The sequence below is a fragment of the Oryx dammah genome, unplaced genomic scaffold (assembly GCF_014754425.2).
Source record: "Oryx dammah isolate SB20612 unplaced genomic scaffold, SCBI_Odam_1.1 HiC_scaffold_9, whole genome shotgun sequence".
Classification (NCBI taxonomy): Eukaryota; Metazoa; Chordata; class Mammalia; order Artiodactyla; family Bovidae; genus Oryx; species Oryx dammah.
Genome location: NW_024070193.1, coordinates 57314656 through 57458834, shown reverse-complemented (window position 1 = coordinate 57458834; position 144179 = coordinate 57314656). Strand labels below are relative to the sequence as shown.

At 39.4% G+C, this 144179-nt stretch overlaps 1 protein-coding gene across 1 annotated transcript; it reads left to right on the top strand.

The window, feature by feature from the left end:
• The first annotated feature begins 32774 nt into the window (after nucleotides 1-32774).
• On the top strand, nucleotides 32775-128770 carry ZCWPW2 (zinc finger CW-type and PWWP domain containing 2). The gene is made up of 9 exons (XM_040246342.1): nucleotides 32775-35293; nucleotides 47596-47946; nucleotides 55397-55556; nucleotides 77282-77393; nucleotides 95859-95905; nucleotides 112303-112361; nucleotides 117667-117734; nucleotides 124918-125030; nucleotides 128144-128770. The coding sequence occupies exons 1-9, from the start codon at nucleotides 35280-35282 to the stop codon at nucleotides 128303-128305; spliced, it is 1086 nt and encodes a 361-aa protein (XP_040102276.1). The 5' UTR covers nucleotides 32775-35279; the 3' UTR covers nucleotides 128306-128770.
• Nucleotides 128771-144179: the final 15409 nt, after the last annotated feature.

Genomic DNA, 144179 nt, shown 5'->3' with positions numbered 1-144179 from the left:
AATGATTTATAATGAGTAGACAGAATTGCAAATATGGTATCTGCAAGTAATGAGGAGTGACCTGTATAGTTATATGAAACTATAATTTTAAAACTTCCATTAAAAATGTTTGGAAGATAAAGGGAAAAACAGTTCATATCCTTATTACCATAAGATTTTTATTTTCTAGATTTTCTTCCAGTTTTTGTCTCTGGTATATATATTTTCAAATATTGCATGGATACCTACTCTTTTTGTCTTCTACCAGTTTATCTCTGCAAATCTTCCTCCACTGTATTTTGTCTGGAGCAGTGTCTACCCCTTGCTCCAGTGGTACGTACGTGACCTCTGCCTGAAAACTAGCACATGATATTCACCAGCTATAGTCACTGACGCTGGGAGAGACACATGCCCACTTAGAATCAGTGTGATGCCGTGAAGCTTTTGTGGACTTCTGGGGAAGCACACGTGCTGTCACACTGGCCTTGAACTTGCTGCCCTCTTCCTCACATGGAACCTAATGCTTAACCTAAAGCAGAGGCAGGCAAAGTAGAGAGACTAAGGGAAAACAAATCCTGATGAAATCAGTTAATCCTGAATTTATTTATTTTTATAAGAATTGTACAGTAAGATGTTTTTGACGTACATATATTAATACATTGTGAAGTGATTACTACAGTCACATTTATCAACACATCCATCATTTCCCATAGTTGGTGTATGTGTGTGGTAAAAACACTTAAGATTTACTCTCTTAAAAGACAAATATTTTATATTATCATTTATATGCAGAATCTATAAAAATAAAACGAATTAATGTAACAAAACAGAAGCAAACTCAGATACAGAGAACAAACTGGTGGTTACCAGTGGGGAGAAGGATCAGGGAGGAGCAAGATAGGCATATTAGATTAAGAGGTACAAACTGCTATTTATAAAATAAATAAGCTGCAAGGATATATTGTATAGTACTGGGAATATAGCCAATATTTTATAATAACTTGAAGTGGAGTATATAAAAATATTAAATCACTATTTGTACACCTGAAACTAATATTGTAAATCAACTGTAATTTAATAAAAGTAAAATTAAAATATAGGAGGATTAAAAAGACAAGAATTCTCTGTAAATAAAAAAAAATATTTAGCTTCTATCTGGTATTCTGAGATTGTGAACAGTGCTGCTATCTTTGTTTAGAAAAAGGTTTACAGTCTTCAGATCTCAGCCGCGGTATTATTAACTGTGGTCACCGCCCTGTACTGTAAGGTCTAGAACTTAGTCATTTTGTGCCCTTTGTGGACAGAACCACGTGTCCTCTCCCCACCCCCACCTCTGGTAACCACAATTCTCTCCGATTCTGAGTTTGACTTTTTTCAGACTACGCAAAGGGAGGGATTGGGGGCAGGAGGAGAAGGGGACGACCCAGGATGAGATGGCTGGATGGCATCACGGACCCGATGGACGTGAGTCTGAGTGAACTCCGGGAGTTGGTGATAGACAGGGAGGCCTGGCGTGCTGCGATTCATGGGGTCGCAAAGAGTCGGACACGACTGAGCGACTGAACTGAGCTGAACTGAACTGAAGATCATATGGTATTTTCTTTCTATACCTGACTTACTTCATTCAGCCCAGTGCCTTTCTGGGTTCACCTGTGTTGTCACATAGGACAAGATTTCCTTTTTTTTTAAGGCTGAATAATTGTATATATATATGTGTGTATATCACTATTTCTTTATCAATTCATCAATCAATAGACACCTGGGTTGTTTTCTGTTTCTTGGTTATTGTGGACAATGCAATGAGCGTGGGAGTGCAGATCGCTCAGTGGTTTTATTTCCTTTGGGTATATATCTAGAAGTGGGATTGTTGGGTTGTATCATAATTCTATGTTTAAGTCGTAATGTTTTCCACAATGGCTAGACCAATGCACATGTCCACTGACAGTGTACAAGGATAACCTTTTCCTCCATCCTTGTCAATGCTGGATTTGCATTTCCCTGATGGTTAATGAGATTGAGCATTTTTTCATACTCTTGCTGGCTGTTTGTATATCGTCTTTGAGAAAATGTCTATTTGATACTTTGCCCATTTCTTGATTGGATTATTTGGTTTCTTCCTTTTGAGTTTTAGGAATTCCTTATATATTTTGGATATTAACTCCTTGTCAGATATGAAAATTTTCTCTTCTTCAGGTTGCCTTTTCACTCTGCTGTTTCCTTTGCTATGCAGAGCCTTTTAGTTGGATGCATTTCTACTTGTCTCTTTTTGTTTTTATTGCCTGTGAAATCATTCCCAAGACCAGTGTCATGAAGCTTTCCCCCTGTTTTCTTCTACATTTTAAGCCTTTAATCCATTTTGAGTTAATTTTTGTGTATTTTGTAAGATAATTGATACTGAGTTTCCAAGCCTCACTTATTGAAGAGATTGTCCTTTCCTCATTATCTGTTCTTGATGCCCTTGTTGAAGATTAGTTGACCATATATTTGTGGATTTATTTCTCTATTCTGTTCAGTTCAGTTGGTCTGTATGTATTTCTTCAATCAAACAGCATAATCTTTTTGGTTACTGTAGCTTTGTAATATTGTAATGTATTTTTGAAATCAGAAACTGTGGTGCCTTCAACTTGTTCTTTCTCAAGATTACTTTCTCTGTTTGGGATCTTTTGTGGTTCCATAGAAATTTTATAATTTTTTCCCTGTGTTTGGAAAAAATACTATAGGGATTTGATAGCAATTGCATTGAATCTGTAGCTAGCATAGTATGGACATTTTAACAATATTCTTCCAATCCATGAACACTGGGTATCTTTTCATTTACCTGTGTCATCTTCAGTTTTTTTCACCAGTGGTTTTTACAGTTTTTTATATTCATTTATTTATTTAAATAAATAAATTGTTTTGGCTTTTAGTTGTGGGGTATTTATCTTTGTTTCAACATCCAGAATCTTTGAGTTGTGTCATGCGGGGTCTAGTTCCCTGACCAGGGGTCACACCTGGGCCCGCTACACTGGGAGCAGAGTCTTAGCCGCTGGACCACCAGGGAGCCCCTGCCTCAGGATTTTATAGTTTCAAAAACCGATCTTTCACCTGCTTGGTTAGGTTTATCTGTAAGTATTTTATTATTTTTGGTGCTATTATAAATGAGATAGTTTTCTTGATTTCCTTTTTGGGTAGTTCATTGTTGGTGTAAAGAAATGCTGATTTTGCTGTGTTGATTTAGTTCTGAATTTAGCTGTGCCTCATGTCATCTGACATACTTCTCTCTTTTGACATATGAACCAATAGTTTTTTCTTTTTTGGTTCCTTTTTAATTTTAATTTTTTGGCTTAAGCCGTCACTTGCAACAAAATGAATTGTAGCTGATACAACGTAGTTTCAGTCAGCTTCATATGCATTTAGAATATTGCTTTTAACCTTGTAATGTTTTATTTGGATATATAAATATAAAATTCACACTTTAAAAAATATATATCAATCTCAATACAACAGTCATCAAAGGTAGGACTGGTTTTTTTTTTTTTTTTTTTGGTGTTTTGGCCGCACACCATGGCTTGTGGGATCTTTGTAAACTTGGGCCCACGGCAGTGAAAGCACCAAGTCCTAACCAGGACCACCAGGGATTTCCTTGTTGCTGTTCAGTCACTCAGTCATGTTCAACCCTTTGCGACCCCATCCTTCACCATCTCCTGCAGCTTGCTCAAACTCATGTCCATTGAATCAGTGATGCCATCCAGCCATCTCGACCTCTGTCATTCCTTTCTCTTCCTACTGTCAATCTTTCCAGCATCAGGGTCTTTTCTAAATGAGTCAGCTCTTCTCATCAGATAGCCAAAGTATTGACGCTTCAGCTTCATCATCAGTCCTTCCAATGAATATTCAGGGTTGACTTCCTTTAGGATTGACTGGTTTGATCTCCTTGCAGTCCAAGGGACTCTCAAGAGTCTCCAGCACCACAGTTTGAAAGTGTCAGTTCTTCGGCACTCAGCCTTCTTTATGGTTCAACTCTCACATCCATACATGACTACTGGAAAAACCATAGCTTTGACTGTATGGACCTTTGTTGTCAAAATGATGTCTCTGCTTTTTAATACACTGTCTAGGTTGGTCATAGCTTTTCTTCTAAGGAGCAAGCATTTTTTAATTTCATGGCTGAAGTTACCATCTGCAGTGATTCCCTACACACTTTAATATATTTGTTAATAATTTGCATTTTAAAAAATTAAATGTATCAACTTCAAATATATTTAAGTCTCTCTTTTTTTAAAAAAATACTTTTTATTTGACTTCGCTGTGTCTTAGTTGTGGCATGCAGGGTCTTCAGTCTTTGCTGCAGCATGCAAGGTCTTTTTGTCATAGTATGCACACTCTTCAGCTGTGGCACGTGAGACCTAGTACCCTGACCAGGGATTGAGTCCAGGTCCCCTGCATTGGGAGTGTGGAGTCTTAGCCACTGGACCACCAGAGAAGTCCCTAGATCTTTTAGATTCTTACTGCAATATAAGTCTTTTTACAACTTTTTCATTTCATTTTTCAGAGTTCATTTGCCTACTAGAATGCTCAGTGTTTGAAAATACACTTAAAAATTTTTTTTCTTTGATAATATATCTAGTCAAACTACAAGTAAATGCTTTTGTTGACATGTTTGTGCTGCTTTCTGTTTTCTGGAATTCAGCAACTTTTACTTTAGTCGTGTTAGGATAAAAGCTGTGAGCCTTTTTTATATGTCACATTTTCTTTTTGGCTTACCAAAAATAGTTTATATTAAAAAATTAGTTATGAATTATTGCAGTTCATTATATAATAGTAGGCTATTGCTACTATAGACTTTGAAATAATTGGTGTCTCATTTTAACAATTTAAGGAAAATGTTATAGTTTTGAACATAGAGACTATTCAGTTCTTATAGAACAATATTTATAATAATTTAAAATGTAGTGACACTAATTATGGCTATAAGTAATTAGAATACTAGTTAAATCATACCTAAAATTGTAAAGAAGTATTTTAAAACTTCATATTGTATTGTATTGTATTCTTGTTTTATCTATTAATCTTCCCATTTCTCTTAACTTATTCACCATATCTTATGAACATATTAACAAGACATATATTCTAAAAATACATTAGTTATGACATTAAGTATTTAAAGTTAAGACTCACAAACATTAAATAGCCACATTACTAGTAAAGTTTCAGTTCAGTTCAGTCACTCAGTTGTGTCTGACTCTTTGCGACCCCATGGACTGCAGCATGCCAGGCCTCCCTGTCCATCACCAACTAGTAAGGTTTAGTCCACTGTAATTTTTTATTAGTCAAAACTATTTTAAAATTTGTATCTTTAATGCCAAGTTTCTATAATTGTACAAAATACTTGATAAACATATTTCAAGTATATTCTGCATATAAGAGCAGAAGACTCCACGATAGCTTGACACTGTGACCATGTTATCCAGAATTTTGAAAAATATAGCTTGGGAAGTATAATTTAAGGCAGATGAACAGTTCCATTTTCATCACAAGAGGCTTAAGTTTGGAGACAATAGGTTTGTTCTGATATATCTTCACATTAACCTAGCCTGTGAGCTAAGCTTAAGTCTTTGTGTATGTTTATGTGCTTGTGATTGATCCTAGATGAAAACAATAATTGAATTCATGGAAACATTTCCTAATTAGGGTCATTAGCTAAGGTGGGGAGGCAGAAGAGTATGTTTTCAATAGAGAAATTGTCTAGATGAACAGGAAAGTATACTTAAAGGCAACTATGGTAGAATTATAGAGAAGTATTGAGTATCCTTTTAAGGTTTGTAATCACAGAATTTAAAATCAAATCCATCTACTCTGATACCAAAATCAGACATGAAAAGAATAGACCATTATTTCTTACAAATATAGAGACAAAAATCCTTCACAAAATACTAGCAAACCAAGTCCAGCAGCATATAAAAAATACCAAACATGATGATTAAAGAAATTTGTCTCGGGAATTTAAAGTTAGTTTAACATCTGAAAATTAATTAGTACAGTGTACCATATCAGTAAAAGAAAGCCACATGATCGTCCAGTCAGGTCAGTTCAGTCGCTCAGTCGCGTCTGACTCCCCTGTCCATCATAACTGCCAGCGTCTACCCAAACTCATGTCCATTGAGTCAGTGATGCCATCCAATCATCTCATCCAATAGATGCAGAAAAAGCATTTAACAAAATCTAACACATTTTCCTGATTTAAAAACAAATTTCAACAAACTAAGAATAGAAAGGAACTCCCTCAATCAGAAAGGACATCTGCACAAAACTCATAGACAACACTACAGTTTATGGTGAAAGAATGGCTGTTTCCTCTGAAATAAGCAACAAAGCAAGGTGCTCACTCTTCCCAGTTCTGACATTATAGTCAAGGCTCTAACCAGGGCAGTTAGGCAAGAAAATGAATTTAAAAGCATCCAGGTTGTAAAGGGAAAGGTAAAATTTTCTATGTTTGTAGATGATTTGGTAAATAGAAAATCCTAAGGAATCCAGTAAAAAACTATTAGACTAATAAGCCAGTTCAACAGGGTTGTCAGAGGATCAATGTACAAGTGTATATATGTATCAATATACAAGTGTACACCAGCAAACAGCAATCCAAATGTGAAATTAAGAAAATTCTATCTACAGTAGTATGAAAAGAATATAATACTTAGGAATAATTTCTACAAGAAGTGCAGAGCTTATATTCTGCAAATTATTAAACATTATTGAGGAAGACCTAAATAAATGGAAAGATTTCTCATGTTCATCGATTGTAATACTTGATATTGTTTTGATGACAATACTCCATCAATTGATCTATAGATACAATGCAATCCCTGTCAAACCTTCCATTGACTTCTTTGTAAAAGAAAGCTTCCAGATTTCATATGGAAGTTGAGGGACTCAGAAGAGCCAAACAATCTTGAAAAAGAACAAAGGTGGAAGACTCACACTTCCATTTTCAAAAAAAAATTACTAGAAAATTGTAGTAATCAGGACAGTTCTATTCCATAATGTATTCTTCCAATTATATAGTACTCTCATGGTATATTCTTATGTTAGTACTGTAAGAATGGAATACATCAGTGGAATAGAATGGTGTGTCCAGAAATAAACCCTTCGAGTTAGACTTAACTGATTTTCAACAAGGATGCCAAGACAGTTTAATGGGAAAACAGTCTTCAACATATGTTATACTGGGACAGCTGGATAGCCACATGCAAAGAATCAGGTTGAACATCTTTGTAATATTTTAAAAGATTAAATTAAAATGGATCATAGGGCTTAAATATAAAAGTTAAAACTATTAAATTCTTAGAAGAAAATACAGGAGTAAATTTTCCTGACTTCGACTTGGGCAAAACCTTCTTATGTTGACTTCAAAGTCATAGGTAACAAAAGAAAAAACAGAAAAATTGACTTCATCACATTTAAAACCTCTTGTGCTGCTATCAAGAATGTGAAAAGACAACACAGAATAAGAGTAAATATTTTCAAATATTTTTGAAAAGATATAATGGTCTTGTATCTAAAATATATCTTAAAAAATAATAATAAAAAGCAAGTAACCCAATTTTAAACATTGACAGAGGACATTTCCCTAAAGGTGATATAGCAGTGGCCAAAAAGACATGTAGATATTCAACATTAGCTATAAGAAAAACAAATCAAAACTGAAATGAGAAAACACTTCTCACCTTCTAGGATGGCTGCAATAAAAAAGACAGATGGCAAGTGTTGGTGAGGATGTGAAGTGGGAACCCTCATACAGTCACTGCTGGGAATGTGAAATGGTGCAGCCACTCAAGAAGACACTTGGACAGTTCCTCAGAATGTTCAGCATAGAGTCAGCCTATGAAGAGCCTGTTAAAGTGCTGCACTCAATATGCCAGCAAATCTGGAAAACTCAACAGCAGCCACAGGACTGGAAAAGGTCCATTTTTATTCCAATCCCAAAGAAAGGCAATGCCAAAGAATGTTCAAATTACTGTACAATTGCACTCATTTCACATGCTAGCAAGGTTATGCTCAAAATCTGTCAAGCTAGGCTTCAGCAGTATATGAATCAAGAATTTCTAGATGTACAAGCTGGATTTAGAAAAGGTAGAGAAACCAGAGATCAAATTGCCAACATTCACTGGATCATAGAGAAAGCAAGGAATTCCAGAAAAACATCTGCTTCTGCTTCACTGACTATGCTAAACCCTTTGACTGTGGATCACAACAAACTGGAAAATTCTTAAAGAGATGGGAATATCCAACCACCTTTCCTGCCTCCTGCAAAACCTGTGTGCAGGACAAGGAGCAAGAGTTAGTACTGGACGTGGAACAACAGACTGGTTCACAATTGGGAATGGAATACATCAAGGCTGTATATTGTCACCCTGCCTATTTAGCTTATGTGCAGAGTACATCATGTGCAATGCCGGGCTGGATGAATCACAAGCTGGAATCAGGATTGCCAAAAGAAATATCAACAACCTCAGATATGCAAATACTACTACTTTAATGGCAGAAAGTGAAGAGGAACTAAAGAACCTCTTGGTGACAGTGGAAGGGGAGAGTGAAAAAGTTGGCTTAAAACTTGACATTCAAAAAACTAAGATCATGGCATCTTAGTCATGGCAAACAGAGAAAAAGTAGAAACAGTGACAGTATCTTCTTGGGCTCCAAAATCACTGTAGACAGTGACTGCAGCCATGAAATTAAAAGATGCTTCTTGGAAGAAAAACCTAGATGATATTAAAAAGCAGAGACATCACTGTACTGACAGAGGCCTGTATAGTCAAAGTCATGGTTTTTCCAGTAATCGTGTATGGATGTGAGAGTTGGACCATAAGGAAGGCTGAGTGCCGAAGAATTGATACTTTTGAATTGTGCTGGAGAAGACTCTTGAGAGTCCCTTAGACATGAAGGAGATCAAACCAGTCAATCCTAAAGGATATCAACCCTGAATATTCATTAGAAGGACTGATGCTGATGCTGAAGCTCCAATCCTTTGGCCACCTGATTCAAAGAGCTGATTCACTGGAAAAGACTCTGATGCCAGGAAAGAGTGAGAAGAAGAGGAGAAGGGGGCAACAGAGGATAAGATGCCCGGATAGCATCACTGACTCAATGGACATGAATTTGAGCAAACTCAGGGTGATAGTGAAGGACAGGGAAGCTTGGCATGCTGCAGTTCATTGGGTCCCAGAGAGTTGGACACTTCTTGGCGACTGAACGACAACAATGACCAAGCTATTTCACTCCAAATACATACCCAGGAGACACAAAAACATTTACACCATTTTGTTTTTTTTTTTTTATCTTGACCAGCCACTTCCTTACTTCATTCCCTCTTTTCTGCTGTAATCTTTCAAATATAATCTTAAAACACCTCCATGGTTTTTCTTCTACAAGGAGTGTTCTCAGCTCCTCCAGGTCTGCATTGTTAGCTATCTGCTAAAGTTCCTAGGAGCAAATGAAAACTGAGAAATAGAAACTGAGGAGGGGAAGATAAACTGTATGTTTAATCTCTGTGTCTTTATATGTATGTCCTGTCGAGCGTTTAGAATACACTTACATACTGAACGTTCTTTAGCACCTTGCAATGCCAGTTTACCTCCCCCACAGCCATGGATTCTGCCCCTTCCTCGGGGTTTTGGAGCTTTGCTGTGTGCTGCTTCTTTGTTAAAAGAAAAACCAAAAAAAGTAGTCTGATGGAGAACTGTGGGAGACAGTCATCCTAGATAAGGCGGTTGAGGAGGGAGGGCCTGGATGTGGGCCGGGAGATGGCCTAGTGTACATGTCACACCGCAGGAGTGTTACTGAGGATGGAGATGGAATGGCAGCTTTCGGAAGACTATCTCTAGAAATAAAGATGTTGAGTTTCACAAGCCAAGGGTGTACTGCACTACAGAAGGCTGCTGTATTTGCAGAGCTAGGTTCTCTGGTTCTCACTTGAGTAGAAGTAAATACTGAAAGGACTTCTAGAGCTATCTGCAGTTCCAGGAGACTCCTCCAGAGCAGGTTTGCAGTGGCGGAGTGCTGCTTGTGAAAAGACAGGAAAAGCTGCCAGTGGGATGAAAAACCAAAATCTAGAGTCACGTGATAGACATCAGCGCAGGCTGTTCTGAGCCGTGTTGAAGCCGAAGTGTAAGCTCTGTCTAGAATGACTAAACTGCAAGGAGAATTCCAGTGTCACAATTGTGGTGCCTGCAGTCCCCGCTCAAGTACTTCTCCAGCCCAGGCTTTTGTTCCAGTTGCCACTCAGGTGATGGCCCTCATGCAAAGATGGTTTCTGGTTTTAACAAGACAACTGTCTTTCATTTTTCAGCCTCACGTGTTGGGAAAGGCAGGAAATATGTTGTGGGTTTATCTTTAAAGGCATTTGGGAAAGTCCTCCTTAACACACATCTGTTTAAGCCTCACTGCAATAGTGAGAAAGCAGTTTCTGAGAAGCTGGAGGAGCAGGGCCAGACCACCACCCTTTTCCACTGAGGAGTGATGGCTGAGGCTTACAGAAAATGGGAACAAAAAACTACCTCAGTTTTGGAAAAACAGAAGTGGCTGTGTATGTTTTCTGGGTCTGTCATGACAAAGTACGAAAGATAATGCCTTAAACAACAGAAACATATTTTCTCATGGTTCTGGAGGCCGGAAGTCTGAAATCAAGGTGTCGCAGGGTTGGCCCCTTCTGAGATCCTTTTGGTCAGGTTCTGTTCCTTGGCTTCTAGCTCTTTGTCTTCTCCCTGTGTCTTCATACAGTCTGTGCTTGTCTGTGTCCAGATTGCCTCTCCTGATAGGGATACCAGTCAGACGATTAAGACTCACCCTGATGACTTCTTTAACTGAAGTTTAGGACTTCAACATATGTATTGGGGGTGGGGGAAACAGTTTAGGCCCTAGTAGTGCCTATCCTGTTTTTGATTTGTACACCTGCTGTTCTACCAAAAAATCATTTCTAGAATGATAATAGATGATTCTTCTTTTTTTCCATTTCCACAAACTCTGAAGCTGGTATCAAGTTTACTAAGAGAAAAAAGTATACAGTGTTTAAGATACTGAGTATTTCCTAGGAAAGCTGAGTGTAGCTATAGAGCACTTTTACAACTTTAAATCCCCTCTACTGAATGACATTAGGGAAATTTCAGAGGACAGAGATTATGGCTAATTATGGAGTTTTATCCTTCTATATTGGAGAAGGCAATGGCACCCCACTCCAGTACTCTTGCCTGGAAAATCCAATGGATGGAGGAGCCTGGTGGGCTGCAGTCCATGGGGTTGCTAAGAGTCGGACATGACTCAGTGACTTCACTTTCACTTTTCACTTTCATGCACTGGGGAAGGAAATGGCAACCCACTCCAGTGTTCTTGCCTGGAGAATCCCAGGGACGGGGGAGCCCAGTGGGCTGCTGTCTCTGGGGTCGCACAGAGTTGGACACAACTGAAGCAACTTAGCAGCAGCAGCATCCTTCTATATTGCGTAGCAGTGACTGAGGCATTTTTTAAAGATGATTGCTTTCCCGCATAGTAATAAATTTGTAATAATTCCATAGTCTTAGCACTAGAAATATTTGTTAACAATTTTTGAATTCTAGTTTTGCCAAGGTTCTGATCACTAAAAATTTTACCACTAAAATATTAATCAGGCCACACTAAGCTTTCCAGTGTAAATACCTCGAAGGAGAAAGTTATCCTATTCATGCAAAGAGGTGACTTGACTGTTATCTGTATTCTGTCCTGTGTCACCTCCCTCTGTGTTAATATTTAATAAGGTGTTTAATTTAGATGAGATTTCTAAAGCAAAACCAAAGCTCCTCTTGGGGAAAACTCACATCACTTAAGATAAGGAATGCTATATGAACAGTATCAAAGCATCATCACCTAGTAGTTAATGTATTCTATTGAAATGTTGCACTATATGAGCAGATAAGATACGCAGGTCTTCACGATGGCACAGAACACAGGCTACTGCTGCTTGGAGTGCATTCCTCAGAGGGCTCACCAGGTAGAAGGCTCACCATGTATGTCTGTAGTTGCCTTTTGTTTGGATTGTGTGACTTATGATTTCACTGGAAACTTGCACAATTTAGGTTTACCTCTGGATTTAGTTGACGCTAAGGTATTTATGTGTCTAGGGTGGGCATTTGGCTTGTTTTTATCACAATAAACTGTGGAAAATTCTGAAAGAGATGGGAATACCAGACCATCTGACCTGCCTCTTGAGAAATCTGTATGCAGGTCAGGAAGCAACAGTTAGAACTGGACATGGAACAACAGACTGGTTCCAAATAGGAAAAGGAGTACGTCAAGGCTGTATATTGTCACCCTGCTTATTTAACTTACCTGCAGAGTACATCATGAGAAATGCTGGACTGGAAGAAACACAAGCTGGAATCAAGATTGCCGGGAGAAATATCAATAACCTCAGATATGCAGATGACATCACCCTTATGGCAGAAAGTGAAGAGGAACTACAAAGCCTCTTGATGAAAGTGAAAGAGGAGAGTGAAAAAGTTGGCTTAAAGCTCAACATTCAGAAAATGAAGATCATGGCATCCGGTCCCATCACTTCATGGGAAGTAGATGGGGAAACAGTGGAAACAGTGCCAGACTTCATTTTTTTGGCCTCCAAAATCCCTGCAGATGGTGATTGCAGCCATGAAATTAAAAGACGCTTACTCCTTGGAAGAAAAGTTATGACCAACCTAGATAGCATATTCAAAAGCAGAGACATTACTTTGCCGACTAAGGTCCGTCTAGTCAAGGCTATGGTTTTTCCTGTGGTCATGTATGGATGTGAGAGTTGGACTGTGAAGAAGGCTGCTGCTGCTAAGTCACTTCAGTCGTGTCTGACTCTGTGCGACCCCATAGACAGTAGCCCACCAGGCTCCCCCGTCCCTGGGATTCTCCAGGCAAGAACGCTGGAGTGGGTTGCCATTTCCTTCTCCAATGCATGAAAGTGAAAAGTGAAAATGAAGTTGCTCAGTCGTGTCCGACTCTTCGCGACCCCATTGACTGCAACCTACCAGGCTCCTCCACCCATGGGATTTCCCAGGCAAGAGTACTGGAGTGGGGTACCATCGTGTGCCAAATAATTGATGTGTTTGAACTGTGGTGTTGGAGAAGACTCTTGAGAGTCCCTTGGACTCCAAGGAGATCCAACCAGTCCATTCTGAAGGAGATCAGCCCTGGTATTTCTTTGGAAGGAATGATGCTAAAGCTGAAACTCCAGTACTTTGGCCACCTCACACGAAGAGTTGACTCATTGGAAAAGACTCGGATGCTGGGAGGGATTGGGGGCAGGAGGAGAAGGGGACTACAGAGGATGAGATGGCTGGATGGCACCACTGACTCGATGGACGTGAGTCTGAGTGAACTCCGGGAGTTGGTGATGGACAGGGAGGCCTGTCTTGCTGCGATTCATGGGGTTGCAAAGAGTCGGACACGACTGAGCGACTGAACTGAACTGAACCTATTAAGATTTTATTTTCATTTTATATTAAAGAAAAATTCTACTAAAAGAAAGATATGCATTAATACCGAGTGGACTGGTTTGGGGATCAATTTTAGTCAGGATTTCTAAACATTCAGATGAATCCTGAAAGTCTAGCTCTTCAATTCTAAAATCTTCAGTAAAAGTCTCTCATTTGCACTCAAACGAAAGTATCTCACTGCTGCTTTTCTAAAAGTTCAAGGAGAAAAAGTCTCCAGTTCAGACTTTTTCTAATGAGGGAAGAACATTTTGCATACCTTATAAAAATGTGACTCAGTGAATTTTAAAACTGGATTTAAAAATTAGTATAAATAATAATAAGCAGTGAGCCATTTATGGGTGTACTATAATTTTATAATTACTAGTCTAAAAATTAGGTACTTATTCCTTCTGGAAAAACCTAGATGCTACATGTCACAATGTACACAAACTACATGGTGAGGTGGATGGACTCCTGTAACCTTTGAGATATAGTGTACAAATCTTAAGGGATTTCCTGGCGGCTCAGACGGTAAAGAATTTCCCCGCAATGTGGGAGACCTGTATTCGATCCCTGGGTTGGAGAGATCCTCTGGAGAAGGAAATATCAACCTACTCCAGTGTTCTTGCCTGGAGAATTCCATGAATAGAGGAGCCTGGCGGGCTACAGCTCATGGGGTCACAAAGAGTAGGACTCGACTGAGTGACTAACACAACACTTTCATATACAAATCTTAGCCATTATTCTCTCTCTCGAGTCATATTTGAGTTTTATTTTTTATACTTTGGTCTAGTTCTTGGTAGAATATAATTGAATGTGGGTCACCTCAAGTTTCATATTTATTATTTGATCCAATCACAGTCTTCTTTTCTCTTTCCCCCTCTTTGCTTGTAGAATGCACTATATGTTATATATGGTCATACAGTTTGTAATCATATATTAGAAATCAAGAATCTGTTTTGTGCTTTTTATGTTGTTAGATCCTGACACTCAAACTTTTACTAGGATATCGAATTAATTTAGTCTTATTACAAAGTTTTAAAAGTAATGTAAACAGAAAAGCAATCTTGAGGCTTCCCTGCTTTCACGAAGCTCTTCTACCAAGTACACTCACTTTTTATTGTGTGTAGTCTGAATATTAATCCCTGTGTCTGTGTATTGAAAATATTCCACCTTGTCTTTTTCTTGCTTTTCAACTTATTTTATGGTCTTAATTTTTTTAAGTTTTATTTACACAGAATATTTAATCTTTACATTTTTAAAAGTTTTTCTTTTATGACTTTTTTGTGTTCTGCATACAAATGCATTCTTATTTCACTTCTGTATGTTTGATACTTTTTTACCGTACTGTTTAGTCAGCCCAGAATTTGTTTTAGTAAATGATGCTGGGTTGGGATTGAACTTTATTTTCTGCTGTAAAAATTGTGAATGGATGTTGAATTTCTCACTTGCTTGGGGGGGTAAATGTGAAGATGATCATAATGGCGTTCCTTCTCTAATCTGTAATGTGGCTTGTCATGCAAACAATGTGAGTAGCCCAGCAGCCCACGCGTCAGAAGCTGGGTCAGTATTACTAGAGAGCCCTCACAAGGACGGAGTCAGTAATTTAATGGTGAGCCTCCCTTGCCTCATTTCACTCTGAAGCAGAATATAGCACAATCTATTCAGTCTATAGGGCAACTTCTCTTTATAGAGCCTTGACCATTGAACTGGGGAGCTTCTAAAAAATAATTAAAGAAACACATGATTTGCCCTGGCATGATCAGGGACCAGAATACAGTAGTAATAAAATGTGGCAGAACTGTGATTCTAGAACTGTCCTGACAGCATGGCATTGAGGGTTGTTGGGAAATCTAAGACAAGGGGTTACAGTTGTGAGATGCTGCAAGTCCGCAGCAGGACCACCATGCTTGATTCACAGTCGGCCACGCCAGCATACAGATTGGGCCAGCAGCATCCCCTTCCCTGGCCCTGGTGTCTGCATGCTGTGGTTGATCAGGATCGATTGTTTTGGGCTCTTGGCTCTAGCCAGTATCCATGGAGCTTTGTATGATGCCACAGTGAGGGAAGTCAGGTTGGAGGGTACCAGTGTTGGACTAATTAACTATGACTTCTCACTGCCAATTTAGCCATGATCCCTTTTTCTCTTAATATTCTAATGCCTCCGACTTACATTTCAGATCTGATCTGCTTTAGCTAGGATATTTAAAATCTACTTTCCTAAATGAGATTAACATAGAGTTTTCTTTTTTACACTCTGTCTGATGTTTAGACTTTTCTTTTATGTTAAATATGTACAAGATATCCTCTAGGAACTTTTAAATTTTTCTATAGTTTGCAAGTATGTTTCTAATATGGTTTATTTCTGAATTTTCTCCTTTTAAAGACCCAGCTTTTGTTTTACTGATTATTGTGGACAGAATGTTTTTGTGCTCCTAAATTCATATGGTGAAGCCCTAATCTCTAGCTGTGTTTGGAGATCAGGCCCCTAAGGATAGTAGTTAGGGTGAGGGACTTGATCTTACAGGATTGGTTGCTTATCAGAAGAGACACCAGAAAGCTCGCTATCTCTGGTCATGGACCAGAGAAAGGCTGTGTGAGAGAAAACATAGTGAGAAGGTAGCCGGTCACAAGCCGGGAGGGCTCTCACCAGAAACGAGGTCAACTAGAACCTCTTGTTGGACTTCTAGCCACCAAAGCTGTAAGAGAGTCAGCTTGTTTTCTGTTGTTTTAAGACTGTTGTTTAAGTCACCAGTCTATTTGTTGTTTGTTTTAATGGCAGCCTACATTGATCATAACCAACTCTATTGGTTATTTATGTGCTTCTTTTTCATTTGTTTGTCTCCTAGCTTATTCATTTGTCTTATACATCATTTTTAAACTTTGGGTTGCATTCTGTGAAAAACTCTTGGCTCAATCTTGTAGTTTACTGATTTTTATTTGACCATTTTAATAGTGTATCATTTGATTTTTTTTTATTTCAGTGGTCAAACTTTAAATTTCCATGATATTTTGTTATCCTTTTAAATAATGAATATCATTTCATATCTTTCTGCAGTTAGTGGCTATTCTAAAATGCCATCCTATTTAGTTTATTAAACGTGTGTTTTTTATGTAATGAATTATTTGTTTTGTTGGGTTTGTATCCTCTCTTTCAATTTTGGATTTTCTCTTTGCTCTGATTGAATGCTCAACTATATACTTGAGATTATTTATGAATTCTTGGTTTACTTTAGCTTTTCTCCAAATTTGAAAGACTGACTGACACAGAGCTCCTGGATGAGGTGAGCCAGTCGCTGCTTCTGGGTGTTGAGAACCCTCTATTTTTCCTGGGTGTTGCTGACCTCCTGAAGCTCCTGTTTTCCGCTTCACTCCTGGGATTGCCTGTCTCCACTCTACCTGACAGTAGACACCTCTGTTGCTTGAAGCCTGACCTGAGCAGAGGTGACCCTGAGCGCTGTACTTGCATTCATTGTCTTAGCACACCCTTGAACCAGCCTACATCTTTGTGGGAGTTATTTTTTCTGTGGGTGTCTTGGGCTGTGGTGTCCTCCTCTTCATTCCGTATATTTTTTTTTCCATTCCATGTATTTTCTTTCTTGAAAGGATTTCTTATAGTTTCTGGAGACCTGAAGATACTGCTTGCTTATTACTATTATTATATCTTTAAGGGGATATGGAGATCAGTTCAGTTCAGTCGCCCCGTCGTGTCTGACTCTTTGCAACCTCATGGACCTGCAGTAGGCCGGGCCTCCCTGTCCATCACCAGCTCCCAGGGCTTGCTCAAACTCATGTCCATCAAGTTGGTGATGCCATCAGGTGGCTAAAGTATTGGAGCTTCAGCTTCAGCATCAGTCTTTTCAATGAATATTCGGGACTGATTTCCTTTAGGGTTGGCTGGTTTGATTTCCTTGCAGTCCAAGGGACTCTCAAGAGTCTCCTCCAATACCACAGTTCAAAAGCATCAGTTCTTCAGTGCTTAGCCTTCTTTATGGTCCAACTCTCGTATCCATACATGACTGTTGGAAAAACCATAGCTTTGACTATATGGACCTTTGTAGGCAAAGTAATGTCTCTGCTTTTTAATATGCTGTTCAGGTTGGTCATAGCTTTTCTTCCAAGGAGCAGATGTCTTTTAATTTCATGGCTGCAGTCACCATCTGCAGTGATTTTGGAGCCAAAGAAAATAAAGTCTGTCACTATTTCCATTGTTTCTCCACCTATTTGTCATGAAGTGATGAGCCCAGATGCCATGATGTTAGTTTTCTGAATGTTGAGTTTTAAGCCAGCTTTTTCACTCTCTTCTTTCATTTTCATCAAGAGGCTTTTTAGTTCCTCTTCACTTTCTGCTATAAAGGTGGTGTCATCTGTATATCTGAGGTTATTGATATTTCTCCTGGCAGTTTTGATTCCAGCTTGTGCTTCATCCAGCCTGGCATTTTGCATGATGTGCTCTGCATATAAGTTAAATAAGCAAGGTGACAAAATACAGCGTTGATGTACTCCTTTCCCAGTTTGGACCCAGTCTGTTGTTCCATATCCGGTTCTAACTGTTGCTTCTTGACCTGCATACAGATTTCTCAGGAGGCAGGTAAGGTGATCTGGAGATAAAACTAATTTCCAAGACCTTTGGGGTGACATGAAAAGGCTTTGGCTTGTATTCAGTTGCCCATTTTGAACCGGTCTCTAAAAAGGCTATATTTTAGAAATTGGTTTATTTTGATTTAATTTCTGACTTACAGAAAAGTTTCAGAAACAGAGGAGAAAATTTCCAGTTGCTTTACACCCAATTTCCCAAATATTCTCAATGTTAACATTTGAAAGTAATGATTCTGGAAAATATATAATTCAACATATATTTGAGAATCATTTAAGTAAGTTATAGTGATATTACTGAAAATTGCAGATTAGGGAACTTTAAAAAGATCTATTCCTCCACTGAAGCAATGATTAAACTGGGGGGAAAATACTGTTAAAATTAGGTCTTTTGGATCTCTGGAGTCTAATTTTGGAATCTGATAAAAACTTGACAATACCCAGAAGATTGCTTACTAAAGAAAGCAGCTGCTGTATTTCATTAAGTGAGCTACTTTCCCATGTGTTAGGGTAATTTCTGAGTAACACAACCAACAGAGTGTGTGTGCATGTGTGTATACACAGAGAGAAATTTATTTTTAAGGAACTGGCTCATATGATTGTGATGTCTTAATAAGTCCAAAATGTGATGGGGTAGGCCAGCAGGCTAGAGACTCAGGAAAGAGTTGCATTTCAAGTCCAAAGGCAATTAGTTCTGCTACAAAATTCCTTCTTGCTTAGGAGAGGTCAGGTTTTTTTTTTTCTATTAATGCCTTTGACTGATTAAATGAGACCTATCCACATTGTGAAGGGTAATCTGCTTTATTCAGAACCTATCAATTTAAAGGTTAATCTCATCTAAAAAAAAATCACCTTCACACAGCAACATCTAGAATAATACTTGACCAGATATCTAGGTACCCTGGCCCAGCCAAGCTGACACATAAAACTAACAATGGTTAGTTTCGACACCCACCTGCTATGGCCCATTCCCAGCTCATAGGTGGCCGTGGGAATGGCAGCTCACATGTGCCGTGCATTAGTGTCATGCTGTTGACCACACACAGCAAAGAGTACAATCTTTACAAAAACTTGTAGATGCAGTCTTTCAACCACTTGATACTTGAGTATGCTGTTTCCAAAACCAGACATATTTTTATTCTTACATGACTATAATATAGTTACCCAAATCATCAATTTAACTTTGAAGAAATACTGTTTCTATGTGGATACATTTTAAAGGCTCTTGTTATAGGTTCAAAATTTCCTTCCCAAGGTTTCTACCAGTTTATATTTTTGTCAGTAGTATGTGAGCATTTCAAATAATTCTTTACAATGTTAGAATTGTAGACTTACATAGTTTTAAGCTTTGTAGACTGATACACAGTGTCTTCAGATTCCTCCCAGTAGAATCCTATCTCTTTTTGTTACTATAGTCCTCACCTTGCTTATCTATATTTTGGATTTTCTTCATGGAATTTTCCTAAGAATAAAAAAGAAAAAGTTTACAACTCTGGAAGTGTTGGGGGAACTTCCAGACTTGACTGTCCCTGCCACAAAAGCACTTTTATTACTATAACTGTTCTTTATTACATATACTTATTTTTAAATTTATCTTTACAACCTCTCTTAGAGAATATAATTTTACAGATAAAATTATGAGGTTAAATGTCTTTCCCAGTTATACAACTATGTGTACTCCTCTTTGACTGCCTGACTTCAGAGCTGATAACATTATAATTATATTGGGCTGCTTAGGTGGGAAGGACAGTGAAACACTCTGAACATTTGCCAAAGAGAATTCATATCTGGTATATTTAATTGTCTTGAAGACAGTGATCAAAGCATCTCTCATGAAAGATAATAGAAGGTATCAGACTTCTATCATTAGGCTCCAGATGGGGATTGAAGATGATAAAGAATGTTGGATGTTAAAATTGGGCAAAAAAATATTCAACAGATAAGAGAATAATGATTGGTGTATTCAGATGTATCTGTAGGAAATCTCTGACCAACAACAATCAGTTTGCTGAATAACCAGTTCTCTCCTTTTCCTGTGAAACTAACAGCTGCCCCATGCAGATGAATTGTTTGCTTATTGTTATTTTAATAAAACTTTTCTGTTCTCTCAAAAAAAAATTGGGCAGGAAATACAACTTTTAGACTAATATGATTGCCAAATCAAAGGAGATTGTATGTGAACTGGAGACAGAATAAACACTGAAAACCAACACATACTGCAAAACTAATAAAGTTTAGCAAGTCTTCAGAACTGACAAGATTTAACACAGATATGATGAAAGGGGGTGGTGAAATTTGACTCTGATATATGGTTAAATACAGGAGAGGAGCTGATAATTCATCAAGGGGGAATAGAAGACTTTTGAGGAATAACAGCCAGAATGGCTAAACTAAGAAATAAGGGAGATTGGTTCACAGTAGAGGAGTAGAAGGATGTGTGCTCATCTTCTTCTGTAAGAGCACCAAAATCGCAACTAGCTGTTGACCAGCCATTGGCAGGTGGATGCTGGAACCCACCAAAAAGAGAAACCCCATGCCCAGAGAAAAAGGAGAAGCTGCAGCAGGACAGGAAGGGCGAAATCACGATAAAGTCAGACCCCATACCCACTGGGATTTCCTGGTGGCTCAGATGGTAAGGTATCTGCCTGCAGCACGGGAAACCTGGGTTTGATCTCTGGATCAGGAAGATCCCCTGGAGAAGGGAACGAACGGTTACCCACTCCAGTATTCTTGCCCGGAGAATCCCACGGACAGAGGAGCCTGGCAGGCTACGGTCCATGGGGTTGCTAAGAGCTGGACATGACTGAGCGACTTCAGTTTCATCTTCATACCCACTGATGGGCAACCCACAAACTGGAGAACAATAAGACTAAAGAAGTTCTCCCCCTGTTGTAAAGGTTCTGAGCCTCGCATCGGACTTCCAAGCCTGGGGATCCAACAAAGAGAGGTTAGGAATCCCCAGGGAATGTGACTCTGAAGACTAGCAGCATTTGATTACAGGACTTCCACAGAACTGGGGAAAGCAGAGACTTTACTCTTAGAGAGCACAAATAAAATCTTGTGCACACCAGGACACAGGAGACAGGAGCGCTGACCCCACAATAAACTGAACCAGACCTACCTGCTAGTGTTGGAGGGTCTCCACCTCCTGTGGAGGTGTGGGTTGGCAATGGCTTGCCGCAGGGACGGAGTCACTGGCAGCAGCAGTCTGGGAGGTGCCCCTTAGCATAAGCTGTCTTGGAGGTTGCCATTAGTCCTGCCATAGAACGTGTAGACTCCAGGGCTGTGTTCCCTCAGGCCAAACAACTAACAGGGAGGAAGGGAAGCCCCATCCATCAGCAGATAACCACATTAAAACTTTACTGAGCAAGGCCCTGCCCACTAGAGCAAGACCTAGGTTTTCCATCAGAAAACTTATACAGGCCTCTTTGCCTCCTTCACCAGAGGGCAGACAGAAGAAGCAAGAAGAACCGCGATTCCACAGCTGCTAGAATGAAAACCACATCACAGAAAGTTATTCAAAATAAACAGCCAGAAGTGGAGATAAACAACTTTCTAGAAAAAGAATGCAAAATAATGATAGTGAAGATGATCCAGGATCTCAGAAGAATGGAGAAGATGCAAGAAACATTTACTAAAGACCTAGAAGAGCAGAAGAACAAACAGAGATGAACAATTCACTAGAAGGAATCAATAGAATAACTGAGGTGGAAGAATGGATGAGTGACTTGGAAGATAGGATGGAGGAAATCATTGCCACAAAACAGAATACTGACAAAAGAATGAAAAAAAAAAAAATGAAGACATCCTAAGAGTCCTCTGGGACATTAAATGCACTAACATTCACATTATATGGGTCCCAGAAGGAGGAGAGAGAGAAAGGACCTGAGAAAGTATTTGAAGAGATAGTAGTTGAAAACTTTCCTAAATTAGGAGAGGAAATAGTTAACCAAGTCCGGGAAGCACAGCGAGCCCCAGGCAGGGTAAACTCAAGGAGGAACACACCAACACACGCAGTAAACCAGCTGACAAAGATAAAATATTAAAAGCAACAAGGGAGAAACACAAGGGAACTCCTATCAGGTTATCAACTGATTTCTTAACAGAAACTCTACGAGCCATAAGGGAATGGCACGATATATTCAAAGTGATGAAAGGGAAGAGCCTACAACTAGGAATACTCTACCCAGCAAGACTCTCATTCAGATTTGACAGAGAAATCAAAAGCTTTCCAGACAAGCTAAAGTTAAGAGAATTCAGCACCACCAAACCACCTTTACAACTAATGCTAAAGGAACTTCTCTAGGCAGGAAACACAGAGAAGGGAAAGATTTACAGAAAATAAACCCAAAATGATTAAGAAGATGGTAATAGAATCATACATATTGATATTTATCTTAAATGTAAAAGGATTAAATCCATCAGCCAAAAGACATAGCCTGGCTAAGTGGATGAAAACATCTGCATGTATGTTACCACATCACTTCTACTTAGCATGTAATTCTACCCCTCAAATTATATATGATTATTTTATATTGTTAGATTAATCCTGTTCCCATTACGGCTTACAATTATAATTATCTTGTTTTTTTGGTCTGGCTATTGCTTGTTAAAACTGACAACATATTTTACTATTGTGATTATGTAATTATTATTCATTTGATACCATGTATCATGATTGGTTAACAGAAAATAATGGAATATCACAAAAACTGCCATTTAATAGAAAAACTTGTAATCACTTCTTAAAATCCAGATGCATGTTAGAATTATCTTGGAACTTTTTGAAAAATAAAAATGCCCAGGTATTGTTTTCTTTCTCCAAAGCTTTAAATATGATTCTTAAGAGCAGCCATGTTTAAAAACAACTGGACTGTATGATGATCTTTTACCTTTATCCAGTTTGTTTTACTTTTTCTATTCATGGTCAGTACTCCCATTTCATTTAGTTTATGTTTTCTAATTTCTCTGTCTCTTTTTTTTGTTGTTCTTTCTCAAGCCTTTATCAAATGTAGTAAAAAAGCTTTTATATGCATATGGGGTCGAGAAGAGTTGGACACGACTGAGTGACTTCACTGTCACTTTTCACTTTCATGCATTGGAGAAGGAAATGGCAACCCACTCCAGTGTTCTTGCACGGAGAGTCAGGGACGGGGGAGCCTGGTGGGTTGCCGTCTATGGGGTCACACAGGGTCGGACACGACTGAAGCAACTTAGCAGCAGCAGCATGTGTTATACATATGTACAGTATGTATAATGTACACATTTTAGAAAATGTATGATTTTTTGCCTAGATAAAAAATTTGTGACATTTTGATTCCACTTGTTTGACTGAGTGTGAATAGAATGCTAGATTTCTCATTTATATTCACTTAAAACTTTGATATAGGTCCGTTTATTCTGGCATCTAATATTACTGCTAAAAATCTAGACAGCGTATAAACTTAGTGATTTTTAAAAAATTTTGATGAGCCTTGAAACTTTTAATCCAATTCTGAGAATATAAAGAAATACTGTGTTGTTAAAAAAAATAAGAAATTAATATGTGATCAGTATGATTAACTAAAGTACAGATATTGTTCAAATATCACACAGTTTTATGCTAGTACCCATTATTTGTTTCCATGCATTGTATTTAGTTGCTTTATCTTCATGCACCAAATTCTGATAAATTCTCTTTTTTCATTCTGTTGTTAATATTTTCTAATTTTCCTTGTTATGACTTGATACATCCATCATTTAAAAATGAACATTTAATTTCCAAATACATGAGGTTTTTAAAGTATATTTGATACTAATTTTTCATTTAAATTCATTCTTCTCTGAAATCACCGTCTGTGTTTTTCTAGTCTTCTAACTTTATTGAGGCTTTCAGTGGCTAAGTCAAAGATCTCTCTTGATGAATGTCACATTGCACTTGAAAATATGTGGGTTATTTTCAGATATCTTTTAATATTGATTTCTAATATAGTTCTACAGTACTGAGAATAGACTTTGTATGAGTTCAATACCTTTAGACCAAGGAATTTTTGCACCTTGTTTTATGTCCCTGGGTAGGTTCCAGAGCTAACATCTCCCCCCTCCAAAAAAACAATGTCCTTTTCATTATAGGGGACTGGAATGCAAAAGTAGGAAATCAAGAGATACCTGGAGTAGCAGGCAAATATGGCCTTGTAGTACAGAATGAAGTAAGGCAAAGGCTAACAAGAGTATTGCCAAGAGAACGCACTGGTCGTAGCAAACACCCTCTTCCAACAACACAAGGGAAGACTCTAAACATGGACATTGACCAGATGGTCAATACCAAAATCAGATTGATTATATTCTTTGCAGCCAAAGATGGAGAAGCTCTATACAGTCAGCAAAAACAAGACTGGGAGCTGACTGTGGCTCAGATCATGAACTCCTTATTGCCAGATTCAGACTTAAAAGTAGGGGAAAAAGTAGGGACTTGAAAAAAGTAGGGAAAGCCACTAGACCGTTCAGGTATGACCTAAATCAAATCCCTTACGATTATACAATGGAAGTGACAAATAGATTCAAGGGATTAGATCTGATAGAGTGCCTGAAGAACTATGGACAGAGGTTTGTGACATTGTACAAGAGGCAGTGATCAAAACTATCCCCAAGAAAAAGAAATGCAAAACACCAAGATGGTTGCCTTACAAATAGCTGAGAAAAGAAGATAAGGCAAAGGGGAAAAGGAAAGATATAGCCATTTGAATGCAGAGTTCCAAAGAGCAAGGAGAGATAAGAAAGCCTTCCTCAGTGATAAATGCAAAGAGATGGAGGTAAACAATAGAATGGGAAAGACTAGAGATCTCTTCAAGAAAATTAGAGATACCAAGGGAACATTTCATGCAAAGATGGACACAATAAAGGACAGAAATGGTATGGACCTAACAGAAGCAGAAGATATTAAGAGGTGGCAAGAATACACAGAAGAACTGTACAAAAATGATCTTCATGACCCAGATAATCACAATGGTGTGATCACTCACCTACAACCAGACATCCTGGAATGTAAAATCAAGTGGGCCTTAGGAGGCATCACTACAAACAAAGTTAGTGGAGGTGATGGATTTCCAGTTGAGCTATTTCAAATCCTGAAAGATGATGCTGTGAAAGTGCTGCACTCAATATGTAAGCAAATTTGGAAAACTCAGCAGTGGCTACAGGATTGGAAAAGGTCAGTTTTCATTCCAGTCCCAAAGAAAGGCAATGCCAAAGAATGTTCAGACTACTGCACAATTGCACTCATCTTACACTCTAGTGAAGTAATGCTCAAAATCCTCCAAGCCAGGCTTCAACAGTAAATGAACCGTGAACTTCAGATGTTCAGCTGGATTTCAAAAAGACAGAGGAACCAGAAATTAAATTGCCAACATTCATTGGATCATCAAAAAAGCAGGAGAGTTCAAAAAAAACATCTGCTTTATTGAGTATGCCAAAGCCTTTGATTGTGTGGGTCACAACAAACTGTGGAAAATTCTTAAAGAAATGGGAATACCAGACCACCTTACCTGCCTCCTGAGAAATCTGTATGCAGGTCAAGAAGCAACAGTTAGAACCAGACATGGAACAACAGACTTAATTCAAAATAGGAAAGGAGTACATCAAGGCTGTATATTGTCACCCTGCTTATTTAACTTATATGCAGAGTACATCATGTGGAATGCTGGGCTGGATGAAGCACAGGCTGGAATCAAGATTGCCGGGAGAAATATCAATAATCTCAGATATGCAGATAACACCATCCTTATGGCAGAAAGCAAAGAAAAACTGAAGAGCCTTGTGATGAAAGTGAAAGAGGAGAGTGAAAGAGTTGGCTTAAAGCTCAACATTCAGAAAACTAAGATCATGGCATCTGGTCCCATTACTTCATGGCAAATAGATGAGGAAACAATGGGAACAGTGACAGACTTTTATTTTTTGAGCTCCAGAATCACTGCAGATGGTGACTGCAGCCATGAAATTAAAAGACACTTGCTCCTTGGAAGAAACGCTATGACCAACCTAGACAGCATATTATAAAGCAGAGACATTACTTTGCCTACAAAGGTCCATCTAATAAAAGCTATGGTTTTTCCAGTAGTCATGTATGGATGTGACAGTTGGACTGTGAAGGAAACTGAGTGCCAAAGAATTGATGCTTTTGAACTGTGGTGTTAGAGAAGACTCTTGAGAGTCCCTTAGACTGCAAGGAGATCAAACCAGTCCATCCTATAGGAAATCAGTCCTGAATATTCATTGGAAGGACTGATGCTGAAGCTGAAGCTTCAGTAGTTGGGCTACATGATGCAAAGAACTGACTCATTTGAAAAGACCCTGATGCTGGGAAAGATTGAAGGCAGGAGGAGAAGGGGACGACAGAGGATGAGACAGTTGGATGGCATCACTGACTCAATGGATATGAGTTTGAGCAAGCTCTGGGAGTTGGTGATGGACAGGGAGGCCTGGCAATGCTGCAGTCCATGGGGTCACAAAGGGTCAGACTGACTCTGACTGAACTGAACTGAACTGATGTTCCAGTATCTCCTGGTTTATAGTCTGTGGGAACTTGAATAGAATTTGTATCCTACTGTTGTGTGACAATTATATAAATCTTAATTATGTTGAATTGATTCATAGTGCTTTTTAAGGTCTACTATATCCTTCTATTTTTCTGTCTATTCTATTACTTTTTGAGAGTTTTATATTGAAACTCCAACTAAAAATTCGTAATTTGTCTGCTTAAAAAATAATTATATGGTGAAACTCTGTTTAACTTTGTTCTGTATTTTCCAAATCTCTAAATGTGTTGTCATACTTTCATAGTTTTAAAAATAAAGAAGAAGAAAAAATATGAAAGCCCAACAATTTTTTAGAGATCATCCAGTCCTACTTCTTTCCCTTATAGTTGAAAACACTGATGCTCTTGAGATTATAAATGTAGGAAGTTGCATGGTGATAGAAACTGCGTTTTTTGACTCCTAAGTTCTGATGTTTTTTTACTCTCTTGAATATTATGAAATTTTAATCTGTAATATAAAAATTATCTTATTTTCACTTTAAATTCTCTTTGGAAGTAAGCAGATTCGGTATTGTAGTCATACAGTCATTGTTTACAAGTGATATATCAGGACTTACCTAGTAGTACGATGGATAAGAGTCGCCCTCCCAATGCAGGGGAAACAGGTTTGGTCTCTTATCTGGGAAGATTCCACATGATGCAAAGCAACTAAGCCCGTGCACCACAACTACAGAAGCCCTCACACCCTAGAGTCTGTATGCCACACTAATGAGCCCACAAGCTGCGACTCCTGAAGCCCAAGAGCCTAGAGCTTGTGCTCAGCAACGAGACGCCAGCACAGCGAGAAGTCTGTACCACAGCCAAGAGTAGCCCCGCTCACCACAGCTAAAGAAATCCCCCGTGAAGCAACGAAACCCGTTGCAGCCGTTAATTGATCAAAAAGAAGGAGATATCATCTAGAAATGGACATGATGAAAATTGAAATTATAATGTTGAAATACCCCAAGTGTAAAGATAGTGGTATAGGTAGTTACTTTGCTCAAACTCAGAAGAGTTGCATCATCTGGGTTAGTCTGTATTTAAAATGTATGTGCTTTCTATAACAACAGTGTTGGAGAGCAAAATAATAATGACAACTTTTTTGTTTGGGGGAGGAGCAATCATTATTTTTCTCAGTCACATACAAACAATAAAAGCAATTTCTATTATAAGTAGCCATTTGTCTTCATTCCTATTCTGTATGTATTTATTCACACTGTCTCATTAAATTCTGAGATTATTCAGAACTCCTTGGATATGTTGTAATTTTACCATCTGGGATACATCAGTCATAAAATACATATACATTGTAATAAAAACTGATGCTTCATAAGAATTCATATCAGCTATACTCCATATCTAAGACCTTTGTTCTGTTGAACAGTGGAACTGTGTAATATTTCAATTCAAAAAAAATTGATCTTGTTTTCTAATTTTTTTCAGACTCTGCTTTAACACTAAAGTAACGTTCATGGCATGCAGAAATCTTTGGAGAATTTATGTAAAATCCATGTTATTTATTTAGCTCATGAGTTTCACTGTAATGCTACAAATATCTATAATAATCATACTATATTAAGTTATTTAGAACAGTTTGGTGGGGTTCTACAGACCTTGGTGGTCTTATTAAATTCCATATAACTAGTAATATGTTGTGATGTATTGTGATAGATAAAAAATTGCTCACTAGCCCCTTTCTCATCTGTTAATGTATTTAACTCATTCCAGATGCTCCACAGATACAGAGAAGAAATAGAGAAAAATTAAGGAAGTGATATGAATGCTTCCTGCATGTAAAATACTATTTGAGTATTGGGGGATCAACAGACAGAAAACAACGTTTCTAATACCAAATCATTTTTTACTGAAGATTCAAAATACTATCCCTGTCCTTGGAGAGGATACAATCAAGTGGTGGGAATTAGGCAGTAAACGTCATTGTAATCTGTCACACAATATTGTAAAACCAGAAGTTAAGAGGACGTGAATGTCAAGCAGGGAGAAATCGCAACTGGTTGAGGACTTCCAAGACTTCTTGAAAGGCATGGTATTTGAGGTGGGTCTTGAAAGTAGGCAGTTTACAGGTTATGCTAGAGTAAGGATCCATGAACAAAGATAAAGAGAATACATTGGATATTTGGGGGGAATAACATAAAGTAAATTGATGTTGTTTGGAAGGATGAACAGTGATGCTTGCTAGCTGCCATTTAATGAACACCTGCATGCTGTGCTTCTTGCCACATACCCTGCATGCATCATTTCATAGAACTTTGTGAATACTTTATGAGGTAGTGCTAGTATTATTCCCACTTTCCAGATAGATATGAAATGATTTCCTGAAGGTCATACAGCTATTAAATTGATGTTTTTAGATCTTAGTCTAAGTCTGACTGGTAATAAAATTCATAATCTTAAGTATTTCACTATAGAGTTACATTGTGGAAAATTGAAAGTGGGGACATTATTTTCAACTATGTTACCAGTGGCAAACTATACACTTTTTAGCAAAAGTACCAATTATTGTGAGTTTCTAAGATTAGTCACTTATTCATGAGTTAAAATAATTAATATAGGGGGAGAGAGAGTAGACAGATTGGTTAGTAGGCTATTTCAGTTCAGTTCAGTTCAGTCACTCAGTCGTGTCCGACTTTTTACGACCCCATGAATCGCAGCACACCAGGCCTACCTGTCCATCACCAACTCCCAGAGTTTACCCAAACTCATGTCTGTCAAGTCGGTGATGCCATCCAGCCATCTCATCCTCTATCGTCCTCTTCTTCTCCTGCCCCCAATCCCTCCCAGCATCAGAGTCTTTTCCAATGAGTCAGCTGTTTGCATGAGGTGGCCAAAGTACTGGAGTTTTCAGCTTTAGCATCATTCCTTCCAAAGAACACTCAGGACTGATCTCCTTTAGAATGGACTGGTTGGATCTCCTTGCAATCCAAGGGACTCTCGGGAGTCTTGTCCAACACCACAGTTCAAAAGCATCAATTCTTCAGCGCTCAGCTTTCTTCACAGTCCAACTCTCACATCCATACATGACTACTGGAAAAACCATAGCCTTGACTAGACGGACCTTTGTTGGCAAAGTAATGTCTCTGCTTTTGAATGTGCTATCTAGGTTGGTCATAACTTTCCTTCCAAGGAGTAAGCGTCTTTTAATTTCATGGCTGCAGTCACCATCTGCAGTGATTTTGGAACCCCCAAAATAAAGTCTGCCACAGTTTCCACTGTTTGCCCATCTATTTCCCATGAAGTGATGGGACCAGATGCCATGATCTTCATTTTCTGAATGTTGAGCTTTAAGCCCACTTTTTCACTCTCCTCTTTCACTTTCATCAAGAGGCTTTTGAGTTCCTCTTCACTTTTTGCCATAAGGTGGTGTCATCTGCATATCTGAGGTTATTGATATTTCTCCTGGAAATCTTGATTCCAGCTTGTGTTTCTTCCAGTCCAGCATTTCTCATGATGTACTCTGCATATAAGTTAAATAAGCAGGGTGACAATATACAGCCTTGATGTACTCCTTTTCCTATTTGGAACCAGTCTGTTGTTCCATGTCCAGTTCTAACTTGCTTTCTGACCTGCATATAGGTTTCTCAAGAGGCAGGTCAGGTCGTCTGGTATTCCCATCTCTTTCAGAATTTTCCACAGTTTATTGTGGTCCACACAGTCAAAAGACTTTGGCATAGTCAAGAAAGCAGAAATAGATGTTTTTCTGGAACTCTCTTGCTTTTTCGATCCAGCGGATGTTGGCAATTTGATCTCTGGTTCCTCTGCCTTTTCTAAAACCAGCTTGAACATCTGGAAATTCACTGTTCACATATTGCTGAAGCCTGGCTTGGAGAATTTTGAGCTTTACTTTATTAGCATGTGAGATGAGTGCAGTTGTGTGGTAGTTTGAGAATTCTTTGGCATTGCCCTCTTTGGGATTGGAATGCCAACGTAGGCTATTTAGAGCAGTCTAAATGAACTGGTGAGGAACTGAGCTGTTTGTAGCAGTAAGATTAGAAAGGGGGAAACACAAACACTTTTTTTATGACCAGCCTTGATAGCATATTGAAAAGCAGAGACGTTACTTTGCCAACAAAGGTCCGTCTAGTCAAGGCTATGGTTTTTCCTGTGGTCATGTATGGATGTGAGAGTTGGACTGTGAAAAAAGTTGAGCGCTGAAGAATTGATGCTTTTGAACTGTGGTGTTGGACAAGACTGCTGAGAGTCCCTTGGACTGCAAGATCTAACCAGTCCATTCTAAAGGAGATCAGTCCTGGGTGTTCTTTGGAAGGAATAATGCTAAAGCTGAAAACTCCAGTACTTTGGCCACCTCATGCGAACAGTTGACTCATTGGAAAAGACTCTGATGCTGGGAGGGATTGGGGGCAGGAGGAAAAGGGGACGACCGAGGATGAGATGGCTGGATGGCTTCACCGACTCGATGGATATGAGTTTGAGTGAATTCTGGGAGTTGGTGATGGACAGGGAGGCCTGGCGTGCTGCGATTCATGGGGTTGTAAAGAGTCGGACACGACTGAGCGACTGAACTGAACAAAATGAATTATTTCAATGGAGTGGATAAGGAAGTAGGCATTTTCGAAGTTGACCCTTGCCGACACCCTTGCCAACATTTAAATCTAGGCAACAGAGGGATGGATGGTTGGATGACATCAGCGACGCAGTGGACATGAGTTTGAGTAGACTCCAGGAGTTGTTGATGGACACAGGGAAGCTGGACATGCCTGAGCTGAACTGAACTGAACAGAAAAGCAATGTGAAAGAGAAACTTCACATTCAAAACTTTTTTTTTTTAATCTAGATGGGTGTTCTTTTTTTAATTAATTAATTAATGTATTTTTTTTTATTTTACTTTACAGTTCTGTATTGGTTTTGCCATACATTGACATGAATCTTTGAAGGAAAAGAAAACTCAATTTGGCCCAAGTTCAGTGTGCTTGAGTAAATCCAGGTGTCAAAGTTACATGGAATGTAGGTGTGCTGGTGAAACTCGAGATGGAATTCAGGGATTGAGGTAATTTGGTAGACATTTGCATGGGAGAGAAGAGTGGAAGCTATTTGAGTGAAATCTCCAAGGACGAAAATGTAAGTGAAGTTTGAAGACAGAGCCTTAGAAAGACTTATTCAGGGCCTTGGGAGAGAAAGAGCAACTGGTCAAGGAATCAGTAATGGTTAGAGGTTTAAGAATAAGCCTTTGGATTAGGTGATTATAAAACCTTTGGTTTCCTTTAAAAGAAACTTAGCAGAAACCAGGTGGTCAAGCATTTAAGAGTTGAATAGATGCCTAGGATTTATGGTACCTAGTTTATACTCTCACTTTTTGTTATGTGACTCTGGAATTTTCTCTAGAGGAATAGACCCAAATTTCATATTGTGTATCTAGCTAACACACAAGCATTTTAAAATCAAGACCCAGAAGACTGTATTACTTCTGTTCACCAAACCTTAAACTTGCCCCATATTTGTGTCCCTCTACTTGGTCATTAACTCCACTTTTCATCCACTCACCCAAATGGATGTCTAAGATTTATGTGCCACTGTCTTCCCTTACCACTAAGACCCTTCCCCTTGCTTTCAAAACATTTAAGAAAATGTTTGGCTGATTATTGCTATAGACTGAATGATTGTGTCCTCCCCTAAAACGTGATGATAATAGGAAGTGTTAGGATGGTATTGGGGAGGTGATAATGTAGTGAGAGCAGAGCTCTCATGAATGGAATTAATTCACTTATAAAAAGAGAACCGCCAAACTACCTTGCCCATTCCTCCAAATGAGGTTACTATAGAATGCAGCCATTTATGAACCAGCAGTGGGTGCTTTCTGGATACCAGATATATCAGGGCCTTGATCTTGGATTTCTCAGCCTCCAGATCTGTGAGAAATAAATTTCTGTTGTTTATAAGTCACCTGGTCTGGTATTTTTGTTATCGCAGTCCAAAGAAAGACAGAAATTGCTACCGAGGAAAGGGGAAGCTGCTGAAATAAATACCTAAAAATGTGGAATTGGCTTTGAAAGTGGGTAAAAGGTAGAGGCTGGAAGAGTTTTGAGATTCATTCTAGAAGAAGCCTGTGCTGTGCTAAGTCGCTTCAGTCATGCCTGACTCTTTGTGACACTATGGTCATAACCCACCAGGCTCCTTTGTCCATGGAATTCTCTAGGCAAGAATACTGGAGTGAGTTGCCGTGCCCTCCTCCAGAGAGAAAAAGTCTGCATTGCCACAAATGAATGGATTGTTGAGGGCAACTGTGATGTGAGCCCAGAAAGAAAAGGTGAGAACTGTAGAGAAAGCGTCAGTCTTCTTGGAGAATACCCAAGTAATTTTGAACAGAATTTTGGTAGAAATGTGGACAGTAAATGGGGCATTCTGATGAGGTCTCAGGTGGAAATGAGGAACATGTTATTGTGCAATGGAGAAAAAATGGTCCTTGTGATACAGTGGCAAAAACTTGGCTAATTTGTGTTCATATGTAGTGTTTCATGAAAGGTAGAATTTGTGAGTAATGAAAGTGAATATGTAGCTGAGGAAATATCTAAGCAAGGCTTTGAAGGTACAGCTTACCCTCGTTTAACTAAGTAAAATAATAAGTTCCTTTATCTCTGTTGCACTGTGGAGCTGTGGACCAGGGCCACCATCATGAAGCTGACCAGTAAAGCCCAGCTGAGCCACAGGCACTTGACTCTTAACCTGTGAGAGCTACTGTGTGGGCTGCCTTCAAAGCCATATGGGGACAAGACCAGCTATATCCTATAGGGCCCAGCCCCTACCTGGCAAAACTATGCGGTTACCTACCCTAGTAGGTCTGGAAGGGGTCCACAGCCCCGGTGTGCCTGGAGGGAGAGCATAGAGCCAAAGATTATTATCCAGAATTAATGTTTAGACTTGCTTGGAACCTTTCATTCCTTTCTTTTTTATTTCTCCCTTTGGAAAGAGAGTGTGTCCTATGCCTGTCCCACCACTGTATTTTGGAAGCAGAGAACACGTTTAATTTCACAGGTTCACAGATGGAGAGGAATTTGCCTCAAGATGAATCCTGCATTCAGTCTCACCCATGTCTGATTTAGGTGATACTTAGATGAGACTTCGGACTTCAGATTTTTTGGGTTGATGCTGGAAGCAGCTAAAACTTCTGGGAATGGAATAAATGTATTTTTCATGTGAAAGGAATGTGAATTTTGGGGCCAGAGATGGAAAGCTATAGACTGAATATTTGTGTCACTTCAAATTCATATTGAAACCTAATCCTCAATGTGATGCTATTAGAAGGTAGATGCAGTGGGTGGTGATTAAATCATGAAGACAGAGCCTTTACGAATGGGGATTAGTATCCTTATAAAAGAGGTTCCAGAGTGATAGTACTCTTGTTATCCCTAGAGTAGTGGTTAACTAATTTGCAAATTAAAAAGTGGTAGAGTTGTCTGGCTGAAAGTTGAGTGTCTGTAACCATTCATAACTATTGCATTAAATGAATGAATGAATAAACTAATAGCCTAAACATGACTGCCTAATTTTTTTTTTTTACTCAACTGTATTATTATTTTTTTAATTTTTATTTTTACTTTAGTTTACTTTACAATACTGTATTGGTTTTGCCATACATTGACATGAATCCACCATGGGTGTACATGAGTTCCCAATCCTGAACCCCCCTCCCACCTCCCACCCCATATCATCTCTCTGGATCATCCCCGTGCACCAGCCCCAAGCATCCTGTATCCTGTATCGAACATAGACTGGCAATTAGTTTCTTACATAATAGTATACATGTTTCAATGCCATTCTCCCAAATCATCCCACCCTCTCCCTCTCCCTCAGAGTCCAAAAGTCCATTCTATACATCTGTGTCTCTTTTGCTTGTCTCGCATACAGGGTTATCATTACCATCTTTCTAAATTCCGTATATATGTGTTAGTATACTGTATTGGTGTTTTTCTTTCTGGCTTACTTCACTCTGTATAATCGGCTCCAGTTTCATCCATCTCATTAGAACTGATTCAACTGTGTTCTTTTTAATGGCTGAGTAATACCCCATTCATCTGCTGTACCCCAATGTTCATTGCAGCACTGTTTATAATAGCCAGGACATGACTGCCTAATTTTGAATAGATATTCAATGTTTTTTATTTTCTAAAATATAATTTTTAAATTTTCTTTTGAATTATCTAGCATAGTATATTAGCTAAGTTATGAAATAAAAAGTTGAAAACAGAAGTTGAGTAAGGCAGGTATACTCAGCACAGCTCTGCATTTGTCATCCTCTCTTTAAACTGAAGTGTGCAGTCCTGTCTCTATGATTTTATAGGGCATCCCGCAGACTCCATCACTCTCTTACCACAGTTTCTTTCTCCTCTTCATTTGTACCTTCTGTGCAGGTAGCAATCATGTTCTACTTTCTTTTATATTCCTTATTAGGTTGGTGAAAAAGTAATTGTGGTATTGAAACATGAATTTTAAATCATTAAAACTAGGCTCAAACATATCTTAATTAATCAAAATGGGAACCGTTACATTCAACACGGTTTTGCCAACAAGAAATAAGTTTGTTTATTCTTATAGCATAAAAATCCATGCTTTGGAATTCCATGAATTCTTGGAAAGCATTTTCTGCCTCCTGCTGGTTATGGAAGCATTTTCCCTGCAAAAAGTTGTCAGGATGCTTGGAGAAGTGGTAGATGCTTGGTGAGAGGTGAGGTGAATATGACAGTTGAGGCAAAACTCTGTAGCCCAGCTTGTTCAGCTTTTGAAGTGGTGGTTGTGCTATGTGTGGTTGGGTGTTGTCATGCAGAAAAATTGGGCCCGTTCTATCCACCAGTGCCAGCTGCAATCATTGCAGTTTTTAATGCGTCTCACCAATTTGCTGAGCATATTCCCAGATGTAATGGTGTTGCCTGGACTGAGAAAGCTATAGTGGATCAAATCGGCAGATCGCCAGACAGTGACCATGACCTTTTTTTTGGTGCAAGTTTGGCTTTGAAAAGTGCTTTGGAGCTGCTGCTTGGTCAAGCCACTGAGCTAGTCATTGCTGATTTTCATATAAAATCCACTTTTCATTACTCATCACAATCCAATCAAGAAATGGTTCATTGTTGCTACGTAGAGTAAAAGAAGATGACGCTTCAAAATGACCGGTTTTCTTTATCATCAACTCACGAGACACCCACTTATCAAGCTTTTTCACCTTTCCAATTTGCTTCAAATGCTGAATGACCATAGAATGGTTGATGCTGAGTTCTTTGGCAACTTCTCATGTAGTTGTAAGAGGATCAGTTTTGATGATCCTCTCATTTGGTCATTGTCAGCTTCCAGTGGCCAGCCACTGCGCTCTTTCATCTTCAAGGCTCTCATTTGCTCTGCAAAATTTCTCGAATCACCACTGCAGAGTACGTTTGTTAGCAGTTCCTAGGCCAGGTGTGTTGTTGAGGTTGCGAATTGTCTCCGTAACATGTTTATGACCCATTTTGAACTCAATAAGAAAATCACTTGAATTTGCTTTTTGTCTAACATTGTTTCCTTTGCCTAAAATAAATATAAAATAAACAGCAAGTAATAAGTCATTAGCAAAAAAAGCAAAGCAATAAATGAGCATTAAAGTAATGTATAACGTAATCACCTTTAAGAATATATTCCAGTATCGAACAGCAAAATTCAACAATCCAAAACTGCAAATTACTTTTGTATCAACCTAAATACTTTATTTGTATTTTTAGTATTCTCTTCAATATGCTGTTTCTTTGTAGAAACATATTTTAGTATTCATTTATTTATTTACTTATGGCTGAGCTGGGTCTTCATTGCTTCGTGTGGGCTTTCTATAGTTTCAGACAGTGGGGGCTACTCTCTAGTTGCTGTGTGCAGGCTTCTCATTGCAGTGGCTTCTGTTGTTGCTGAGCATGGGCTGTAGGGCACGGGGCTCCAGTAGTTGCTGCATGTGATCTCAGTTGTTGCAGCTTGCAGGCTCCGGAGCACAGGCTTAGTAGTTGTGGCCCAAAGGCTTAGTTGCCCTGCAACATGTGGGATCTTCCCAGACCAGGGATCCAGCTGGTGTCCCCTGCATTGCAAGGTGATTCCCAGCCACTAGACCACTGGGAAAGCCCTGCGGAAATATTTTAAAGTGACTTCACTTTGTGAGGAAAATTCTGGATAGTATAATCTGTATATATGTTTTAACTAGTTAAATATAGCTGATGTGGCAATAATTTTGAAAACCAACCAAATGCTGGAGAAAAGGTAATAGAAATAATGAGAATCTGGTTTGAAAAGAGTAAGTATTTCATAACCTGTGTTATACATTCTATTAGCCTGGATAAACTATCACATCTAAAATACCAAGAGGTTTAAGTTTGACACAATTGAAAATGAGTATCACTACTTAAATAATAATGACATTTTCTTGGTATTAATTTATCTTCTCAGTATTATGCACTGACTTCCTAAGAAAATCTGAAAACTTTATCTACCATTTAAAAGTAATCTTTTAATCCCCTTAACATTTTATAATAGGCTATCATAATGGATTTTCCTAAGCTTTCCACTGATTCAGCGTAGTGAACTTTTTTAGAGTGCTTTCTCCAGTGGTTCTAGGATGGACAGAATCCTAGGCAATTGAGTGATAGATAGTAATATCATGCTCTGCTTTCTTTTATACCTCTTAGCTTTCATTATTTGTTACTAGCATTCTCTTCAATATGCTCTTTCTTTCTAGGAATATTTTAAGGTGACTTCACTCTGTGAGGAATAATCTAGGTGACAGAGCCTGTAGATCTGTTTAGCTAGTTAGAAATAACTGCAGTATGGAAAAGTGAATGGGTCGCTGAAGGGCACCAGATACTTTACATGTGGTGCCTCCCGTCTTTCCAGCAGGAGGCCTCACATCCCATTTAGAACATATGACCTGCTTTTATATGGTCTGAGTGAGGGTTCTAGTATCAATTTGATATTAAATACTAAGAAATCCTATTTTTCTTATTAAATAATAAATTGAAGGTTCTTGAATGAACTTGTAATGGATTATCTCACTGTTTCTAGAACTGTTTCCCAACTCCTTACCCTCGGCTTAGTTGTCCCAATACCTGCTTTAGACTTATGAGTCTCCCTCATCTCTCTTTGTATTTGAACTTGGGATTGGTAGCCCTTTACCCAGGGACCAGCGTTATCTCCTCCTACTGTTACCAAATCGCAAGTCCGTGTGCCCGATACACAGTGAGGCCCATCAATACTAAAACATTAGAGTTTGGAACAGAGAAAGATTTATTACAGATTTATACAAAGAGATGGGTGGCTCATACCCTAAGAACCCCGAAGTTACTGAAAACTTTCAGCAAACCCCTTTAAAAGCAAAAGGTGGGGGAGGGGCATGGTTCGTCGTTACAAACTTTTTGGTGTCAAATCCTTTGCTGTTGAGGTCAGGTCATGGTGAGGTAACAGTCAGGTAATGGTATTCTTGTGAGTCTCTACCAGACAACTTTTATTCTCGGTCCTGACAGAAAAGGGCAGGGTCTTAAGGTACAACTTTCACCCTCCAAGGTCCCAGTCATGGCCTTGGATCGCAGGTGGCAGCTCTTGTAGGGCCAGGTCCCCACATCCTGCCGAGCTGCCATTGCTGAGGGAGCCAGGTGCCCAACTCAGCTGGTCTCCAGTCTCCTCAGGCCACCCAAATGGGGAAGACTGGGTCTCAGAGAGTGCGACCCAGGCAGGAAGTCACAGAGACAGGAAGGGAGAGCGGTTCACTGCTGCCTCAAGGACTGGGGCAAGGCTAGTGGGGGACCTTAGTGAGGGCACTGGAGCCCTGCAGGATGTAGTCCCCAATCTCTTCCCTGGGCACTCCACCTCACCTGTTGGCCCAAGGCTAGGTGAGCTGGAGGGCCTCCAGGAGAAGGGCTGAATCTGCCTCTTACCTCACTGTCCACCTCACAACCCCCCCACTCCTCTGTTGTGTAAATCCCCTCACTAACTCATTAACAGTTGGTTGCTTGTGGGCAGGGCCCACCGCTGCACTGTTCAGTGGCTGAGCGGACCTCTAACAGTGGCTCATTGACAGTTGTTGAATGGGTGGGGCCCACTGAGGCCCTGACTAATAGGTGAACAGGACATATTGCCTGGTAACAGGATACGAAGTAAAGATGCACAGCAGTGGCTGCTGTGCTAAGGACTGAGGTCACTGCACTCTGTTACAAGTTAGAGATATTACTATTACTGTTTAAAATTTCCTGGAGCTCATTAAAAGTAAAGAAAACAAAATACAAAGGACGTCACCAAGACAGCAGAGTGAATACAAGGCATCAGACTTTTCTTCCTCCCACAGAGGCACTGAATGAGCAGCTCCACACAGATCAGTTCCTTTGGAGAGAAACATAGAAACTAGTTTAGTTCCTCCTATGGCTTCCCTGGTGGCTTAGAGGTTGAGGCATCCGCCTGGAATGAGGGAGACCCGGGTTCAATCCCTGGGTCGGGAAGATCCCCTAGAGAAGGAAAATGGCAACCCACTCCAGTACTCTTGCCTGGAGAATCCCATGGAGGGAGGAGCCTGGTAGGCTCCAGTCCATGGGGTTGCAAAGAGTCAGACAAGACTGAGGGACTTCACTTCACTTCACTTCACTGCACTTCACTTCACTTCACTTCACTTCACTTAGTTCCTCCTACACATTGAGGTGACTGAGGAAATAACCACACTGAAATGAGTAGGAAAAGCTAAGATACATTCATGCCATAAACCTTTAGTTTAACCGCGGAGGAACCCAGCAGTTTCTCCCTGAGAAACAGATGGTTTGGACCACACAGCTAGTTCCTCAGCTTTTATGGCTGCTACCCAAGGGACCAGCTCCTAGATCACCTAGCTCTGAGAGCCAATGGGAATCAGCATTTGTGCATCCACCAGGACCGTGTTTAGCAAACGGATCGTTTTAAACAGAAGTGCAAAACACTTAACCTTGGCTGTACCCTTGGACTCAACACAGAGGGACCAGAATAAAACACAAAATTATCATTTTCTCCGTGGAAGGAATTTAACTGCATACTTTTCTAGTTGCTGCCCAAGAGTTGGGCTTCTAACCAGCTTGCATCTGGAAGCTGATTGTCCTCTTCCAGGAGCCTGAAAGCGCTTGTGAGCACTTTCCTCTCCCTCTCTCCAGTTATAAAAGTGAGTGTCCAGCTTCTTTCTAGAAGGAGCTCGTCTGTGCATCTAGCACCCCAACTTTTATGACTGCCACTCAAGGGACTGGCTCCCAAATCACCTAGCTTAGAGAATTAAAAGGGCTTGGCATTCACTGTCCTCTTTCACCATAGAAAACAAGTAAGCAATTTCTAACATATGTATAAGCACGTCCTGCCAGGCTTATCACAGAGAGAGCAGGCAAAAACACAAGTCTCAGTTTTCCCTAAAAGGGATTTGACTATATACTTTTTCAGCTGCTGTCTAATGGTTCTAATTAATCTGCCTCTGGGAGCTAATGGGGCACATAATTAGTAGTAGTTCTGTGAGATCCTGAATGGACCTGTGGAAACTGGGGTGAGACGAGAGAAGGCAGAAGATCAAACAGAAGAAAGGATCAATGAGCTTGAAGATAGTTCACTGGAAATCATACAGTCAGGGAAGCAAAAAGAACAGAAAAAAGTGAAGACAGGGAGTGGAATAATATATTGAAAGTTCTGAAAGAACGTACGAAAGAAAGAAAACTGCCAATCAAGAATAGTGTTTCTGGCAAACTTGTTCTTCAGAATTGGTGGAGAAATAGAGATATTGTTAAAAGGAGAAGGAATTCATCACCACTAAACCTGCCTAACAAGAAATGCTAAAGGAATTCTTCAAGCTGAAATGAAAGGATGCTAATTAGGAATATGAATATATAAAAGTATAAAACTCACTGATACAGGTAAATATAAAGTTGTATTAAAAATAATATATGATGGTATTATGTAAATCACATACAGCTCTGATACAAAGGTAAAAAGTCAAAAGTATTGAAAATCTCTGTAGATACAATAATTTGGGGGCTTCCATAATAGCTCAGGTGGTAAATAATCTGCCTGCAATGAAAGAGATCCTGGTTCAGTTCCTGGGTTGGGAAGATCCCCTGGAGAAAGGGATAGGCTACCCACTTCAGTATTCTTGGGCTTCCCTGGTGGCTCAGCTGGTAAAGAATCCTCCTGCAATGTGGGAGATCTGGGTTCAATCCCTGGGTTGGGAAGATCCCCTGGAGAAGGGAACAGCTACTTGCTCCAGTATTTTGGCCTGGAAAATTCAATCAACTGTATACTCCATGGGGTAGCAAAGAGTCGGACACAAATGATTTTTATTGGACACATAATATGGAAAGGTGTAAATTGTGACATCAGAACATAAAAGGTGGGGACAGAGAGTAAACATGAGGAGCTTTTGTATGTTATTGAAGTTATCAGCTTAAAACGAACTATTATAATTGTAGGATGTTTTAGGCAAGCCTCAAAGCAAAACCCTTTGGTAGATATGCGAAAGATAATGCAAAAGGAATCCAAGTATACCACTACAGAAGAAGAAATAGATCTATAAAACACTTAGAAAAAAATTAACAAAGGGGCAATAATAAGTTTTTACCTGTTAAAAATTACTCCAGATGTAAATGGACTAATTCTCTAATCATAGACTGAAAGTGAAGGGAAGGAAAAAGATATTCCACACGAATGAAAATAAAAAGAGACCCAGAAATAGCTATTCTTATATAAAACAGAATAGAAGTAAAAAATGTAAAAAGTGTCAGGGTTGCTATACAGTGATAAAGAGGTCAATTCATCAAGAGAATATAATAACTGAAAATATTTATGCACCCAGTATTGGAGTATCTAAATATATAAAGCAAATATCTGAAGAGAGAAATGGACAGCAGTACAACAGTAATTAAAATTGAAATTGAAAGTTGCATGCTCCTTGAAAGAACAGCTGTGACAAACCTAGACAGTATATTAAAAAGCACAGATACCACTTTGCTGACAAAGGTCCATATAGCCAAAGCTGTGGTTTTTCCAGTAGTCTTGTATGGATGTGAGAGCTGGACCATAAGGAAGGCTGAGTGCCGAGGAATTAATATTTTTGAACAACAACAATAATAGGGGATTTCATTACCTGACTTTGAACAATGAATAGATCATCCAGACAGAAAATCAGTAAGAAAACTTTGGACTTAAATTATGCTTTAGATGAGAATTCCACAGATGTATACAGAACATTCTATCTAACAGCAGCAGAATGCACATTGTTCTCAAATGTACATGGAGCATTTTTCAGTATATATCATATTCCAATACTATCAGGCATCTTTTCTGACCGTAATGGTGTGAAACTAGAAATCAACAACAGGGGAAAAACTGGAAAATTGACAAATACATAGAGATTAAACAACATGCTCCTGAAAAACCAGTTGGTCAAAGAAGAAATCAGAAACCTGAAAATGTCATGAGACAAAATGAAATACAACATACTAAAATTATGGGATATTGCAAAAACAATTCTAAGAGGGAGGTTTCTAATGATAAATGTTTACATTAAGAAGAAAGACCTCATGCAAACTAACTTTACACTAGAAGGAACTAGAAAAACAAAGAGCTACGAAGCCTAAATTTAGTTGGAGGAGGAAATAACAAAAATCAAAAATAAATGAAAGATTAAAAAAATAATAGAAAAAGATCAGTGAAAGTAAGAGTTGGTTTCTTGATAAAAGACACAAAACTTTAGCTAGACTAGCAGGAATAAAAAAAGACTCAAAATCATAAGTGAAAGAGACTTTATAGCTGAGCCACAGAAACACAAAGGATCCTAAGAGACTATGACAAAAAATTAGATGCTAACAAATTGAATAATTTAGAAGAATGGATAAATTCCTAGAAGCATATAACCTCCCAGGACTGAATCAGAGTGAAATAGATTGGAATAGATAACAAGTAAGGTGATTGAATCAGTAATCTAAAATTCTCCCAACAGAAAAGTTCAGAACCAAATGACTTTATTGGTAAGTTCTATCAAAAATTTAAGAGTAATTAGTGGGAATTCCTTCTCAACCTCTTTCAAAAAATTGAAGAGAACAACTCCAAATACATTTTACAAAGCCAGCATTAACTTGATACCAACATCATAAAAGAACACCACTAGAAAAGAGAACATCAGACTAGTATACCCAATGAACATATGTGCAAAAATCCTCAATTTTCTAGCAAACAATTGAGCACATAGAAGGTATCATACACCAGGAGCAAGTAGAATTTATTCATAAGATGCATGGATGGTTTAACACTTTAAAATGAATAAACATAATACACCCCAGCGATGGGAAAGGTAATCACATATTATCATCTCAGTAGATGGAGAGAAAGCATTTGACAAAAGTTAATATCTCTTGATGATGAAAACTCTTGACAGATTGGATGTAGAAGGATTATATTTCAATAAAATGATGACCGTATGTAACAAGCTCACAGGTAACACCATGCTCACTAGTGAAAAAGCTTTCATCTAAGATCAGCAACAAGACCAGGGTGCCCACTCACACCACTGTTACTCAACGTGGTACTAGAGTTTCTAGCCAGGACAGTCAGGCAAGAAAGAGAAATAAAAAACGTCCATATCTGAAAGGAAGAAGTAAAATTTTCTGTTTGTAGAATACATGATCTCATATATAGTAAACCCTGAGGACTCCACTAAAAAATTGTTGAAACTAATAAATGAATTCAAAGTTGTAAGATACAAAACAAACCAACAGAAATAAGTTGCATTTCTATACAGTGACAACAAAGTAGCTGAAAAAGAAATGAAAATAATTAATTTACAGTTGTGTCCAAAAAATGCTTAGTAATAAAGTTAATCAAAGGTGAAAGATCTATAAACTGAAATTATAAAACATAGATGAAAGAAACAGAAGGCAAAAATAAGTGGAAAGATATCCCATATTCATAGATTAGAAGAATTTATATTGTTAAAATGTCCATACAACCCAAAGTAATCTACAGATTCCATTCATTCAATCCCTATCAAAATTCCAGTGATATTTTCACAGAAATAGAAAAAATCCTAAAATGTGTATGTAACCATAAAACTCCAAATAGCTAAGCAATCTTGAACAAGAAGAGAAAAGTTGGAGGCATTCTACTTCCTGATTTCAAACTATTTTACAAAATTGTAGTAATCAAAGGGGTATGGTATCAGCATTAAAAACAGACACAGATCAGTGGAACAGAATACATAGCCCAGAAATAAACCCAGGTATATAGAGGTCAACCAGTTTTAAACAAAGGTACTGAATGGGGAAAAGATAGTCCCTTCATTAAGTTGTCTTGAAAAACTGGGTGTTCATATGCAAAAGAATGAAATTGGATCCTTAACTTAAACTGTACACAAAAATAAACTTGAAATTTATTTTTGGATTAAAGACAAATGTAAAACCAAACTGTAAAATTCCCAGAAGGAAACTTAGAGGAAAAGTTTCTTGAGATTGATTTTATCAATGATTCTTTGGATCTGACACCAAAAGCATAGGCAACAAAAGTAAAAATAAAGTAGGACTACATTAAATTAAACTGTTTCTTTGTAGCAAGAGACAATTAGTTAAATGAAAAGTAGCCTACAGAATGGGAGAAAATATTTGTAAACATTTTAAAAAGTGATTAATATCCAAAATATATAAGGAACTCAAACAGCTGACACAATCAAAACGTTTAAATCTTAAAATGGGCCATTTTTCTAAAGAAGCTATATGGCCATTGGGTATATGAAAAGATCCTTCACGTCAATAATCATCAGGGAAATGCAAATCAAAATCACAGTTAGCACTTCACATCTTTTAGGATGGCTATTATCAGAAAGTCGAAAGATAATAGAGATTGATGAGGGTGTGAATACACTGGAAACTTGTAGGTGGGAACACAAAATGCTGCTGGTGCCGAGGAGACAGCACGGAGGTCTCCGCAAAAAATCAAAATAGAACTACCATATGATTCAGCTACCCCACTTCTGGGTATTTATCTAAGATAACTGAAATCAGGATCTCCAAGACATATTAGTACTCCCATGTTCATAGCAGTACTATTTACAGTAGCCACGATATGGAAACAACCTAAGTGTTAATCGATGGACAAATAAAGAAAACACAATGGAATGCTGTTCAGCCTTAAATAAGGAGAATGTTCTACAACATGCAACAATATGGATTAACCTGGGGGACATTCTGCTAAGTGAAATAAACCAGTCACAGAAAGACAAATACTGTGAGATTCCACTTATATGTGATATCTAAAATAATCAAGTTCATATAATCAAATAGTGGAATGATTTCCATGGGTGAGGAAAATGGTGAAGTAAGGAGTTCTAAATTAGCAGGCATAAAGTTTTAAGTAAGAAAGATAAGTAAATGATAGAGATCTGCTATACAACATTCTACCCATAATCAGCAATACTCTTTAAATTGACTTTAAAATTATTAAAAGGGTAGATCTCATATTAAGAGTACATCAGTTCAGTTCAGTTCAGTCGCTCAGTCGTGTCCGACTCTTTGCAACCCTATGAATCGCAGCACGCTAGGCCTCCCTGTCCATCACCAACTCCCGGAGTTCACTCAGATTCATATCCATCGAGTCAGTGATGCCATCCAGCCATCTCATCCTCTGTCGTCCCCTTCTCCTCCTGCCCCCAATCCCTCCCAGCATCAGAGTCTTTTCCAATGAGTCAACTCTTCGCATGAGGTGGCCAAAGTACTGGAGTTTCAGCTTTAGCATCGTTGCTTCCAAAGAAATCCCAGGGTTGATCTCCTTCAGAATGGACTGATTGGATCTCCTTGCAGTCCAAGGGACTCTCAAGAGTCTTCTCCTTACTAAAATATAATAGAATTAATAAAGTTTTAAAAAGACTTAAAATGAAGCATCAACTCAAAAAGAGAAAGATAAGCTCAACAAAGAATGCCCAATGAAAGTGGAAGGAAAGAATAAAATACAGCTATTAATTAATGTGAAAGAGGAGAGTGAAAAAATCTGGCTTAACACTCAACATTCAAAAAACCATATCATGACATCTGGTTCCATCATTTCATGGCAGATAGATGGAGAAACAGTGGGAACAGTGACAGACTTTATTTTCTTCGTCTCCAAAATCACTGCAGATGGTGACTGCAGTCATGAAATTAAAAGAGGCTTGCTCCTTGTAAGAAAACCTATGACCAACCTAGATAGCATATTAAAAAGCAGAGACATACTTTGCCGATATAGTCCATCTAGTCAAAGCTATGGTTTTCCAGTAGTCATGTATGGATGTGAGAGTTGGACTGTAAAGAAATCTGAGTGCCAAAGAATAGATGCTTTTGAACTGTGGTGCTGGAGAAGACTCTTGAGAGTCCCTTGGACTGAAAGGAGATCAAACCAGAGTGTCCTAAAGGAAATCAGTCCTGAATATTCATTGGAAGGACTGATGGTGAACCTGAAACTCTAATACTTTGGCCACCTGGTGGGAAGAACTGACTCACTGTAAAAGACCCTGATGGTGGGAAAGACTGAAGGCAGGAGGAGGAAGGGACGACAGAGGATGAGATGGCTGGATTGCACCACCAACTCAATGGACATGAGTTTTTGCAAGCTCTGGGCGTTGGTGACGGACAGGGAAAACAGAAGAGTCTGACACTACTGAACCACTGAACTTGGTTAGTGATGTTGGACAGTGGATAGTGATAGCAGATAGTGACATTCATTGTGTGTGTGCTCAGTCATGTCAGACTCTTTGCGACCCTGTGGTCTGTAGCCTGCCAGGCTCCTCTGTCCATGGAATTTTCCAAGCAAGAATACTGGAGTGGGTTACCGTTTCCTACTCCAGGGTATCTTCCCAACCCAAGGATCGATTCTCCGTCTCTCGCATCTCTTATCTCCTGCGTTGGCAGCAGATTCTTTACCACTGAGCCAGCTAGGAAGCCCCAGTGGTGGTCTACTAAATCAATACAGTACCTGCAAGTCTTTCTCTAAAAATAGATTTGTATTTCAAAGTAAGTTACTAATAATTAGTTTTACTTATATTTTACCTGTATTAATTATTAATTATTTTAATATACACATAACATTATTAAAGCTGGCAGTTAGGGACTTATATAATTCTAACGTCTTGAATTAATAGTGAATAAAATCACCTGAATTAATAATAAAAGGCAAAATAATAAGCAAAATATTCCTTTAATTTTTAAAAAATTTCACATTTTCATATAGTGAAATATTTTGCTACCTTTGGTTTTCTTCAGAGTTAGAAAAAGAAAGGGATCAAGTCTACACTTTATACATCATATACCCAAGAGGCAATACTACCTAGTGGATAAGATCACAGAATTAGGGAACTGCCTGACTTTAAATCCCAACTATATCATGTACTAGCTCTGGGACCTTAAACAAATTACTTGACTTTTCTTAGCTTTCATTTTCTCTCTGAAAATGGTCACACTGAGGTTGTTGGGAAGGCTGTATAAGTGGTGTGCATTGAATAGTATCTGGCCCAGAGTCAGCACTGAGTAAGATTTACCTCTTATTACAGTGGCTTAACAGTCAAGAATCTGCGTGCGATGCAGGAGATGCTGGTGCAATCCCTAGGTCAGGAAGATCCCCTGATAAAGGATATAGCAACTCATTCTACTATTCATGCCTGGGAAATCCCTGGGCAGAGGAGCGTGGCGGGCTAGTCTATGGGGTTGCAAAGAGTCAGACACGATTTAGCGGCTAAACAACAACAATGGCAAAAGTACTGGGTATCTATTAGACGTATATTGAGTAGTAGTAGAAAAGATACTATAGTTAACTTTCCTTATTTTTAATTTGGGAGCATATTATGACCAGAATGACTGAGGCTTCTCTTTTCTTCCTTTGTCTCTGGGTGGGTGGAAACATGACATGTTCAACATTTTCAGAGGAGAGGTGGGCAAACAAGGTATAAAAGAGCTACTTCTCGAATTTTGGCCTGAGCTCTCTCTCCTTCTCCCCTGAAATCTTTATTCTGTTGTTTTCTAGGTTAAATGCACTTACAGAAAAAGGAAAATTTGATAGTGAGATAATAGAATGTTGTAATATGGCAATGGATTCCTCAGTGGAGAACAACATGTATATAAACAAAGTGTGGGTTCAATGTGAGAATGAAAGTTGTTTGAAATGGAGACTGTTATCAAATGAGGATATAGCCAAAATCAATCACAATGAACCATGGTACTGCTTCATGAACACTGACTCAAAGTACAATAAGTGCTCTGTTTCTGAAGAAGACTTTCCTGAAGAGTCTCAGCTTCATCAAAGTGGGTATAAGATCGTCTATTCACAGCTGCCTCTTGGAAGCCTGGTTTTGGTAAAATTACAGAATTGGCCAAGGTAAGATTTTTGTTGGTGTTTTCTAATAAACTTTTGAGGTATAGTCTTGCTAAGTTTATTAACTTTCAAAACTTTTCAAACAATCAACTTCTCTGTTGTTGTCTAACTTATTTATTGTTTTCTGATCTCATTGTTATTCTTTCCCTGACTTGTTTGGGTTTAATTCTTCTTTGTCTAGTTTCTTAAATTGGAGACTTGGATAACTGATTCATATCTGTTTTTCTTCCAGATATGGGCACTTAAAGCTATAAATTTCTCTTTAAGCACTGCTTTAGGTATATCCCACAAGTTTTAATATGTTTTGTTTTATTACTATTCAGTTTGTGATTTTTTCTTTGAAATGAGTTATTAGAATTGTGTTTTTAAATGACCAAATACGGGATTTAAAAAATATTGTTATTGAGTTCTAATTTAAATCTCTTGTAGTCTGTTTCGTTGAATCTTGTTTTATGGCCCAATGTGGCCTATCTTGAAAAAAATTTACATTCTTTAATTATTGCCTAGATGCTTAAAAGATCTTTTTTCTTTTGATTTTTTTACATTTACTATTTTATAGCTCAGTGTTTCCCATTCTGGGTTGATTGCTCTAGTATGCAATACGCATTTTCAGTATGCAGTTTCAAGTCTTTTCATCTCGATTATGTCTTTCTTAAATTATAACCAGTTTATTCTGTTTCATTGCTTTGATTGTATGTTTGGATCCCTGTACTGATGGTGAATCTTCTCTGGTGAGCTTTGGTATTACTTTTTCTTCAGGAGTTTTCATCTTTAAAATTTACATATTTTCCCTTTCCATATGTTATTTTTCTGAAGGAGTTACCAGTTCTTGTGTTCTTCTAGTTCAGTCTTTATTGAAAAATTTAAAATTTCTTTCAAGAGTTTTGCCCCTTCTCTTTTCAGATCTTCCTTTTCTCCCATCACCTTGTTTTCATTTATATTCAGCTATTCGCCATGAAAAACATTAGATGTTTGTTTCCTAGGGAGACTGTGATGGGCAACACAACACAGAACACACACAAGAGGCTCCAAGCCAATACTGAGACGCGTGCTTTTGCTCTATCACTTCCTGTTACGGGCCGAATTGTGATTCCCCCAAAGGTCATGTGTTAAATCTCTAACCTCAGAATGAGAGTGTATTTGGAATGAGAGCCTTTAAAGAGGTGGTTAAGTTAAAAGAGGCCCTCATCCAGTCTGACTGGTGTTCCTGTAAGAAGAGAAACTTCGAGCACACAGTAGACAACCAGGGCCGTGTGCAGAGCATAGCCCATGAGAAGATAGCATCTGCAACCCCGGGAGAGGCCTCCAGGAAAACCAGCCCTGCTGATACCTTGATCTGTGACTTCTAGCCTTTAAGACTGTGGAAGAATAAATTTCTGTTTGTAAGCTACCCAGTCTGTGATATTTTTCTATAGCAACCTTAGCAAACCAATATACTTAATATCTTTCCAGATGTAGAAATTTCTCAAATATGTACCTTTTGTTACTCAAGAGTTTTTCTAGGGATCAAATGTGAAATATTGTTTAAAAATACATATATGTTAATTGATATGCACATATAGTAGTTGATATATAATTATACATATATAATTGTTGTTGTTTGGTTGCTAAGTCGTGTCCAACTCTTTGTGACCCCATGGACTGTAGCCCACTGGGGTCCTCTGATCATGGGATTTTCCAGTCAGCAATACTCGAGTGGGTTGCCATTTCCTTCTCCAGGGGATCTTCCTGACCCAGGAACTGAATCTGCATCTCTTGCATTGGCAGGCAAGTTTTTTTACCACTACGTCACAAGGGGAGCCCATGTAATAATAGGGTGGGCTTTAAGAGGAGCTAGAGTTATGTAAGAACAAATGTTTTCAAAGGCCTGAATATGAGCACTTATTTTTGAAGTTACTTATGAAGGTATTTGTAGTCCCATGCTATTTTTCATATCTCTAACATTTTGAAAGCAGAGCATTTATATTTACTAATGGAAATTCTGAAGGTTCAGTAATTCTAATTCAAGAAACGGATTTGAATCTTGTCACTATGTCTGAAATATTACATTAGAAATTTGATTAGGAATTTCTTTTTCAGTTTTGTGCTTATAACTGAGGGTTAGAGTTTGAAATACGAATGAAGCATATTTTACTCCAGTCCATAAATTACCTCTAATCTGTGATTACGACCATCAAAATGCTGCAAAATACAGCTGTACCCACCTTCTTGCTTACTGGAAAGAGTGAAATACATTTTGCTATGTAATCACATAAATTTTTCTTTATAAACTAACTACAAATGAACACAGACTTAAAGTACAGACTAAGAAACTCAAATCTATTGCTTTATTGCTTATTCAGTACCACAAATACATAGAAAGATGATAACAGGATAAACTGCAGTAGTAGAATATAAAACTGAATTAACTTACTAAAAACAGCCAAACATCAGTTCTTAATTAAGAAATACAGGTACTGAAATTTCAAATGGGAAGACCAGTCAACTGGCTACAGAAACACTTGGCAGTGTAGCATTATGTGTGTTAATTGTTAGCCTTTGCCCTTACCGCTAACTGAAGGCTCAGAACTCAAATCTTATCAACGTCTTGGAGTTATTCTTTCTCAGAAGAGTTCACACTCTCCTATAAAGCTAAAAAAGCTAAAGAGAAATTGATACAGAATCAAGAAACACCTGCTTAATCACTGTATAATAAAAGCAAATAATAGTTAAGAGAACATCACTTTCTTTGTCTGTGGTCAAGCTCCATGAAAAATCTAATTGTAATAGTCCTATTTGTTGCCACATCATAAAATAACACACACTTATAAAAATGCTTATGCAGTCTCTTTCCTCTGAGTTATTCCCATTTGAGCTTGAGGATGGGGCTGTCTTCACTGCTAGGAACAGAAAACCATAATGTTTAAGGAGTCTTGGAGCAAAGAAATTAAAAGTAAAAAAGAACTTCATATCTCAGTATAGGAAAATACAATGTCAAGCAGAAGCTAGGCATTTTACACAGATGTTTTGCAAAGATTTCTCATAAATATGAAAATTAAAGAAAGTACATTTGCATTCTAAATACTATGGGCTAAACAGTTCAACTCTGTCTATAAGTTAGCAAGCCAATCCAGTGTTACTTTTTAGATATAGTGTATATATTTAGGGCTTCCCAGGTGGCGCTAGTGGTAAAGAACCTGCCTGCCAGTGCAATAGATGTAAGAAACCTGAGTTTGATCCCTGGGTTGGGAAGATGCCCTGGAGGAGGGCACAGCAACCCACTCCAGTATTCTTGCCTGGAGAATCCCATGGACAGAGAAGCCTGCTGGGCTGCAGTCCGCAGAGTCTGACACGACTGAAGCAACTTAGCACACACACATGTATTCATTCATAAATCAGATCTCTACTACATCTTTTTATTAATAGTATTATAAAATATTATTTGATTTTTATTTGCATACTTACATACTTTTGTATGCAAATATGTGTATGTATGTGTAGAGATGAGAAATTTCCTTTTCCCATTGGTCTCTGCTGTTAGGTACAACAAAAAGATATCTTGGCAAATATAACAGTAAGTTAGTGATGTCTCCAACTCATCCATTTTGTTTCCTATAGATTAAGGATGAAGCTCAAGTAAAATTTGCTGTCTCCTTAAACATCCAGACTACAGTTTGAAACATGTATTTATTTCTTTTCATTGGTTATAAATATATGGCAGCCGATATCACGCTTAAGCTTCAACTTCTGTTGCAGGCAGTAGCTATCTTAGATCATTTCCACTGGATAAGGAAAGTATAAAACATCAGTTTCTTTGTGATATATTTTCTGTTCTTTTGAAATTTCTTGTGCTGCCTAATTTTCCCACTTCCTGCTGCAAGTGGATTTCAATACCCAGTGTCTGTTTGACCTTGCTGTGTTTGTATATTTTACCTTCCACCATCCACAGGCTCTGAGATTGACTGTACATTTTTCCTTGTAATTCTGATATCCTTCCCTTGGGTTGTTGACTCTTACTTTCCCTGTCCACCTTTCAGCCCCCACACAGCACTTCAGAATTTCTTCTCAATATGAACATGAAACGTCAGGAAGTAGAAGTGCACAGTGTCCTATCAGCATTGACAGTTTTGGAACTCAGATTGAGGTCAGAGTGAGGGTGAAACTGGACATCAGCTTCTTTCTTCAGTTACAGCAAATCAGAGCAGATGATGGATGTAGCAGCTGGAGAGAAGTAATCAGGTTTTCTACATCTATTGCCTCTGCTCAGCTTTCCCTGTCGTTTGGTACATTCTGTTTTAGCTGAGACATGCAAACTTGGAGTCAGATAATTCCTTTGCATCCAAGTTATTTGGGCATTTGATAATGCTTTTCATAATTCATCTTTCAATCAGTCTGCAGTGTTTTCTGTAATATATTTCAAATAATGAGCAGAAGCTTTTCTGTTGGCATCTAATTCTTTTTAAAAGTCATCTCTTTATATTTTATAGAGTAATTAAATTGAATACTCTTGGACCCAATAGGTTTTACTTAAAAAAAATAGTATCAGAATTTGTGTCAGAAAAGTAGCAGCTCATCTAATACATAAAAACTGCCAAATATTTCTTTTTTAATATAAATTTATTTATTTTAATTGGAGGCTAATTACTTTACAATATTGTGTTGGTTTTGCCAAACATCAACATGAATCCACCACGGGTGTACACGTGTTCCCCATCCTGAACCCCCCTCCCACCTCCCTCCCCACACATCCCTCTGGGTTATCCCTTCTTTCATGTGTTAAATATCAGAAATCCATTTTCTGAGGCTGTTTTAAACTGAATGGAGTAGGTACTGCTTATAATTTGGTATTGGGTTGGTAGTAATCCTTGTTAAAATTTCAGTAAGGTGCAAATCACCTAATATTAAACATGACCCCTTTATGTTTTATAAAGAGTTTAAACAAATAGAATGTAACAATCACAGTTGGGTTACTTTTACAATAGTTATTGATCATGTTGAAGGACCCACTTGTTCCTTGATTTCTTGTAATTGGGTGTCTTCATTGCAGCTGCCACTCAGTCGTTTATCTACCTGTGAAGTCTTCTTTTGAGTGGACTCCTTCAGAAATGTAGATTTCTAAAATAGGTTTAAAATATAAATTGAACTCAAGTTTCTCTCTTAAGCACAGTCCAGTACGAGTTGCCAAATACCAGTAAGATGCTGTGATGTGAGCCTGGTGACAACCAGGTGGTCCTCTTCATTTAGGTTCTGAACTCTCACTTGACTCTCCGTTATCATTCCCACTTCTGCCCAAGCATTCGACTTCTTTGGATGTCGGGTTGTTGGACTTAGTTTTCCATTCTCTGTCGTCTCCACGTGTTCTCAGTTGTGTCTCAATCTTTGCAACCCTGTTGGCTGTAGCCTGCCAGGCTTCTCCGTCCATGGGATTTCCCAGGCAAGAATACTGGAGTGGGTTGCTATTTCCTTCTCCAAGGGATCGTCCCAACCTGGGGATCAAACCCACATCTCCTTCATTGCGGGCAGAAGATTCTTTACCACTTGAGCTATCCAGGCCCTTTCATTCTCTAGCCCTTATTTTCTCACAATTCCAGGGGCTAGAAGTCTGAGGTCAGGGTGTCAGCAGGGTTGTCTTCTGAGGCGTCTCTTGGCTTGTGGGAGAGTCTCTCTTTTTTTCTTCTTGTTGTCTGTCCTCTGTGTGTGTCTAGATCCTAACCTTTTTTATAAGGAAACTAGTCATGTTGGATTAGGGCCTGCCTTTTAACTTGGTTACTAGACCCTATCTCTAAATAGAGTCACATTCTGAGATACTGGGAGTCAGGACTTTGACAAATGAATTTGGGTTGGTGAAAGGGAAAGTCAGGTAGCTCAGTCATGTCCGACTCTTTGTGACCCTGTGGACTGTAGCCCACCAGGCTTCTTCGTCAGTGGGATTTTTCAGGCAAGAATACTGGAGTGGGTTGCCGTTTGTGTTGGTAGGATGACATAATTCAGTCCATAATGATGGTACTTTATAATATTTTAATTTGCCAAAACCCCAAAATGTGTAAAGTGTATGTTCCTTTGAACTTTGAAACAGCACGGTGAGGACCCAGAGTGACAGTAAGGCCTAGTTACCTGCTAGAGGCCTCATGTCTGGTACAAGGCAGAACAAGATACTGGGCCTTCTAACTTGAACTTCACTGCCTCTCTCTCTCTGCAGTACTGCAAACTGAAGTAGAACTTGATCATCGTACAGATTTTTGTATGCTTGGCTGTATTAGCCATGCATATTTTGAATCTTGATCTGTAAAGTTTAGTCAGATTGCTACTGTGCATCCCTTAGCCACAGGCTTCCCCAGTGTCTCAGCAGTGAAGAATCCGCCTGTAATTCAGGAGCCACAGGAGACATGGGTTCGATCCCTGGGTTGGGAAGATACCTTGAAGGGAAAGGCTACACATTCCAGTATTCTTGCCTAGAGAATTCCTTGGACAGAGGAGCCTGGCGAGCCATAGTCCATAGGGTCGCAAAGAATCAGACACAGTTGAAGTGACTGAGCACACACACGTGCATTCCTTAACCACAGCTTGCTGATCTTCCTTCTTTATTCTCTGAGCAGTAGGTCAGAGTCTTCTGTGATTGTAAGAAGGCTAAAACTTAGTGGATCTATATGCTGTTTTTGCCAAGTGGGAAACTGAAACATATCAAGGAATTTCTGAAGGTTGTGTCATGAAAGAATGCACCCCTAGAGATTTGTTTTTAGTGAAGGATAAATGTTATTCGCAGTCTTCCCTGGTGGTTCAGATGGTAAAGAATCCACCTGCAATGTGGGAGACATCGGTTTGATCCCTGGGTTGGGAAGATCCCCTGGAGAAGGGAAGGGCTGCCCACTCTAGTATTTGCAGTATTGAGGATGCTTACCATTCGGTCACTGCCAGTGGAACATATGTGGTGGGGAGGATAACTGCTGTGGTGGGAGGCTAAATGCAGAACTGCTGCTTTTGTTTCTGCTTTTCCCAAAGTCACTACAACGTCCAGTGTCAGCACAACCCGAGTCACCAGTCCCCTTTGGCATCCTGGTTCATGGATTGCTAGCTCTCTCCTACCAAGTCAGTGGGTTAACATTTTAGTAGTTGATCATTACAGTTTGTGACAGTTGATTCAAGCCTGCCATGAATCTGATGACCCTTTTTCTCTTAACTTTACTGTTAGCAGTGCCTGGAAATCATTCTTTTGTCTCATGATTCTTTCTTCTCACATCTTATGAATATCTTCAGTATGTGACTGTTTCAAAACTTTCTGTATTTACAGAGATACAACTGATTACTTGTATCAATTGAATATTCTACTTAAAATACTAACGTATGAATATATTTAAAATTTGTAAAAAAGTTATTAAAATTCAAAGAAGGAAGTTTGACAGATGATTGTGATAGATGTATTAATGTCTGCCCTTTTTAAAACAAGAAGATAATTAAAAATATTTTCTTTTGAAAGTTGGCCAGGGATACTTTGCCCTGACCCTTTTAAAGGGAAGTATGTGACCTATGACCTGGATGGAGATGTTGAACAATATCACGTAGAATTCCTGGGTGATCCACATTCGAGATCATGGATAGATGCGGCATTTGTTGGACATTATAGTATCACATTAAAGGTAGGTACAATAATGTCAAAACTGTATTCTTCTACTTGTTTTTAATGATGACTATTTTCTCTCATATCCTAAAACGTATATAGTTTTTTACTTTTATGTTTATATGAACAAAATAGTATGTACTATTTGTTTAAACTCAAATATTTGTATTTTTAAAACAGCCTTTTCAAAGAAAGTATGACTATAAAAATAGCCATGAGGTAGTTTTAAATTTTATTTCTCTAATGGCTATATAGTATAAAACAGAGCGCTCTCCATAATTGCCTTTTGAAACAGTTTTAAGATTATCATTTGATAATTTTTCAGTTCTCTTGAGAAAACTCTTAAGTTATAGCCCTAACTCACAGGAAGGATTAATTATGGAATGCAAGCAGATTTTTTTCAGATTTCAAACAGAATATTTCATTATACTAACTCCTTCAGTATTTTTTTATTCTTTTAAAACTTTTAAATCACAGTCTACAATTAATGAATAGACTGAACTCTCAAGTTGATGAGAGTAAGTGAATTGAACCTATTTTCATGGGTTTGGTTTAGTTGTTATAAATTAATTTAATTATCTATATCTGTATTCTAATACTGAAACTTTTCATCTGTAAACTATGCTTTCATTAGAAATCTGATTAAAAAGTAGATGTCAAAAGTGTGAACGCCTTTGACTCGATTTGGATGGTTCCTATTGTAGAGTGAGAAGTATATATATATTCAGATATACATAAAAATGTATATGCATTTAAGACATGCCATTTAGTCCACAGTATAAGTAAATCTGTGGAAATTTGAGGTACTTGCAGTGAGGTATGGACTTGACTGACTCTCTGACCATACTGTGTCTTTGTTCCATTCAGCTTGGCAGCAGTGGGCAGGGAAGGCTGATTGAGTAGAAATGTTTGTGTGGAGTGACACCACATGCATTCCTTGCTGGTGGCTGTGAGCCAGTCGTGTTGGTAGGAGGCACCTCTCCGCTCACTTGTTGCCTGGGCACTTCTGCTGACACCCTCAGGAGACAGAGGGGAATGTTCTCCTTCTCTGCTCCTCCCCTTTTCTAAAAGACACAGAAGCCTTCCAGCTTCTCATGGAGCAGACCTTAGAGTCCCAAATGTTTGACAAGTGTGATAAAGAGCATAACATTCTCCAAAAATTCTATTTAAACATACGTAAAAAAGTGTAGACAGAAAACAACAAAATTCTGTAAAGCAGCTAACCTTCATTAAAAAATGAATAAATTTTTAAAAATCAATGTGTATTTTTAGTTGTCTGAACTAGTATTACTCTCAGGATTTGAGTTCTGTCAGGGTAAATTTAAGTAGTCTGATTCCAGTGAGCATACCGTTGGCCCCTGGGACAAGGAAAATATCTGCTGCAAAACAAAACTAAACTCAAGAATAAGAACCCATAATAAGGTCTGAAAACATTAAAGCAAACTTAGAAAATTTTGCACATACCAGGAATTCAGGGTGCTTAAATTAAACAGGTTCCTAAAGCAAGAATGAGGACAGAAAAAATATAGCATTTGTTTCATATCTCTGGTGCCTGGGTGAATAACTGCCTGGGTACCCATGGACTCTGGGAAGGCGCTTGCCTCTGCTGTGACTCACAGTACCTACCTATAGGCTCTTATCTCTTACTCGCTTCTTGTTTGTATCTTCTTCTTCCTGTCCTTTCTTGGAGCTGATAAAATGAGAATGCTTTCTTCTGTGAGTCTCTTCTCTCAGGACTGAAAGTTTCGTTTCCCTTTACCTCAGTTGGCACATGCCCGGCTGTCCTGCTGGGCTCAGATCCCCTACTCCTGGCTACCTAAGGATCTCCACTTGCCAGGAAGGAGACTCACAGATGACTGACACCGCATTATTCCAATGAAAAATCAGGGAGCAGAAGGGAAAGAGGTCAGCTCAGGAAATGCTGACAACCATGAAAGGAAAATGGTCAAAAGTCATCCATATAAGAAATCATTTCAAAATGAATAACGTCAAACTACGTAATACCCAGGGGTGACTGAGATATCCCTGTCCCTTGGAGATGGAGATAGTACTGACTCCAACCTGCGCTTCAGTTGCCTAGACTTTCCAGAAATTTAATGCATTATGTCCTCTCTTCACTGGGGCTCCTTCCTCCCCAGATACTGTCTCTGCACTGTACTACATTGATCCAGATACTAAATTCACACTCGTGCCCCCATAAAAATACCACTTACATGGAAATAACATGTATTAAACAATATAGACCTTCTTCAGGATTTTTGTAGAAGATATGGAGAACGGTTGCACATTACACTTAACCGTCTCAGCTCCTTTTCTAAAAGCAGACAATGATAAGCATGTATAGCTCTCATTGCTCAAACTGACTACAGCTTACTTCATATATTATTTCAACATTAATGTCTCCTTATTTGTATCAGCTTAGTTTAACAAGTGATTAAATACTATTTCAGAGTTTTCTCTGACTGTGGATTGTATCTATTTTGTGTTTTATGGTGGGATAGTAATAAACTCTTCTATAAAGACATTGTATGCATTTATGAGAAAATAAAATATTTTTTCATTTTAGATTCTGAAAATGTTAACTATTCTCCTTTACTTCACGTTTGTCTAGGCTTTTGTGGTTTTTTTTTTTTTTTTGGTAGTCACTAGAAAGTTGATATATTTATGGGACCACTGACATTAATTTCATTGTTGAAAGCACAACAGAGCTCTGTCACTGTGAATGAATATGTATATGAATGTACGGTTGATAAACTTTTCCCCATTAAATAAAATTACTCATCGATATACTGCGATATATTTTAGAAGAAAGTTGAAGGCCATATTTAGATTCTGTATTTGTAACTTATGTTAGTTTACTCATATATTTTATTTTTTCATTTACTAGAAAATCAGTAATCTAAAGATAGGTGAAATTCTCTTCCCCCTTTTAAAAAAAACATTGATTCCCTTATGGTATATATTCAGAATACATGTCACTCTGGTAATTACTCAGAGAATATAGACATGACATGTGCTAGATGACTGTTAGAGTTAATGCATGGAGTACAATTCATTCCCCAATTAGCACAAATGTTGTTTCTTTTATATTTAGTAGGTCCATGTCTGCAGAACCCATTATTTGCAAATTTATTCTTTTGCTCGACAGACTACATGACTTAGTTTAGCATTTCTTAAGTGTGGCTTTGCATTAGAAGGCTTTATAAAGTGATGACAACAGCCAAAACACGGCAGTGCTAGCACTGTATTCTATTGGATCACTTAAATTAGAAGCTCTTGGATTAAGGCCAGGTCCCTCAGATGAATCTGATGTGTGTCTCAGAGGGAGACAGAGAGAGAAGCACTGACTAAGTTTTCTCAGCTATTTCTGTGTGCACGCTTAGTCATTCAGTCGTGTCTGACTCTTTGCGACCCCGTGGACTATGGCCCTTCAGGCTCCTCTGTCCGTGGGATTTTCCAAGCAAGAATATTGGAGTGGGTTGCCATTTCTTCCTCCAGGAGATCTTCTTGACTTAGGGATCGAACCTGCATCTCCTACTTCTCTGGCATTGGCTGGTTTCTTTACCCCTGAGCCACCTGAGAAGTCCTTGGTTTATCTCTGCTAGTGCAGTGATGTAACTGTAGTCATGGCTCACTGTTTCAGGACGCCTTTCTCCTACTTCCTTTGTTAGTCTTTCACTGTGGTTTTCCTGGAGATGATGCTGACTGCCATAGGCTCACATGTCTAACCCAGAAATGAGAGTTTTTCTGAACAAAGCTTTAAAGTCGTACTGCTTACTCAACACTATACATAATTTATAGACATTACTGATAAAACTGATGTATAATTTAAATGTAATATTTATAGCATGTTTTAGTTGATCGTCTATCTTATAGGTTATTACTGGACATAAATAATGTACTCTAACCAATGCCTGCCTGGATTACACTTTTCTAGTTATTTATACTGCCAAGAAAATGTAAGTATTGCACTCCTGGTGCTGGGAGGCTCTTGTGGTAAAATTTAGCTTTTTTCGTGCATGATGTGAGTGGATTTTCTGGCTGTGTATTTCAACAGCCTGCTGTCTTCTCTGTGGAGGACATACCTGTAGATGTGCAAGCACGTCTCTGGGTACCAGCTGCATTTGGGTGTTTACCCATTGTGTTGTGGAGCTGCCTGTGTTTTGCAGGGAGATGATAAGGGAGCAGTGCAGTATTGGTAAACGTGTGCTCTGCAACGCCTAGAACTTTGCTTCCTGATTGGGCTGGTCATTAATGCTGTTCACCAAGCTGTTCCAGGTTTCTGCCTCCCTGTTACAAAATAGAGACGCGCATCTGACACTCTGGTGCAGGGCGAGGCCAAAGAGTTATGAGTGAGTGAGCAATATCTGAGCATGTGGCTGAGTCCAGGGCAACATCCTGTGAACTTCTGTCTTGTGGCTCCATGATTGATAGTGTTTGAAAGTTTGGTTTGCTGCTCTCTCAGCCTGGATCCCTGGACTACTCTCAGCAAAGGCCTCCGCTGCCAGCAAATAACAGATGTGCAGTGTGAAGATGAAATAAACTGGCCTTATGTTAAGTCCCTAGGATTATTCTGGCAGATACACTAATAATAGCAGAGAGGGTGTTACAGCTCTTTGTAACCTGTATCTTTAGAAGAAGCATTCCTGAAGCTTCAGTACTCTTCAGAATATGGCCAGATGACTGAGGTCACATTACTTTTAATTTCTCCCAGTCTGTAAATAGAAATAACACAAGCTATAGTAATTTAGGGGCTTCACCAATGACTCAGTGGTAAAGAATCCACCTGCAGTGACGGAGCTGCAGGAAACGTGAGTTTGATCCCTGGGCTGGGAAGATCCCCAGGTGGAGAGCTTGGCCACCCATGCCATTATTCTTGCCTGGAGAATCCCATGGACAGAAGAGGCTAGTGGGCTGCAGCTCATATGGTTGCAAAGAGTCGGTCACAGCCGTAACAATGTAGCACATATAGTAATTGATCAAATACTTTGGTTTCTTTTCTGTATTATGATAAACATTTGGATAGAAATTACCAACAGTGATGATCCACTGACTGTAAATTTGGTCCAGTAAATATCCTCCAGTAGAGGGCTCTGATTGTCAACATGTACCGCAGTGACTCTAAAAATTAAACAGGCCCATAAGTAGCAGTCATGGATTTGAACCCGTACCATAGGTCAGGGATTGGGTGGATCCTTTTATAATCATATAATGCAGCAATATATAATATGTAATATAAGACATTTATATATACATATTGTAATAAAATACTACATTTGTTATAATAAATGTAGTATTTAAAGGTTCATACTGAACTGAGGGCTAAGTGATCATGTTATTCTTTGATTTTTCAGCACGACTGGAAGTGGCCGTTGCTGTGGTGCTTTTCTACTTTAGTGTGAATAAAAGTGGTGAGACTTCTTGAGAGCAGGAGATAGGTTAGAGCCTTCTTAATCTGACTTCTTGGTGAATGAATTGTCCCCAGTATCAGCAATGCCTCAAGAATACTTTAGTTTTCTTTGATGGAATTTGGAAGGAGACTAGAAAATATTATCTCTTATGTTCTTTGCAACTGAATAAAACCCGTTTGTTTTTTTTTTCCCTATATCTCTGTTCTGTCTCTTTGATTCAGTCATATTTGTATATGCTGACTTTGCTGCTCCAAGTAAATTCTTGAATTCACTTCTGTCATCTCTCAGCTTCATCTCTTATGAATTTAGAGAGCTGTGAACTTGTACTGAAGTTAGAAGTCCAAATCCACATAATATGACCAACTTTACTCAGTTGATAAAGGAAGGAACAGGTGGGCTACCTTTCCCATCATCAAATGCAGGAAAAATGTATTAAGCAACAGCCAGATTTCTCATGTTCCTTAGCAGACAGCAATCATCTTTCCTAAGGAATTCTCAACTTTCTAGAAGTGCTTTTTTTCTGTTAAAGAAACCAGAGTCAGATTATTGTTTTTAAACCAAAATATAAGGCTCACTGAATTGTCTTCAAGGTAGTTTAATCCCTTATGGGTAATTTAATCCCTTATGAAATAAAGCTGCCGTATAATGAGATGTCTCTGTTGAGGTTGTTAAGTTAGTAAACAGTTGCACAGTAACTTTTTGATGCATTCTTCCATCAAGGAATGGTGATGTTCAAAACTCAAAACCATGTAACTGAAAGTCTACAATTTATATATTAACTTCTCTTTGCTTTAATTTTTCCACTTAAAAAAAATTATCTTCTGACCAATTACTAGGAACAGTTTGTGGCTCAGGCAAAACCCCCTAAACAGTACAGATTAAACTAATTTTGAAAATAAATTCCAGAGTTACCACTTCCTTCCCATTTTGTTCCGCGCACAGTATATGAGCTGATTCTGTCACATATTTAACCATCCTCTTCTCCTGGCTGTCCCACCTGCTTGTGTGATTCTATTTTTAAATAGAATCTGAGCATCTGTCTGTAATAAATACAACATTTATTTTCCCACAAACACACATTCCCTAAAAAACAAGCAAATGTGGAGTAGAAAACAGCAGCCAAGAATGTTAACTCTTTTAGGCCTAGCTTGAGACCCTTTAAGCCAAGTCTGACCGTTTTAGATATCAGAGCAAATTGAACACATGACTGATTTAAACCCTTTCTCCTTCTTGTATTTAACATCCCAGCTGCAGCAGGCAGCCTGGCCAGAACCCTAGGAGACAGTGGCCCTGGAGATTTCACAGACCCTAAAAGTGATCAGTTGACCCAGCACTCACTTCCTGTGGTTTGTTTATCAATATATTGCTACTGCTTCACTATCGTTTTTATTGTTGTAATACTGGAGTGGGTTACTGTTTCCTTCTTCAGGGGATCCTTCTGATCAAGGGATCAAAGCCACAACTCCTGCTTGGCAGGAGGACCCTACCACTGAGCCACCTGGGGTGCCCCATTATCAGTTTAGCAGTGAAATGTGTATATGCCCACCTGCTATGGACTTAAGGATACATTCAGTTTTGTGGAATAAAAATTCTACAGCTTGAGATAAAAGTATGTGAGATACTTTAACTTGTACACAATAAATAAAATTAAGCTTTTTATTTTTTAATTGTGATAAAATACATGTAATGTAAAATTTACCATTTTAACTGTGTATCTAGTGGTGATTTAAGTTTGTAACTACTGATCAATAATCCTAGAAAAAAATTTTCCTAAGCAATGTAAATGTGACCCGATACAGAAAATGCCAGATGGTAGTTTCCTATCATTTTCAACACAATTTATTTCTTATGATAATGACCTACAAGCTCTTTATAACATCATCTTTGAGGTTTGTGCAGTGATATCGCCTTCTAGTGAAATATCATTTTATAGTCATTGAGCCCATGAATTCTGGAGCCAGATGGTCTGTGTGTGAATGCCAGCTCTTTCACTCACTGGCTCTATGAACTTGGGCAGTGTCTAAACTCAGTGCCTCAGTTCCCTTATATGTAAAATGAGAAAAGTACCTACCTTGCAAGCAATTGGGAAGTTTAGAAAAAAAAAAAAAAAAGCTGTGAAGTGCTTCAGACTGCACCTGACGCTTGGTACTACATAAGCACCACTGGATAAATCAGTGGATAGAAACACCAGTGGGCTCATTAACAGTGGAACTGCTCTGGACCTAAAAGTACACAGTCAACCCCTCCCTGTTGTTGATAACAGTTTCTGCCTTGTTTTCTTGGACTGCAGAGGCTATATGATAAATGTTTACATTCTGATCATTTATGACATTGATAACCAACATTTGAAAAATGCTTTACAATTTATAAAGTACCTTTTACGTATGCTGTCTCATGGGATTTTCATTTATTGTTAAGAAAGTTGGGTCTCAGGCTAGGTGACTTGGCTGAGGTCACATAGCAGCAGAACTGGGACTCAAGCCCAGGTCTTCTGACTGCAAGTTCCAGATTTTTACATTATGTGACAGCCTGCTTGGTTTACTTTGGACCATCTGTTTCTAATCTTTATAAGCATATCAAATTCATAATAAGCTATCATCTATATACTGGAAAATCACAAAGCCCTTCTTATTGGTCTCCTGTTGTTAATTCAGCCAACTTGATTAATTAACTTAATCTTTAGCCAGGGCTTTTCAAAGTTGGACAAAGATATGACAGCTCTCTTCACCTTTAGTGCACTGATTCTTAGCCATGGATATTGGGCCTCTGCATGGTTGTCACTAAAACTTAGTATTTATTTCATTCCCTTGTAACCTTAGAAGTAATTGGTTATTATTAATGCAAACTTTGGTATCCTGATACCAGGGTTTGTTTTTTGTTGTTGTTTGTTTGTTTTACTCTAGTTTTGTTTGCCAAACTTGCTCATCATCACATTCTCCTATAGAGTTATTTAAAAGTATATATTTCTGAGGGATTTCCCTGGTGGTCCAGTGATTAAGAATCAGCCTTCCAGTGCTGAGGACACAGGTTTGATTAGTTCCCTCGGTCAGGGAACTAAGATCCCAAAGGCTGCAGAGCAGCTAAGCCTCCGTGCTGCAGCTACTGAGCCATGCTGTCTAGATCCTCAGGCACCTCAACAGGAGAAGCTTGCAAGCTGCAGTGAAGACCCAGCGTAGTCTATATATGCATTCCTGAGCCTGCACCCTGGGGAGTGTCTGAGGGACCACTCTGTAGCAGATTATCTCCCCATAGACCTATGCTCTGCTTCACTATAATTAGCTAAAGAAGAGATCTATAAAAACGTGTTATTTTTATTGTGTCTACCTTGTGGAATTTAAGTCTTCTCAGATGGCACCGTGGTGAAGAATCTGTCTGCCAGTGCAGGAGACGCAAGAGATGCAGGTTCAGTCCCTGGGTCGGAATATCCCCTGGGATAGGAAATGGCAACCCACTCCAATATTCTGTCCTGGAAAATCCCTTGGAGAGAGGAACCTGGCATGTTTTATTAATGTGTTTATGAGTCCATTTGCTAAAGAAGCAAGGCAAATCTTTAGCAAAACTATGATATTGGATCCCCCTGTCCCTTTAGATAGTTTCTCTCTTGGTGGTGACCGATTTTTTCATTGCTGTGGTAGCTGGAGGCCTCTTTCCTTCTCTCTTCTCTCAAAATCTGGTCTACACATTAAATGACAGAAGTATTCACTGTATGAAAAGGGGTGTCAGCCCAGGTAACAGACCAGCCTGACATGTTAGTCTGTGTGTGGATGGATGTGCACGTGCTCAGTCGGTCAGCTGTGTCCGACGGTAGCCCGCCAGGCTCCTCTGCCCACGGGATGTCCCAGGCAGGAAGACTGGGGTGGGTTGCCATTTCCTACTGCAGCAGCTTCCTGACCTAGGGATCGAACTCACATCTCTTGTGTCTCCTGCATTGGCTGGTGAGTTCTCTACCACTGTGCCACCGGGGAAGCCCCAAAATGTTAGATTAGGGCTCCTTTAAAAACAACACACAGTGGTTGTTTATCCATCTTGTTAGGAAAAAAACTTAGATATTCAAAATACTTAGAAAACACAGGTTAAAGTCTAGATGAATGAAGACCTTAGCTGGTAGCCTGTGGTTTTTCTAATTTGTCCATTGGGGCTGTTTTACCTAAAGCTGCTTGGCTTCCTTCCCCTCCCCCTCCCCAAAGTTCAGGGCCTGCTCAGGCATGTGTCAAACCAAGTAATGGAATCACCTTAAAGGTTTGACTGTCACATTTTCTTATTCTTCCCTTTCTGCCTTCTCATTGCATTCTTGGTATTATCTTTGAAGTTGATGTAAGGGACCAGACTAAACAGAGCTGGAACGTTTTTAGGGGGAAGGGAGGTCAACTGGCTCATACTTTGCAGTTTTTTTGGATGTGGGAGACCTATGTTATTTTGATCTTAAAATCTGGCTGAGTTAGAGTAACCAAATTCCTATTTATGATTTCAAAACCATTATTGCTTCCAGGGCTCAGTAATTTGAATGAGCTGTCTAAATCATCCAGAACCTGTATTAAAGATGGCAGGTAAGAGAGGAGGCAGGTGTTATGAAGTCCAGGCATGTGAGGTGCAGAAAGGTTCCTGTGACTATCTTCTAGTTGTCATCAGAGGAATGAGAATGTTTTTACTGTTAAGATTGCTGGTTGCTATTGCAGAAATCCAATTTAAGGAAGACAAGATGTCCTTATGATTAACTTCCTACTGAACTTCTTTAAGTGAAAACAGTAGCTTTGGCCTGATAGGAAATAGACGTTGCATCACGGGTTGAGTCAGTGAGGTACACTGGAGTTTGAGTGTATAAACAGCAACAGTCAACAGAAGTCCTTAAGCAGAAGACTTTACTAGGTGGTGGTGTTGGTCCCGAAACATTTAGGAGAGATGCATTTCAAAGGAAAATTATTTTGTATTTCTTTAGGTTATAAAGTCTGTGACTTATCCCCCCATGCTTCTAAAGACATATTATAACTTAAAGTAATAAAATAGTAAGGTAGTGGTCAGTATTTAAAGCTGTTTCAATGAATTTATGAAATCCAATACAATAGTCTTGGTATTTATGATTCCAGTTTTCCAGATTTTTAATATATTCTCAACACTGTGTCTGAAAGATAAATTTTATAAATTATAAATACTTATATTTACAGCTAACTTTGTTATTAATATCATCAAAATTTGAATCGACAGTATTGGATAGTAGCTGCTATGTGGTATCTATAGGATTTTAGTGAGGCTCTGCTATCCTCTCAAATAGGTCATATTAGGAAGATTTGCTTGAATTTAATTTTAAAATTAGGCACTATTTTTTTTTGCATAACACTTAAAGTACTTGAAATTAGACGCACTATTTTTTCAAGAAAAAATGATATTAATATCATAGGATAAATCAGTGGTTCATGAAATACTGTACAGATCTGAATTCTTATAAGAAAATGAAGTTTAACATCATCTTAGAAGTAATATCAGGGACTTTCCTGGTAGTGCAGCGGTTAAAACTTCGAGCTTTCAAGGCAGGAGCTGCAGGTTCACTCCTTGGTCAGAGAGCTAAGATCCCACATGCTGGGCAGTGCAACCAATAAATAAATAAACTTTTAAAAAGAAGTAATATCACCATATTATAATGCCAGACAGTCATCATGTTTATACATTTTTCTTTTACTGTTTTAGTGATAATCACATAATTCAGGATTAAAATGTAGCAACCTTTTATTTTCATCCCCAATTTTCTGTCTGGGCTCTGCTCATACCACCATAAACAAAAAATATCTATTTATAATACTCAAAATTTTTACTGAGCTCCTATTACTTGCACTGATTTTAGGCTCAGAATTCATCAAAACAGACAAAATTTAAATGCCGTCATGTGACTTAAATTAGTGGAGTGAGACATGCAGTTAACAAATTTTTTTAAAGAAAGATACACTGTGTTAGCTGTTGATGAGTGCCATGGGGAGAAATTGAGGGAGAGGAGTAGACAGGCAGAATGAGGGACCAGGGTGCCCAGCCAGGGGGGAGAGGAAAGACCACCTGGAGAATCCTGCGCCAGGAGATCCTTCGCCACAGCCAGCCAGGTAGCAGGTTGATAATAATTCTTGTTTTGATTATATTTTTCCCTTTAATTTATTCCAAAAAGTGGTCCTATTTCTTTTACTGTCATCTCTCAGGGATGTTTTCTGTTGGGATCAAAAGCAGAGCTGACCTGTCTTCTTGACCTGAGCTCCCTGAATCGGCATGGGGCAGGCAAGAGCATGCAGGCAGAGAAAATTCTTTCAGACCTGGAAGATGACAAGGGTCCGCCATTGCCCTGGGGAATGGAGTACCTCACAAAAGAAGAGCGCAAGGTGCGCTGGGAGGCTGATGGTTTCCAGCCTCAGAAAGGACCCTTTGCTCTGGGCCTGAAGAAGTTGTGATTGCCTGACTTGGAGGGATTTGAATAGAGATGTTATTCATGGAAGCCTTATGGGTTGAGGAGTAATAATATCTCCTCACTCTTCAGGCACCGTCTTTCCCTCCCAATTTACAGGAACCTAGAGAAAGAAAGCAGTGGCCCCAAAATGAGCAAGATCAAATTTCTTATCCTTGTTGGACAAGGACTGGCACATTCAATTTTATTTAGCAAAAATAAGGTCATGTGACATTGTGCACACATTCAAGTTTGAGAAGTGAGATTTATCCTGCTACAACTCCAAGTGATTATTGAGTTGTCCAGAAAATTCATTGAGTTTTTTCCATAAGAGAGAGTATGGAAAGAGAATATGGAAAAACCCAAATGAACTTTTTGGCCAACCTAATATCTTGATTAATTTTTATGGGGAGAAGCAATCTTAAATACAAAACAACAGAAGATAAGAATTTCTGCCTGACTGCAGATTTCTCTTCACTGGCCTTATTGGGTGGACAGACACATAGATATTCTTTGCTTTGGATGTGCTACTTCGTGTTAGTATATAGTGATAGCATGCATCTTTACCAGAGAGCCAGAAGTTACTTGGAACAAGATCATATGGGCCAGTAGTTATTTTCAGATGTAAGAGCAGAGGGTGATTTAATTATACATGTATCGATTCTTTTTCAAATTCTTTTCCCATTTAGGTTATTACAGAGTATTGAGCAGAGTTCCCTGTGCTATACAGTAGGTCTTTGTTGATTGTTTTAAATACAGCATTGTGTTCATGTCAATCTCAAACTCCCAACCTGTCCCTCCCCTTTCTCTACCCAGTAACCATAAATTCATTCTCAAAAGTCTTTGAGTCAGTTCCTGTTTTGTGAATAAGTTCACACCACTCTTTCTGATTCTGCATATAAGCGGTATCGTGTGTGTCTGTATTGGACTCACTTCACTTAGTATGATCCTCGCTGGGTCCGTCTGTGCTGCTGTGCTTGGCATTCCTTTTAATAGCTGAGTAGTGTTCCATTATGTGTATGCACTACATCTTCTTTATCATTAAAAAGAACTTAAAAAAACCCCTACAGTTGACCCATGAAACACTCGAGAGTCAGGGACATCAACCCTCTGCAGGTGAAAATCTGCCTGTAGCGTCCCAGTGATCATTGACTGCAGTGACTTAGCACACGCACATGCACCGAGAGCATCACAGTTCACCAGCTCTGCACCCACAGGTTCAGCCAGCCTTGGATCGTGTAGTATAGCAGCGCCTGTTGAATGAAAACTCTACATAAAAATGCGGTTGCAAAGTTCAAACCTGTGCTAAAATTTGTAGGAAAATAAAACGTGGAAGAGGGATCGGATGTGTGTCTCCTGAGTCTCCTACCTTGTAGGCAGATTCTTTACCGCTGAGCCATAAAGAATCTAGGGTAAGCCCAGATATGGGAGAGGGAGTTGGGCCTATAAAATATATAATTATAATAACTCTCCAGCATTTTGATTTTAACAGTTATTTGATAGATTAATAGAACAATATAAAGTTCAAAAGTACTTGAAAATACTTACTGGTAAGGTTGTATTCAAGTAGTTTTTTAAAGGGTGTTATTGTTTAATAAATTATATATGTACAGGTGGCTAACTACTTGGGAAAAAATGAAGTAGAGGCTATATTTCACACCTTACATTTAAATTAGTTCTAGAAGGATAAAAAATTTAAATGAAAAAGAAAATACAATTATACTAACACATAAACTAAAAATAGGAGAAGATATTTGTGTACATATAGCAAAGGGCTACTTCTTTAAAACAAAAATCTCTTACAAATCAATGAGAAGGCAGCCAATATAAATATTAACACAAGATTGAACAGTTATTCCATAGAAAAGAACTGGCTTTTAGCCTGTAATACGGAATGAAGTAAGTCAGAGAAAGACAGATATCAAACATTAACACCTGTCTATAGGAGTACGTCAAGGCTGTATGTTGTCACCCTGCTTATTTAACTTATATGCAGAACACATCATGAGAAACGCTGGGCTGGAAGAAACACAAGCTGGAAGCACAATTGCCGGGAGAAATATCAATCACCTCAGATATGCAGATGACACCACCCTTATGGTAGAAAGTGAAGAGGAGCTAAAAAGCCTCTTGATGAAAGTGAAAGAGGAGAGTGAAAAAGTTGGCTGAAAGCACAACATTCAGAAAACGAAGATCATGGCATCTGGTCCCATCACTTCATGGGAAATAGATAGGGAAACAGTGTCAGACTTTATTTTTTGGGTGGCTCCATAATCACTGCAGATGGTGACTGCAGCCATGAAATTAAAAGATGCTTACTCCTTGGAAGAAAAGTTATGACCAACCTAGATAGCATATTCAAAAGCAGAGACATTACTTTGCCGACTAAGGTCCGTCTAGTCAAGGCTATGGTTTTTCCAGTAGTCATGTATGGATGTGAGAGTTGGACTGTGAAGAAGGCTGAGCGCTGAAGAATTGATGCTTATGAACTGTGGCATTGGAGAAGACTCTTGAGAGTCCCTTGGACTGCAAGGAGATCCAGTCAGTCCATTCTGAAGGAGATCAGCCCTGGAATTTCTTTGGAAGGAATGATGCTAAAGCTGAAACTCCAGTACTTTGGCCACCTCATGCTAAGAGTTGACTCATTGGAAAAGACTCTGCTGCTGGGAGGGATTGGGGGCAGGAGGAGAAGGGGACGACAGAGTATGAGATGGCTAGATGGCATCACTTGACTCGATGGACATGAGTCTGAGTGAACTCCAGGAGTTGGTGATGGACAGGGAGGCCTGGCGTGCTGCGATTCATGGGGTCACAAAGAGTCGGACACGACTGAGCCACTGAGCTGAACTGAACTGAACTGATGGAATCTAGAAAGACAGTACTGATGATCCTACTTGTGGGGCAGCAAAGGAGACAGACATAAAGAACAGACTTTTGAACACAGTGAGGGAAGAAAAGGGTGGGACGGGTTGAGAAAATAGCACTGAATTGCATGCACTACCATATGTGAAATGGACAGCCAGTGGGAGGTTTAGTGTATGATGCAGATAACCCAGAGCCCCTGCCCTGCGACAGCCTCAAGGGGTGGGATAGGCAGGGAGGTGGGAGGGGGATTCAAGAAGGAGGGAACATAGGTATACTTACAGTTGATTCATGTTGATGTATGGCAAAACCCATCATAATATTATAAAGTAAATACCCTTCAGTTAAAATTTTAAAAAAGAAAAAATATGAAAAATGATGAATAAGGTCTGAGAATCTAATGTATAACATGGTGACTATCGTTATTAATAACATTGCTGTGTTATATACTTGACAGTTGCTGAGAGCAGATCTTAAATGTTCTCACCATACACACAGATAAAGGCTATTATGTGAGTTTATGATATATGTTAACAAACCCTACATGGTAATATATATATATATCAAATCATTGTGTAGTACTCCTTAAATTTATACAGTTATTTGTCAATTATATATCAATAAAACTGAAAAAATGTGAAAAATTACTCAAAGAATTTTAGAAATGCAAATTCTAATAGAAAGGAAATACTATTTTTTCCTTAAAAATATTGGCAGAGATCTGAGTTTGGTAACAAGAGTGTTCTCCAGAGTGTGACAAAGCATACTGTTCATGGCATTGTAAATTGTGATCACCTCATTCAAGAGTGATTTCACAATAGCTCCAAAATTTAACTTAAGTTTGATGTCTTAGAAATTTATGCTTCAGTACACTTTAACATGGGTAAGGAGACATAGGGACAAAACGTTTTATTGCAGCATTGTTTCATCTTGCAAAATATTGGAAAAAACCTAAATGTCCATCACAAGCGCATTTGTAAAATAAATAATGGTACATGTATACTACCTATTTGTATATGCATGCATCTATTTCCTCATTCCCTTGGTTATCTATTCTAATTTCTTGGCTTTAAATATGGTGTATGTGTATGTTTCCTCCATTTTATCTGCAGTTCAGTTCTCTCTACTGAATTCCCTTATGAGAGTGTGCCTCAGGTATTGTAGTGTGTATTCAAAATGTGTGAACTCTTGATCTCCACACCACCCCATCTCACTTCTTTGACAGCTCCCCTATCTCAGTGGATAGCAAATTCCATCCTCTACTTACCTGGTCCCAGAGCCTTGGAGTCATCCTCTCTGTCTCTCAAAGCCAATTTCCAGTTGGTTAAGAAGTTAATTATTTTTGGTCTACCTCCAGATTATACCTGGAATCCTACTGCTTTTCAGCACAGTGGCTGCTGTGACCTGGACTGTACCACCATCATGTCTTGCCTGGATGATTATAGTAGCCAGTCATCCACTCTACACTTGCTTTTGTGGTCTGTTCTCATTAAAGCAAGCAGGATGATGGATTGTTTTGAAGCATTCAATCAAAACAAATTTTTCTGCTCGGACCTGTGCAGTGACTCCCTTTTCACTCAGAGTAAAAGCCAGGAACTCCTTGCAGAGTTCCTGCAGTGGCCTGCAAGGACCTCCATGACCTGGTCTCTGTTAATTCTTCGGACATCATACCCAGTTACTCATTTCTTTCTCATTCACTCATAACCGGCTTCCCTTCCTTGATGCCTCTTGAGTACACTTGTATTCTCCTGTCTTAGAGCATCTTTTCTCCGCCCGCAGTGCTCTTTCTCAGGATATCTCAGGTAGCTGCTCCACCTCCTTCAGATCCTTGCTTAAATGTCACTTTTTCAATGAGAGTTACCCTGAACCACTTTATTGCCTCACCTTTTCTTTATTACAGAATACTTGCTGCATCTTAAACTAGAGCCTTTATGTATTTGTTATGCTTAATTCACCGGTTAGATTGTAAGCTTCATCGTTTTTGTTCAGTGATAGATCCTGAGGGTCTGAAATACATTGAATAAATCTATAAATAAAGAAATCTGCAAGATACAGATAGAAAAACTCAAAGTATATAAGCTATTCATAGCATTCTGTAAAAATAGATATTTAAGTGATGTAAATGCTTGTAGGTAGATACAGTGTCTCTCGAAGACTGTGAAAGAAACTGGTAATTTGAAGTGCCTTTGGGAGAAAAGGTACCAGGGGTGGACAGGGAGGCACATTCTATTCTTTTAGAATCACTTCCTCAATCAAAGAACAAATTAATTGAAAATACATTGCAATCTGAGCCTTATTCTGAAGTTCAAAATTCTTTGTACAGTAAGAGTTTGAGTTCTTTTCAGTTCAGTTGAGTTCAGTTCAGTTGCTCAGTCGTGTCTGACTCTTTGCGACCTCATGAATTGCAGCACACCAGGCCTCCCTGTCCATCACCAACTCCCGGAGTTCACTCAGACTCACATCCATTGAGTCAGTGATGCCATCCAGCCATCTCATCCTCTGTCATCCCTTTCTCCTCCTGCTCCCAGTCCCTCCCAGCATCAGAGTCTTTTCCAATGAGTCAACTCTTAGCATGAGGTGGCCAAAGTACTGGAGTTTCAGCTTTAGCATCATTGCTTCCAAAGAAATCCCAGGGCTGATCTCCTTCAGAATGGACTGGTTGGATCTCCTTGCAATCCAAGGGACTCTCAAGAGTCTTCTCCAACACCACAGTTCAAAAGCATCAATTCTTCGGCACTCAGCCTTCTTCATAGTCCAACTCTCACATCCATACATGACTACTGGAAAAACCATAGCCTTGACTAGACGGACCTTAGTCGGCAAAGTAATATCTCTGCTTTTGAATATACTATCTAGGTTGGTCATAACTTTTCTTCCAAAGAGTAAGCATCTTTTAATTTCATGGCTGCAGTCACCATCTGCAGTGATTTTGGAGCCCAGAAAAATAAAGTCTGAACTGTTTCCACTGTTTCCCCATCTATTTGCCATGAAGTGATGGGACCGGATGCCATGATCTTCGTTTTCTGAATGTTGAGCTTTAAGCCAACTTTTTCACTCTCCTCTTTCACTTTCATCAAGAGGCCTTTGAGTTCCTCTTCACTTTCTGCCATAAGGGTGGTGTCATTTTCATACCTGAGGTTATTGATATTTCTCCCGGCAATCTTGATTCCAGCTTGTGTTTCTTCCAGTCCAGCGTTTCTCATGATGTGCTCTGCATAGAAGTTAAATAAGCAGGGTGACAATATATAGCCTTGACATACTCCTTTTCCTATTTGGAACCAGTCTGGTGTTCCATGTCCAGTTCTAACTGTTGCTTCCTGACCTGCATATAGATTTCTCAAGAGGCAGGTCAGGTGGTCTGGTATTCCCATCTCTTTCAGAATTTTCCACAGTTTATTGTGATCCACACAGTCAAAGGCTTTGGCATCATCAATAAAGCAGAAATAGATGTTTTTCTGGAACTTTCTTGCTTTTTCCATGATCCAGTGGATGTTGACAATTTGATCTCTGGTTCCTTTGCCTTTTCTAAAACCAGCTTGAACATCAGGAAGTTCACGGTTCACATATTGCTGAAGCCTGGCTTGGAGAATTTTGAGCATTACTTTACTAGCGTGTGAGATGAGTGCAATTGTGTGTTAGTTTGAGCATTCTTTGGCATTGCCTTTCTTTGGGATTGGAATGAAAACTGACCTTTTCCAGTCCTGTGGCCACTGCTGAGTTTTCCAAATTTGCTGGCATATTGAGTGCAGCACTTTCACAGCATCATCCTTCAGGATTTGAAACAGCTCAACTGGAATTCCATCACCTCCAATAGCTTTGTTCGTAGTGATGTTTTCTAAGGCCCACTTGACTTCACATTCCAAGATGTCTGGCTCTAGGTGAGTGATCACACCATCATGATTATCCAGGTCATGAAGATCTTTTTTGTACAGTTCTTCTGTGTATTCTTGCCACCTCTTCTTAATATCTTCTGCTTCTGTTAGGTCAATACCATTTCTGTCCTTTATTGAGTCCATCTTTGCATGAAATGTTCCCTTGGTATCTCTAATTTTCTTGAAGAGATCTCCTAGTCTTTCCCATTCTGTTGTTTTCCTCCATTTCTTTGCGTTGATCGCTGAAGAAGGCTTTCTTATCTCTTCTTGCTATTCTTTGGAACTCTGCATTCAGATGCTTATATCTTTCCTTTTCTCCTTTGATTTTCGCCTCTCTTCTTTTCACAGCTATTTGTAAGGCCTCCCCAGACAGCCACTTTGCTTTTTTTGCATTTCTTTTCCATGGGGATGGTCTTGATCCGTCTCTCCTGTACAGTGTCACGAACCTCATTCCATAGTTCATCAGGCACTCTGTCTATCAGATCTAGGCCCTTAAATCTATTTCTCACTTCCACTGTATAATCATAAGGGATTTGATTTATGTCATACCTGAATGGTCTAGCGGTTTTCCCTATTAAGGAGTTCATGATTTGAGTCACAGTCAGCTCCTGGTCTTGTTTTTGTTGACTGTATAAAACTCCATCTTTGGCTGCAAAAAATATAATCAATCTGGTTTTGGTGTTGACCATCTGGTGATGTCCATGTGTAGAGTCTTCTCTTTTGTTGTTGGAAGAGGGTGTTTGCTATGACCAGAGCATTTTCTTGGCAAAACTCTATTAGTCTTTGCCCTGCTTCATTCTGCATTCCAAGGCCAAATTTACCTGTTACTCCAGGTGTTTCTTGACTTCCTACTTTTGCATTCCAGTCCTCTATAATGAAAAGGACATCTTTTTTGGGTGTTAGTTCTAAAAGGTCTTATAGGTCTTCATAGAAGATGTTTAATTGTAATATTACCACTAGGTGGCACATACTTACTGATAAATTCTTAAAGATTCTCAGACACAGGATTAAAAATTGCTTTTTCTCTCCAAACTCACCAGGGTTTAATTTTGGAATATTTTGCGTCGGTTTTCCTTAAGATATTTCCTTAACTTTAGTTGATCAGTGCTGTGACAGCTTCCCAGGTTGCTCGGTGGTAAAGAATCCTTCTGCAGGAGATGGGGGTTCAGTCCTTGGGTCAGGAGATCCCCTGGAGGACGGCGTGGCAACCGACTCTTATATTCTTGCCCAGAGAGTCCCATGGACAGAGGAGCCTGGCGGGCTACAGTGCCTGAGGTCCAAAGGGTTGGACACGACTGAGCGACTGAGCACCACACACATAACAGCTTATAGGCGATTTTTTATTATCTATAAATTATTTTTTAAATCTTTTAAAAAGTAATTAATTTTTTGCTGCACTGGGTCTTCCTTGCTTTGCTCAGGCTTTCTGTAGTTGTGGTAAGCAAAGGCTACCCTTCGTTGAGTTGTGGGCCTTCTCATTGAGGTGGCTTTTCTTTCTGCGGGGCACAGGCTCTAGGCGCAGGCTTCACTGGTTGTGGCACACAGGCTCCGTAGTTGCCCTGTGTGGGGTTAGTTGCTCTGTGGCAAGTGGAATCCTCCCAAACCAGAGATTGAACCCATTTCCCCTACATTGGCAGGTGGATTCTTATCTACTGCACCCCTAGAAAGTTACCATGAAAGTGAAAGTCGCCGTCGTGTCCAACTCTTTGCGACCCCATGGACTATACAGTCCATGGAATTCTCTAGGCTAGAATACTCCAGGGAAGCCCAAGAATACTGGAGTGGGTAGCCCATCCCTTCTCCAGCAGATCTTCCAGACCCAGGAATCGAACCAGGGTCTCCTGCATTGTAGGCAGATTCTTTACCAACTGAGCTATCAGGGAAGCACCACCACAGGAGTCCTATAAATGTTTAACTTAGCATCTTTATAACATTTGAGAGACAAAAATGTTTTAAATCTGCAAATATTATTATAGCTTATTCTTAAATTAGTTTAAATTATCTAATGTTTTTTGAATTGTATCTGTCTGTCTTTTCTTTTTTCCTATAAAATAACTTAATAAATGAAATTTAGGTATTCTGTGTACAAAAATCTATTGTTTGATTTACAAAAATAGGTTTTTGTTTGATTGTATTTTTTCACTACTTTTATACCAAATAGTGTCCAGGACTACATGCAGTTTAACACCTGTATTCTTTTTGGTGCTGAAGTTTGCAAAAAGAAAATGATGGCATGCATTTTATAAGTAAATTTTTTAAGCATCATAAAAACCTTTTAGGGATAAGCTCTAAAATAACATTGGCAAAATTTCTAGGCCATATAATTTTTACAGTCATTTTTAACCTAAAGATTCTTTTATTCCATTTTTCTTTTCAAATTAAATTTTCCAGCTGTTTTTTTTTTTTTTTAATATTTTGGCTATGCTACATGGCATGTGGGATCTTAGTTCCCAAACCATGATCAAACCCATCCCCCCTATTTTGGCAGCATGGAGTGTTAACCACTGGACTACCAGGGAAGTCTCTGAAGTTATATTTTTTTTAAAAAATTGAATATATAGTTAGAAAAATAACTGTATTCAAGTAGAATAACATGTATTGATCACTTATTATGCCAGAAAACTCTCTCATCTATTATTCCTTTAATACTTACTGAATTTAATACTTATTGTTTCCTTTAATACTTATGGTGATTGCATTAGCCACATTTTACAGGTGAAGAAATTGGGCACAGAAAGTTTCAAAAAATTGTGTGAATATGCCAGCTATCTGCTATAACACCAAAACTGGATGTGAGTGGAATTAGTTTTACTACAGTAAGAAACTGTGCCTTTCAGTTTTATCATTACATTACCATTGCCTTGTTACTTAAAGAAGAATCAAAATTATTCTTATAAAGTGTAATAATATTCACTACTTTGTTACACTGGTGGTCTTAACTATCTGTAACTAAGTCTGAGACAAATCATATTAAAATATCTTAGTGAATTGAGAATCTGACCCTTTCGGCTATTAACATACAAAATTTTCCCAACTTTGCTATATTCTAAAATATACCAAAAAATAATAATCAAAGTCTAATGTATTGTACAGTGCTTAGTTTTAGTTCAAGCTCAACAGCTGAACCTTTTAAAAAAATACACTTAAAGATGAATCTTACTATTTTTCTGTCTTTCTTCAGCCAGAAAAATGTAAGAAAAATAAGTGGTATAAGAGTGCCCTACAAGAAGCATACCTCCTCTATGGATATTCTCATGACCAAAGGCTGGAAAGATGCTACCTATCAAAACAGGGTACGTGCGTTGTTTATTCTTCACCACCACAAAACAAGGATTTATTCAAGAGTGTCTTTCAAAAACATGTTTGCACATTTAAAAATCTCTTTCCATTTCATAGGAAAATAGTATATCTTTGTCCAATGAAAATTTATTCTTATATGGATTAATAGTATTTATTTTTGCCCTCTGAAACTATTTTCCATGACTAAACATGCAATCCGTTTTTACATATTAATTTCTGTTGGCGCATAGCTGCTTTACAGTGTTGTGTGATTTCCTGCTGTGCAGCAAAGTGAATTAGCTATATGTATACATATATTCCTTCTTTTTCGGATTTCTTTCTCATTTACGTCACCACAGAGGACTGAGAGGAGTTCCCTGTGCTAGGTTCTCATTAGTTGTCTATTTAATGCACAGTATCAATGGTGTATATATGTCAATCCCAATCTCCCAATTCATCCCACCCCCAGCAACTCCCCTCGGTAACTGAAAATTTGTTTTCTACGTCTGTAGTTTCTGTTCCTACTTTGCAAATAAGTTCATCTCTACCGTTTTTCTAGATTCCATGTAAAGTGGTACTATATCAATATCATATTTGTTTTTCTCTTTCTGACTTACTTCACTCTGTATTATAGTCTCTAGGTCCTACCATGTCTCTGCAAATGTCAATTTTTATTCCTTTTTATGACTGAGTAGTATTCGTTTGTCTCTTCATCTGTTCCTCTGTTGATGGACATTTAGGTTGTTTCCATGTCTTGGCTCATGTAAATAGTGCTGCAAAGAACACTGAGGCACATGCTTCTTTTCAGATTATAGTTTTCTCTAGATATATGTCCAGGAATGGGATTGTTGGATCATACGGTAGCTTTATTTTTAGTTTTTTAAGGAGCCTCCATCCTGTTCTCCATAGTGGCTGCACCAATTTACATTCCCACCAAAAGTATAGGAGGGTTCCCTTTTTTTTTACACCCTCTCCAGCATTTATTATTTGTAAACTTTCTGATGATGGTCATTCTTACCAGTGTGAGGTGATAATTCATGGTAGTTTTGATTTGCATTTCTTTAATAGTTAGTTATGTTGAACATCTTTTCATGTGTTGTTTGGCTATCTATATATCTTTTTGGAGTAGTTTCTTTTTAGCGAGTACTCTATTTAAATGTAGGTGTTTTAATTAGTGCTTCTGTCATCTATATTCTTAACCTTTCTACATAGATTCTCTTGTGTATTTCAAAGCATTTATTTCAAAATTAGAAGCTATGGCTTAAAATACATTCCTTGAGTGAAACTTTTATTTGGAAATGCTATATTATTTTAGAACAAAGTATTTTTCAAAATTTTTATTTTTAAAAAAATTCAAGGCAGAGATAAAAAGTAATCTTAAACTTTTTTAATCAGGTAAAAATATATAATATTTCAAAGCATCCTCAAAGTTCTCTTGAATCATAAATATTGTGATTTATGGGTACCTTTTTAAAAGAATTCATAGGGTTTGTAGCAGCTATAATACATTTTTAACTCTAAAAAGAATTTAATAGTTGCATGGAAATGATTTTTCAATAAATAAATATATTTAAATTTTTTTCTGCTTAGTGATCATAAGGATATATATATTTTTCTTACAAGGCACCTTCTTATTTTCTCCACCTTAAGTTCTAAAGCAGATTTTTCTAAGGGAGGATCTGGTCTTTTGTGCTTACTGGATTTTAAAGTAAGAGTAATGTTTTTTCTCCTGTAGAAAAGTTTAAAACATATATAAAAACATTTTATTTGAGAAAAAGTTTAAATATTAACCTAGCCACCTAAGTTTAGATTTTAAAGCATATAAATAGATTTGAAAAGAATGGAAAAAGAATGATAAGCAAACTCCTGTGATCAAGATTTTTATTACCACAAATGTGATTTTATTCCTTAAACTGAAAATATAATGTCTCTGTTTATTAGCAATAAAGGTTGAACTCACTTTGTTGTCACAAATACAATTCTGTGCTTTGCATGGGCTATACATTACTCTGTGTAACCGGAATAAACTGAAATATTTAGTTTTTTTAAGCATTAGTATTTTGTAGTAATGTGCAGTCTTTTACTTTTGAAAGTTATCTTGCAGCCATTGCACACTCGGAGTAGCCTGGTCTCAGTAAGTTATCTTGCCTTTGCTGCTGTGTGTGCTAGGGTGTTCATGTCTGCGCCCTTTGGCATTCTTACTTGTCCAGAGACCTGGAACGGGGGTTATTTCTGATTATTTTGCTGCAACAAACCATTTTCTTGATGAAAGTCTGATGGTTTTTGCATGCAGAATTTGTATAATTCAGCCTGATTATAGAGAGCCATGTGCCTAAGGACTCTCACTTCGTGCCTGAAGTATCCCAAATTGACGGGCATGAACAGACTTCTAGGAGTTAATTCTTTGTGTCACAGGCTTACTCACTTCATACTCCCTCTTTACTGCCTCCAAAAGAGAATTTAGTCCTGTGCCTGCTTAGCTTCTAGAGTGAATTCTAGGATGTATACAGCTTCTTATGGTATTCCAGGTAGGTTTGAGAGATAATTAACCATTATTCCAATATTTTACAGAAGGTCAGTTACTTAAAAGGTTAGTTGCTTAGAGGCAAACCATTTATTTCATTCCAGCAGCTGTGAGGATTTCTCAACTCCCAGTTATATTCCATTGTTTGTGTGTACCACAGTTTATTTATCCACTCACCCACGACTGAGCGATTGAACTGAACTGAACTGACCCATTGAAAACATGCTGGTTGCTTCCAGGTTTTCAGTTCAGTTCAGTTGCTCAGTCGTGTCCGACTCTGCAACTCCATGAATCGCAGCACGCCAGGCCTCCCTGTCTATCACCAACTCCCAGAGTTTACCCAAACTCATGTCCATTGAGTCGGTGATGCCATCCAGCCATCTCATCCTCTGTCGTCCCCTTCTTCTCCTGCCCCCAATGCCTCCCAGCATCAAGGTCTTTTCCAGTGAGTCAGCTCTTTGCATGAGGTGGCCAAAGTATTGGAGTTTCAGCTTTAGCATCAGTCCTTCCAATGAACACCCAGGACCTTTAGGATGGACTGATTGGATCTCCTTGCAGTCCAAGGGACTCTCAAGAGTCTTCTCCAACACCACAGTTCAAAAGCATCAATTCTTTGGCGCTCAGCTTTCTTTCTAACCCTAACTTCCCTCTCATATGGTTGTAAATAAAAATGTTGACATCTGTTATAATTCACGATGCATAGCCACCTCTACTCATTTGGAACATTTTTATTTGCTGCCTGAAGCTCCTCTTTTATTCTTTAAAAATATGATGTGGACATAGTTCAGAAGAGAAGTAAAGGTCCTTTTAATTATCCAAATCTACATTTCCTGTTAGCTGCTTTTCACTCTGTATGTCAGGGTTCTTACACGCAGAGCTTTCTAAAGAGAGAAAATTAAACCTTTCTCACTAGGGAGAATTCAGCTCTTAGAAAATAGTAAATGCTGCTGAAGTTGAACACAGACATAGTGTTATTAACAGAGAAATCACTAGTGATTGTTATGTTTTAAAGTGTTACATCAGCATTTTCCTTTGACATTTGAATTAGAGTGGTTCTGTTGCATTGGGAGACAGTTTTGCAACTTTTGATTGCAAAAACTTCTTGAACAACAGTTTGGATGTTTCTGTTCCCAATTCATCTCCCTACTTAAGAATCGCTTACATTTTGAGAAGAAACGTGAATTCTATTCTGTTATCATTAACTCTCAACATCTGATCAGGGTCCTTTGGATCCAATTTTAGTCTTTTTGTGCAGTTTTAGCTATTTGTACAGATTAGCATTTCATTGTGATTTTTATTATTGTCAGAGGTCTTCAAAAGAACAGGGAAATTTTTTTTTTTTATTCAACAAAGCATGTTCTATATTGTAACTATTACCAGGTCTCACTGGGCCCTTAAATCTGAAATGCATTGTGGAATTTCAACCATCTTATTTTTCCCTCTCGAAATATTTTGCTATTTTATCATTGCTCATCAAGTATTCCCAACTGTTCGAAAGACAAATAATTATTTAAATGGAAGAATGATGAAATTACTTGAAAAGTTGAGACAATAGTAAAATATATTATTGACAAACTATTTTTCCTAGTATTACAAGGGTTAAGATCTCTCCCTCACTCTCTAACCCGCCCCCCCACACACACATCAATTAGCTAAAATGAAAGAGAACATTGCTATCTAAAATCTACCAGACATTGTTTTAGGAACTTTATTTTGTGTAGATTATATTATTTAAATCACAGTATACCAATATATTACTCCTGCTTTATTAGTTAAGAAACTAAAGATCTGAGTGACAATGTGTAGTATTTTATATTTTACATTGTCTAGTATAGTGACTCATGCCATGTAAATATTCTGTGTGTTTCAGTTAATTATATTAATTTGTTTGGGTACAATGTATATTTCAGATCCATATAATATTTTGCATAAAATCCATATACCTTTATTAAATGTAAAACAATTGAGCACCTGCTGCATTGAAAAATGGTCCCTGCCTCAAGGCACATCCTGGCCTTGCAGAGTGCTTAGATATGAATCGAAGAAGCTGTAAGACAAGGGAAAAAGTTCTGTGACCTAAGATGACTATGAATTTGCAAAAGAGGTGGGTATTTCTCCTAGCTGAAGAATCATCTGTGGTGGTGGGTCATCTTGTACGGTCATCAGGAAGGAAACATATACTCCAGAAGAAGGGGTTATTTCAAGCACCAGCTGAACATAGGAAAAAGGGAAATTTACACCTGGCAGCCAGTTGTAGGTATAAATATAATAACCTACTCCTCTAGTTTTCTGTTTTGTGAAAATAATTTTTAACTGCAAAATTTGCTTTTAGATGGCAAGCATTTATTTACTCTTATCCTTTTTGTTTTACATGCTCATTGTGATTATATTCCCATATTGATAAATCTCTTTCGTTTCTTTTTTAAATTTTAATTTTAATTGAAGGATAACTACTTTACCACTAGTGTTGTGTTGGTTTCTACCATACAGCAGCACGAATCAGCTCTGTGTGTGTGCTTAGTCACTCAGTCGTATTTGACTCTTTGCAACTTCATGGTCTGTAGCCTGCCAGGCTCCTCTGTTCCTGGTATTCTTCAGGCAAGAATACTGGGGTGGGTACCCATTCCTTTCTATAGGACATCTTCCTGACCCAGGGATCGAACCCAGGTCTCCTGCATTGCAGGAGGATTCTTTACTGTTTGAGGCACCAGGGAAGCTCTGTGTATACACATATCCCCTCCCTTTTGAACCTCCCTCTTGAGCCTCCCTCCCACCCCACCCTCTCACCTTTCTAGGTCTTAACAGAGCACCAGGCTGAGCTCCCTGTGTTATATAGCACCTTCTCACTGGCTGTGTATTTACCTGTGGTAAAGTATATATTTCAAAGCTACTCTCTCATCTTATCCTTGCCTTCTGCCACTGTGTCCACAAGTCTCTCTCTACATCTCTGTCTCTATTCCTGCCCTGCAAATAGGTTAATCAGTACCATTTTTCTAGATTTCATATGTATGCATTAATATATGACAATTGTTTTTCTCTTTCTGACTTATTTCACACTGTATAATGGGCTGTAAGTTCATCCACGTCAGTTCAACTGACTCAAATTCATTCCTTTTTATGTCTGAGTAATATTCCACTGTATATATGTACCACAATTTCTTTATCCATTCATCTGTTGATGGACATCTAGATTGCTTCCATGTCCTGTCTATTATTGGTAGTGCTGCAGTGAACATTGGTACAAGTGCCTTTTTGAATTATTGTTTTCTCAGGGTATATGCCCAGTAGTGGGATCGCTGGGTCATATTGTTGTTGTTGTTATTGTTGTTCAGGCACTAAGTCCTATTTGACTCTTTGCGACCCCATCGACCACACCATACCAACCTTCCTTGTCCTTCACTCAGAGCTTGCTCAAACTCATGTCCATTGAGTCAGTGATGCCATCCAACCATCTCATCTTCTGTTGCCCCCTTTTCCTCCCGCCCTCAATCTTTCCTAGCATCAGGGTCTTCACATCACTTGACCAAAGTATTAGAGGTTCCACTTCAGCATCAGTCCTTCCAATGAATATTCAGGGTTGATTTCTTTTAGGATTGACTGGTTTGATCTCTTTGATGTCCATGGGATTCTCATGAGTCTTCTCTAGCACCACAATTCAAAAGCATTATTTCTTTGATGCTCAGCCTTTTTTTATGGTCCAACTGTCACACTGATACATGACTACTGAAAGAAACATATCTTTGACTGTACAGACCTTTGGTAGCAAAGTGATGTCTCTGCTTTTAATACACTGTCTAGGTTTGTCATAGCTTTTCTTCCAAGAAGCAAGTGTCTTTTAATTTCAAAGGTCATATGGTAGCTTCATTCCTAGTTTTCTAAGGAATTTCGATAGTGTTCTCCATAATGGCTGTATCAATTTACATTCCCACCAACAGTGCAAGAAGGTTCTCTTTTTGCCATGTCCTCTCCAGTATTTATTGTTTGTTAGCCATCTGTATGTCTTTTTTGGAGAAATGTCGGTTGAAGTCTTCTGCCCACTTTTTGACTGGGTTGTTTGATTTTCTGATATTGAGCTGCATGAGCTGCTTGTATATTCTGGAATTTAATCCTTTGTCAGTTGCTTCTTTTGCAGTTATTTCCTCCCATTCTGAGGGTTGTCTTTTCATCTTGTTTATAGCTTCTTTACTGTGCAAAAGCTTTTAAGTTTAATTAGGTCCCATTTGTTTATTTCTGTTTTTATTTCCATTATTCTTGGAGGTGAGTCAAAGAGGATCTTTCTGTGATTTATGTCAAAATGTGTTCTGCTTATGTTTTCTTTTTAAGAGTCTTATAGTTTGGGCTTACATTAGGGTCTTTAATCCATTTTGAGTTTATTTTTGTGTATGGTGTTATAAAGTCTTCTAATTTCATTCTTCTACACATAGCTATCCAATTTTCCCAGCACCACTTATTGAAAAAGCTATCTTTCCATTGTATATTCTTGCCTGCTTTGTCAAAGATAAGGTGCCCATAGGTGTGTGTGTTTTATTCTAGGCTTTCTGTCTTGTTCCAGTGATCCATATTTCTGTTTTTGGCCAGTACCATACTATCTTGATTCCTATAGCTTTGTTGTGCAGTCTGAAATCAGGAACATCGATTCCTGCAGCTCCATTTTTCTTTCTCAAGATTGCTTTGGCTATTTGGGGTCTTTTGTGTTCTCACACAAATTGTGAAATATTTTATTCTAGTTTTGTGGAAAATGCCATTGGTAATTTGATAGGGGTTATATTGAGTTTGTAGATTGCTTTGGCTAGTATAGTTATTTTCACAATGTTGATTCTTCCAATCTTAGAATGTGATATATCTCTCCATCTGTTTGTGTCATCTTTGATTTCTTTCATCAGTATCATAGTTTTCTGTATACAGGTCTTTTACAGGTTTTTATCCTAGGAATAAACCTACCTAAGGAGAGAAATTAAGGAAATAATCCCATTCGCCATTGCAACAAACAGAATAAAATACCTAGGAATGCTTCTTTAAATTTCAAAGGTCATATGTAACTTCATTCTTAGTTTTCTAAGGAATTTCCATACTGTTCTCCATAGTGGCTGTATCAATTCACATTCCCACCAACAGTGCAAGAAGGTTCTCTTTTCTCTACATCCTCTCCAGCATTTATTATTTGTAGATTTTTTGATGATTACCATTCTGACCAATGTGAGGTGACACCTCATCGTAGTTTTGGTTTGCATTTCTCTCATGATGAGTGATGTAGAGCATCTTTTCATGTGTCTTTTAGCCATCTGTGTGTCGTTTTTGGAGAAATGTCAGTTTAGGTCTTCTGCCCATTTTTTGATTGGGTTGTTTGCTTTTCTGATATTGAACTACTTGTGTATACTGGAGATTATTCCTTCATCAGCTGGAATATTCCTGGGTATTTTATTCTGTTTGTTGCAGTGACGAATGGGATTGTTTCCTTAATTTCTCTTTCTGATTTTTCATTATTAGTGTATAGGAATGCAAACAATTTCTGTGTATTAATTTTGTATCCTGAGACTTTACTAAATTCATTGATTAGCTCTGGTAATTTTCTGGTGGCAACTCTAGGATTTTCTGTGTACATACATTATCTTGTCATCTGTAGACAGAGTTTTACTTCTTTTCCAATCTAGATTACTTTTATTTGTTTTTCTTCTCTGATTGCCATGACTAGGACTTCCAAAATATCTTGAATAACAGTGGTGAGAGTGCGCCCTCTTATCTTGTTCCTGATCTTAGAGGAAATGCTTTCAGTTTTTCACCATTGGAAATAATGTTTGCTGTGGGTTTATTGTATGTGGCCCTTGTTATGTTGAGGTAGGTTCCTTCTCTGTTCATTCTCTGGAGAGATGTTTTTTTTTAACATAAATGGGTATTGAATTTTGTTGAAAGATTTTTCTAAATCTATTATCATGTGATTTTTATCTTTTATCAGAAGCCTTTTATCTTTCAATTTGTTGATATGGTATATCACACTGATTTACATATATTGAAGTATGCTTGCATCCCTTGGATAAACCCCACTTGATCATGTTGTATGATCCTTTTAACATGTTGTTAGATTCTTTATGCTAGTATTTTTTTTTTGAGGATTTTTAGATCTATATTCACTGGTGATATTGGCTTGAAGTTTTCTTTTTTTGTGATTTCCTTGTCTGGTTTTGGTACCAGGGTGATGGTGGCATTGTAAAATGAGTTTCAGAGTGTTCCCTTTGCAATTTTTGGGAAGAATTTGAACAGGATAGAATTCACCTGTGAAGCCTTCTGGTGCTGGTCTTTTGTTTGTTGGAAGATTTTTGATCAATTTCATTTTCAGTCCTTGTCATAGTTTTTGTCATCTCATGGTTTTTTTCTTTTTTTTATGGGTGGATCTATGTTCCTTTCTTACTAGTTGTTTGGCCTGAGGTTTCCAGCAGTGGAGTTTGGGGGCACTGGGGTGAAGTGGGGTCTTGGTGTTGAGATGTGGACCTCTGGGATACCTCATCCTGATTAATATTTCCTGGGGCCTGATACTCTGTGTTAGTCTAGCAGTTTGGAATCAGTGCTCCCACCACAGGAGCTCAGGCCTGTTTCTTGGCCTGTGAGCTGGGATCCTGCAAGATGCAGGGTGCAGCAAAAAAAGAAAAAAAGAAAAGAAAAAAGTAAAAATTAAAGGAGTGGATCAATAACAGAGAATAAAATACAAAATAAATTTAAAACACTAACAGATATGTTAGAAAAGATATAAATCTATATGAAACAGGCTCTGGAGGGTAAAAGCAAACTTCAGTAGCAAAGAAGAAAAAAATAATAATAAAAAGGAGCAGAACAATAACAGAGAATAAAAAATAAAATGGATTTAGAAAACTAACAGATATATCAGAAAAAATAAGAGTATATATGAAACAATCCCTGGAGGGTAAAACAAGACTCCAATAGCAAAGAGAGAAAAAAAAGTGTGTTTGTGTATCTATATCTATATCTCTCTCTCTATATATATATATGTTTATGTATATATATATATAGTATATATGTTTCAGTTCAGTTCAGTCGCTCAGTCATGTCCGACTCTTTGCGACCCCGTGAATCACAGCACACCAGGCCTCCCTGTCCGTCACCAACTCCTGGAGTTCACTCACACTCAAATCCATCGAGTCAGTGATGCCATCCAGCCATCTCATCCTCTGTCATCCCCTTCTCCTCCTACCCCCAATCCCTCCCAGCATCCGAGTCTTTTCCAATGAGTCAACTCTTTGCATGAGGTGGCCAGAGTACTGGAGTTTCAGCTTTAGCATCATTCCTTCCAAAGAAATCCCAGGGCTGATCTCCTTCAGAATGGACTGGTTGGATCTCCTTGTAGTCCAAGGCACTCTCAAGAGTCTTCTACAACACCACAGTTCAAAAGCATCAGTTCTTCACTACTCAGCCTATATGTATATATACATGCATATATATATATTTATATGTATATATATATATTATACTAAGTAAAAATAAAAGGGAGCAGAACAATAACAAAGAATACAATAGATTTAGAAAACTAACAAACAGTAGAAAAATTGACAATATAGATAAAATAGCTACAGGTTGTAAAACTGAGAGTAAAACTGAACTCCACTGGCCAAGAGTAAAAAACAAAATATCTAACAAAACAAAATAATAAGAGCAACAAAGAAAGGCAGAAGAAAACCTTGGCTTTAGGGGGACATGGGCCTTAGGTGGGTAAGGGCTTAGGTAGTTGTAGAGTTTACGTGGAGGCAGGGTTTAGGTGGGGTATGGGGTCTTGGTTCCGGACCATGCCTTCAGAAAAGACCCTGGATGGGGGTAGGAGGTAAGGCCTGGGCTCAGCCCAGCTGTGGGGGCCTCGAGTGCATCAGGCTTCCAAGTACAGAGGATCAGGCTTGGCTCCCCAGGAGGCTCCCCCAGGCTGAGTGGATGGGAGAACACTGTTCCCCCATCTTCCACACCCGAAGAACATATCCCCAGCCAGCACAGCTCTTTCTCCCCTTTCTATCCTGTGCCAGCAGGGCCTCCATAGGCAATGCATGTGCTTGGAAGGGACTCTAGAGGACAGGGGGTGCTCCAGAAGACAGAGGGAGACTTGGCTTCTTGACTGCCCCTCCCCTCCGGCTCCCCCAGGGTACCTGGTCACTCGGGTTCCTCCCGTCAGCCTGGTTGTTGGGGATTCTCCACCAGTGTCTAGTGAGTGTCCTAGGCATGGGGAGACGGGGACTCTGTTTCTTCCCTCTTCACTATCTTGATTCTGCCTCTCTGCATAAATGCAGCCCTGAAACCTTACAGTTAATATCCATACTCCTTCCCATTTTCCATTCAGTTCAGCTGCTCAGTCGTGTCCGACTCTTTGCAACCCCATGAATCGCAGCACGCCAGGCCTCCCTGTCCATCACCAACTCCCAGAGTTCACTCAGACCCACGTCCATTGAGTCAGTGATGCCATCCAGCCATCTCATCCTCGGTCGTCCCCTTCTCCTCCTGCCCCCAATCCCTCCCAGCTTCAGAGTCTTTTCCAATGAGTCAGCACTTCGCATGAGGTGGCCAAAGTACTGGAGCTTCAGCTTTAGCATCATTCCTTCCAAAGAACACCCAGGACTGATCTCCCTTAGAATGGACTGGTTGGATCTCCTTTCAGTCCAAGGGACTCTCAAGACTCTTCTCCAACACCACAGTTCAAAGGCATCAATTCTTTGTCACTCAGCTTTCTTCATAACCCAAACCTCACATCCATACATGACCACAAAAACAACTATAGCCTTGACTAGACGGACCTTAGTTGGCAAAGTAATGTCTCGGCTTTTGAATATGCTATCTAGGTTGGTCATAACTTTTCTTCCAAGGAGTAAGCGTCTTTTAATTTCATGGCTGCAATCACCATCTGCAGGGATTTTGGAGCCCCCAAAATAAAGTCTGACACTGTTTCCACTGTTTCCCTATCTATTTCCCATGAAGTGATGGGATCAGATGCCATGATCTTCGTTTTCTCAATGTTGCGCTTTAAGCCAACTTTTTCACTCTCCTCTTTCACTTTCATCAAGAGGCTTTTGAGTTCCTCTTCACTTTCTGCCATAAGGTGGTGTCATCTGCATATCTGAGGTTATTGATATTTCTCCCGGCAATCTTGATTCCAGCTTGTGTTTCTTCCAGCCCAGCGTTTCTCATGATGTACTCTGCATAGAAGTTAAATAAGCAGGGTGACAATATACAGCCTTGACGTACTCCTTTTCCTATTTGGAACCAGTCTGTTGTTCCATGTCCAGTTCTAACTGTTGCTTCCTGACCTGCATACAGATTTCTCAAGAGGCAGGTCAGGTGGTCTGGTATTCCCATCTCTTGAAGAATTTTCCACAGTTTCTTGTGATCCACACAGTCAAAGGCTTTGGCATTGTCAATAAAGCAGAAATAGATGTTTTTCTGGAACTCTTTTGCTTTTTTGATGATCCAGCGGATGTTGGCAATTTGATCTTTGGTTCCTCTGCCTTTTCTAAAACCAGCTTGAACATCAGGAAGTTCACGATTCACGTATTGCTGAAGCCTGGCTTGAAGAATTTTGAGTATTACTTTACTAGCGTGTGAGATGAGTACAATTGTGCAGTAGATTGAGCATTCTTTGGCATTTCCTTTCTGTGGGATTGGCATCAAAACTGATCTTTTCCAGTCCTGCGGCCACTGCTGAGTTTTCCAAATTTGCTGGCATATTGAGTGCGGCACTTTCACAGCATCATCTTTCAGGATTTGAAAGAGCTCAACTGGAATTCCATCACCTCCAGTAGCTTTGTTTGTAGCAATGCTTTCTAAGGCCCACTTGACTTCACATTCCAAGATGTCTGGCTCTAGATGAGTGATCACACCATCGTGATTATCTGGGTCATGAAGATCTTTTTTGTACAGTTCTTCTGTGTATTCTTGCCACCTCTTCTTAATATCTTCTGCTTCTGTTAGGTCCATACCATTTCTGTCCTTTATTGAGTCCATCTTTGCATGAAATGTTCCCTTGGTATCTCTGATTTTCTTGAAGAGATCTCTAGTCTTTCCCATTCTGTTGTTTTCCTCCATTTCTTTGCGTTGATCGCTGAAGAAGGCTTTCTTATCTCTTCTTGCTATTCTCTGGAACTCTGCATTCAGATGCTTATATTTTTCCTTTTCTCTTTTGTTTTTCGCCTCTCTTCTTCTCACAGCTATTTGTAAGGCCTCCCCAGACAGCCATTTTGCTTTTTTTGCATTTCTTTTCCATGGGGATGGTCTTGATCCCTGTCTCCTGTACAGTGTCACAAACCTCATTCCACAGTTCATCAGGAGCTCTATCTATCAGATCTAGGCCCTTAAATCTATTTCTCACTTCCACTGTATAATCATAGGGATTTGATTTAGGTCATACCTGAATGGTCTAGCGGTTTTCCCTATTTCTTCAATTTAAGTCTGAATTTGGTAATAAGGAGTTCATGATCTGAGCCACAGTCAGCTCCTGGTCTTGTTTTTGCTGACTGTATAGAGCTTCTCCATCTTTGGCTGCAAAGAATATAATCAATCTGAATTCGGTGTTGACCATCTGGTGATGTCCATGTGTAGAGTATTCTCTTGTGTTGTTGGAAGAGGGTGTTTGCTACGACCAGTGCATTTTCTGGGAAAACTCTATTAGCCTTGGCCCTGCTTCATTCCACATTCCAAGGCCAAATTTGCCTGTTACTCCAGGTGTTTCTTAACTTCCTACTTTTGCATTCCAGTCCCCTATAATGAAAAGGACATCTTTTTTGGGTGTTAGTTCTAAAAGGTCTTGTAGGTCTTCATAGAACCGTTCAACTTCAGCTTCTTCAGCATTACTGGTTGGGGCATAGACTTGGATTACTGTGATATTGAATGGTTTGCCTTGGAGACGAACAGAGATCATTCTGTCGTTTTTGTGATTGCATCCAAGTACTGCATTTCGGACTCTTTTGTTGACCATGATGGCTACTCCATTTCTTCTGAGGGATTCCTGCCCGCAGTAGTAGATGTAATAGTCATCTGAGTTAAATTCACCCATTCCAGTCCATTTTAGTTCGCTGATTCCTAGAATGTTAACATTCAGTCTAGCCATCTCTTGTTTGACCACTTCCAATTTGCTGTGATTCATGGACCTGACATTCCAGGTTCCTATGCGATAGTGCTCTTTATAGCATCGGACCTTGCTTCTATCACCAGTCACATCCACAGCTGGGTATTGTTTTTACTTTGGCTCCATCCCTTCATTCTTTCTGGAGTTATTTCTCCATTGATCTCCAGTAGCATGTTTGGCACCTACTGACCTGGGGAGTTCCTCTTTCAGTATCCTATCATTTTGCCTTTGCATTTTTCATTACCACAGTATTAAGGTTTCTAAAACATATCTATGGATAAATATTTACATAGAATCTATTCAATTATGGAATTCCAGATTGAACATTTTTTTAAAAAAGATGAGTTGTGCCAATGATTTTTACTAATACACACACATACATATTTTGCACATATCAAAATGATCTTTAAATAATTTTCTGTACAATTGACCCTTGAACAACATGAGTTGAAACTGAGCAGGTTCACTTATACACAGATTTCAGTGAATTCACTTAATAAATATATGAAAAATGTGGGGAGATTGGTGACAATTTGAAAAAATTTACAGATGAACTGCATAGCCTAAAAAAATTTGAGAAAAGTTTATATCATGAGTGATTAAATTATATGTAGATAGCAGGCTATTTTAATCATTTACTACCATGAAATACACACAAATATACTATAAAAATTAAAACTTATTAAAATGTATATAAACACAGATTGTATATGGTACCATTTGTAACCAGATGAAATGTAAACAAACATAAAAATGCAGTATTAAACCATGATTGCATAAAGGTAAGTGTTGTGCACACACTGTGCCATGTCAGTACTTTCCCAGCTACCTCCTGCTGCTGTCACAGTGAGCACAGATGTAGTGCACACCTGTGCAAATGCTGTGACATGGGTCACCTCTGCACGAGCACTTCATCTCTCCTCTAAAGTTCCGTATCACAGTGGAAAGTGTTCTCTTGCAGTTCTCACATATTTTCCATGCAATACCATAAGCCCTGAACAATACCATAGAACCCACGAAGTGCCACTAATGATGCTGAAAGTGCACCCAGGAAATAAGTCATGACGTTCCAAGGAAAAACAGAATTACTTGATATGGACTATAGACTGAGGTCTGCAACTGAAGTTGCCACCATTTCAAGATGGATGAATCCAACCATGGTAAAAAAGTGAAATAAAAGGAAATTTGTGAAGCTATCACTTTGGCTACACTGCTGCTGCTGCTGCTGAGTCACTTCAGTCGTGTCCGACTCTGTGCGACCCCATAGACAGCAACCCACCAGGCTCCTCTGTCCATGGGCTTCTCCAGGCAAGAACACTGGAGTGGGGCGCCATTGCTACACTAGCATGCACCAAAACCTTTCACTTTAGTGCAGTACCCTTTTTACCTTGCATTGAAATTGCAGCCTTAATGTGAGTACAGATTTGCTATCAAAAAGACATACTTTAGACTCTAGTAGTATGATTCAAGAAAAAGTGAGGTTATTAAATGACAACGTAAAGCAAAAGGAAGGTGAGGGATCTGAATTGGAGATTTTACTGCCTGCAAAGGATGATTTGATAATTTTAGAAAGAGGTTGGGCTTAAGAAATGTCAAGATAACAAGAGAAGCAGCTTCTGCTGACCAAAAGGCAGGAGATGAGTTCCCAGATGCCATTAAAAAAGTCACTGAGGAGAAGGGATGCCTACCTGAACAGATTTTTAATGCAGATGAAAGTGTCCTATTCTGGAAAAAAAAATGCTGCAAAAGATATTTGTTAGTAAAGAAAAGAAGCAAGTACCAGTCAGCACTGAGGGTGTCAAAGTGGTCTGCTTGCCTTCCAAACACATCTTCTCTTATTCAGTCTCTGAATTGCTGGGAGAAACATCAGTAACCTCAGATATGCAGATGACACCACCTTATGGCAGAAAATGAAGAGGAACTGAAGAGCCTCATGATGAAGGTGAAAGAGGAGAGTGAAAAAGCTGGCTTAAAGCTCAACATTCAGAAAACGAAGATCATGGCATGCAGTCCTATCACTTCATGGGAAATAGATGGGGAAACAGTGGAAACAGTGACAGGCTATATTTGCTTAGGCTCCAAAGTCACTGCAGATGGTGACTGCAGCCATGAAATTAAAAGACACTTGCTCCTTGGAAGAAAAGCTGTGACCAACTGGAACAGAATATTAAATAGCAGAGACATTACTTTGCCTGCAAAGGTCCTAGTCAAAACTATGGTTTTTCCAATAGTCATGTCTGAATGTGAGAGTTGGACCATAAAGAAAGCTGAGCAGCATTGAATTGATGCTTCTGAACTGTGGTGTTGGAGAAGACTCTTGAGAGTCCCTGGAAATCAACACTGAATATTCATTGGAAGGACTGATGCTGAAGCTGAAGCTCCAGTCCTTTGGCCACATGATGTAAAAACCTGACTCACTAGAAAAGACCCTGATGCTGGGAAGGATTGAAGGCAGGAGGAGAAGGGGACAACAGAGGATGAGATGGTTGGATGGCATCACCGACTCGATGGACATGAGTTTGAGCAAACTCCAGGAGTTGGTGATGGACAGGGAGGCTTGGTGTGCTGCAGTCTCTGGGGTCACAAAGAGTCGGGCACAACTGAGTGACTGAACTGAACTGAATTCAGTCTGTAGATTAGGGATCATAGGACTTTTAAGGCTTGTTACACATGGAAAGGATTGTCAACACTCTAGAAGAGAACCCTGATAGAACATTGTGAAAGTCTGGAAGGATTCATTACACCATTGAAGATGCCATTGTTACAGAAAAATCCATGAAGCCCATCAAGCCTGAAATAGTAAATCCCTGCTGGATAAAACTGTGAGCAGATGTTCATGACTTCACAGGACTTACAGTGGAGACAGTTGAGGACATCATGAAAGAGGTTGTGGATATGACAAACAGAGTAGCAGGTGATGAGTTTCCAGACCTTGGTGAAATTCAAGACAGCACACCAGAGGAATTAACAGATGACTGCTTCTGAATCAGGGCCAGATTATGAGGAAGAAGATGTAGAAGAAGCAGTGCCAGAAAACAAGTTGACATCAGACAATCTGGCAGAAGGTTTCAGATTACTGAAGCCTGGTTTTGACTTTTTACATCATGGACTCTTCTATGATACAGGCCCTGAAACCGAAGCAAATGGGGGAAGAAGTGTTAGTATCATTTTGGAGAAATGAGGACGCAAAAAAGACAAAAATGAAGACGCATTTCTATAAAGTGACACCAAGTGAGCCTATCCTTTCTCGCCTTCCACCTCCTCCACCTCCTCTGCCTCTGCCACCCAGAAGAAAGTACAACCCTTTCTCCTCCTCCTCCACAGCCTAGTCAAAATGAAGCTAATGAAAACCTTTATGATGACCTACTTCTACTCAATGACTAGTAAATAATCATCATGCCATACAGTTCATAAATGTATTTGTTGTGCATTATGTGGATATCCTTGTGTGAAAGTCTAATACTTGCAGTGGAGACTTTGTGTCCTCATCATTAATGCCCAGGTAATCATCATGTAGAACATTGTGTGCAAGTCTTATATTGAAGTGAATAGACTAGCCTTACATAGGCAAAAGGTGAGTGATAGTTAACACAAAATTAATAATGTGTTAGTTTTCTTACTGTCTCATAACTTTGCTTTCAAAGAATTATATTACATGCAGTACCTCTCTCTCTAATAATTGGGAAAACTGCATATCAGCCTATCATCACAGGTAAGGGGTTTTAAAAAATACAAGTGTGTCCCATTCTGTCTTATGAATGTGACCATAATATTGTCTGCCATAAAAATGTTATTATGGTTTATCCATTAATGTGGAGGCTGGACTACCATGAGTAATCATATCCATTACACCGGGCACCCGTGTTACTGTTTCTTCATGAAACATTAATTTTGTTTTCATATTATCTTTTCATATTTGATATCTAGTGTTAGTAATACATGTGACATCTACAGTATTTTGTATCATAGAAGACAAAATTGCTATAGGTGGTGACAGACAGATGATTCATCTTAAAAACAAATCACAAACTTACAGCATTGATATATATATACAGTACAGTTCTGTAAATATTTCTTCCTTTCATGATTTGCTTAAAGACATTTTCTTTTCTCTGGCTTACTTTGTTGTAAGAATATAGTATATAATACATAATAACATGCATGATATGTGTTAGTCAACTGTTTATATTGTCAGTAAGGCTTCCAGTTAACAGTAGGCTACAAGTCATTAAATTTTAGGGGAATCAAAAGTTATATGTGGATTTTTGACTGCACAAGGGGTTAGCACTCTAAATACCCATGTTGTTCAAGATTAGCTGTACTCTTGTTTGATTAGCTTCTTCACTCTTACTGCGTCTTTCTTGACGGCACTATTGGCCCAAATGGGGCCCGTTGCAAAACCTCAGGCTGTGAAGTGGAGATGGGGCACGCACCTTGATTAAATAAGACGTTGTCTCTTTGAAGTCTTTATTCCTTGTCTGGCATGTAGTAAGATGTGCATGTAGAAGTAACTGGGATTTAATTCCTGATCCTACATACCCCAGGACACTCAGGCTGACCGGAGCCTAGAAATAAAATGCACTGGATGCTTGCTGGAGGGCATCCAGCCAGCCAATCAGATTTAGGGGCAGAGGTTTGTCAAATAAGTAGAGGAATCCCTGGTGTTACTTTTGGATTACTTTGTTTTATAATCAACTCTGGGAGCTGAGTTTGTTAGCATTTTTATCGAAACGACCGTAGAAAACAAATTCACGGTATGAGAAAGTAGAAGATTCTGTGTAATGTTGCATTTAGCTGAACAGGAGTGTAGGCACTTTTCTGAAGCAGCCATTCTTTTTTATCTTACAGACAAATCCAAAGCAGCTGGCAAAGTTACTGTGGTGGCCAAGAAAAGGGTAAGATCATATTTTATTAAATGTACAGAATTCAAATTCAATCTGATTAATACAATTTTAAAAGAAAATTAATATTCTAAATCAAAATGACATAATTGATTTTTTTATTCTAAGTGTTTGGTTGACACTAGGAATTTAGTATTTATATTTAATATTAATGGTTAATATTTTAATTTTTATGGTTAATTTAATATTTTTGTTGCTTATATCAGTGTAATAGAATTTTCAAATATTAGATAATAAAAGTTTTAAGTTAAGAAATAAACAATTGCCTTTATTTATACATACTCATATTTTAATATTTCTCATACTAAAATATTTTATGTCATGTGAAATCTTTATAGAAAATTGAAATAATTAAAATTCACAGCTTATTGTGGACTTTATCTTAAAATTAAGTAGAGAACAACATCAGACATTTGTTTGAATCTTTTTAATGAAAATTTGTAAAGTTAATAGCATTTTAAAGCAATTTTAAAAATTTAATGTCATTCTGTACATTGTGTGTGGAGAGATATTTAACTCTACTTACTGTCAAAGCTATGGTTAGGATAGGAGAAGCCTTGACAGTGTTCTCATGTGACAATATTCTCAATAGGACACCACTAAAAAAGAAAAGGAGTCAATGCTTTAAAACAAATTCTTCTGGACAAGTAATGTATGAGTGTCATAAGTAAGTGGACCATGATCGAAAGCAAAGCCTATCCTTGTGGTCCTTCCTGTGTTGAGTGATGGGGCGGGCACAGGGTGAACTCTCAGGAAGTCAAGTGTGACGTGGGGAAACGGGAAAGGCTGATGGGCAGGAACCTCCATGTGGACAGGCAGTGAGAGGACCATCATTTTTGTGTTCCGTGTATGTATATTTTTATGAGTCCTGTTAAAATCAAATTTTGTTTTTATCCTTTTGCTTTTTGCTCATAAAAGGAATCTGGACTTTTCACTCTGTAAATAGTGTAGATGCACCTTTGCAAAGAGAAATTCAACATCAGAAGACAAGGTTGCCCTTTAAAAAAGGGACGAACTAGGACTTGTGTGCACATCTGAAGCTTTAGACAGGAGTGTGTGAAGTAGTGCAGGGTTGTTTATCTGGGTACTGTTGTTTGTTTCAGTCTCTACTGGAGGATATTTAGCATAAAAATTTTAAAGGTAATATTAACTACCATTCTTATGTATTGCTTTATTTTTACTAGTGATTTTCAACAAAGGTGGTACTGTCTCTAGGTCAATGCTATTCAAAATGTGGCCCACGAACCAGAACTGGTCTGTAAACTATCTTATTTATTGGCCTGCAATGAGATAAGAGCAAAAACTGACAGTAAACATTTAGACACTTGCATGGTAATTTTTGTCTGTCAAATGCAATAAAATGGAACTTATATTCTGTATGTTTTAATTTTTTGTTTCATTTTCCCCTAGTGACTTTTTTTTAAATAAAGGTATAGATATTGGACAGATTATGGAGTTGGGGAAGGTAACTGGTTTTTTACCACAGGTAGTTTGAGAGACACTGCCCTAACAGATATTTTAGGAATGTGTGGAGGTGTTTGGGAGTATAGTAATTGGGGGAATACAAGACATTCTGCTTCCCTTGTGGCTCAGCTGGTAAAGAATCCACCTGCAATGCAGGAGACCTGGATTCTGTCCCTGGGTTGGGAAGATCCCCTGGAGAAGGGAAAAGTTACCCACTCCAGTATTCTGCGGAGAAGGCAATGGCACCCCACTCCAGTACTCTTGCCTGGAAAATCCCATGGGCGGAGGAGCCTGGTAGGCTGCAGTCCATGGGGTCGCTAAGAGTAGGACACGACTTCACTTTCACTTTCACTTTTCACTTTCATGCATTGGAGAAGGAAATGGCAACCCACTCCAGTGTTCTTGCCTGGAGAATCCCAGGGAGAGGGGAGCTTCGTGGGCTGCCTTCCGTCTATGGGGTCACACAGAGTTGGACACGACTGAAGCGACTTAGCAGCAGCAGCAGCAGCAGCAGCAGCCAGTGTTCTGACCTGGAGAATTTCATGGACTGTATAGTCCATGGGGTTGCAAAGAGTTGGACACGACTGAGCAACATTCACTTTCACAAGCTGTTCTACTGAGCAAAGATTCAGGGCAGGAGATATCTTGCAGTGCACCAGACAGGACTGTGTAATGTCTGTCCCACATTAGGTATGACTTTTGAATGTCCTGCTGAACTCAACAAACTACCAATATAATTGCAGAGTGATTTAATATAAAATAATAGTGAAATATTGCAAATTAGACCCAAAGCCATGAAATTTCAAAAACTTCTTATGGAGAGGAAAATGGAAATAAACACGTTCTTGAAATTACTGGATAATTTACTTATTTTCTACCATACATACTGTAACATTTTCGACCAGATATTTAATTGTAAAGGGGATAGAGTCCTGGTCTGTCACCTACCACTGCTATGATCTTCAATTTGGCTGCTTAACTCTCTATGCTCTCAGTTTCCTCCTGTTAAATGGGAAGAATAACAAAGTCTTATAATATAAAAATTACTCTTGACAATTTATATAAAGGACATAGCACAGTGCTTGGAAAATAGGAAACATTTCATAAATGTTAGCTATTATTGTGGGAATATGGATTTATTTTTACATGTGGTACAATGATAGAGTATAAAAAATTGCAGCAGCCTTATAGTGATAAGACTCAGGACATGCTGCCCCAGAATACAGCACCTTGGTGTATTGAGTATTCTCAGATGAAGGAGTTTGTGAAACACCAGGTAGGAAGGACTTTCTGACCTTCCCCTGAAGCAGGTCATAGGGCCTCGTGAGGGAGTTGTCTTCCCTGTACGTGGAGGACAGGAGCCTTCTGTCTCCACAGACACAGGACGCAGAGAGTCCTCTGAAGCACGCTCCACATGTAGCCCGAGCCCCTTCCTGTCCTGTCACATCCCTGTGACTTTCCACGCCTTATCACACCCAGAGTCACAACCCTGAGGCTGAGTTGCTTCTCTGGGAGGCTCCCCAGTCACATAAAACTTATATTAGATAATTTTGCATGCTTTTCTCTTTTTCATCTGCCTTTTGTTATAGGGGCCCCAAATGAGAACTTAGAAGGGTGGTGGAAAAAGACGTGTTTTCTCCCTGCACTCACTGCTTATCCCAATACCATTTATACTAATAAATAATCTTTCCCTACTTTTCTGCTTTTCTTTTGTTTTCTTCTCTATAATAGATAGTATGAGGCTTCCCAGGTGGCTCAATAAGGCTCCACCTAACAATGCAGGAGACAAGAATTGGATGCCTGGGTTGAGAAGATCCCCTAGAGGAGGAAATAGCAACCCACTCCAGTATTCTTGCCTGGAGAATCCCATGAACAGAGGAGCCTGGTGGACTACAGTCCACGGGGTTACAAAGAGTCGGATGTGACTGAGCAACTGAGCACACATGCTGTAATGTTTAGTATACCTTCTTCATAATACAACATGCAGCATTGTGCATGACAGAATATCCATTTCTGTATCTATTTACATATGTAGTCTTAAAAGGAATTCCAAATTGCTGTGTTTATTCTCTATCTTTTCTTTAATGTGTGGGTTAGTGATCCTTCATTACTTTTTTTCAAAAAAATTTTTTTCATAGTGCTTCCTTTCTCAGACTCTATGTATATACGTATATCATGATGATTTGACATTTTAAAAAACCTTTTTGTCTGGGGAGGGACTAACCCTCTGAAGGCTAGCCAGTGCTTCAAGATACACAGGGGACCTCCTTCATATGCACTAACCAATTCCAATTCCACATCTCCCAACTGTCTTCTTATCATATTCTAAAATACTGAGCCAGCATTGCCCCTGTCCTAAATTATCCCCAGGCCAGGTTCCAGCCAAATGAAGACCCTTCCTCCAGCCCAGAGCATTCTGGAATTATTCAAAGTAGCCAAAGTTCTAAATCCTTTACTCTGTCCTGTCTTGTGGCAAGGGGAAACCCCAATAAAGGCCTAATTTAAATCCTGGAATGTGAAGTCAAGTGGGCCTTAGAAAGCAGCACTGCGAAAAAAGCCAGTGGAGGTGATGGAATTCCAGTCGAGCTATTTCAAATCCTGAAAGATGATGCTGTGAAAGTGCTGCATTCAGTATGCCAGCAACTTTGGAAAACTCAGCAGTGGCCACAGGACTGGAAAAGGTCACTTTTCACTCCAAAAGAAAGGCAATGGCAAAGAATGCTCAAACTACCGCACAGTTACACTCATCTCACACGCTAGTAAAGTAATGCTCAAAATTCTCCAAGCCAGGCTTCAGTAATACGGGAATCGTGAACTTCCTGATGTTCAAGCTGGTTTTAGAAAAGGCAGAGGAACCAAAGATCAAATTGCCAACATCCGCTGGATCATCGAAAAAGCAAGAGAGTTCCAGAAAGACATCTATTTCCGCTTTATTGACGATGCCAAAGCCTTTGACTGTGTGGATCACAATAAACTGTGGAAAATTCTGAAAGAGATGGGAATACCAGACCACCTGACCTGCCTCTTGAGAAATCTGTATGCAGGTCAGGAAGCAACAGTTAGAACTGGACATGGAACAACAGACTGGTTTCAAATAAGAAAAGGAGTACATCAAGGCTGTATATTGTCACCCTGCTTATTTAACTTCTATGCAGAGTACATCATGAGAAACGCTGGACTGGAGGAAACACAAGCTGGAATCAAGATTGCCGGGAGAAATATCAATAACTTCAGATACGCAGATGACACCACCCTTGTGGCAAAAAGTGAAGAGGAACTCAAAAGCCTCTTGATGAAAGTGAAAGAGGAGAGTGAAAAAGTTGGCTTAAAGTTCAACATTGAGAAAATGAAGATCATGGCATCCGGTCCCATCACTTCATGGGAAATAGATGGGGAAACAGTGGAAACAGTGTCAGACTTTATTTTTCTGGGCTCCAAAATCACTGCAGATGGTGACTGCAGCCATGAAATTAAAAGATGCTTACTCCTTGGAAGAAAAGTTATGACCAACCTAGACAGCATATTTAAAAGCTGAGACATTACTTTGCCAACAAAGGTCTGTGTAGTTAAGGCTATGATTTTTCCAGTAGTCATGTATGGATGTGAGACTTGGACTGTGAAGAAGGCTGAGTGCTGAAGAATTGATGCTTTTGAACTGTGCTGTTGGAGAAGACTCTTGAGAGTCCCTTGGACTGCAAGGAGATCCAACCAGTCCATTCTGAAGGAGATCAACCCTGGGATTTCTTTGGAAGGAATGATGCTAAAGCTGAGGCTCCAGTACTTTGGCCACCTCATGCGAAGAGTTGACTCATTGGAAAAGACTCTGATGCTGGGAGGGACTGGGGGCAGGAGAAGGGGACGACTGAGGATGAGATGGCTGGATGGCATCACTGAGTGAACTCCGGAAGTTGGTGATGGACAGCGAGGCCTGGCGTGCTGCAATTCACGGGGTTACAAAGAGTCGGACACGACTGAGTGACTGAACTGAACTGACTGATAATGAGTGATGTTGAGCATCTTTTCATGTTTTTGTTAGCCATCTGTATGTCTTCTTTGGAGAAATGTCTGTTTAGTTCTTTGGCCCATTTTTTGGTTGGGTTTATTTTTCTGGAATTGAGCCACAGGAGTTGCTTGTATATTGTTTAGATTAATTCTTCATCAGTTGCTTCATATGCTCTTATTTTCTCCCATTCTGAAGGTTGTCTTTTCACCTTGCTTATTGTTTCCTTTGTTGTGCAGAAGATTTTAATTTTAATTAGGTCCCATTTGTTTTTTTTTTGCTTTTATTTTGCTTTTATTTCCTCCTAGAATACTAGGAGGTGGGTCATAGAGAATCCTGCTGTGATTTATGTCAGATTGTGTTTTGCCTATGTTCTCCTCTAGGAGTTTTATAGTTTCTGGTCTTTCGTTTAGATCTTTAATCCATTTTGAGTTTATTTTTGTGTATGGTGTTAGAAAGTGTTCTAGATTCATTCTTTTACAAGTGGTTGGCCAGTTTTCCTAGCACCACTTGGTAAAGAGATTGTCTTTTCTCCATTGTATATTCTTGCCTCCTTTGTCAAAAATAAGGTGTCCATAGGTCCATGGATTTATCTCTGGGCTTTCTGTTTTGTTCCATTGATCTATATTTCTGTCTTTGTGCCAGTACCATAGTGTTATTTGTGTTAATTAATAAGCTTCTTATTAATATAGAATTCATATACAGCACGTCACTGAATTCACTTAGTTTTATATGCATCTTTCTGCAAAGATAAATATTGTAATTGATCTTTCCTGCTGGCTTCTAGCCTCAGGCAAAGAGATATCTCAATAAAGAATGGTAAGAGAGGAATCCCTTGGGAAGAGTCACTGTCAGGCTTCAAAACTCACTTAATTTCCTTTGGATGTTATTTTTTTTTAACCTTCCCATAAGCCAATGTTTCCAAAATTTGAATCAATTCAGATATTCTGTCAAAGTTTGGCATTTTCTATACTGTTAGTTTTTATAACTTTCTTGCATTTGATTTACCTTTTTTGTAATTTAGTGTTTTTAATTGGTGTAAAACTTAAACACAATGAAATGCACAGATCTTAAGTGTAGAGTTTGATGAGTTTTCCTTAAGCATATACCCATGTAACTATCAGTCCAGATTAAAACAGAAAATATTTTCGTTACTCCCTAAAATTTTCCTAATAAAATTTTAAGATATAAATGTATTCTTTTGATGTGAGTTGCATTTTCAAATATTAATAAAATATATATTAATACATAAATTTGTCCATTCATCACTTTAAGTCATCAGTGGAAGCCTTCATATAGAAAGTTCTTTTTGTGCTAATTTCAGTTTCCCTGAAAAACTCTGAGCCACTCTAAGGCAATGTTATCAAACTTCCTTCCAGGGGAGTGATTTTTTAACAAGATATTCTTTAGTAACTTAAAAACTAAGCCTGCCCTTTAGGTTTCAAGCTTTACCTCTTTTATCTTAAATTAATATCTATAGGAATTCTGTAAGATAACTATTAGTAGAAAGTATTAAAATCAGACAAAATGGATTAGTCATTGATATCCAGAACCTTTTATATATTTGTAAGAACAAGGAGTACCCTTGACTTAGTGTACCTCTTTTCTGGTGTGGATGATTCTGTTTGTTTCTTAAATAGAAAAGCCTACTTTCAGACTTGTATATTTGCTTAACCCTTTTTCTGACTTGACTTTCAGTTTATGGATCTGATTTCAGCCAAACTGATCTCCTGGTAGTTTTCTTAAGATGGTTGATGGGAGTGAGAGGAGTGGGGAATAGAGGGTAAGTGGGCATCAGAGTGCATATAGCAGAGATGAGCACCTCTTTGTTTTTGGTCCCTGGACAGAAGATGACCACTTCCTAACATGAGGTACTGTTCTCCAAGTGGGCGGGTTGTCATTTAGCAGGCAGCTTACACAGGGCAGGTTTTCCACCACAGGGCTGTGGGGCGTCTCTTGTTGCCATTTGGGGGTTGCAGGTCGCAGGAGTGCTTTGGGAGGTGGAAGTGGCATGTCCTAAACTAGTGACCTGTCCTGGTGTACTGATTTACCTGAGAAAATTTTAAATCTAGTTATGCAGTAAACAAATTCATCTCTATCAGTAATAGCCTCTTAACTTCTAAGAATTGTTTTCATCCTAATTATTTTTTAAAGTCTCATTTTTTTAAATGTCATCATTTATAATAATAGAAGATTGCCTTAATTTTTCTTTCTCGACATATGATGCCTATTTGAAAATTCACTCAAGGTATTAATTCACTTGGAATTCAAGTTTAGTAATACTTAAAATCCAGTGTCATAGATTCCAGAAATTCAAAACTTTTCAACCATAACTCTCCACATTTTCTATTCTGTAATTTAACTTTGAGCCAGAAAGCAAAAAAAAAAAAAAAAAAAAGAGAAGACTTCTACAAAATGTGATTGCTCTTTTGTTAAGAAACAAAAAGCTGTTCAACTTGAGTCCTACTAATCACATGAAGAGCGGGTGTTGTCCTTTGCTTTGGGACTAAAGGTTGTTATGCAGCTCTCTTCAGTTATATTGGTTATATTCATTGCCAGAATAGTTCTTTCTCTTAGCCAGAGACACATCTCCAACATCAAGCTACACACGATGAGTCTGGGTTTCTTCTCACCGTCACCTTCCTCACCCCATTCCATTAAAACCAAAAACCAGTATTACTAATCCATAGAAGCATGGTTATTGATACACAGTAGGAGTTTGAATAATGAGTATATTTTATAGATTCTAGCTATTGCCCTAAATATTAAAAATTATCTTTCTATGCCTAATAGAAATAACTACTGTTTTCTAATTGGCAAAGGAAAATTGTTATCACTGGAAGAAAATATGCCAGTGAAAATCAGTAAAGTTTACATATAACTTATTAGAATTAATCTATAATTTCAAATTTATAAACATTTGACCTCTGCCCATAGATCTTCAAATTTTACATTTATTTATATTTTGTTTATAGGTCTTTAAAAACCTGTAAATGACTACTTTAAAATTCTTTAAAATATTACTGATTTGGGGGTGATATTTTTGTTTTTGTCTATGTATTAATGCTTTCCATGCCTAGTCACTCAGTCGTGTCCAACTCTTTGTGACCCCATGGCCTGTAGCCTGAAAGTTCCTCTGTCCATGGGGATTCTCCAGGCAAGAATACTAGAGTGGGTTGCCATGTTCCCCTCCTGGGACTCTTCCCAATTCAGGGATTAAACCCAGGTCTCCCATATTGCAGGCAGATTCTTTACTGTCTGAGCCATCAGGGAAGCCAGTGAATACTGGAGTGGATAGCCTGTCCCTTCTCCAGGGGATCTTCCCAACCCAGGGATCGAACCGGAATCTCCTGTATTACAGGTGGGTTCTTTACCACCTGAGCTACCAGGGAAGCCCAAATGGAGGTGATAATATCAATCTCAAGAAGGTACTGTAATACTGGAATGGGTAACCATTCCCTTCTCCAGGGGATCTTCCTAACCCAGGGATCGAACCCAGGTCTCTCACATTTCAGGTGGATTCTATACTGTCTGAGCCACCAGGAAAGCCCAAATACTTTCACTTTGCTTCAAAAATAATTTTCTCTGTTATGAAGTATGTATTTTAGGTACACATCTTAAATCTGTACTCCCCTACATGCTGGAAGCATGTCACCCAGATCAAACAAAAGGAGTTGTAGCTTCTACATTCTTCTATGAATCTAGGTACAAGAATGTCTTTTATTTCAACCTCTGGAATCCTCAGAGATCTGATGTAAAGACTTGGATGCAGACAAAATATTTTAAAGAATGATCTTTTTTTTAAAATTATGCTATTGTGCAGAGTCTGTCTGTCCCTGTGTAGGAGAAATACAATCTTCTTTTTGCATGTTGCTGAGGATAAATGTTCAGAACATTTGACAGTGATCATGGGTCAGAGAATCAGACCACCTATCCTCACTACTCAAGTTGATGGAGAGAAAAATGGTAAAACCACTAATTAAGGTCTCAAAATTTGTTCTTTAGTCCAGAAAAAAATGTAATATGGGTCCTGTAATCATTGAATGTTCTCAGAACATCTGCTTTTTAGAATTTAATTGAAATAGGTAAATTTTAGAAAGTATTACTGAGAAACCTTATCTTTTCCCAACATTCCTCTTGCTGAAATATCTAATGACTTAGAAAAAACTGTATAGAAATAGGAATTGTTTTCAACAGACTTGGATTTTTAGACACTGTCCAATTGCAGGGCAAATAATCTAACTTACCAGCTTCATTCAGTCAGATTAGCAGCTGACATAAGTTCTGCTTTTTTCTGATTTCCATAGGACTCTTTCCTCCATGTTCCTATTAATCCTTCATTTTCTGAAGCTCTCTATAGATATAGTGCAATTTGTGTGTTTTTTTTTTTTTAAAGAAACTTCCTGAATTGCTATGTTCTACCTGTGGTATAGATAGATGGTCAAAGATTGTTAAAAAAAAAAAATCAAGTGCAAGACTTGAAAATTTATCAGTGAAGTATATAATCATTGGAGTTCCCTTGAGGTGTCCGGTACTTCTGTCCTCAACCAGGACTGTGAGGTGTTAACAGCAGGCCTTTTCTTGGCTTCTGTCTAAGGTGGTCTAGCAGTCAACTTCTATTTTAGTGGGAAACATAGTCCCATGAATGCCGAAGAATTGATACTTTTGAACTGTGGTGTTGGAGAAAACTCGAGAGTCCCTTGGACTGCAAGGAGATCCAACGAGTCCATCCTAAAGGAAATCAGCCCTGAGCATTCATTGGAAGGACTGATGCTGAAGCTGAAACTCCAGTACTTTGGCCACCTGATGCAAAGAACTGACTCATCTGAAGAGACCCTGGTGCTGGGAAAGATTGAGGGCAGGAGGAGAAGGGGATGACAGAGGATGAGATGGTTGGATGGCATCACCGACTCAGTGGACATGAGTTTGAGTAAACTCCGGGAGCTGGCAATGGACAGGGAGGCCTGGCGTGCTGCAGTCCACGGGGTCTCAGAGTCGGACACAACTGAGTGACTGAACTGAACTGAGCTGATTCTCCCATGCCGCAGGTCACTGCTTGAGCATACACTCCAGTGTTTTCTCTGGTCAGCTCCTCACGCAGAGAAACCCACAGACCAGTAGCATGAACTTCCACATGGCTGAAGAGAGTGCAGGGGACAGCTAGAGGTGGGTAAGTCATGTTGCCAGGGACTGGTCTCTGATACTGTCCAAACCTCACAGGAATCTCCTCTGCTGAAGACTGACCTGACTGAAGCATTGGTCATTGGCTGCCATCTATGTAAGAAACACCAGATTTGTAGATGATCTGTTGAAATCATGCTTAAAATAAGGCTAGAAAATGATCATTTCAACCTTCCCTTCTTTTCAAAGAAGTGTTAAAAACAAATATTCTCTGGGCCCAAAGACTTAACTTTATTATTTGTTCTCCCAAGATACTCAGATTAAGTAATAACCATCATTTACAATGTTTCATGAAACCAGTTTTCATCCTATTCCAAGCATATATTTCCCAGCAGATTTACCAAAGGGGAGTGAGAATATTGGCTTTTCCTTCTATATAATGACTTTTGACAGCAGTTTATGTACATTATTCAAGGTTCAGATTCATTCTTCTGTCAAAGTAGGCAGCTCTTTAGTGATTATTGACTGACAATTATTCTCAGAAGATTACAAAACATATTTATGTATTCAGTGAACATAAAATGCTGATCAGAATTTAACACCCTCAGATTTAATACAGCTAACAAACTTGTTCTTCTCACTTAAAGAGATTTTTAATTTCGGGACTTCCCTCGCAGGCCAGTGGTTACCACTTCATGCTCCCACTGCTCGTTCAATCGCTGATCAAGGAACTAAGATCCCACATGCCATGTGGCAAAAAAAAAAAAAAAAAAGATATTTAATTTAGATGAGGAAATGGGCAATGTTAAGTCAGTTTTGCAGATTATATGAATCTGATATAAGTACAATTCTTATAGATTTTCTGACCTTTGCAATTAAAGGCAATTCTATCATTTGCCATTCTAGTTTGCAATCCTAATTATCATTATATATATATTTTTCTTTTCAGTAAATGGCATATGTTCTGTATACATACACTTCTTTGTTTTACATCCAAGAAGAAAAGAGTTAATACTTGCTTTGTTTTTGTTAAAATTAATGATCAGTCAGTTCAGTCGCTCAGTCGTGTCCGACTCTTTGCAACCCCATGAATCGCAGCCTGCCAGGCCTCCCTGTCCATCACCAACTCCCAGAGTTCACTCAGACTCATGTCCATCGAGTCAGTGATGCCATCTAGCCATCTCATCCTTATCTAATAATACGTTTGTTTGGATGCTGCGGGCTAGATCAGTGCCTGGAAAACTTGAGTCACCTGAAGAGCTTATTTAAGTACAGATTCTGGGCTCCACCCCAGACTATCTGATTTGGGAATGGGTATATTTGCATTTCTAACAAGCTCTCAGGTGTTACTGATTCTGTCGTGTCATGGCTTTAATTCTGAATAGCATTGGGCTGGACAACATAGGTCAGTCAGCTTTGCAACACAGGAAGAGAAGGAGAAGACATGGAGTAGATAAAGTAGATCTTTCATATCTACTTGTAGTGGGTTGGATGGTAGCCTTCAAAAGATGTGTCCCCCAGGATCCTCAGAATGTGACCTGATTTGGAATAAGGATCTTTGCACATCCTTTGGGTAAGGATTTTGAGATGAACTCATCCTGGTTAATGTGGGCCCTCCATCCAATGACACGTGTTCTTATAAGAGACACACATCTATCCTTCAGAACAGTAAGAAAATAAATTTTTTGTGCTTTACCAAATTTGTGGTAAATTGTTATGGCAGATTTGGAAAATTGATCTATGACCAAAGTCCAACCATATCAAAGTGCCAAGTACCCTCTGTCCTATGGTTTAATGAACAAGGAGAATCCTGACCAGGTGGACTAGTATAACAGTGAAATAGTGACTGCACATCACCTAATTTCTAAGCACTCTTGGATACTTCCTGGCATGTTATTTAATTTAATCTCCCCTCATAGGCCTTGAGGTAGTTTTTGTTTTTTAGCATTATTTAACAAAAGAAGACCCTGAAATACAAAAGTCTCATTTAGTTAGAAAATATTTAATAAATATTTTTATTTATTAAAAACAAAGGAAATAAAAATCTCCTTTATGCCAAACTCTTGCTGGATGTTAGAGAGGTCAGTGACTCACTGAAGGTGACCTTGCTGGTAGGTGCCAGGGTCTAGACGAATCCTTCCAGATTCAATGCCTATCCCCATCCACTGTATGTCGTCAAAGGCAAGAGGAAGAGGCACAGTTCAGTTCAATTTAGTTGCTGTCGTGTCTGACTCTTTGAGACCCCATGGACTGCAGCATGCCAGGCCCCCCGTCCATCACCAGCTCCTGGAGTTTACTCAAACTTATGTCCATCGAGTCAGTGATGCCATCCAACCATCTCATCCTCTGTCGCCCCCTTCTCCTCCTGCCTTCAATCTTTTCCAGCATCAGGTCTTTCCAAATGAGTCAGTTCTTCGCATCGGGTGGCCAAAGTATTGGAGTTTCAGCTTCAGCATCAGTCCTTCCAATGAATGCTCAGAATTGATGTCCTTTAAGATGGACTGGTTCGTTCTCCTTGCAGTCCAAGGGACTCTCAAGAGTCTTCTCCAACACCACAATTCAAAAGCATCAGTTCTTTGGTGCTCAGCTTTCTTTATGGTCCAAATCTCACAACTATACATAACTACTGGAAAAACCAAAGAGGCACAGGGCATCTGACAAGTGTTAAACAAAGTAGAGAGGAATTTATTATCACCAACACAACTCAACCTCATTTATGGAAGTTGTCTAATAGTATTTCTCTCTACTAATACCTATAAAACACTTTGTACTTTGTTACCTACGATTTTTCCAGTAGTCATATATGGATGTGACAGTTGGATCATAAAGAAGGTTGAGCACCGAAAAACAGATGCTTTTGCATTGTGATGCTGGAGAAGACTCTTGAAAGTCCCTTTGAAAGCAAGGAGATCAAACCAGTCAATCCTAAAGGAAATTAACACTGAATATTCATTGGAAGGACTGATGCTAAAGCTGAAGCTCCAATACTTTGGCTACTTGATGCACAGAACCAATTCATTGGGAAGGACTCTGATGCTGGGAAAGATTGAAGGCAAGATGAGAAGGGGACAACAGAGGATGAGATGGTTGGATAGCATCACTGACTCAATGGACATGAGTTTGAGCAAACTCTGGGAGATAGTGGAGGACAGAGGAGCCTGGTGTGCTACAGTTCATGAGGTTACAAAGAGTCTGACATGACTTTGAGGCTGAACAACAACCTTGTTACCTGAATTTCATTTCCACTTGTGACCACCCTTTCGCTTCATATTCAAATATGTGTGTAGTGTGAGCTGATCTTTAATAGCAAGATAGAAATAAAGTGTTACAATGTCTTTGTGGATGTAGATCACTGATTTAAACAACAGTATTTCTATATGCGCTTTTTTTTAACCATATAAATATGTAAAGCAGTCTTGGAAAAGCTATATGAATATTGTGTGTGAAAGTTGCCCAGTCATATTGGACTCTGCAATCCCGTGGGCTATATACAGTCTGTGGAATTCTCCGGGCCAGAATACTGGAGTGGGTAGCCATTCCCTTCTCCATGGGATCTTTCCAACCCAGGAATCGAATCCAGGTCTTCTGCATTGCAGGCAGATTCTTTACTGTCTGAGCCACCAGGGACCTTGAAGTTAAGATCACAAAAAGAAGACCACTTGATCTTTAGTATCATAATAATATGAACTTCCTGAATGTTTCATACAAACTTCCTTTGAGAGATTATTAAGATATAACTTTTTAATGAGAAATAAATTTAAATTATCCCTTTATACCTGTAAATTCTTCATCAGGTTTCTCCTTGTAATTCTGTTTCTCTGTGTATATTTTAAGGCTAAGAGTTTGGTATGTACAGGTTAAGGACTGTTATATTTTGATGGTAGATTGTTTCTTTTAGCATTAAGGAATAACCCTTTTTATCTTTGATTATGCTTTTTGCCTTAACATCTGCTTATTTTAACAGTAGTATTGCTACACCAGGTTCCTTTTGTTATTAATCATTAATATATTCTATCTGTCTCCTTTTTTTCAATTTTTCCAAGTCACTGCATTAAAAAATTTTTTTTACCTTCATTCTTGCCAGGAAGGCGTAACTTAATTTTAAACCATAAAACTCAGTGGTTTTTAATATATTAACAGTTGCACAAGCAATACTACTATCTGATTTTAGAACATTTTTTCATACTACCAAAAGAAAACCTGATATTCGTTAGGAATCACTATTCATTTCCACATCCCCCAGTCCTTGGCTTGGAAAAGGCAATGGCACCCCACTCCAGTACTCTTGCCTGGAAAATCCCATGGATGGAGGAGCCTGGTGGGCTGCAGTCCATGGGGTCGCTAAGAGTCGGACACGACTGAGCGACTTCACTTTCACTTTTCACTTTCACGAATTGGAGAAGGAAATGGCTACCTGCTCCAGTATTCTTGCCTGGAGAATCCCAGGGACGGGGGAACCTGGGGGGCTGCCGTCTATGGGGTCGCACAGAGTTGGACACGACTGAAGTGACTTAGCAGCAGTCCATGGCTATCACTAATGTACTTCTGTGTCTGTAGATTTGCCTTTTCTGGGCATTTCAAATAAGTGAAATCATTCAACATGTGGCCTTTTGCGTCTGACTTTTTAAACTTCTTACTTTGCATAATGATCTCAGGATGCATCCATGTTGTAGTGTGTGTCAGTACTTCATTATTTATAAAAGCTAGATCATATGTCATTCTATGGATAACCAGGCTTCCCCAGTGGCTCACTGGTGAAGAATCTGCCTACAGCTCAGGAGATGAAGGTTCAATCTCTGTCAGGAAGATCCCCCTGGAGGAGGACAGGGCAACCCACTCCAGTATTCTTGCCAGGAAGATCCCATGGCCAGAACAGCCTGGAAGGCAATGGTCCTTGGGGTCACAAAGAGTCAGACACGACTGAAGTGACTGAGTACACATATGGATATACCACATATTAGCTATCCATTAATGGACGTTTAAATTCTTTCTACTTTTGGGCTATCATGAATAATGCTGTTATTCACACCAGACACAATCTTTTACATGGTATATGATTCATTTATGTTGGGCATAATCCTAGGAGTGGAATTGCTGGATCATGGGGTAACTCCACACTTAGCATATTGAGGAATTATCACACTGTATTCCACAATGGCTCTCCCATTCCGCATTCCCACCAGCAGTTTACCAGGGTTCCCATTTTCCCACCACCTTCTTGTCCTTGCTGAGACATTAAGACCCCATCCCAAGCCCCTTTGGCCCTTTGATTCCCTGGAGGCCTTCCACATGTCAGTTCCTAACATACAGATTTACATTCCACATGTTTCTGGCATTTGAATATTTCTTTCTTTAAAGATCGTAAGTGTATTAACATTTAAAAGTTGTCTTACTTAGTGTTTTTTGTATGTTTGTGAAGTGAGGAAGGGAGAGTCTATATAAGGGTAGGCATTTGTATAGGATCAGTCAGTTGTTCCTGGAAGTTGAGCAGGTGAGTGCAATTACAGCAATTGTTGACTTGGAATTACAGGTGTATGTACAGCTGGGAGCCAGAGTTTCTCTTCTAGGCTAAATTACTCAGACTGTATGCTGCTGCTGCTAAGTTGCTTCAGTTGTGTCTGACTCTGTGTGACCTCATGGATTGCAGCCTACCAGGCTTCTCCGTCAATGGGATTTTCCAGGCAAAAGTACTGGAGTGGGATGCCATTGCATTCTCCGACTCAGACTGTATAGGATCCATTATTATGCTGAGCTCATCATATCCCACGTGAACTAACACTTCTTTTTGTTAATGGTTATTTTACAGGTGAAAATTTCCAAAAATAATACTGAAAAGAAAAATCCAAAATTTAGAAAAAGGAAAAGGTATGTTTTTTAAATGAAAAATTATGATAAAATTAAATTATATATGGTTTAATTTTTATATGACATTTCCCCTGATTCTTTTTTTTTAATTTATTTATTTTAATTGGAGGCTAATTACTTTATAATATTGTAGTGGTTTTTGCCATACATTGACATGAATCAGCCATGGGTGTACATGTGCTCCCCATCATGAATCCCCCTCCCACCTCCCTTCCTATCCCATCCCTCAGGGTCATCCTAGTGCACCAGTCCTCAGCACCCTGTCTCATGCATCAAACTTGGACTGGCGATCTATTTCACATATGATAATATACATGTTTCAATGCTATTCTCTCAAATCATCCCACCCTCGCCTTCTCTTTTGCTATCTCGCATATAGGGTCATTATTACCATCTTTCTAAATTCCATATATATGCGTTAATATACAGTATTGGTGTTTTTCTTTTTGACTGACTTCACTCTGTATAATAGGCTGCAGTTTCATCTACCTCATTAGAACTGATTCAAATGCATTCTTTTTAACGGCTGAGTAATATTCCATTGTGTATATGTACCACAGCCTTCTTATCTGTTTGTCTGCCGATGGACACCTAGGTTGCTTCCATGTCCTGGCTATTGTAAACAGTATTGTGATGAACATTGAGGTACACGTGTCCCTTTCAGTTCTGGTTTCCTCAGTGTGTATGCCCAGCAGTGCAATTGCTGGATCATGTGGCAGTTCTATTTCCACTTTTTTGAGGAATCTCCACACTGTTCTCCATAGTGGCTGTACTAGTTTGCATTCCCATCAACAGTGTAAGAGGGTTCCCTTTTCTCCACACCCTTTCCAGCATTTATTGCTTGTAGACTTTTGGATCACAGCCATTCTGACTGGTGTGAAATGGTACCTCATTGTGGTTTTGATTTGCATTTCTCTGATAATGAGTGATGTTGAGCATCTTTTCATGTGTTTGTTAGCCATCTGTATGTCTTCTTTGGAGAAATGTCTGTTTAGTTCTTTGGCCCATTTTTTGATTGGGTCATTTATTTTTCTGGAATTGAGCTGCAGGAGTTGCTGGTATATTTTTGAGGTTAATTCTTTGTCAGTTGCTTCATTTGCTATTATTTTCTCCCATTCTGAAGGCTGTCTTTTCACCTTGCTTATTGTTTCCTTTGTTGTGCAGAAGCTTTTAAGTTTAATTAGGTCCCACTTGTTTATTTTTGCATTTATTTCCAATATTCTGGGAGGTGGGTCACAGAGGATACTGCTGTGATGTATGTCGGAGAGTGTTTTGCCTATATTCTCCTCTAGGAGTTTTATGGTTTCTGGTCTTTCGTTTAGATCTTTAATCCATTTTGAGTTTATTTTCGTGTATGGTGTTAGAAAGTGTTCTAGATTCATTCTTTTACAAGTGGTTGACCAGTTTTCCCAGCACCACTTGTTAAAAAGATTGTCTTTTCTCCATTGTATATTCTTGCCTCCTTTGTCAAAGATAAGGTGTCCATAGGTGCGTGGATTTATCTCTGGGCTTTCTATTTTTTTCCATTGATCTATTTTTCTGTCTTTGTGCCAATACCATACTATCTTGCTGACTGTAGCTTTGTAGTATAGTCTGAAGTCAGGCAGGTTAATTCCTCCAGTTCCATTCTTCTTTCTCAAGATTATTTTGGCTATTCAAGTTCAGTTCAGTTGCTCAGTTGTGTCCGACTCTTTGCAACCCCATGGATCACAGCACACCAGGCCTCCCTGTCCATCACCATCTCCCAGAGTTCACTCAGACTCACGTCCATCGAGTCCGTGATGCCATCTAACCATCTCATCCTCTGTCGTCCCCTTCTCCTCCTGCCCCCAATCCCTCCCAGCATCAGAGTCTTTTCCAATGAGTCAACTCTTTGCATGAGGTGGCCAAGGTACTGGAGCTTCAGCTTTAGCATCATTCCTTCCAAAGAAATCCGAGGGCTGATCTCCTTCAGAATGGACTGGTTGGATCTCCTTGCAGTCCAAGGGACTCTCAAGAGTCTTCTCCAACACCACAGTTCAAAAGCGTCAATTCTTCGGTGCTCAGCCTTCTTCACAGTCCAACTCTCACATCCATACATGACCACAGGAAAAACCATAGCCTTGACTAGATGGACCTTAGTTGGCAAAGTAATGTCTCTGTTTTTGAATATACTATCTAGGTTGGTCATAACTTTTCTTCCAAGGAGTAAGCGTCTTTTAATTTCATGGCTGCAGTCACCATCTGCAGGGATTTTGGAGCCCCCCAAAATAAAGTCTGACACTTGTTTCCACTGTTTCCCCATCTATTTCCCATGAAGTGATGGGACCAGATGCCGTGATCTTCGTTTTCTGAATATTGAGCTTTAAGCCAACTTTTTCACTCTCCTCTTTCACTTTCATCGAGAGGCTTTTGAGTTCCTCTTCACTTTCTGCCATAAGGGTGGTGTCATCTGCATATCTGAGGTTATTGATATTTCTCCTGGCAATCTTGATTCCAGCTTGTATTTCTTCCAGTCCAGCATTTCTCATGATGTACTCTGCATAGAAGTTAAATAAGCAGGGTGACAATATACAGCCTTGACGTACTCCTTTTCCTATTTGGAACCAGTCTGTTGTTCCATGTCCAGTTCTAACTGTTGCTTCCTGACCTGTATACGGATTTCTCAAGAGGCAAGTCAGGTGGTCTGGTATTCCCATCTCTTGAAGAATTTTCCACAGTTTCTTGTGATTCACACAGTGAAAGGCTTTGGCATAGTCAATAAAGCAGAAATAGATGTTTTCCTGGAACTCTCTTGCTTTTTCCATGATCCAGTGGATGTTGGCAATTTGATCTCTGGTTCCTCTGCCTTTTCTAAACCCAGCTTGAACATCAGGGAGTTCACGGTTCACGTATTCCTTAAGCCTGGCTTGGAGAATTTTGAGCATTACTTTGCCAGCGTGTGAGATGAGTGCAATTGTGTGGTAGTTTGAGCATTCTTTTGCATTGCCTTTCTTTGGAATTGGAATGAAAAGTGACCTTTTCCAGTCCTGTGGCCACTGCTGAGTTTTCCAAATTTGCTGGCATATTGAGTGCAGCACTTTCACAGCATCATCTTTCAGGATTTGAAAGAGCTCAACTGGAATTCCATCACCTCCAGTAGCTTTGTTCATAGTGATGCTTTCTAAGGCCCACTTGACTTCACATTCCAAGATGTCTGGCTCTAGATTAGTGATCACATCATCATGATTATCTGAGTTGTGAAGATCTTTTTTGTACAGTTCTTCCGTGTTTTTTATATTTCCACAAATTGTGAAATTATTTGTTCTAGTTCTCTGAAAAATACCGTTGGTAGCTTGGTAGGGATTGCATTGAATCTATAGATTGCTTTGAATAGTATACTCATTTTCACTATATTGATTCTTCCAATCCATAAATATGATATATTTCTCCATCTATTTGTGTCCTCTTTTATTTCTTTCATCAGTGTTTTATAGTTTTATATATATAGGTCTTTTATTTCTCTAGGTAGATTTATCCCTAAGTATTTTATTCTTTTCATTGCAGTGGTGAATGGAATTGTTTCCTTAATTTCTCTTTCGGTTTTCTCATTGTTAGTGTATAGGAATGCAAGAGATTTCTGTGTGTTGATTTTATATCCTGCAACTTTACTATATTCAGTGATTAGCTCTAGTAATTTTCTGGTGGAGTCTTTAGGGTTTTCTGTGTAGAGGATCATGTCATCTGCAAAAGGTGGGAGTTTTACTTCTTCTTTACCAATCTGGATTCCTTTAATTTCTTTTTCTTTTCTGATTGCTGTGGCTAAAACTTCCAAAACTATGTTGAATAGTAGTGGTGAGAACGGGCACCCTTGTCTTGTTCCTGACTTTAGGGGAAATGCTTTCAATTTTTCACCATTGATGATAATGTTTGCTGTGGGTTTATCATATATGGCTTTTATTGTGTTGAGGTATGTTCCATCTATGCCTGCTTTCTGGAGGGTTTTTATCATAAATGGATGTTGAATTTTGTCAAAGGCTTTGTCTGTATCTATTGAGATAATCATACGGTTTTTATCTTTCAATTTGTTAATGTGGTGCATCACACTGATTGATTTGCAAATGTTGAAGAATCCTTGCATCCCTGGGATAAAGCCCACTTGGTCATGATGTGTGATCTTTTTAATATGTTGTTGGATTCTGTTTGCTAGAATTTTGTTAAGGATTTTTGCATCTATGTTCATCAGTGATATTGGCCTGTAGTTTTCTTTTTTTGTGATATCTTTGTCTGGTTTTGGTATTAGAATGATGGTGGCCTCATAGAATGAGTTCAGAAGTTTACCTTCCTCTTCCCCTGGTTCTTGATTCTGTTTCTCTAGAGAACTATGTTCTAAATTTTTAAAAAGAATTAATAATATAAGTAGTAGTCTTAGAAGTATGGAGAAAGTTTTATGTTTGTATAGATATATTGAACTGTTAAGTTTCAAAGATTAATATCATGTGAGCCACCAGAGGAGAAACAGGTTTTAAATTTAAACATAGGTAGTACAAACCAGAAACAAGCTTTTATAATAAGTCATGGATAACAAGTTTCAGTGTTTGTCATTGAACCAATTGTATAGGTTTTTTTATTTTTTTATTGAATGGTAAGCAGTGCTATGTGAAAAGGAGTCCTGCTTAAAGACTGGCTTGATATGATAGTCCTTCTTTTCTTTTTTGTCCTTTTTCTGAAGATGAATAATTGCATTTTATAAAGGACTTTCACTTCCTAATCTCAGTTACCCTTCACAGTAACCCTATCAAATAAATACGAAGTGTATCATAATTATCTCCATTTAAAAGATAAAGAATTTGTGGCTTAAAGAAGTTACGTGACTTTCTTAGGATCTTCTGGTTAGAGAAGATGTGCCTGGAGAAATGTTTTCTGACTCTAAATCAGTAGCACAGTATACCGAGAAAAGCATGGATTTTGCAGTTGGACAGAATTCAGTTCTGTCACATTCAACCATTTTCTTATGTTGTCAAATTTCTCAATTTCTCAGTGCCTCAGTTTCTTCATAAAATGAGAGTAACAATAACTTAGTAGGTTTTTGGAGGGAGGATTATATGAAGTAGGCTATGTAAAGTGCTGAGTAGCTTGTTAGTGCTTCTCACCGAGTGAGAGCTCAAATCAATATTATTCCCCTTTGATTTTTGACTGCCCTCCTTACTGTGTAAAATAACCCCCAAAAAAGATACTTCAAGGTAAGAAATATATATTCATAATTTACTGTTGCCAGTATTCATGAATGATCATTTAATATACATGCTTGTTCTTAAAAAGTAAATCTGTCAAATTCTTTTTCCAGGAAAGCTGTTTTAAAATCTTCTTTTGAAAATGTTTGTTCAGATGATGCGTTATCAAAGGAAAACATGGGTATGTGAAGGCCTGTCTTGCTTTTAGTTCTTTTACCTATATTTAATTCCACCAAACGTAATTTTAGTCCTTTGAAGAAAACTAAAGGTACATGTATATGTATATGAGAAACATTAGTGGCATTCTGGTATTAATTTACATACTAGGGCTTTTCCATTGTCTTTTTTTTTTTTAATTTTTATTTTTACTCTATTTTACTTTACAATACTGTATTGGTTTTGCCATACATTGACATGAATCCACCACGGGTGTACATGGTAGGAACTCATGTACATCCATTGTCTTTAAATTTCTATCCTCTCAAATTAAATTTTGTCTGACTTTGTCATATGTTTGATTTTTTTTTTTAATATCGCACTAGCAGTTATAGGAGGAAATACCGACATCAGTACATTTCAGTCTAGAATACTCTGTTCCACATTTAGTCAGGGCTGCCAAAGGAGGAGAAGGAGGAAGAGCAGAGCCTGGGGCTCCCAGCTGAACTTGCTGCCGCGGGTGCTAGAGCACTGCAGGGAGAAGGTGGCCTGCAGGGGGAAAGGCTCTTCTTTCAGAAGCACTTCACTCTTTCTACATTTTTCTTGGTCTTGAAAAGAGGCACGTGCTTGTTTTCAAGGTGGAACTTTGGCAGTCACACAAAGAGGTTTCGTAGCTGATTAAACCCAGAGAAGCTGGCAGTCCTCACTTGCTCTCCTGTATCCACCCCCACATCCTATGGGCCCAAATGTGCCATTTGTACATAGTCTCATAGAAAGGAAGGAAGGACAGAGTGGTTCTTGTATATCTTCCTTTTCCGTCCTAAACCACTACAGAATTCTGTTGTTCTCTTCTTAGTCTGCTCCTGCTTTCCTGCTAATTAAAGTCCCTCCTTTTTTGGCAAGGGAGTGCAGCTTTGTTCCTTTGCCTCACATGATCAGCTCACATATTCCTGTAGAAACAAAAGTCATTTTACCCCTCGAGTGAGTTCCCACTAGGTGACCCTGACACCACAGCTGGATCCTCCTCCCCTCCAACTGGCACAGGATCCTTCAGGAGAGATCCTAGGGCACCAGGGATCCGTGGACCAGAAGTGACTGCCTGGTCAGTAGTCTCCCTGCTGCCTGGCTCGGGAAGCCTCAGGAGTCCACTGTCCCAGGGGCTTCACTGGTCTGTGTCTCACTCCTCCAAAGCCGCTGTGGCCGAAGAGCAGAACCATTTCCTCTTCTGTGTTCTCTGTCCACGTCCTGAAAGAGTGGTGCTTCTCCAGTAGCTTGCATCCTCTTCAGATTCTTTATTCACTACTCATATTTCTGTGGCTTCCTTGATCCAGGTCTCTGATGTCTCTCATTTCTTCTTAGCTTAAGTTAGGATCAGTCCTAGATCAAACAACAGAGAAAAATGATAGCATCTGACTGTTGAGTCTCGGCTCCACTTTGAGGCCCTCTTTCTTTACACTCTGTGTGCTCATGTCTCCCCTGTGTCCTCTGCCCCAGCTGTGATGTGCCCGCTTGGCTTCATGCTCCGCGGTTGCTTCTTTCTCCCTTAGTTCGAGATCCCAGGGAGAGTCAAGTACGTGCAACTACCCTACCTTTTCAGACATCAGTTTCTTCATCTGTAATAAAGAAAATGCAAGAGAAGCTGTCTTATCCAAGAGAGAGAGGACTGTTTCTGGAAAACAACAGAAAAAGTTGAGGAATCATTAAATAAATGATTAAACTGTATGTTCATGGGTGTGTAAAGATTTAATCTAATTCTCGGGTGGGAGATAACTTATGAGTTTGGGGTTAACATTTACACACTACTGTATATGAAATAGATAAACAAGGACCTACTGTATAGCACAGGGAACTGTACTCAGTATTTTGTGATATTTTCTAATAACTTATAATGGAAAAGAATCTGAGAAAGAATATATATGTGTATGTGTGTATAACTGAATCACTTTGCTGTACACCTGAAACTAACACAACATTGTAAATTTACTACAATTTTGAAAAATGGTTATAAAAAAGGATTTGATCTAAGAAATAACTATTTGTGGAGTATGTCTGTATTTTCTGGGAAATTGCTACCAGGAATATCTTGTATTATGTTTGATTGTCTCTGTAACCCATTTTTTTTTTCAGTGTTTAGGGACCAAAAAAGTCCATCTATGATGGTGAAATAATAATAGAATAATAATGATGATAATGATAAACTACACCTGTAACAGTTACTCTGTCTTCACTTTTCTAAACATTTCATCTGTATTAGTTTAATCCTCACAAGATCTGTATAAGATGAATAAAGTATATTTTATTATAATTCCTATGGTATCAGTGGAAAAACAGAGGCACTTAATAGGTTATATGCCTTTTCTAAGGTCACATAGCTTCTTAAAATTAATCAGTGTTTGCAGCTATTTCCTTGGTTGCTTTAGCAGAAGCTTAAAGCTAAATTTATGGTTTTTCAGTGTGGCTCAGTGGTAAAGAATCCGCCTGCCAATGCAGGAGATGAGTTGGATCCCTGGGTCAGGAAGATTCCCTGGAGTAGGAAATGGCAACTTACTCCTGTATTCTTGCCTGGAATTTCCCATGGACAGAGGAGGATGATGGGCTGCAGTCCATGGGGTCACAAAGAGTCAGACATGACTGACCACACATGCAGTCACAGTCACGTACAGCACTGCTAGTTGGTCTAAGCATCTTTTTAAAATGCAATCATTGCCCTCCATATCCCCCTTAATGAACAGATTTTTTACTTCTCTTATTTTTAGTCTTTGAGCTTTTGTCACTTGTTTTATTGTATCAGTGTTGTCTGTTGGTAAATACCTCATTTCTCTTTGTGGAGTAGGCAGTCTATAAAAGTTTTAATAAAAGATTAACATATCATCAGTATCAGCTGAGTCACTCAGTTGTGTTTGACTCTTTGCAACCCCATGGACTGCAGCACACCAGGCTTCCTTATCTATCACCAACTCCTGAAGCTTGCTTAAACTCACGTCCATTGAGTTGGTGATACCATCCAACCATCTCATCCTCTGTCGTCCCCTTCTCCTCCTATATTGACATATAAGCCTGGATTAGTTAACAGTCTACTAACATTCATGAGTAATGCAAGGGTGTTCATCATCCACCTGGACAGGTGAGCATGGCAGAGAATGGCTGATACAGAAAAGATCTGGGTGATGTCTAGATGAGCCAGGCAGGAGGTAAAGGCCTTAGGCCTGGGTTGGGGCAGAAGGCTGATGGAGGAGAAGGCTGCTATCTTGCTGTTGAAGGCAGACTTGGCCTGCCTGGTCTGGGTTGGAAGTTATCTTTATCCTCTGGGCCCTCCTGCCCCCCGTGTCTGTTTGTTCTTCATTCACTTGAGCCTCTAGTTCCTCATCTCCACATTTACATCCTAAGCTGATAGAAGAGGCTTTGTGGTTACTTGAAAACAAATCAAAACCAAGTGCTTTTTCCTCCTCTTCACCTTCCTCCTTTAGAAGAATGGCTTCAAAATTTCAACATTGAAATGACCCTGAAAATTTAAGATGCTGTTTTTCAGTGCCAAGTTTGAAGTAACTGAACCAGTGGCCTCTTTATATAAAAGAGGAAATAGCTTCTTTAAACATTTAATAGAGAAGTAGAGAATAAAGAAAACTTCGTAAATATATTATACATTGAAGGATTTTTCTAAAATAGTGACTGATTTATTGAGATTAACAGTAAGTTATTTCTTACCAGGAATGAAAAACCAGCACTAATTTATTTTATAAAAATTCATTTTAAAAAGCCAGATTCATACTTCAGTGGGAGAGATACCTTTTTTTCTTTTTCTTTATTTTTTTCTCCCACTTTCTCTGAGTGATAGAGCAGCTGTAATGGTACCACTTTACTCTCGACAACAAATTGAAGCAAGTCAGAAAAACTACCGGATAATCAGGACTGATAGAAGATGACTGGCCATGCAGGCAGCACAGACCTGCATTCTGTCTGTATCTTTGGAGATCATTGACCAATTTTGATAACCTCGTTTGCAGATTACAAACTGCAATTTCTGAGAATTATTTTTGGACTCTCTGTGTTTACAGTATAGGAATACCTTTTAGAAAAGCAACCCTCGTGTTCTGAAAGCAGAATTTGACACCAGTCAAGTTGGTGTTATGAACCCTACTTGATTTACGAAGCCATCCATTACTTTGTCTGCCCTTTGATCGAAAGGCAGTATACATGTTTATCCAGGTCACTTGAAAACAGAGAGCCTGCAGTGGCACTCGGCAGTGACAGTCATTGTCATAAATTGACTGTGTTTTAGTCTAGCCTTAAAAATATAAGGGCTTCCCTGGTGGCTCAGCTGGTAAAGAATCCGCCTGCAGTGCGGGAGACCTGGGTTTGATCCCTGGGTTGGGAAGATCCCCTGGAGGAGGGCACAGCAACCCACTCCAGTATTCTTGCCTGGAGAATTTCATGGACAGAGGAGCCTGGCAGGCCACAGTCCATGGAGTCGCAAAGAGCTGGACATGACCAAGTGACTTCAACACACAACTTGGAAATAGAAAGATGTTTGTGTGCCATTTTCCTTCACAACAGAGCTCAAAATTCGTCTTCTCAACAGTGCATTAAATGTCATTATCAATTTCCATAGACTCAGAATGTAAAATAAGAAAACACAATGTCCATGAGTGGGACTGGGGAATTGATGTGAAGATAGTCACTCTCTTGTTAAGTGACAAGTTACTAAGTAAGAAATCTGTCACAAAGAGAGCTGACTCTCAACAAAACTGCTGCCATGAAAATGGACTTTCCTGTGGAAAATTCCAATTCAGAAGCCATGGTGTTGCATTTGTGTTTTTTAATCATCTTCAGGTGATTCTTACGCCCCAGATTTGGAATACGGCTGTTCTAGAATGTGACAGCTTATACTCCGTGTTCTTAGGCGTTAGCAGTCACCACAGAACACATGTCTACGTGCTGACAATTCACGTGTCAGTCTTGGTGTTTCGTTCGTGTTGTTTCTGAACACAGGAACTGATTTTGAGGTGTAGAATGGCTTATCGGCAAACCACTTTCAAACAGTTTTGAGAGTTTTCCTCAGAGGAGACCTGAGACTGGCTGGGTGGAGATGATGACCAGGAAGGCTTGCTGGTCTGTGGCTCTTCTCTCAGATCCTTGACCCTTAGCAGGCACAAAATAAACATTTGTCAGTTGAATAAAAGAAAATGATAATAAAAATGGATTTTTTTGAACTGGAACGTTTTATGTTAATAATCTCTATTTATTAACCTTATAACATGCCTAATTTATTCGGATACCTGTCTGTGTAAACTCACACACACACAAATGGATGGATGTGTATATCATATTACACAAACTAAAATTAATGTTATTGCTGGGAACACCTTGTTTCCATATTCACTGATAATATTTTAGCCCTGAAGGGTGTGTCCTACTTGGGTTTCCATGAACTTTCAGCTGCTGTGCATCTGTGATGTGGTTTCTGATGGCCTGCCAATGTGTAGTGGAAGATGGGGTGTATGTCAGATTTGTATAACCAGAATGTAAGATGATGGAGCATGTGTCTTTCTCTCTGAGTCATGCTGCCCGTGGAAGACTTTTCAGGGCCCCACCTGTCTGCTGTGCAGGAGCAGGTCACTAGCCTCCTCCCTTGATCTTTACTTCAGAAAGATTCAATATCAATTGAAAATGTTTGTTTTATTTAAATAGGGAACTCAGTTGATATTGTTAATCAGCAGTCGGGTCTATAGAGTTATAATAGGTATTTATATCTTTGTTGGGAATATTATCTTATATCAGCAAGTTCAACAAATTACCAGATATTCTGCTTACTTACATATTTCTGTTCCAGTAGTAGAAAAATTGCACAGCCTTTATAAGTATGTGGATTTAAAAAAAAAATTAGATTAGGTGGTTAAGATGCATTGATATTTTGATTAAGAATAGACTAGGGCTTCCCTGGCAGCTTAGATGGTAAAGAGTCTGCCTGCAATGCAGGAGAACTGAATTCGATCTCCTGGAGAAGGGAATGGCTACCCACTCCAGTATTCATGCCTGGAGAATTCCTTGGACAGAGGAACCTCGTGAGCTACAGTCCCTGGGATCGCAAAGAGTCGGACTCGACTGAGCAACTAACACTTTCACTTTGCATATTCAGCCTGGATTTAGCCTTGACACTTAATTACTTGGCTTCCCCTTTTAAACAGTAGTTTTAATAGTTTATTGCAGGGCTTAACAAATTGTGGGTCACGATTATCAGTTGGTGCTTGTTCTTGTAAATAAAGTTTTATTGGGACACAGCCACTCCCATTTGGTTGAAGGTGGCGCTGTGGTAAAGAACCCACCTCCCAGTCTAGGAGGCACAGGAGACACAGGTCCAGTCCCTGGGTTGGGAGTTTACCTGAAGGAGGAAATGGCAGTCCGCTCCAGTAGCTGTCCCTGGAAAGTCCCGTGGGGAGAAGAGCATGGTGGGCTACAGGCTGTGGGGCTGCAAAGAGGTGGAAATGATGGAGCATGCACTCACGTATGGTTTGCTTTCTAATAGCAGAGTTGAGTAGTTGTGATGGAGACCATCTGGCCCACAAAGCCTGAAATATTTACTCTCTTGTCCTTCATAGAAAAAAAGTTGCTGACCCCTGGTCTATAAGTAACAACTTAATTTGGTGCCCTTGGCTTCTTATTTTAAAAATACAGATGTACACCCATGGCTGATTCATGTGAATATATGGCAAAAACCACTACAATATTGTAAAGTAATTAGCCTCCACTTAAGTTATGTTTTTAAAAAATAAATAAAAATACAAAAATAATTTAGTGTCAGGGATACTTTCACTTACATTTGTCAAGGAATAATTATAAAAGATTCAACTGAAAATCCACAGTAATTTTGTATCAAGCAGAGGCTATAACTGAAAGTTATACAAAATACTTTTTATCTTGTTCAGTTCAGTTCAGTCACTCAGTCGTGACCCCATGAACTGCAGCAGGCCAGGCTTCCCAGTCCATCACCAACTCCTGGAGCTTGCTCAAACTCATGTCCATCAAGTTGGTAATGCCATCCAACCATCTCATCCTCTGTCGTCCCCTTCTCCTCCTACCTCATAACATTTAGAAAATGTCCTCTTTGAGGGTGGTTAAGATTATGAATTAGATAGAATTAATTAAGGTGTAGTGTTTTTGGTTTTTTTGTTTTTTGTTTTTTTTTTACTATATTAACAACATTTCTTTAGTTGTCTCTGAGACAGAATTTTTACTGAAAGAGCTGGAGCAAATGCTCGAGCAAGCCCTGGAGCACAAGGAGTCTGAAGAGGAGTGCGGGGAGGAAGTGAAGACAGGAGAAAAGGTAGGGTCCATAATGACCGTCAGGCCTAAAGAGCAACCTCAGATCCTTAAATGGCAGAAATTGCTCCCAGATACTCATTTCCATTATATGGGAAGTTCCTTTCACTTCTGAAATGTGAGCCCTTGGTTATCATGAGGTGAACAAGAAACTAGTAGCCTGTGGAGAAATCAGAATGCATCTATCAGTCTTTGAAATATACTTGAGCCAAGGAGCTGTTTTATTTTGGGTCTTTGGGGCTGGAATAAAGAGGGATAGTGAGACTCACTGACGCCAGGGAGGTGCTGATCTTCGCATTCAGGAGAAGCACCAGAGCGAGAGGCCCCCTGGAAAGCTGCCCTGCCTGGTCATGCACAGGGCTGACCTCCATGGGGAATTTTTCACCAGGTTCTATTTCACCATTCTTAACCAGATTGTCTTTTTTTTTTTTTCCTTTTGGCCAGCCAAGTTGGGCTGAGAAAGGCCATGTGTGTTTACTGTATTCAATACTTGTCAATGACAGCAGAAATTCTAAGTTGGTTGACACATTGCTCAGCACCACAGCAAGCCCAGGTCATTAACACAGAGCAGCAGGGGAGCAGGTGTGAAAGAAGTCAGCCGGGAGGCAGACGCTGACACACGGTGGTCCAGCTGTTCCCTGTGTAGTTAGGAGGGAAATGGCAGTGAGGAGCCCTGGATCCTTCCAGTTTCATTCCTTTTCTCGTTTCTTGTTTGGCTATCCACTGTGCCCGGAGTCAGGAAGCAGGGGATGGGAGACGGGCTCAGCATACTGTCCTTGGGTCCCCTTCCTGGTCCAGGCAGTGAGGACGCAGGACTGGCTAAAGTTGCCTGTCACTTGCCTCAGAGGATTGTTAAATGAGACAAACCAGAAAAAGTGCTTTGCAGAGTGATGGACTCCTGAGACTGGCTATTATTACAGATGAGAATTGGCAGTGGCAGCCTCTGGAGGAAATAGGAGCTAAGAATTCCTCACCTGGTCTCTGTTACCACATCCTCACTTTCAGAACTACCCATCCCCAAGTCTTCTGTTCTGAGGTGCAGAAGAGGTGGCTTTGTAAATGGACAAGGTTGTTCATCCACTTTGGCTGATTTCATTCAGAACTTCAGCAAGAACAAAGATGATTCTTAAACACTTCCTTGATTAAGTTACAAATCATGAAAAATACACAAAATTTGCAGTTGAGATCAAACTGTAAAGGAAAATAAAATTTAAGAAAATAAAATTATTGGTAAAAACACTGAGTTGAAAAACATAATTGTTTTCTTGGTCAGCGATCTCAACTTGTTCTTGAATTACCATGGATTGCGAATACTATTTCTCTGATTAGAGTCCCTTAAAAAAAAAAAAAATCTTGTTCTCTCTGTAGATCTTACCCCTCATAGAACAAGAGCTATACATTGGTGACGTTTATTGTATACATGTAGTTAATATATAAATTATTCTTTTCTGGCAAATGTGTATTTTGTTTGAGCACCATATGGTTTTGTGCAGTGGTTTTTTTTTCAGTCTTAGCGGTTTGTCTATTCAAAAATACAGGCAGGTTGATTTTTATAGAAATGTCCTGGAGCTTTTACAGCCACAAAATTGGCTTCTATTTTGCCATTATAACTAGTAACTTGATAGAACAGAAAATTACTTCTGATTTTTCTGTCTTAAGGTAAAATACATAGTTTTAATACATCACCAGGCAGGAGCTTGCTCTTTGTTTTAGATTCTTGTAATGTTTTATGCTTTCAAAAGGCATTTAGGAATTATAAAAATTAACTGTTTTAACTTGCTGGCAGGCAGGTGAGTGCTGCCTGCTGACTGGTTCCTAAGCCTCTCTCCACACAGAGCTTTAGAAGCCTGGAATTCATGCCAGGTTGGGGTACTTACTGCCTTGTTCACTTTTAAATGAGGAGAATAGCAATGAGACCAGCTGTCAGAGCTGGAGCAATTTCCAGCTTAAAGGTAAAGAAATGATCACCTAAGGGATTTCTTTCCTCCTTCCTTCCTTTTTTTTTTCTTTAGTACGAAAAATAAATATGACTTCCAAAGGTAAGATGTATTTTGTTTTTAGAAAGTGGTTAAGTGTTTTGTTAAAGAAAGTGGTCTTTTATAAGCTAACACACCAGAAGAGGATATACCTGATAATTTTGAAGTTCTGAGCATGTTTATTCTCTGGGCAGATGTTGTTTGAGCTGTTTTCAAAGTTGTGAATGTGATGTTTTCATCATGCATTTCATGTGTGAGGTTTCAAGTTGATTACTCTCAAGCACTTATACCAATGAATTGAGAATAGCAACATGAACAAAAGCATACACACATGGATAATCAAAATCCATTTTTGTTTGTCATTCAAGTACTCAGAGATTGTTTTCCTCAGTAGACTCACCTTTCTAATTATGTTCTTAGCTAACATTAACACTGGTTGACATGCCCTGACTTTGAAAAAAATGGAAGGGAATTAATTTCAGACTGTTATAAAGTCCACCTAAATAATTCACAAACTAGATAATCCATATACAAATAAGACAGAGTTTACTGAATACCTCTTTGTATTAAAAGGTACATATTTGATACATGAAAATAGAAAGTACTTGTATAAACTGCATGAATTTTGTTTTGTTTTGTTTTTTACATTGTATGGGAAGTTACCTCAGCCTTTAATGAACCTTGAAGTTGTAAATCTCGTATGTGCGTGTGTATGTTTTCCCTGTTTTCACCTGTGTCCTTTCCCAATAAACCAGTGCATCCACTTACTATCCATAAGGAATGCAGGTGCTTATGAGAAGATGGTCACCGGAAGTGTGACTAAACAGTTTTCACTTGTATTCTCTGTAATGGTCAATTTTAAAATAAAAAGTATAGAAAACTTGCAGAATTTTAATTTTAATGATCACATTTTTCCAATTCAAAAAGTTAAAGCTAAAAATGTATGATGTTGAGGGGTAGAGATAGGACTAAATATTCAGTTACTTTTACATGACACTTACTGTACGTTATATTTTATGTGGGGATCATTATTTGACCACCAGCATAACAGAACACCTTGTTAAGGAGTTACTGACGGTTTTATGTATTGTGCAGATAATTAAGCCTGGTCTTCAAGTAAATTCTGTGGTTATTTTTACAGTTACCTAAATGTGGCCCTGAAGTTCCTGCAGGCAGCTCTCTTGAAAACCACTGTGAAGAGGAATGTCTTATAATTGATGGGCAAAGGTTAAAAGCTGGAGAATGTATTGAAACTATAACTAAGAAGTTTAAAGAAATAGATGCTTTGATGTCTGAATTTTAGGGCATTATAGATATTTCCAAAAGTTAATTATAAAAAACATTTACATCTTCACATTCTCCCAAAGTTAAAACTTAAAAATGTTTTGTGAAACATTTTACCAAAGTTGTTACTTATAATAACTTTCTACTTTGTATTTTGAGAATATCCATTGTTTTGAGAGATAATCAGGTGGTATTTAAGTTAATGTTGTAATTTTAGAATCTTAGAACCCTGATATTTATATTTGTAGATTTTTTTCTTGTTTGCCTTAATTTTAAAATAGTTTATGAAACTTACTTCACAAATACATGTTTTTAATGATTTAATTTAGATCCTTTGTTCAAGTGTGGCTAACTGTTAAAATGACTGCTAATGCTATTATAATTCTTACAAATAATTCAGATCCTATATTCTTAGAGAATGTATATTTGTAGTAGAAATAAGCTACTGCAAAATAAAAGGAAATAATAAAAAATAATTGTGTAATAGAGTTGGAGCTTTTCTTAAAAAACAAAAATGTTAATTGCCTTTATTATTTTGGAAACAGTCATTTCAACCACAGTTCCCAAACTGACTGTTTAGTAGAGTCTGTGAAGGGTCTTTGGAAGATCAGAATCCTGGACCCTTCCCTGCTGAATCAGAATCTCTGGAGGCAAGGATGGGAAATGTAATTTAAAATATAGAGATAAGTTAAACATCTTCACTGTAGAAAAGTCTAAACCATATAGAAGAGTAAAAGGCACATCCTGCAATACCACTCCCCTAACACCCCGCTGGGAACCCTGTTCCTTAGGGGTCCCTGTGAACGCTCTGATTGGTGTCCTCTATTGGGTCCTTTGCTCATCAGATGGTGTGTGTGCACAGTCACCTCCAACTCTACACGCTAGCTTTGGCTCCTTCTCCCTGGGGGCAGGGGTGGGAGAAAGGGCATTCCATGCACTTGAAAACCTGGAAACAGAGACCAAAGCTTGAGGAGAGAGGAAGAGGGAGCATCCAGGACTTGCTGGTGATTGAAGTGGCTGGAGTGGCGTGTGATGGGGGAAGGTGAGCATCAGAGCTGAGCCAGGCTTCTCTCCGTCAATAGAGTGGAGGTTGCCATGCAAGGAAAGGTAATAATCTGCAGAGAGTGCAGGAGACAGTCAAAACGTGGAAAATATGCAGCTTATGATGGTGACTGTCGTTGGCTCAGAGCTTCTCTCTTCTGAGCACCCTGCCATCTTCTCCAATGCCTCATGGACCAGCATGTTCCTTCCAGAAGAACCAGTGGTGACACACTTGATTCTGCAGGTCCTGGGACCAGGGCTTCTGTGTGATCAGCTGCCTTCTAAGGCAGCCCGTACCCTACCTTTAGAGCTAGAGCTTCTTGCTGGGCCAGAGGAAAGCTTTGTAAGGAAATTGTGTCTGCCTCCCAGGGGAAGTTAAACTCTTAAGTACACTAGTTACACTATACCAAGTTTAATATATGAGATGTAAAGCAATATGTCAGGGCCTTCTGCTCAAGCATTTGGGTTGGAATAAGAGCCTGTCTTTGTCCAGTTTGAGGAGAATAACTGCTCCTTTTGGAATGAGTTGGGCCACACCATCCTAGTCTACAGCTTCTGTGAACTTACAGAGAGTCTGCATCCATTGAAAGCTGAGTCCCCAGTTAGATCTGCAGACCCTGGATGGCTGAGCACCAAAGCCAACTTGTTGCCTGTGTTCCAGGAAGACCTGGTCCATTTGCCCCAAGAAGCTGAATTTATGCAGTGATTTGCATTGGTAAGAGGCTTGCTGCTATTTAGTTCCTAAGCTAAGTCCTACTCTTTGAGACTCCATGGACTGTAGCCCGCCAGCCTTCTCTGTCCATGGAATTTTCCAGGCAAGAATACTGGAGTGGTTTGCCATTTCCTTCTCCAGGGGATCTTCCCAACATAGGAATCGAACCCGAGGCACCTGCTCGGCAGGCAGGTTCTTTACTGTGAACCACCTAGGAAGCCTGGTAAGAGGCTTAGCTCTATCTTTATTGGAGACAAACTGTGTACTTTTAATGGGCTCATCTCTTTTGCCTCCGGTGCATGTATGTATTTGCAGAAATCTGTAGTGTCTATAGCCTTGGCCTTACTGGCTCTGCAGTCGCAGGTGATGGCCCACAGACAGTTAATCCATCCACTGCAGACCTAGGTGCTGTCATAAACTTTCTACATCAGTCTAGTTTTTGTAGAAAGAATTGGCAGTTCACTCTTTCTAGAGGAAACTTGCATTCAGGTACCTGAGGTGACCTAGGTAAGTGTTCCAGTTAGACCATTCTGCCATCTACTACCTCTGTCAAACAGCTGGTAATACTTGTCTCCACCATATACTGGGGCTGACAAGTGGTAGACTTCTGTTCCAGATACTCCCAGACCAGTAGAATTTGCACCTGTGGCCTTTCCAAGGAACAGAGGTAAGATTTTGAAAATTCTCAAAATAATGAAGTCCTGCTCTGTCATTTCTCTCTGTTGGGTCCCAACAGGAAACACAGTACAATTTAATAATTCTCATATTTCTTTAGGGCTAAACCAATTCTTGATGCCTCTCCGTAGAGTTCTAGAAGAGTTGGTCAGTACAGATAAACTTGATCTTAAGGTCCAAGTGGGACATTTGCCCAAATGGGCAAATCTGAATATTACGATTTTTCCACCTTTTGATTTGTTGCATGGTAAAAACACTCAAAGTGGTGAGCAACATAAAGAGAAAAATTTTGAAGAAATGAGTTGTTTGCTTTTAAATTCATATAGCAAGTTACTATAAGCAAGAGACATGCTCAAAACAAAAACCAAACAAAACAGTAAGAGAAAACCAAATGCTGTATACTGATGCATACATGTGGAATCTGAAAAAATTGATGTACATAACCTTACCGACAAAGCAGAAACAGAGACACAGACATAGAGAACAAACATATGGAAAAGAAGGGGAGATGAACTGGGAGACTGGGTTTGACATATCTACACTATTGATACTATTAATATGTATAAAGCAGATCACTAATGAGAACCTACTACAGCACAGGGGACTCTATTCACTGCTCTGTGGTGACCTAAATGGGGAGGAAATCCAAAAAAGGGGGTATATATGTGTATGTATGGCTGATTCACTTTGCTGCACAGTAGAAACTAATACAACATTGTAAATAACTATACTCCAATTAAAAAAAAAAATTGCAAGCAGCAGCCCAGAAGTTGCTACTTAGAAAATAAAACTGTTATCTTCAGCCAATCAAGGCAGGAAAAGATTTTTTTTAATGAAGATATAATGTGGGGAGAAAGGTGAAATCCAGGAAATGGCTGTTGAATTGCATAGCAAGAGAGATAAAGACCAAATTCAGGTGACTTGCCTGAAAACATGGCTTCAGGGCAAAGACCCAAACAGAGGTGTGGCTGTAACACTGCAAAATATGACAGAATGACATTTAGATCTTCCAGTTGGACAGAGGCCTGGGTCCACTGCCACAGGATGTACTCAAAGTGCTTAGTAATTCAATTTGGAGAGAAGCGTGTCTTGGAAAAAAAACAAACGTGATTTTCACGCATGGAATGAACTGCAATCGAGTACACAGAAAATCCACTAAGTTGTAGAGAAAGTGACGCTATCAAAGTCCTACCAGCCTAAACTAAGAGAAACTGAAATGTTTGAGAGGCAACAAAGACCTCTGAGCCCCCGATTTTCTTCAGGTGGGAAGCAAGCAGGGAAAACTTAGCTACCCCAAACACAGGTGTAAGTTTCAATGTCCTCTTAAGAAGCAACAAGAAACATGAAGACAAAGTATCTCAGAGGACAGAGCATGGACTGGGGGTCTCACCCCTCCCCCTGACCCCACTGTCCCTCCCCTTCCTTGAAACAGAGCCAAGAATCAAGAAACATTTCCTGTAATGGTGTATAGGAAAACAACCTGAAAGGAGTGGCTGTATGTAAAACTGATTCCTTTTCCTGTACACCTGAAACTAATATAGCGTTGTAAATCAGCTATATTTCAATAAAAAAATATATATGTATATAAAAATTTTTAAAGCCACTTCCCACTTCCATGGCAGTGAAATTGGTCTACTTTGCCTAGAAGGATTTCAGGTTTGCTGCAGATCACGTTTCTGCTCTTTGAATGGGAGTGGCTACTGTGATTATCTGTCCGCGTTGCACTGTTGCTTGTTGCATGGGTGAGGGAGGGGGTGGCCAGTAACTTGTATATTAGTTCCCAGATCCAGTCCATATCTGTACCGTGTGTTCTTCATGGAGTCCTGATGTCGCGCCTGACACCACGACTGGGTGAGACTTCTGCATGCCCTTGGGTGGAGGTAGGGGTGTTTTTCACGTTGAAGGGATATGAATAATGGCCATGGAGATGGGCAGAAGTTGACTGGATTATTGGCCCAATTCTTTGTGTCTTCTTGCATCGTGGCCTCCTTACGGGCAGCATGTACTTCCCTGCCTTGTGACACTGGGCTCGGCCTTTTGCTTTTGCTCCTTGAAATAGGGCTGAAGGGATGGTGCCAGTTTTTATCAAGGGACAGCCTTCTGAAGCTTTGCATGTTTCTTCTTTTCCTCTTGTGCTTCTGCCATTACCCTGAGAAGAACAGGTCCCAGTAAGCCCTCTGGGAGGGGAGAGACCAAAGTGAGGACTCAGACCCAAAGATCTGCAGAAGGAAGCAAAGCTGCCCCAGGGGACCTCGAGAGCCATGGGATAAAGGGTTCTTGCTTTTGGCCACTGAGTTTGGGGTCGTTTACCACACAGCATTATTGTGGCCATAGTTCTCTGACACCCTTGGCTTCTTGGTCCCAGCAACAATCTCACAGGCCAGCTGTGGTGTCTGCCTCCCAACTGTACCCTCAGCATTTTCTCCTTAGGCGGGAACTACTGTCAAAATAGTCCTGCCTCCTGAGTGGACCCGGAATGCTAGCCTGAGGCCTCCTGCCTGTGACCGTCCAGCAACGCCCGGACATGGCCCAGACCGGCCCCTCAACTGGGAGGGCTCAGCCTGCCCCCGCACTGCCCACGGCGCTTGTCAGAGCCACGCGTTCCGGGAAACAACTCACTCAGAAGGACAATGCAGATAGTGGAGTGCAGTTTATTACACCACAGGCCCAAGGCAGAGTCTCCTCTTAGCCAAGGACTCCGACCAGTTTTTGTGAAAATTTTATGTACCCTAAGTGTATGTGCCCAAACCCACCTCCCCAAATTCCCTGAAACTAGTCTGAACAAAGGAAAAGAAAGATACAATCAGAATTAACCCGTGATTTGTATGCCTTAAGCCTAGGTAGTTAACAGTGGACAATTATCAATAGGCCTGTGGTCATACCCCAGTAAGCATAATAGAATGTATGATTCTATTCAGTTACACAGGTTATTAGGGTATTCTTTTAGGCTACGGAGAGTCTAGGTACGAGTCCTAGGGCTTTTCCATCCGGAGGGTCTGGTTTTTCAGATGGTATGTCTTTTCCATAGATACTGGGCATATTGCTCAAAGTCCACAGTCCGGCCCAAGATGGAGTCCTGCTTTCAACATGGAGCCTGTTCTGTCTGTTTCCTCCTTCATGCTGAATTGTATTGTTTTATTAAGGAGGCAGCATAAATATATAGATATTATCAATAAACAGAATACTACCACCACCAACATATCCCTAAGGGGTAGAAGAGTGAGTCACTTCTTCCATGTAAGTAGTTTTAGATGCTACAATAATCCCATAGAGTGGAGATATACCTATAATGTTGCAGTGTCTCATTTGACAAACATTTGTGTGCTTTTTCCTCCCCCTTGCCTTTGCCCATGTCTTCCTTCTACTTTGGCATTGTGTCACAGGATTGTGAGTAGCAAAATCTGTTTGGGTCCAGATTTTACCTACTAACTTGTCTAAGTCATATAGCCAGTGAGTGGAAAGGGCAGAATTTGAGTACATTTCTTCCTGGTTCCAGATCCCTTGCCCTAAATTACTGTCTATATTATTTAATAGACTGGTTATTAGCTGGGTAGTCGAATGATCATCTAATGTCCTTTTATGTAAAACGGGGTGGGACTTTCTAAAGCAAAGCATTATTATGAGGATTAAGTGAAAAATTTTATGTGAAAGTGCTCTGTAAATCAATTTTATCTTCTGAAGGAAACCAAATATGTGTTTAAGGACATTGCAGTTATAATTATTGAGATTAAATATAACTATACATTTGAAATGATCACTTGTCTTGGTTTTGAATTACTCCATCTGCTAGTCATCAATATCAGATTTTCTTGTTTCTCTATTTTAAATTAATCTTTAGCAGCACCGCAGTCTTCTCTCTGATGGTATGTGAACAGCAGTGTCTGTCTTTTAAGAGGCATCTTAACTGTTGAACTTTAGCAATGGGTTTAAATCACCTTGCCTTCCTCACAGACATTTAGCTGAAGAAAGAAAAGAGGTGGGGGTGGATCTTAATACTGACGGGTAGTGGCAGGATTCTGTGTGACCTCGGATGCGTTCATGCCTTTCACACAAAGCCCATGTGTGTTTTATCACATTCCAGCAAGGTGGAATTTGGACTCTGCCTCAGAAATCCTTTTGAAAGCCAGGAGGCTAACCAAAGTAGTTGATCAGAATTAGTCTGTTTTAGCAGTGACACTTGCTTATTGTGACAGGTAATTAACATACATACATTTAAATTTTGTAAAACAACCCTCTTGCAATTTACAGAGGAAAAGGAGCCAGCAGGAGAGAAACGTGTGGCTGCGCCCTCCAGTCTGGAGTTTTCCACCTAGGGATGGGGAAGTGAAGACAAATAGAGGAGATCCTTGGAGCAGAAAGTACATGTGAAAACTGAACATCTCAAAGCAGAAAGGAGTTCTCTTCTCAAATAGCTACAAAACCCCTTCTCATAACACCTTCCTCTTTCCGCGTGTCCCTGAGAAGCTGCACCTCACTGACCCTGAGGTCAGCAGACAGCTTTGGACCTGGGCTGTTCATGGAAGGAGTTTAGCCAAAACTAGGCTACCCTCTTAAACTCCCTTACAAAAAATGGTGAGTTTTAGTCGCTCAGTCATGTCTGACTCTTTGCGACCCCATGGACTGTAGCCTGTCAGGCTCCTCTGTCCATGGGATTTTCCCAGCAAGAATACTCAAGTGGGTTGCCATTTCCTTCTCCAGGGGATCCTCCCCACCCAGGGATTGAACCCGGGTCTTCTGCATTGCAGGCAGATTCTTTACCATCTGAGCCACAAGGGAAGCCCTTATACCCCATAGGAACTATAAGTTCCTATTGAATTGCAGAGAAGACCAGTGGCAGTGACACCTCATGTTCACACCCACTAGGTCTTGTCCTGAGGGGACTCAGTGCTTTCACCACACAACTGGCTCCGACTCTAGGGCCTCCAGAAGACTACTGTGCCCTCTCTGCACTTCATGCCCAGCTGCCTGCTTGCACCCCATAAGCCCCTGTTCCTGCATAACCTCTGCAGCCACACTCCCCGCTGTGGTTGAAGCTGAGACTGGGGAGGCACAGGAGGGGAGGCTGGCCGGGGATCTGTATCTTGGACAGCGGTTCTAAGTGAGCCAGTGAGCTCTTGGAGACCTTCACCCTGGGGGCAGTGCCGTGCTTCTTCACGGTGGGGGCTGCCTACACCCTCCTGCCCCCCTTGCCCATGGACTTCCAGGCTTGTCCGGCAGCCGCTGCTGTTGGCTGTGCCAGAGTTGGAGGACACCTGGTCTATGCAAGCCTGACCTTGTCCCGGCAAAGGAGCGCTAGACGGTGAAGGCACAGCAGTGCCTGACGGCAGGTTATATGGAAATCGAGCTCCGGTTTTATGAGGTGGAGCATGTTAAGGTGGAGATTTGAAAGCAAAGGAGGGTGCCATTAATTTTGCCTCAGGAACAGCCTCCTGGAGAGGCTTCATTCATTCTTCCATTCAGTGCCGTGGGCGTTGGTAATATCCTAGAGCACGTGACCCACTTGCTGGTGCTGGTGCTCCGGACAAGTTGCCTCAGCCTCTCTGAGCCTCACTGTCCTTACCTGAAAACTGGGATACACAATCATGCTAATGATACTAATAGTAATGATGCTAATCTCCCAGATTGTGGAACAGGATAAGATGACTTAAGACGAGCAGAGCACCCAACAGTGTCTGGCTTGTTGTGTATTATCTAATGATCATTTTTACAGTCTGCCTGGGGGGCAAATCCTAGGAAGTGAAGTCCAATTTGGAAAGTAGAAGGGGGAGAGCTGGAGAGAATGAGAAAAACAGAAAAGGAGAAGAGAGGAGCAGAGAGCTGAGAAAAGCAGGTACAGCAGATCCTTAACCTGAGTGAGCAGAGGGCAGCGGCAGAGGGGAGAATCCTGGGAGGTAAGGCTGGCCAGGCAGGCTCGCATCTGCTTGAGGAAGCCTTTGTCTGTCGCACCAACGGCAGCAGTTTGTTCTACAGGACAACCAGGCTTGGCAACACCCCCAGCATCTCCAGGATGAACACACAGGGTGCTGGGTGCTGGGTGGGCTTGGGATGTAGACCATTTTGTGACGTGCAGGCATCAGAGGCAGGAAGGGACCCATGGGCGGACATTGCTGCACCAGCCTGTGCCGCGTGTCTGAGCATCCCCATGCCCCAACGTTCACTCAGGTTGTCAGCTTCCAAAGTGAGCACCTTGGGACTGGCAGCAGGTGGCCTGGCACTGGAAGATTCCGTGTCCCACTACTTCTTGTTAAACTCTCGGCTGCATGGGGATGATGCTCCCCAGCCATGGAGTATTCAGTGACAATGAGTCTCTGGCTGTCAGAAAGGTTACAGGCCGACACAGTTCATTTATCCTCCATGAAAACTTAAGATTGTTTGGTCCCCAACTGTAGTGGGTGTTCCCCAAAGGGAATGGTGTGTATCCTTGGTTACCCTCCCAGACCATGGCACAGTGCCTTGCAGAAGTTAGGACATTGGTTCCATTTTGATACTGATGTTAAACTTTCTGCCAACCTAGCCTATTCAAAAGTTATTTTCTGGCAAGTTCTATACTACACCTTTGGTTTGAACCTGAGCTGGTTGTTGATTTTTCTTCCAACTCCCCTCATGCTCTCCCGGTTGCCTATGGCTACATGAACTCAAGCAGCCAATGAACTTGAAATGCCAGAAGCAGACTGCAAAGCACGTGGCTGAGTGAGGAAACCCGCAAGGCTAGGGGCGTGGCTGCTTCCCGTTGGTGTCACTGCTGGCCAGAGGTTGGCAGGTCTGCCTATGCCAGACTCTGCTGATCTCCCTGGGCTCACTCAGGATTGGGGGACTGGCTGACCCTCAGGGGAGCTCACGCAATCTTGGGGGGAAATGGGGCATCTCAGCTCTGCTTCATGCACCAACTCTCATTTGCCAATGGGCATGGGCTCATGGAGATAGTAGAGGGGCAAGAGCAAGAGTAAGTTGGTTATGCCAGAGCTTCCAAACCTCTGTGTCCACCACGCCTGCTAACATCCAGCTGGCCAGCCAAGTCACGCACAGACCCAGAGCCAGTCAGTGAGTTTAGGGAGGACTCATCTGCTACAGGGGCTCGTGGACAAAGGAGAAAAGCTCAATAAGAAAATGCAAATTGGGAATTCCCTGGCAGTCCAGCAGTTAGGACTCTGCACTTCCAGGGTACTAAGATCCCGCAAACCTCATGGCATGGGCAACAAAAAAAGAGAAAGCATATGTAGATTATCTACAGTCCTACCAATTACAGCTAAATCATTGCTGACACCTAAAAAAATCCTTCCAAACTCATTTCCAAGTAAGTATGTACTTTGAAAAGCACATATGTAATAACTATCACACAATTGTTTCCATTGCTCTTTTATGCTTTATGTATACTTAGGTATTTACATGCACACAATGAAATGCTCTCTTGATGGGCATTGAACTTGTTTCCGTTTTCACAAATACAAATCATTCTGCCGTGAACATCCTTATCCTCCCATCTTTGGGTCCTTTCACATTTTTATCATTCCTAGAATAAGAAGTAGTAAGTCAGAGTGTCTGCACTGTCATTATGCTCTTATGTCTGTGCCTGACTCCACCAAAGGTGTGTGAGAGTCTTTTGCTATGCTGGGGTTTGGTTTTCTTTCTTTCTTTTTTTTTTTTCATGTTTTTAAATTTATTTATTTATTTATTTTTGAACTTTCAATCCTGTAACTATTTGGGGTTTGGTTTCTGCTTGAATTTTATATTACTTGTAATAGTGCATTGGGTTCATCTCTATCTTACATCACATTGACCAAATGACTGTGAGTTGGTAGTTTCTCCCTAATTCCTTAGAGAGTGAGGAAAATTAGCATTAACCTGGGCCTGAAAGTGAGATAAGAATAACAAATCAAGCAATAGACAGGGAGAAGAGAAAACATTAAAAGAATCAGTGGTCACTTGATTTAGATGCTAAATGTCCTTTTGGGCAATCCTTGCTGTGACAAATACCAGTGGAGAATCGTTGGTCTGGACTATGGTTCGATGGCCTAAGAAGTTTAACCCATAAAAACAGGTTACTTTCCCATGTGGGCAGGGCAAGGGAAGTAGAGGTGCTCTAGAGAATAGGATCAGTTTCTACTGATTCCTTCCGTTAAGACAGTCTTGGGGCTCCCCTTCACATTTTGTAGTCATGTTTGGTGATTTTTTTTTTTTTATGTTCGATTACTTAACTGATTATTTCCAAAACCCACCTTTCTTCTGTTAAATTGAAATTGCTTATAACAAGAGGAAGATGGCTGTTTTATTCACATGTGAATTTGAAACAGAACAGGACCCTATGGTCCTTCGCTGCTATGTCCTCAGCCTACTTTTTGTCTTTGGAAAAGCTTTAGCCAAAGAATAAGTTTAATCAGAGAAACAAAAAAATGCAGAAACGAAGGAAAACAGTCTAAAGATTAAATAATAAAAATTCAGTCATTAAGTCAAGGACTTTTAGTTCTTTCTCAAGGACTACAGAAGCTATTCTGAACCATATCCTGGGAGCTGTCTTATAGATACTGAAACGCTCACCAGGTGGAAGAAGTTGACTACATGATGAGCAGACTGTAGCCATTACGGAAGCTGCCACAATTCTGAGAAATGGCCTCAAAAGAAATGGAACAAACTGAGCCTGGAACTGAAGATTAACTGTACTTAAAACAGGTAAGATAACACTGGTCCGTCGACTAATGACCAATTTCAAGATGACTGTCAGAGCTGACTGTACTGTTTCTGCATGTAGCTTGCTCCCTCACCCTACAAAGACTCTTGGCCACTGATTGATAGCTGGGAATGGGCCTTTGGACAGGAGTCTGCCCTCCCACCTAGTGTGCCGGCCTTTGAAATAAAGCAAACTTTCTTTCCCATCAACCTTGCCTCTTTATTGGCGTTTGAGATTTTGCTAACCGATTGGGGTGCCCACGTGAGGCTGAGCTCTGGCGATATCCGGCTCCGGGGTGGGGCAGAGCCGCCCCCTCGAAGCCTCGCAGGAAAGGCTGTGAGGAGCCGCTGCTCGCGGCTCGCTGGCCCCAGGAGGGGTTGGAGGGGATATTCCTAACTGCTGCTGAAACCATTTGTTCCGGGGATTCTCCCTGATTTTTACCCCTGCTTGGCACTGACTGCCAACCTGTGCTTTTCCTTGGTGGAACGGAAAGACACCTCTGGACAAGCTGACCAACTCCAAGACGCAGTAAGTCCGACAGGCGTTGGTGCCCCCGGCTAGCTTCTCTTTCTAGCACCACGCGCTATTTGAGCATTTTTGCCGGTGGGTTCTGATGTGTATCTGCCGTCAAGGCCCATTTGTGCTGGAAAATGTTGGTTTGGGACTCTGCATCCTCTGGTGTTTTGTGGCAGTTCTGTCTTCTGCTGTGTGTATGTTCCATTTGTATGACTGGTATTCTTGTTGCCTTTTGTAAAGTGGGGAATTCAGGTTCAATTCATTAGAAAAACTTAAGCTGTGACACTATGACTATGAAAAAAGAAAAATGCTTTTTTTCAAGCACTGTGTGGCCACCCACATTATTCTTCAGGGCTTCCCTGGTGCTCAGTGGTTAAGAATCTGCCTGTCAGTGTAGGAGACATGGGTTCAATCCCTGGTCTGGGAAGATCACATATGGTGTGGGGCAGCTCAGCCCGTGCACCACAGCTACTGAGCGCATGCTATCTAGAGTCAACGCTCCACAACAAGAGAAACCCCTGCAATGAGGAGTCCGTGCTCCACAAGCAGAGAGAGCTCCTGCTCACAGCAGCTAGAGAAGAGCCCGGGCACCAGTGAAGAACCAGCACAGCCACTAATAAAGTGAAAGCGTAATTTTAAAAATGTTATTCTTCAAGCTCTGGAGAAAACTGGTTAAAGAGAAACTCTTTTCAAACTCCCAAACTGGTTCTTTTTGCATATGTAGTTAGAGAAAACTAGCTTGAGGACATAATACTTCCTTCAAAATTCTAATTCTGAGAGAACAAAAATATACTTAGGAGAAAGTCTGAAGGTAACTCTTACCATGTCCTTGAAACAAACAGCCCACTTTGCCTGACATTTCAACCTTAATTAGTAAAACTGCAAGGCAAGGCGGGGAGGAGGGAGAAAAGATTTGAGTTTATTAATAAACACCCATCTTGTTCCACATTAAAGAGAAATTGTGTTATGAGAAAAGTGTAGGTTTTCAGAAGTTATGGAATATGTTCTCAAGTTTGCCAGTCAGAAAATGGTGATATAACAAATAGTTCAATTACTTGTTTTAAGATATTCAAGGGTTAAAAATTGTAATATTAAAAATGATGAGGGAAGCATTTTAGTGTGTGAAGCAAGTAGGATATGCGTTGCTGGTGAGAAGAAATAAAGACTGGAGGTATTTTTGTGGAAAAAAGAACAATACTTTTGTCTTTGGCTGGTTGCTTATGTATGGCGGGGGGGGGGGAAGCGACAAATTAATATGGATCCAGAAAATGATTTGTGAAAAAAAAGAAACTCTGTTAAAAGAATTTTGTATACTCTCAGAATTAAAATGGGATTAAATTTAATTAGATAAGTGAATTTTGTTATTAACAGTAAACTGATGCAAGACTGATTTTGGTTTTCTGTCTCTGTTAAGAAAACAGTTTTCCTGGAATATTGAGTTGCTTTTGATAACGGATTGTATGTTTTTTTCCTCTGAGTATTCCAGAGGGTCCGTGAGGCATTTCAGAGAAAAATATTAGTAAAAAGTTTTAAAAACTCTAATGAAAAGCTATTGTGTTACTTCTAACTATACTTTTGATTCCAATGTTCAGGATAAAAAAAATTGATAAATCAACTTTTGGTGAACTTGTCATAGAGTGTAATTACTTATGATGTGTCTCACTGCTGGCTTTAAGTTTACCAGTTGAAGCACATGTCAGAGCTGACTGTGCACGTAGCTCCCCTCCTCCATCTGTGAAATCTCTTGCCCACATCACACATCATCAGTGTGATGGCATGGCATTAATGCATGTTGTTAGATCACCAGGCCATGATCTAAAATGCCATGTTAGATCGAGATGTCAAGATCATGGCATGGCTAAGATCTCACATGCCATGGGGCCAAAAGGGTTGTGGGAATCAGCCTTTCAACATGAGTCTGTGCACCCACTGCCCCTACCCTCCCTGCCCTGGTTGCTGGCATCCAAAATAAAGCAAGCTTTCCCTTTTTATTAGCTTTTGAGCAGTGAGCAGCCAGATCCCACCTTCAGTAAAAAAGTATTTTGTATATTTGTAATTTCTGTATTTAGTGTCCAGAGAAAAACTGGCTTTCAATGATGGTCCTTGCCCTACTGCATGAAGAATTTAAATTCACTTAAAACCATATGGCTCCAAAGTTTGGACCTTTACACTATGCAGTTTGAGTTCCCTCTTCCCAGAGTCTGGGCTCTAGTCATAATCCTGGACCTAGGACAGCCAACAAGGGCTTAATAAATGTTATATATAAATATTTAATGAATCATTATTTAATAAATACTTACTGAAAAAGTAAATGGGGTTTATGTTATGAAAACATCTGGAACCTTTGCCCAGATGAGGATTAAACTTGTCATCTAACTAAGCGTTTCCAACTACTAAGTCCAAGCCTTCAAAACAGATCGACTCTAGATTGCTTTCACAGTTCAGTACTCAGTCATGCATGGGCATAGATGTCTCGTTATTGATTCCACGTGTGTGTGGTTGCCAGTCTCCCAGGTGATTCTCCCCTCCTGGTATTCGCATGCTCATGTGGATAGGGCTCACCTGTATGACCATCAGGGAGTCACAAACATGGGGGAAGGTGGCCTCCAAGGCGGGTCAAAAAAGACACTGAGGCTTCCGCTTGGCTCTCTTCTGGGCCACTCGTCTGGGAGAATCCCGCCACCAGCCATGAGCCCATTCAGGCAGCTTCCTGGAGAGGTCCACATGGTGAGCAACTGAAGCCTTCTGCCAACAACCAGCTCTCACTTGACAGTGTGTGGCTGAGATCACTTGGAAGGGGCCCTTTAGCCCTAGGCAACCTTCAGATGCCCAGCGCCGCTCAGTGTCTTGGCTGTGACCCCAAGAGACACCATGAGCCAGGACCAAGTCACTGATAGATTTGGATCCACAGAAACTGTGTGTGATAATAAATGTTCATTGTTTTAAGTTACTGATATTTGATGTGTGACAGGCTTGTCTCACTAAATAGATTATAAGCATCTCAAAGAAAAGAGTAATGGGACTTCCCTGGAGGTACAGTGGTTAACACTTCCAGGGCAGGGGGTGCAAGGTTGATTTCCTGGTCAGGGTGCTAAGCTATCACATGCCATGGGGCCAAAGCCAAACATAATATGGAAGAAAACCATAACAAATTCAATACAGACTTAAAGTGAAAATGGTCCACATCAAAAAAAAAAAAAAAAGAGAAAAGATCCATGTCTTTTATTTGTCACAGTGACCGGCGTGATATTAGGATGATACTAGACAAAGTAAACGATATTACTGCTTCACAATTACCTTCTAGTCAAGTCAACAAGTATTTATACCCACCAGACACTCTTCTAGGAGCCAAGAAAATCAGTAAACAAAAAGGCATAAATTCTAGTAGATAAAACATATGTAATAAAACTAAAGTTATGGACCAGGGCAATGAAGATAGGAAGCTAAGAACAAAAATAAAATGAAGACAAAGGATGCTGTTTTGTATATCTGACTTAGGGTATCAGGAAAGCTTTCTCTAGACACTTGTGTGTGCATCTGGGAACTACAAGCTCAGATCATCGAGATGGATAGTGGGGCACAGCAAGCACGGCTGAGGCCAAGGTATCTGTTGTAGACTTCACTAGTCAGTTGCTTGAGTGTCTGACGGCCCATCTTCACATTTAAATCTCTCTCTCAGAGGCTTGGACCCCTCTTTCCTTGGTTCTTGAATTTCAACAGGACCCTGGATAGTGGTTTATTTTACATAGATCTGCTTATGTATTTGAATCACTATGTAAGCCTATCAGTATGGCTAATGAGTCAAAATAGGCTAACGTTAGTCAGAAGAATAAGAGAGTTCACAGACCACAGACTCTCTTTCATGACTTCTGTGACTTGAAGCTTTCCGACTTCACTGAAGCCATCAGCACCCTCAAATAAATTATATAGGTAGTAACACAAATATGTCTGTGTGTTTCTGACCCAGAGGGGAATGATCTGCTCAATCAATATCCATTTATCAAGACATAAGTTTTCAAATTGACATGTAATTAGCTCTCCCAACAGAAGAACAAAATTGGTTCTGAAATGTTCTGTCTGCTGTAGATTTCACCTCTTCTCCCTCTCGCTGGAAGAAACACAGCGACTGGAAGGATCACTGGGTGATGGGTCCTGCCCAGGTCGCAGGGTGATGGTGGTGTCTGTCGTTCAGAGCCAGCTGAGTCGGTCACTCTCACATCTCAGCTATCTCACTTCAGAGAGACAAGCATGTCCTTATTTAATAAGCTGCCACTCCTCAGAGAG

Excerpts from the sequence above, each read along its gene's own strand:
- ZCWPW2 (XM_040246342.1), top strand. Across the intron at positions 77,394-95,858 it reads ATGCTACCTATCAAAACAGG|ACAAATCCAAAGCAGCTGGC; the intron begins GTACGTGCGTTG and ends TTTATCTTACAG. Across the intron at positions 112,362-117,666 it reads AAATTTAGAAAAAGGAAAAG|GAAAGCTGTTTTAAAATCTT; the intron begins GTATGTTTTTTA and ends TTCTTTTTCCAG.